This window comes from Misgurnus anguillicaudatus, chromosome 2 (assembly GCF_027580225.2).
Source record: "Misgurnus anguillicaudatus chromosome 2, ASM2758022v2, whole genome shotgun sequence".
Classification (NCBI taxonomy): domain Eukaryota; kingdom Metazoa; phylum Chordata; class Actinopteri; order Cypriniformes; family Cobitidae; genus Misgurnus; species Misgurnus anguillicaudatus.
In genome coordinates, this window is record NC_073338.2 from 12,945,599 (window position 1) to 13,089,777 (window position 144,179).

General features: G+C 37.6%; 5 protein-coding genes and 2 long non-coding RNA genes across 8 annotated transcripts; 2 read left to right on the forward strand and 5 right to left on the reverse strand.

Moving 5' to 3' along the window:
• Nucleotides 1-5,734: 5,734 nt before the first annotated feature.
• Nucleotides 5,735-16,232, reverse strand: pigr (polymeric immunoglobulin receptor). Its single transcript, XM_073872821.1, has 9 exons — nt 16,076-16,232; nt 10,766-11,110; nt 10,394-10,475; nt 9,643-9,866; nt 9,361-9,436; nt 8,647-8,735; nt 8,369-8,418; nt 6,335-6,693; nt 5,735-6,283 (listed from the first exon to the last, which is right to left on the reverse strand). The coding sequence occupies exons 1-8, from the start codon at nt 16,122-16,124 to the stop codon at nt 6,595-6,597; spliced, it is 1,014 nt and encodes a 337-aa protein (XP_073728922.1). The 5' UTR covers nt 16,125-16,232; the 3' UTR covers nt 5,735-6,283; nt 6,335-6,594.
• Nucleotides 16,233-19,535: 3,303 nt separating this feature from the next.
• dad1 (defender against cell death 1) lies at nt 19,536-20,383 on the reverse strand. Its single transcript, XM_055201430.2, has 2 exons — nt 20,070-20,383; nt 19,536-19,699 (listed from the first exon to the last, which is right to left on the reverse strand). The coding sequence occupies exons 1-2, from the start codon at nt 20,278-20,280 to the stop codon at nt 19,569-19,571; spliced, it is 342 nt and encodes a 113-aa protein (XP_055057405.1). The 5' UTR covers nt 20,281-20,383; the 3' UTR covers nt 19,536-19,568.
• Nucleotides 20,384-21,428: 1,045 nt separating this feature from the next.
• On the forward strand, nt 21,429-27,327 carry abhd4 (abhydrolase domain containing 4, N-acyl phospholipase B). Of its 2 annotated transcripts, none has more exons than XM_055201427.2 (8): nt 21,429-21,588; nt 22,226-22,314; nt 22,636-22,740; nt 22,881-23,169; nt 25,823-26,007; nt 26,179-26,290; nt 26,373-26,559; nt 26,805-27,327. In XM_055201427.2, the coding sequence occupies exons 1-8, from the start codon at nt 21,566-21,568 to the stop codon at nt 26,892-26,894; spliced, it is 1,080 nt and encodes a 359-aa protein (XP_055057402.2). In that variant the 5' UTR covers nt 21,429-21,565; the 3' UTR covers nt 26,895-27,327. The 2 variants fall into 2 exon arrangements, with proteins under 2 accessions (XP_055057402.2, XP_073728899.1); XM_073872798.1 differs by having other exon boundaries at nt 21,477-21,495.
• Nucleotides 27,328-29,358: 2,031 nt separating this feature from the next.
• On the reverse strand, nt 29,359-54,855 carry LOC129441749 (protein-glutamine gamma-glutamyltransferase K). The gene is made up of 14 exons (XM_073872816.1): nt 54,718-54,855; nt 44,710-44,957; nt 43,361-43,552; nt 42,196-42,447; nt 38,745-38,863; nt 37,618-37,725; nt 37,298-37,475; nt 36,597-36,735; nt 35,275-35,467; nt 34,793-34,946; nt 31,757-32,041; nt 31,447-31,607; nt 31,219-31,355; nt 29,359-30,954 (listed from the first exon to the last, which is right to left on the reverse strand). The coding sequence occupies exons 2-14, from the start codon at nt 44,954-44,956 to the stop codon at nt 30,801-30,803; spliced, it is 2,319 nt and encodes a 772-aa protein (XP_073728917.1). The 5' UTR covers nt 44,957; nt 54,718-54,855; the 3' UTR covers nt 29,359-30,800.
• Nucleotides 54,856-88,933: 34,078 nt separating this feature from the next.
• On the reverse strand, nt 88,934-109,656 carry LOC129441755 (protein-glutamine gamma-glutamyltransferase K-like). Its single transcript, XM_073858084.1, has 14 exons — nt 109,561-109,656; nt 106,060-106,289; nt 104,642-104,771; nt 103,913-103,974; nt 102,038-102,217; nt 97,876-97,931; nt 96,834-97,381; nt 94,474-94,731; nt 93,025-93,217; nt 92,546-92,699; nt 90,501-90,785; nt 89,983-90,143; nt 89,687-89,823; nt 88,934-89,421 (listed from the first exon to the last, which is right to left on the reverse strand). The coding sequence occupies exons 2-14, from the start codon at nt 106,286-106,288 to the stop codon at nt 89,268-89,270; spliced, it is 2,547 nt and encodes an 848-aa protein (XP_073714185.1). The 5' UTR covers nt 106,289; nt 109,561-109,656; the 3' UTR covers nt 88,934-89,267.
• LOC129444941 (uncharacterized) lies at nt 100,312-101,288 on the forward strand. The gene is made up of 4 exons (XR_012371998.1): nt 100,312-100,513; nt 100,611-100,705; nt 100,798-100,916; nt 100,996-101,288. It is a non-coding gene; the product is annotated as an uncharacterized lncRNA (long non-coding RNA).
• A 22,696-nt stretch (nt 109,657-132,352) lies between the features above and the next one.
• LOC129430756 (uncharacterized) lies at nt 132,353-135,805 on the reverse strand. The gene is made up of 5 exons (XR_012371958.1): nt 135,308-135,805; nt 133,853-134,621; nt 133,565-133,723; nt 133,262-133,352; nt 132,353-133,117 (listed from the first exon to the last, which is right to left on the reverse strand). It is a non-coding gene; the product is annotated as an uncharacterized lncRNA (long non-coding RNA).
• Between the last annotated feature and the right edge of the window lie 8,374 nt (nt 135,806-144,179).

Consider the following 144,179-nt stretch of genomic DNA (forward strand, 5'->3'; position numbering starts at 1 on the left):
TTCGGCAAAATAAAATAATTAAATCAAGACGAGCTGAATATCAAACACTGTTAAGACTGGCCACTGTAATATCATTAACATTATAAGAAACTCCGTTCAAAGTTGTTCAACTCCGGAATGGTAATGTTAATTAATAAAGATAATACATTTTATTAATCATTATTTCTTAATTTCTTTGTGTTTAATATAAGCAGACAATTATATAAAACACGTAGGGCAACGTTACTTTAGTAGGATTTGTATATTTTATTTTGATTTGTTAAAATTAAATTAATAAATTACATGTTCTGTCATAATTTTACATTAAAAGCAAAATATTAAACATTACAAACACGCGTATCCCGAGCACGTGCTCTTCTGCAACGGTCAAATGCATGAAACAGACACTCCCATCTCTGGAATAGCCTGCATCATTTTAATCCCGTCCGAATCGGTACATACAATCACAGACGTCCTGGGGGACACGTTGAAACTCAAACGTCGTTTGGAAAACTAATCCCGTCCGAATAGTGCTATAGTTACATTTGTGCTATGCTGTAGTTTGGACGAGTTTATTATTATTCTGTAATATGAAAAAATATATAAATAAAGAACGAGTGAGTGACCCCAAACGTTTGACTGGTAGTGCATATCCTACTGGAATACTGAAATCCAGTGGCTAGCTAATCTGCACTGACAATTAAGCTTAAATATTAGATGGATGATGAATGTGTTGTGAAGTGATGGATAGCCTATTGCCTTTTAATAAGCTTGGCCTGCAGGTTGTGCTAGTGTGTTAATAAACCTGTTAACTGAACTCTGGCCTGTTGTGTGAGACATAACATTATTATTATTATTATTATGTTAAATTCAACAGAGGAGACAGGAGAGAGAAGTCAGGCAGTTGAGGAGGAGAAAGATTTAGGAGAAGAGAGGGAAATAATAAGGGCCCTCCCAAGACAGTGAAGATGTGGCACTCACTGTGTCCAAAGGCTCAATCTTTGCAGCCAATGACCCTGCATTTTATAAATGCAGAAGCCACTACTCTGATGAAGAGAGGCAGAGCATCCTTCAAAACAAATGGAGTAGGGACCAGTATATATATATCCCCAAAGGCAATTTGGGAAAAGGCTGTTGAGGTACAGTATAGTGTTGAGTGGGAAAATAAATACCCCTGGCTACAGTACTCTCCATCTGAGGTTGCAGCATATTGTTGTGTGTGTATACTGTTCAACAGTCAGAAAGGGTCAAACAACACATTCCAGAGGGATGGATTTAGGGACTGGAAAAATGCTCTTGGTGAGAAAAAGGGAATCATCTCAAATCATGGCAACACTCCAGGACATATGTGACCCGTCACGGAAAGTAGGGACACAAGTCGGCAGCACAAGTTCCGAGAAAATGAGAAACAAAGTTTTTTTTCTTCAAAATTTGTGATTTTCGTTTTATTGCAGAATCTGTTAGTTGAGATCACGAAGAAGCCTCTCCATGTTTGAGATAGCAGTTTATGTATATTTAAAAGCGTACATTTTGCGGTTAAAATAGGCTTGTTTTTCCAGAGATTCTAGCATACAGCGGGGGCGTCATTGTCTGTGTGTATATTTACATACTGTATAAGCTTGTGTTTTCGCCTCCGCCCCCAAAGGGAACAGCGTGACTACTAAATAAGGATAGTTTGCCCAAAAATGAAAATAATGTCATTAATGACTTACCCTTATGTCGTTCTAAACTCGGAAGACCTCCGTTCATCTTCGGAACACAGTTTAAGATGTTTTAACGTTAGATTTAGTCCGAGAGCTTTCTGTCCCCTTCATTGAAAATCTATGTATGGTTTCCATGTCCAGAAAGGTAATAAAAACATCATCAAAGTAGTCCATGTGACATCAGTGGGTCAGTTAGATTGTGTTGAACCATCGAAAATACAGTTTGGTCCAAAAATAGCAGAATTACGACTTTATTCAGCATTGTCTTCTCTTCCGGCTCGAGCGTGAAGTCACGTGACTGTAGTGACGCGGCTGCCCTGTTCCTCAGATATGTTTGCTAAGTTGTTTTTTTTTTTTTCAAGCTTATAGCGTGCGTCTCAGCAGACTGTAAAGCTCGGGCGCACAAAACAAAAGAAAAATAAAAGAAGCTGGGGCGGAACCAATAACAGTCAGCCGCATCGTACGTCAGCCGCGTGACTTTATGCGGCGCCGCAGTCGGATGACGTCAAAGTACCGCGAGAGCTCTTCAAGAAATCTTACTGAGTAGTTTAATTCCGAGTCGCTCTCGCGGTACTTTGTCGTCATCTCTTTGTCAGTTCCTGCAGCGCAGCATGAGTCCAAACCCACAGAAGTTACACAGAGATTGCTGAATTCGTTATATAATTGGCTACATGTTTTGTCTATCAATATTTTCCATGAAGTCATTGGCTGATGGAGGAACGAGCGAGCGATTGGTAACGTCTCTAAAGGACGTCACGTTTTCGACGGCGCTGTTTGGATGATCTGTTATACTACCTATTTTAAATAAAAACTTTGAAGGCGGGTTCATGTGTTTAACGGAGTGTAATCATATACCCTAACATGTTACGATGTAAATAGTCCTCAGATTGTATATTATGTTGTATTACTAGACATTCATGCGAAATCTGATGTAAACAATATAACGTTAGACTACACATCTATATTTCACGGATTATACGCATTTGTGGACAAAATGGTCATTGGATAATCTGAAACAGACTGGATTCGACTTGTGATCCCCACAAAGGTAAAAAGTCATGTTTATTTTTGCATGTTGTCATTTGGACTTCTGTCATAAAATACTACATATGATGCTAGAACATCTCTATCTCAAAACGGCTTTACAGGGGGTATGGCTTAGCTTAATGAGATGTAAATGAGCCCTATTGTCTCCCCCAGTGGAAAGAAGAGTCCCTTTCGTCTCGATTTTCTCGGTTTGAGTATTTCTGAGTTCCTATATTCAAATGGCCACAACTTCTCCATATGTTATCAGATTTCCATGTGTTACACATCGTTGGAAAGCTTAGAATCTGCACTTTCAGAATCTGTGAATAACTCAAAATGGCCCAGATCCGACTTGTGTCCCTACTTTCTGTGACTGGTCACATATGGCAGCTTCTGAGTTGGCAGAAAATTTCCTGAGTGTAATAAAAGGACAGAAGAAAGATATACATTCGGTAATCAGTAAGACATAGTCAGACAAAGTTGAGACCAACCATAAAGTTTTGTTATCAATTCTTGATATAGTGATAAATCTGGGTTCAAGAAACATTGCATTTCGAGGCAATTATAATTTGGAAAATCATGAAGAGGATGGAAACTTTAGCCACTTTGTTAACTGGAAATCCTCATTTGATGAAGCACTGAAAAAACACCTTGAGAATGCACCTGGAAATGCAAAATACCCTTCACCCCAAATACAAAATGAGATGATTGCATGTTGTGGGGCTGAAATTCAAGACAAAATTGTTCAGAAAATTCACAAAGCTAAGTACTTCTCGGTTTTAGCTGATGAGTCATTAGACATTAGTGTGACGGAGCAGTTATCTATCTGCATCCGCTATGTATCAGATGAGTTTGATATTAAAGAAGATTTTTTGGGATTCTGTCCACTTGCTGCATCCATCTCTTACGCCATACTATCACAGTTAGGGAGGTGGGGACTTCATGTGTCTTTTCTACGGGGCCAAGGGTATGATGGTGCCAGCACCATGAGTGCTAGGTTGGGTGGAGTGCAGCAGAAGATAAGGGAGCAGCAGCCGCGGGCACTGTTCACTCACTGCCGTAGCCATGCCTTGAACCTCGTGGTGGTCCATGGGTATACAGATGTCCCAATAGTGAGGAACACCATGGGCATCATTGAGAAGATAGCCGTTTTCTTCTCTGCCTCAGCCCCAAAGAAGAACATGCTCCAAGAGCATGTTTTGCAAGAGCAGGGAAGTGAAGGGACCAGGGGAGGAATTCCATTGATGTCGGATACCAGATACAATTGTTACAGCAGTAGTAATGCACAACGTTTTTGGATATATATTGCCATTGACCACAAGACTGCAATCTCCAAATGTGGACATAGTAAGTGCATATAAAGAAGGAAGAGAAGTGGCTGAAGTCATAGAAATCCTACGCAGTGAGGAGAGAAAGAGGACCTTCTCTTGTCATGGTACAAAGAGGACCTGCCTCAACCTGATACTGCAGAGCAGGAAATACACAGATGGAACCATCGTTTCCAGAAATACACTGATCCTCTCCCGGAAACTGCACAGGAAACATTGCAGAACATAGACATGGATTTCTATCCTAACATACAATGCATCCTTTGCATCTACCTGACGTTGCCAGTCACCACTTGCTCTTGTGAAAGGTCTTTTTCAGCATTACATCATCTCAAAACCTGGCTTCGATCTACTACAGGTAATGAGAGGCTGTCTGGTCTTGCTCTCATGAATGTCCACAGAAACATGGAAGTGGATCCCAAAAGGGTCCTGCAAAGGTGGGATGCTTCTGGCCACAGAAGAATAGTTACTTGTTTTGATAAAAGGTGAGACTGAATTACTGAAAGCTAAATGTATTCTTTATTATTTTATGTATTGTATGTATGCATTGTAGTACATGTGTTATATCAACTAACAGCTGAGTCAACTGAACTGATAATGGAACTAGTATGCGATTCATTCTGGTGGCCATCACTAGTCAAAGATGTTACAAACTTTGTCAAGGCACGTGTGTGTGCTCTATCTAAAACCCACAGAGAACTACACGCTGGATTATTGTAACCTCTACCTATACCACAAATACCTTGGTTACAACTATCCATTGACTTTGTGACTGATCTACCAAACTCCAATGGCATTACAACAATTCTAGTAGTTATCTACCTATTCTCAAAATCTTGTAGACTTATACCTCTGAAAGGAACACCCACTGCCATGGATACTGCAGATGCTCTATTTTATCAAGTTTTTAGGGTTTATGGGCTACCAGGGGACATAGGCTCAGATCCGGGTCCAGAGTTTACATCTAAGTCAGGGATGGACAATTGCCGGTCCGAGGGCCGCACACGGCCAGGGGTAAATTTTAATACGGCCTGCTGGACCACATTATACTTGATTCAATTACTTTTAAAATGATGATTTTTGTATAAAGACGTAAATACTCCCAACCAGGAGGGGGCGCTAGGTCCCGCGGATCGTCAGAGTAAGCATAGTCTCGTGTTTGGGCTTATGTTTGGGCCACTGCTGGACATCACAGAGACATCAAAAACCAACAAGAACTTCAGCTTGACTGTTTGCATGTTAAACAGCTGTGATGTTTCATTTCTCCATATTTTCATCATGTCCACATACAGTTTGAGGGTTTGGTTGATATAACAGAAACAGTCATCTGTCACAGTGGCTGTATGTTAGATGTTTATAGCATCTTTCACTTCCTATATCTCCTGAAGTTGCCCCTTATTTGAAGTTGCCTACGGCCTACAGCTCATATAAACACTGCTTAAAGAATAACTTAAAAATTAAAAAGTTGAAGCTTGTAGGGAAATCTTACTTCGTGCAATTTTTAGTTACCAACATTTGTTTTCACCTCATAACACAAACAAACAAAACACTTCCTGCTGTCCTTTGGCGGTATGGTAGCTTGCATTTACTTTCATGGTATATACTTAGCAAAAGGACAAAAATAAAAGTAAAGCAGCGAGTCACTGCAGTAGTGCACTGTTTGTAATTAGTAGACACAAAAATACAAGCGACAACAGATCTTAGTTAAAGACTTTAATATGATTTATATGATGATCATTTGATATAAGACCATGTGAATCTGAATTAAGCTTCTGTTTTTATCAGTTTAATGTTTAGACATTCTGTTACTGTCCATAACACAGGAAATATTAAAGGTCATCTAATATGAGAAATTCACTTTATATATTGTTTGAACATAATTGTGTCACTTGTGTGTACACAACCACTATGTAATAAAGATCTGCACCTTTCTTTAATCCCTGTAAAACCTCAACAGTCTTGTGTGACAAACAATCTTACTATGTTCAGGCCCCACCCACAGCCATACAAAGACCACAGTTAGGTCATAAGCTCTATTTTAAATCTGCTTTACATGATTCATTACCACACCTTCATTATTAACAATGAAATATAGGGATTGTCTTATTACAAATGGTGTATGATTTTGGTAGAAATAACAGTAAACAGGGAGGGAAGCAGCAACTCATTTCCATTTAAAGAGACACACAGAAATGGGCATTTTCAACGTGGTATAGTAAATGATTTATTGGGTATTTGGACCTGAAACTTTACAGGAACATGCTGGGGACACATGAAACTAATATTACATCTTGAAACTTTGCCATATAAGGTGACCTTTAAATGTAACTGTGACCTTTCAACTATTTACTTGTTGAATGTGAAGAAATGTCAATGTTACCACAGTCTCTAAACAACACCATACCATAGCATCTTCACATCTGTAACTGATGACTTAACGTTTCTTTATGAAATAATTGAGTAATTCTTTACATATCTATTGTTTTACCATAATCATGAAGCAGTATGCATGGAAGCATTGAAGTGTGTTTTAAGTGTTTAATGTGATACAGGGCTCCTCACACGTTCTCCATTAAAACATGTGCACCTGCTGAAGCTGGCGTGTTCAGGAATATTACTGATGTGTTCTTATAGTCCACTTCTCTCCATGGTACCATCTGTAAAACAGCAAAATGTGAGTTAGGGAAGTAGGGGAGAGCAGGGGCGAAAGTACAATTAAAAAAAAAAAAAAGGTAATTTTAAAAGATAATGTTTTAGACAGAGATATATTTCGGCTGTGGTCATAAGTAGTGAATTGTTACTTTCGACCCCACCTGCAGGGACGAAAGTAACACACAGGTGGGTCAAAAGTAACACAACAAAACAAGATAGATTTTTGTGTTACACTTGTTTTTAGTAAATATACATGACTATGACCTCATTAATATGTAACTGCAAACTTTTTTTGTCATTTATCTTTGTAAAAATAATGAAATTACATTTTTAATTTCAGTTTTATCAAATGTTTCAAAAGCAACCAACAGTACAAACTTAAATTGTTGAGAATGAAATATTTTCAACAGCTTGAACACGAATGACTTTTTCTTTTTGAAAATACAATTAAATCAAATTAGGATAATATCAATTTTCAACATAAACAACAGTATTAGCAGCGGGACAAAAGTAACAAGTGTTACTTTCATCCTGATAGGATCTCTGAGAAAAACTCAGAGAAGGCAAACATTAGGATGTGTTACAGCACTAAATAACCTGTAGATTGGTCAGTACTTCAACACATGAAACCAGAAACACAACACGTTATAAGAAAAAAAGACCGCTTTAGGAATTTACTTGTCATGGTTGAAAAAAACCTTTCTGGATCTACACATGGAAAACTGTGAGTAAATAATGCAATATTTGTCAGCTCTGTCAAGGGTTTGTGTGCTAAAGATGCTGTTATAGTTTTGGGATGCAAATGTTGTCAGGGCTCGGAGAAAATCGCTTCGTTACTTTCGTCCTGCGTTACTTTCGCCCCGATTCTCCCCTACAACCTCTTTTGTTTATTTAATCTCAATTATCACTGTGAAAATTATACAAATATTGCAAATAGTTGTGAATAATGCATTTTTAAATTGGCCTATTTTTGCATCTTTATTGCATAATAAAATGAAAATAAAAAAATGACAGCGTTAACAAATGTCAAGAATTTAGAAAAGTTACATTAGCTGCTGTATATCAGTGCCAAAATAGTGATCGATTTGACTGCTGGTTAACATTAACTTATGGAGTGATGTTATTAGTAAACAGAGCATGTTACTTTAAGATTACACATTTTTACATTCATTCATTCATTCATTCAGCAGAGACTCTTGTCCAACAAGCAACAAGTCTGATCTTACGGGAATTCATACATAATTTACAAAGTGGCTAATTGGTATGAATTTGCATGAAGCGAATTATACAAAAACATTTGATAATAAAATAATAATAATAATAATAATGAAACTCCATTCCTAACCCCAACGCAACGAGAAGAAAGCAAATCGTACAAAAACATACGAATGTGGTCATCTGAATAAATAGGAATTAGCTACACTGTAAAATACGTACAAATTGCCATGAGATTGCCTTGAGGCGACTTACAAATGAGAGAGCATTTAACAATTTGTCAGTGAGGTAACAATAAGTGTCGTCTATAAAGCCATGTTTACAAGTTAAATTTCCTTTTCATTACAGTCATGTGTAACAATTTCAATCTCAGGAAAGTGTGTTAGGGAAAAACACACACACACACAGTCATTCAGTTCTGATTTTCTGTTGATTTTAAAATGAATATGCTACAACTTGACTTACTGTGAGATTATCATTTATTTCTCTTGTCTCTCGATATTTGTGCTTGTTCTCTAAAAAATGAAACAAAATGCAGCGTTAAAAATAATATTTTTGATATCAAGTTGAAAGAGGCAAAATAAATGGCTTCACAACCAGAGAGAAACAAATTAATATGTCTTTAATGCGATGAAAAGTTGAGGAGCCAGTGACTATGGGAAACCAGTGGGCAGTTCTGGAGGGATTTCTGTTTATGAACAAAGACAAAATACAAATAACTTCAACAATCAGCTGATACTTACTATATTGTTGTCTCAACTTCCAAATGACCAGAAATGCAGTGATCACCAACAGCACAACCCCACACACGATCAACGGAGACTGAAAATGACTGAAAAATAATGAACATAATTATGCTCACTCATTTGTTTCATTTAACATCTATATTTTTATCCCTCGTGTACCTTATGAAAATTTAATGAGAAAACGTGTGTATTTTTACGTAAAATGTGGTTGTACCACACATACATTTTCTTACGTTTTCATACACAATGAAAAGTACTGACGTGTTGACAGGACTAATATGTTAGTTATTTATGTATTAACAGCATTACAGCATAACCGTATTAATTTTATCCATTCGCTGTAATCCACATTTAAAATTTATACAAGGAACCGATCCAAATTCAGGCCTTTATCCAGCGATCTTGATCCCAGTTCTTATCAGCATCCGTAAACGCCAAATCTCGCATTCGTTATGAATTCAAATTTAAATATTGCACCTCAAGAAGCTTTATGACACATTGCTTTACAGCAGTGATATCAAAAACTCATTGGCTCTTGCGTGCTACCTCACAGATTTGCAACATTGTAAAAAACATGGTTAATGAAAGCATTTTGTAGCGTTTGCTACAGCAAATATAGTTTATCCATGGTTTTTGTAATAAAACTGTAGTATAAAATGTATAAACTGTTGTATAAAAGTGGTGCCATGGGAAGAGTAGGCAAAACTTTACCTGTGAGAGTCATTTGACTTCATAACAGGAAACGCAGCTGTTGACCTCAAAATTTGGACAGGAGACGTTGTGGTGTCTAGCACATAGAAAACAGCATATAATCTTAAAGCAAGTATCAGTATTGAACCTTCAAGTCTTATCTACTGAATACCGATAATCTTTTGTTACTGTCAATCACAATTGAAATTGTATCATTCATTGTATCATTCGATACAATGAGCTTTAACCCTCATTGTATTGAATGAGATCTGTATTTAGGGCTGTGGTCTGTGTGTGATATACTTGTAGCTCGTGGTGTGACTGACACACGGACAGACACCTGGTGTTGACCAGCTGCTAACCAGTACCATCCCGAATCCCTCATCTCCAGGTGCTGTAAGGTTACGGTGAAGACGCTTTTCCTGTCATCATGAATGATCAAGTTCCTACCGCTGAATGTTCCATTAGAGTTTGTAACTACGCACGAGCTCAAGTCACCGCTACGGCACCACCTCTTCTCATTGGACCTGCAGGAGCAAGAAACATGGAAACATTCATGGTTGGACTAAATGGTTCTTTATTCTGTTTGAGACTTGAATAGACTATGACTTGACAAGACTATTGTACAACAAATAAAACAGTTTGATCATAGACAGTGTTTCACGTTTGTGCTTGGGGTGCACCTACCAGCAAACAAGGGTACTGCAATAATTTGAGAATAGCGAAAGAATGGTTTTTAATGAATTAAACTATTTGAGCCTCAAGTTACTCTACCTATAGTCTATCTATTCAAATATTAAATATTTCTAATTTCATTAAAAGCTCAGATAAAATCACAATGGGTTCTGATCGGGGAGGGGGCAGTGCCCCCCCTGTCCCCCCAAACTCAACCTATGATTTTGATAATAATATTTATCTCACAGATTCTCATTCCCGTAATGCTTTCATGTCTTACTTTTGATTTGGGGGTGAAATATAACATGGGCAGGTTCCTGACAAGTTTCATGAGATTCACTTCACATTTGGTTAATGATTGATGATTTGGTTAGTTTACCTAAGGTTCTGACTGTAGATAGACTGAACACTGACGCTACTTCCTTCATCTGCACTAACCATACTGTTCAACACTGACACACCTGTAATACAATCAAAAGTCACATGATCACCACACCAACGGCAGACTTAAGTTACAATTACAAATAAACAATGGAGCAGATGTGTTATGATGGCTAATTGAAATAGTTTTACATACAAATCTATCACACAGTTTAAACATAAAAATGCTTTAAACAACAAACAATGCACTACAGGTGTATATTGAAGTTTAAGAATTCTTGCATTATATTTTCACAATGCCGTATTTAAAAAAAAAAAGTAATATGATACAAAAATATATTGTTTGAACTTTGTGAAATGTCTTGCTGACCCTGATCAACACTGATATGAAGAGAGGCGGTGCTGTCAGAAGTCCACATTCCTCCAATCTCCACCCCACACCAGTACCACCCTGAATCCTTCTCCATCAGGTCCCGCATGCTCACGGTGAACACGTGCTGAGTGGGGTCATCAGCGATCGTCACCCGTCCATTCCCGTTAGGGGCTGATTCAGGGTTATCGGTGCGAGCCAGGCTGGTGCAGAAGTCTTTCATCAGGCCTTGGCACCAATATTTTACATGGCTGATGTACTGTGGGTTGTAGTGACAGGGAACAGTAACAGACTGACCCTCCAGTATAGCCAGATTTCCTGTGGTGGTTACCGTGCAGTAGGAACCTAAATAAATAGGCAATTGTTCGTGGGTTATGAATGTCCACATTATTAATTTGCATTTGGGTCTCTTTACATTTTATTACAATTGTCCTAACCAACTGTAATACAATTATTGTGCTAAAAAAATGCTGACTTCAGTTTATATTGTTTTTTTCTTACAAAAACATTACTGACATTAGTATGTAGTATACAACTAATACACAAAAGGTACAACTCATGGTATTAATAGAATATGTGACCCTTTCTGTGAAATCCAGGCTAAAGTCTCATACTCTTAGTTTGATTTCAATCTTTGAATTTGACATGACCTTACTCAGTCAATATTAAAGATATCAAGCTTATATTTTAACAGAATGTACTGAGTTATGTAGGAGGATCACTAAAAATTGACTAGCTGGATTCACTTGCCCCAAGTCACAAATTCTCTATATGCATGTTGCATTTAATGGTATTATCGCAAATCGCAAAATATCTCTGTATGTTACACTCCTGTTCGTGTGTATTTTTTTCTTGTTTTAAAGGAAAAGACATGTCTGGATCAATACGATACGTGTTCTATAATATCAATAGACTGATTGTCCTAAAGTGTAAGGAAAGTTCACTGGTGAATTGCAATTGAACTGCATTTTCTATGAAGACACTAACCATTTGCAATAATGCCATACATTCTATTCTGTATTCATCCTATTGTTACGAATAAACCCGCCCCTTCGCGTCCTCCCAGTCGACAAAGGGCGCATTCAACCAGAAGCCGTTTCTCAATGTCAAGGATACTTCCTTGGCAGAACTAGTCCTTACAAGTCACTTCCTTCAGAGGCTAGGCGAGGCTCCTTTTAAGCATTCGGAGAACACGTTAAATGGAACAGGCTAGCAAGTGCACGTCATTACGTCATTGCGTGATTGAAAGGTGTGCTTTCTGTGCTGCGCGCATAGGATTGTGGGTGATTTCAGCGCGTGAAGAGCGCGAAGGATACAAATTTGCATCCTTTCCTGTATATGGGATATTTCTCGAACGAAGGACTCAGTCCTTGGCTGAAATTTCAAGGATCCTCGACATTGGAACAGTCCTTCGACGGACGTCGATGACGAAGCATCCTCGAAATTCTAGCTTCCGAGGATCGTTCCTTGACATTAAGAAATGGCTACTGTTTTAGTTAGTCTTCCCCGTTCACTACATTTCCCATCATGCCACTTACCTGGGACTGATCACGCAACCACCTGCAACCAGTCAGACTGGCTGTATAAGCGCCTTTGAAACTCTGAACTGTGCGAAGTCTTGATTTGCACTGTGTGATCATTTCTGAGCGTTATATTCTGTGAGTGTTTATTCTGTTGTGATCTGGTCTGTTATTTTGGATTATTGATTGGTATCTGCCTGCCTTTGATCTCTGCCTTTTCCTGGATTACCGATTGTTATCTGACTGCCTCTGATCTCTGCCTGTCTTTGGATTATTGATTGTTATCTGCCTGCCCTGACCCTGCCTGTCCCCCGTTTATGATTCTGGTTTATCCCTTTGTTTGTACTACTGTGTCATCAATAAAACTGCAAATGGATTCTCTGTCTCGTGACAGAAGACTTCGCCATACAACGATCCAGCAGCGATGTCACAGATGTCTGCCGAGCTCACCGCTCAAGCTAGCCAGTTAGCTGTTCACCAGAACCAACTCACTCCCCTCACACATCTCACTGAGGAGTTGGCTAAAGCCCTACAAGGTCTGCAGCTTGTACCTCTAGGAGCCGCGGTCTTACCTATCGCGCCACCGGCTCCTCCTCCACCAGCACCCCAGCCTCAGAGCAACGTGAGTCCCCGGCTTGCTTTCCCTGAAAAGTTTGACGGAGATGCCGCCCGCTGTAAGGGATTCCTGTTACAATGCATAGTGTTTATTAACCAGCAACCTCACTTGTACCCAACAGATACCAGTAAGATCTCTTTTGTATGTTCTCTACTTACTGGACGAGCCTTCAGCTGCAGATTATGCTTTAACATTTCAGTGGCAGCACCTTTAACCGCCATGACAAAATTTTCCACGTCTCGCCTACCCTGGTCCAGTGAAGATCAAGCTGCTTTTGATGAACTTAAGGAACGTTTCAAGTCAGCACCCATCCTTCATCACCCAGATCCAGAAAAACCCTTCATCATGTAAGTGGATGCCTCAAACACAGGCATCTGGCAGTTCTCTTTCAACAACACTGTAATCCTGCCAAAATCCTCAGTCCAATGGTCAAACATAACGACTCAACCAAGAGGTGATAAGATTCATATATATATATATATTCCTATATATGCTTAGAATTCCCTTCTCAAGCCAGCCATGGGACTAAAGGGTGATTTATAGTCGTGCGTAAGCTCTACGCCGTAGCTCTGCGTAGCCTGACGTGCACCTCGCAGAAATTTTAACAGCGCGTCTGTTCTACGCGGACCGCAAGTGCTGTGATTGGTCCACCAGAACACCTCTCGTTAGGTAAAAAAACCCTGCATCATAGGTATTTCCGTTTGCGACGGTGAAAACAAAGGTAAGCCAAGTTGAGGAGTGATTTAACTCAAACTGCAACAAAAGTCGCTGTTTATTTACATCCATCACTGCCGGTCATCTCAAATCATACACAACAAGCTGCTGTTTCTTCTTCGTTTGTGGGTTAACTTGCCAAGCTTCTTCTTCTGTGACGGTCGTGCTGCTACTGTGGTTACACGCGTGGATACTGCCTACCAGCGGTCTGCCCGTGTGCTTGCACGTCGAGTCGTCAACGCGGCCAACGACGCACAAGTATAAATGAAAACCGACGCGGAACCTACGCTATCGCGGCTACGCCGTAGGACCTACGCACAACTATAACAAGCCCTTAACTCCTTTTAAGTGCACACTGTGCTTCCAACCACCAATGTTTTCATGGCCAGAAGAACTTTCTGATGTTCCAGCAGTAAACGATTGGTATCAACGAAGCAAAGAAGTTTGGGAGAGAGCTCACACCCATCTAGCAGTAAGACGACAAGAACAACAGCCCAACCGCCATTGTCGTCCCAACCCAGCCTACGTTCCCGGACAGTGGGTGTGGCTCTCAACCCAGGACATCCGTCTTGACTCCCCTGCAAGAAGCTAAGTCCCAGGTTTGTTGGTCCATTTAAAATTCTTAGAGAAATTACACAAGTTTCATTTCAATTAGAGTTGCTTGCTAACTACCGTATCTCTCCCACTGTCCATGTCTCTCTTTTAAAACCCGCTGCCCGTCCGTGAGGAGTCGCGGAGGGGGCACCCGAGAAACAGACCCCTCAGCTCTTAATCATCGACGATGAGGAGGCATACTTGGCCAGGGAGTTGCTAAACTCAAGAGGCCGGGGAGGTATGTTACAGTACCTAGCTGATTGGGAGGGGTATGGTCTGGAGGAACAATCCTGGGTCAACACGGACGATATCCTTGATCCCACTCTCACAGAAGAGTTCCACAGGTTAAACCCAGAGAACCCAGCCCCTCTCCCCCGTGGTAAACCCCTGCATGGACGTCAGGGGTTGGGTTCTCTCTCACGAATGAACTCGCCCCATCGCGTCCTCCCGGTCGACAGAGGGTGCCATCACAAGTTTTAGTTAGTCTTCCACGTTCACTACATTTCCCATCATGCCACTTATCTGGGACTGATCACGCTAACACCTGCAACCAATCAGACTGGCTATTTAAGCTCCTTTGAAACTCTGAATTGTGCGAAGTCTTGATTTGCCCCGTATAATAATTTCTGAGCATTATTTCCCTGTGAGTGTTGACCTGGATTGTTATTTGGATTATTGATTGTTATCTGTCTGCCTCTGATCTCTGCCAGTCTTTGGATTATTGATTGTTATTTGCCTGCCCTGACCTTGCCTGTCCCCCGTTTACGATTCTGGTTTATCCCTTTGTTTGTACTACCGTGTCATCAATAAAACTGCAAATGGATCCTCTGTCTCGTGACTCCTCGTTACACCTATACATTTAATAAATATGTAATTTTTTTTAGAAGCTTTGCAAAGCTGCTTTGAAAAATGCTGCATTGTATAAATCTGAATTATAAATCAATATAAATTCCTATTGTCATCCATAAAGAGGTTAACATAATTTTACATAAAATTTTATTCAGAATTTTCATAAAATTGAAAATAAACTACTTTGAACATGTGTCAAAAACTAATTGAGAACCACTTTGGAATGAAACATACAGGTATTTAAAAGCTCAAACTTGATGTTCCTGGGCCACAAAACAAGTCATTTGGGTCAATTTATTGAAATTGAGATTTATATATCATCTGAAAGCTGAATAAATTAGCTTTCCGTTAATGTATGGTTAGTTAGGATAGGACAATATTTGGCCGAGATGTAAGGGTGAAAAATCACCTTTAAAGTTGTCCAAATGAAGTCCATAGCAACACACATTACTAATGATAAATACATTTTTGATTTATATATGTTAGGAAATGTACAAAATGTCTTCATGGAAAATGATCTTTACTTAATATTCCATAAAAAATGTATAATTTTGACCCATACAATGTATTGTTGGCTATTGGTTTTGTGGTCCAGGATCACATAATTTTGTACATATAATTATTCTCTAAAATTATATTTAATATTAGTGCCAATAAAGTGCATAACAGCCACCTACATGACAACAACAAAGCTGGAAAAGAGTAATATTCAAATACTTGCTGCATATGATCATTTGTATGACGAATGTTTGCAAAAATTTTAAGTTCAATGATGCCGATCTGTATCACTGTAAAAAAATGTGGGTCACAGCATTTTTTATTATTAAACTCTATTTAACTATTGTTAGAAAAAAAGTATGATGCTTTAAGTTACAGACTCAAAGCATTAAGGTTTAGTAATGTTCTGGAGAAACGAAACTTATCAACTTGTAGCTACAGAAGTTAATTTCAAAAGAACACAATCTTAGAATATTTTCAACATGTCTATACCCATCCAGAAGATTGCTAAAATCTAACCTTGAAGTTGACCAACAACAAGAACAGCTAGAAGTTTTAGAAACATCATCCTTTAGTGTGATCAGTTCCTCGAAAATGCTTTTCCTAATGGAGCCTGTCAGAAATATTCCTGTTTTCACTCTTACGCAACTATTTCCAGATGTGGATGATTTAACCATTTGTGCACCACACAGCAATTGTATTCGATGCTAAAACATATAAGGGCGATTTCCCGGACAGGGTTTTGATTAAGCCAGGACTACGCCTTACTCGCCTTAGGACACTTAAATTGTTTTTATATACATACCTTCCAAATAACTTGTGTGCATCTTGAGACAAAACAATGGCACTGTTTCCAGTTAAGACAGCTCAAACATACATTTTAGTACAGGAAACTGCACAATAATGGAAAATTATTTTGATGCACATACAGCGAACAAATTTCATTTATTTTATAAATTCAAAAAAGGGATGGCCCCATGTTTTAATCTGATAAATGAATCCAGAAAATCCTTATATTTCATCAAACAATGTGTCAAAACAATCAGGAATTTTGGGTTGAAACAACCCAGCAGAATAGGTTAAATTACAATGCAACAGGATGGGTATTTCACTTTTCGACCCAACACTGGGTTTAAAATAACCCAGCATTTTGTGTGGAACTGGGACTCAAATCCATTATCCTAGTATTGAAAATGACACATTGTATCAGTTACAAAAACATTATTTGTATGTAAAATAACACAACACAAGGTCAACTTTTCATTGTTTTTTAAGGCATTTATTCTGTTTCAGTAACTTATAGAAACAGATTTAGAAAAGTAGAAAACATTTTTAGGGATCATGTGGACAAGAATTCATCACAAATGATATTTATGCCAAAACATATATTAACATATTGAGGAAATCACAGAGAGTGATGTTGTAGTTGTTCTGCACCTGAGACCCAGGCTTGAAAATTTGGTCTTCATATCTGTGGAAAACAAACAGATTCAGCAAAAGTAATCCGGACAGTTGTGAAGAAAACCTTGCACATTACATTACAAAATTACACTACATTCAGTATATCATTGCATGTGAAATTTGAACAGCAGAAACTGTACATTCATGTATCAGGTCATTTTCAATTTACGATACCAAATGTGTTTATGTTAGACCTCCAAAAAGTTTTTTTGAGAAATCTGTTTACATTGTTTTAAATGCATTTTTTTAATATTTATGGACTGGGGTTTCAATCCTGTTCCTGGAGGGCAAACTGCAATTTATGGACTGGCCACTAGAGGCTGGCTCCTTTAGGGAGTCAATTCCCATAGACCTCCATGTTAAAATGCCCATCTTTAGAGGAGAAAATATGTTTACAGCCTGGTACAAAAATAGTTTTAGTCTGTATAGCTAATTTTGCCCTTCATGATAAATGTGAGAAGGGTGATTTTTTTGTAACTCATCCGTTTAAATTATATTAAGCCTTAAAGTTCTGCATAATTAGGGCGAGGCAGCTTTAGTGACGGTTGAACAGTGGCTGTTCAACCGTCACTAGAGTCAAGCTAGGCGGGCGTGGTTTCAGCAACCAGCCAACTCAGCTTCACTCACGCCCCACCTCTTTACCTATTTTATGCACGGCGACTAGGGTGGTCCATATAATGGGTCAATTTTTTTTAAATGTTCAACTCTCACCTCCTAAATGTGTTAGGATATCAATAAAAACACTGTGAAATGTTTTAGGATATCAATAAGAACACACTGCAAAATTTTGAATATCACATATTTTTGCTAAAACTGTACCATTTAAAAAACACATTTCCAAGCTTCTTGGAAGGTAACTTTGTTCAAGTTATTTCAGCCTCTTCTGATCCGAGTAACCATATAGCTGACTTGCTTGGTGTTGCTTCAGCCATTGTTTCAGTGTATATCATCTATTGTGCTTCATTTACATTGAAGCTTTCTTGCTTTCAAACACATATCACAACTAAAACAGTTTTTCCATGCAGTTATTTTGCATGGAGCATGGTCAAATAAGTCCATTGCTGCCATAAGTATATATTATTAAACAATTATACATGCTAGCAAAGTATCACTTAATGTATCAAAGTATCATTTAATGAATATTGACAAAATTTTGCCTTTTTTTTATTTATTCAAACATATTGGTGGGGTGAGAGCATGAACTTTTAAAAGTTGAAAAACAAGGACCACCCTAACGCTGACGCCTGGCCAAAATGGTGACGGGAGGCGCCGCCTACTACTGGCTTCAAAAACGATCTTCAGAAACCTATGGGTGACGTCATAGACACTACATCCATGTTTTTTTGCAGTCTATTGTTCAGAGTGTCATGTGTGTTGCTCGTCATGTCAAAATATGTGTTCGTGGCATCATGTTAACCTATGCGTCTTGTCAAAATATGTGCCTGCTGCAAACGTGTTTAAGTGTTTAGGTTAAAAGAGACGCTCACATTTACAAACTCCCTTAACACTAAACTCTGATTACAATTGAGATTAAGCAAGTATCTGGCAAATGTGAGCTTCTCTTTTATCAAAAACCCCTTCGAAGCGTCTGCAGCAGACACATATTTTGACAAGATGCATGATGCACATAAATTGACGTGAGATGATGAACACATATTTTGACAAGACGAGCCACACACGACAGACTAAATGAATGTTTTGACAAGCTTCGCATCGTGTGCCCTCGCAAAGAAGTCACCGGACACCACTGTTCCAGTTTTAAAAAGCACTTCACCCCTACCACCCCTGTAAATAGGGCCTCGCTAATTTAAATATTTATGCAAAGCAAATGTGAAACAGAAATGAATGCGCTGATCAAGCGCTTTTTGAGAAGTCTGAATCGCAGGTCTAGCATGCCGCATCTCAAGGTTTTAGACTTTAGACAGTGTGCAAATACTGTGTTTACGTGCCCTTGCGCTTGAATGGACATTTATAAAAAATTTTTCCCACGATTATCCTCGTAAATGTAGTCTTGTACCTTGTGTAAATCTGAACAATTCATAAAGAAAATGTATGTGTAACAGTATACTGGATCCGTGCATTGCAAGTAGATCTTAAAGTGACTGTCCCAAATAAATTCCATGGCTACAAAACATTTTTAATGAAATTTTGATTAATAATCGATATCTGACGATAACAAAATCTTATTAAAAGAATCAAATCAAATACCCTAATTGGTTGCAATAATTACTATTGCCTCTATGCACCCTAATTACTACCATGGTAACTTAAAAATTAATTGGGGGTATTCCCTTATTCTGATGTGTTGCTTTGTGTTGCTTATTTTTAAACCTTTACAAACTTTTAATTGTTTTTTTGTTTTTAACTTTGACCATCAAAGATACAGGTCACAATGGTCAAATTACACACAGCTTTTACAAATTAGGCTAAGAAACACAGATAATGTACATGACAGAAAGAAATCCAACCGGTTTTGAAATATTCACATAAGTGTTATTTATGTACAATAAGCACAGACCTGTACTAAGAGAAACTGGGCACGTGGTCTTATTCAGCCCACAAAATTGACAACCACTAGATGCAAAACAGTGTGAGCAAACAGGAAGTCAGCGAATGCCCTCTCAGGGGACACCGTCAGGAATTCTCCTTTATTCTGTGGGTTAATCTGGATACGAAGACAAACTGCAGACAGAATAACAACAAATTATCAACATGTTTAGTAAACTTCCGGTAGCACTTATTTGTTTACTAGTGTAGTCAGCTACAATTGCATACAAATGAAAATTACAGGATAAGAATATTATTATGTCGACGAATCATATCGATTAGTTAATCTTAAACGCTGCTTTGATTAGCATATTTATAAGTTTCTGTTAAAAGCATGAAATGCTTTTGTTGTTGCTGCTGCTACTGCGCAAAAAAATCCTAACGCACTCATAAGTGACCGTCAGTGAACAAACAAATCACGCATGTGCAGACTGTCTCCTAATAATCAACGAGAAATCAATGATTCAGGACATAACATCGAAAAGATTAAAAAAAGCATAAATACCGGCCAGTATGAAAGATCCCACACATGAGATGAATCCAGATAAGAAGCTGTTGAAGGGAAATGTTCCCACCAGGAGACAGTAGAGGAACTGAAAGACTCCGGTCAGCAATATATACAGCAGATAAGCGTCGATCACCTTCAGTTTGTTCGGCGTACTGCTCCTGTACTCCTCCACAAAACGCGATATAACAGAAAATACAGAATTAGACATGATTTATGCGCTTATTGTGCACACAGTCCAAAATCTAGCAGAGAGATGAATGACGTGTAAGAAGAGAGCGACAGATGTGCGTCCGCAAAACGATCCCCACTGAAACACGAACATTAGTTCAGAACATTAGTTCCGCTGATCGCGTGAGTGAAAGGATCTGTCATAATCAATTCGTTATTACTATTTCCACGGACTCAAGCATCAGAATTATTTTAGATTCTTTTGTTATACATTTTAGTCAAGTGCCCAAATTGAGACGCATTCAAACTTCATGTCGAATTGTATTCATTTCACACATTCATAAAATGTCTAATATAATTGTCAAATACAAACCACCTTTTTCTCATGTTTTTGAATGATTTCAAGTTGCTGTACGAAATTAAACAAGTTATAAGACGCCTTGAATGGTTTATTATGTTGCCATTTTCTTGTTGTAATTCGAATGGATATTTCAAATTGCATTGCCCAATTAATGCCATTAATTCAATTTTATTTTATTTTATTATTTATTTTATTTTATTTTATTTTATTTTATTTTATTTTATTTTATTTTATTTTATTTTATTTTATTTTATTTTATTTTATTTTATTTTATTTTATAATGCCCGTTTCCAACGCTGCTTTAAACACTCGGTCAGTTTAAGTCTAAAGACTAACCAAGCATTCACCTAATTCTTTTTTTTTTAGCATTCACCTAATTCAGCCTAATAAAAATATGACCGATGACGTGTTAAAAGTACAGCGTGAAATGTTACAAATTGGATTTACAAAAACGAGTTTTGAATCGCTCTCGCGATATTTTGATGTCATGCGCCGATCAGTCTGCGCAGCGCAGCGTGAGTTCGAACTTTTGGCCAAACCGAAGGTTGCAGCCTTCGGAGGTTGCACATGCAGGTTATGTGTCATCATCAATCATGGTTTATTTAAGTTAACTGAGAATTATATTCGCAAGTCATAAGCATACAATTTACGATTAATTAAGAATAAATCAACTTTATCATTTTCAATATTCTGAAATAAGATGTCTTGATGACGTATGCAGCCTAGATATGCGACCTCCGGAGGCTGCAGTCTTCGGATTGAGAATCGCCCTTTATCGCATCTAACCAATTATAAGACTTCCTGTCTGACAAGCCACGCCTGTTGGAGTCGTCAGTTGACGTCAGTGTTACAAAACGCAAACACTGGCCTTTAAAGTGAACGGGAAAAACTCAAGTATGTCTGTGTGTTTTTGCGGCTTTTTCTTGTGTTATGTTTCTTACTAACTTGTTTTGTAAACGCCGCCATGCAAGACGAGACTGAAACAGAGTAAGTAGTTTAATGTTTTAATATTCACGTACACAGAGAAATGGAACAGTTTGAGTTTTGTATCGAGTATGGTTCTCTGATGTAAGAACTTAACTTACAGTGTTTTATTATGAAACGCGCTTTTTCTATGTTAAAAACACATATGTCACGTTTTCTGGAGACTTACCATTCATACATGTGTTGTCATGTTAAGATTTTTAAGTGTGTAGGTTAACAGCTGATTTCATCATAACATAATGCATAGTCATGCTGAGCTGGTACATTACAACACTGTTCACAGGTTCATTGTCCTCATACGCTTATAGTGTGGCATGCATTGCTGTTCAAGCAGATATGTAATGCATATCATGGTTTGGCTAATATCACATTCTTTGAAGAGGTCAATGTTTATGTTTTTTATTTTTTTCTCAGCAATATTTTGTTTACACACAAGTGTTTGCTTCTGGCATCAACATTTGATTTGAAACAGCTTGTTCTTCTCTTTTTGATTTTAGTAACTTAAGTTATTGTATTATATATATATAAAGTCGTTACAGTATATAAATGGAGATGACAATACAACTGTATGTGACTGTGTGTACATCAAGTCAACAAAGCCGTCACTTTAATGGATTCTCATTGTCTCTTGTATTTTTAGGCAGACCTCTGGGTACTGGTCTTGGTGGCCGTCTTGGAGACCAACATCTATGTCGCTGTTGAAAAGTGCAGAGGCTAAAATTCTTGCTTGTATGATTCTCACTTTAACTTTTTCTTTCAATAATCAAATGTTCAAATGTTCATACAACAATGCAGAAGACTTAAGAGATAAAAAATAGCATAATATGTCATGTATACATACTAAAATGTAAGCACAGAAATGTGCTGGGCTTGTATTGTAAGTGTATTGCTAAAAATAAAACTACTACTAGTGCAACCTGAGCAACAAGTCTACATTTTTTCTGTAGATGCTGTTGATGGAGGTTAACTTTTTTTAATACATACATTCTTTTAAAAATGCCTATTTATCTTCATTATATTGTAATTTGATGGCCCTCTGTTGTTAAACAGGTCTTAAAAATGACATGTGGTCCAGATTTGTGACTTTGCCAAATCAAAACAGAATATGGACCGTTAAAGTGACCAACAAGACATTGCGCAAATCTACAGACCAAGGCAAAGTGTTAACATCATTGCATTTGATAATAAATTATGATAAATGATAAATCAGTAGCTTTGATATTATGTGGTAGTAAATTTTTACATAAAATAATTTGCTAATGTCTTACTCTAGTCATGTTTTACTCTCTCTCCAGCCAGTCAGACGCCCCTTGTTATGGTCCATGGGTTTGGAGGGGGTGTCGGCCTCTGGATTCGTAACCTAGATGCATTGAGTCGCTCTCGACCCGTCTACGCCTTCGACCTGCTGGGTTTCGGTCGCAGCTCTCGTCCGTCATTTCCGACGGACCCCTCATTGGCTGAAGAGCAGTTTGTTAGTTCCATAGAGCAGTGGAGACAATCGATGGGACTGGAACGCATGATCCTATTGGGCCACAGTCTGGGTGGTTACCTGGCAACATCCTACACCATACAGTATCCTGAGAGGTACTTGATTTAGTTAATATTAAGGATTTGCTTAAAGGAATACTCCACTTTCTTAAAAAAAATTACTCACCCCAATTTCATCCAAAATGTTGATGTCGTTGTTCAGTTTACAATTTTTAATGCAGTTTAAAATTTACGATTTCTAAGGGCTCTAAATGATCCCAAACGAGGCATAAGAGTCTTATCTAGTAAAATGATCATCATTCTTGGCAAGAAAAACAAAAAATATGCACTTCTAAACCACAACCTCTCCTCCTGCACCAGCCGTATGATGCCCAGCTGTGTAATGCGAAAGCATGTCGCAAGGTCACGCATTGATGTATGCAAAACTACTGTACAAGTGTGGAGAAAGAGGACCGTTCCGATGTTGTTGTATATGGAATGATACTAATTAATGTCTTTGTGTCAGTTTATTGTTAAAAATGGTCCACAATTGTGGATTTTACATTACACAAGATGCAAGATGAGAAGCTGTGGTTTAAAAGTGCATATGTTTTATTTTTCTTGCCGAAAATTACGATCGTTTCACTAGATAAGACCATTATGCCTTGCTTGGGATCATTTAAAACTACAATGAAACTGCAATTTTAAACTGCATTGAAACTGTGAACTGTTGGGGTCCAATAAAGTCTGTTAAATTGAGATAATACCTGGAATGTTTTCTTCTTCAAAAAAAAAAACTTCTCCACTGAACAAAGAAAGACATCAACTTTGTGAATTACACAAAGGGGGTGAGTAATATATCAGGATATTTTTTTAAAGAAAGTGGATTGAGTATTACTCTAAAATGTATGAGGTTTTATATGTTTATATGTCTGTGTTTTTAATATGCTTAAAGACAAACCATGTGCAAATTCATCAGTCAACACCATTGCTCCTTTAAACTTGCAGTTTACCAAAGAAGTGTTTTTAAACCACCCGTTTTCTGCAGTTTCTGATTTTTTTATGTGCAGTTTTACATTAAAACACATGACCAAATCATTGTATATTACAACCCCAAATCAGTAAAAGTTGGGACACTGTAGAAATTGTGAGTAAAAATGGAATGGAATACTTCTCATAATCTCATAAACTTTTATTTTATTCACAATAGAATATAAATAACATATCAAATGTTGAAACTGAGACATTTTGGAATGTCATGCCAAATATTGGCTCATTTTGGATTTCATGAGAGCTACACATTCCAAAAAAAGTTGGGACAGCTAGCAATAAGAGACCAGAAAATTTAAATGTACATATAAGGAACAGCTGGAGGAGGACCAATGTTTAGGAAGTACTTATTTGCAACTTATTAGGTCAATTGGCAACATGATCGGGTATAAAAAAGCCTCTCAGAGTGGCAGTGTCTCTCAGAGGTCAAGATGGACAGAGAATCACCAATTCCCCAAATGTAGCAGCGAAAAATTGTTTTCTGAGTTTCTCAGAGAAAAATTGCAAAGAGTTTAAAGTTCTCATCATCTACAGTGCATAATATCATCCAACGATTCAGAGAATCTGGAACAATCTCTGTGCGTAAGTGTCAAGGCGGGAAAACCATATTGGATGCCCGTGATCTTCGGGCTCTTAGACGGCACTGCATCATATACAGGAATGCTACTGTAATGGAAATCACAACATGGACTCTGGAATACTTCCTGAAAACATTGTCGGTGAACACAATCCACCGTGCCATTCGCTGTTGCCAGCTTAAACTCTATAGGTCAAAAAAGAAGCCATATCTAAACATGATCCAGAAGCACAGGCGTTTTCCCTGGGCAAGGCTCATTTAAAATGGACTTTGGCAAAGTGAAAAACTGTTCTGTGGTCAGATGAATCAAAATGTGAAGTTCTTTTTGGAAAACTGGGACGCCATTTCATCCGGACTAAAGAGGACAATGACAACCCAAGTTGTTAGCGCTCAGTTCAGAAGCCTGCATCTCTGATGGTTTCGGGTTGCATGAGTGCGTGTGGCATGGTCAGCTTACACATCTAGAAAGGCATCATCAATGCTGAAAGGTTTATCCAAGTTCTAGACACATTTGAATCCATTTAGACGTCGTCTCTTTCAGGAAGAGCTTGCATTTTCCAACATGCCAATGCCAGACCACATACTGCATCAATTACAACATCAAGACTGCATAGAAGAAGGATCTGAGTACTGAAATGGCCAGCCTGCAGTCCAGATCTTTCACCCATAGAAAAAATTTGGTGCATCATAAAGAGGAAGATGCGACAAAGAAGATCTAAGACAGTTGAGCAACTAGAAGTCTGTATTAGATAAGAATGGGACAACATTTCTATTCCTAAACATTGGTCCTCCTCCAGCTGTTCCTTATGTGTACATTTGACTTTTCCGGCCTCTTATTGCGGCCTGTCCCAACTTTTTTGGAATGTGTGGCTCTCATGAAATCCAAAATGAGCCAATATTTGGCATGACATTTCAAAATGTCTCACTTTTTACATTTGATTTGTTATTTATATTCTATTGTGAATAAAATATAAGTTTATAAGATTTGTAAATTATTCCATTACTTTTTTACTCACAATTTCTTCAGTGTCCCAACTTTTTCTGATTTGGGGTTGTATTTAAAGTTTTAGAGGTTTTTGATCACGTGTAAGAATGAGCTTTTTATCAATGAGATAATGACTGGGCTGTGTTTCTGTCCACTAGAGTCAGTCACCTCATCCTGGTGGATCCGTGGGGTTACCCTGAGCGACCACAGCAGCAGTCACAGGGATCAGTAGGTCAAGGGTCAGAGCTTAAAAGGGCATCACCACCTCGCTGGCTTAAAGCTGTAGCATCAGTTATCAGCCTCTTCAACCCTCTTGCTGTCATCAGGGCGGCTGGACCGTGGGGTGAGAACATTTAGACACTTCTAACTAAAACCTTTCACCTGCTTTGTTATCTACATATATGAACATAAAACAGATACCTGTATGTAATATACAAGCCCATGGTTTGATATCGTTGAGTTCTGAATCAATCTGAAGCATAAGATGTGTGACATTACACGTGCTTGTCTGCAGGTCCAGGATTGGTGAATAGATTTCGTCCTGACTTCAAGAGGAAATTTGAGGATTTGTTTGATGATGACACCATGACACAATACATTTACCACTGTAACGCTCAAAGTCCGAGGTACGAGCTACTGTACTGAAATTCAATTTTTAGTGAAGTCCTTCTGCAGATTTATTTATTGTATTTTTCTCTTTCCTCACAGTGGAGAGGTGGGTTTCAAAGCCATGACCGAGTCTTTTGGCTGGGCGAAGCGGCCAATGGTCCAGCGTGTGAACTTACTGCCACCCTCGATGCCCGTCACCATATTGTATGGTGCTCTCTCCTGGGTAGACAGCAGCACGGGAAACACAGTGGTTCAGATAAGAGGCAAAAGCCCCACCACTATCATAGTAAGTAATTCATTACAAACTGCAATGTTTTCAGTTTTATCAGAGCTCCTGTTTGTTTATTCTTCTTTAAAATCGATTGCACATACAGACAGACTTAACATACATTGAAAATTTGTATTGTAGGTATTTTGGGTAATATTAATACAGTTCTAGTCAAATAAAAACATGGTCTTTGATGTTGTATGTTTTCGGTCATATTTCCTTGAAGGGCACTCCCAAACTTCCTTTTATTTTTCTTTCTGCAGCTCATCGAGGACGCCTCCCATCACGTGTATGCCGACCAGCCGGAGGAGTTTAACCGGACCGTTCAAAGCATCTGTAATACTATAGACTGAGAATCAACATAAATATATTTATAAAACAAACAGAATGTCACAGGGTTTTTTTAATGAATGATGTCTGTAAAACACAGCCTAAATAGAGTTGGTAAAAGTTTCCCGATCTGGGATCAAATCATTCGAGTGCCAGTTTGATACAAAAGACCTCATCCATTCATAAAGTCATTTTAATATGTGTGGCTTTTAATGCATAAAGACTTAAGAATTATACTGCTGAATGTAGTTCACACAGTTTTTCTTTCTTTCTGTTGTTTGTATCTTATATTTTAATCAAATTTTTATTACAAGTTTGCACTGAGAGGGTCCTGTTAAACATGGTATATATATTGCAAATGTTTAGGCAGTCATATTGACTAAAAGATTTAATATAACATTATAAACAATTGTCTGTATTGTATAATGTGCATTCTAATATATTGTTAACCTTAAACACAGTTTTGTTTCTCTTTATTTAAATTTTCAGCTCATATGCTTTTCCACCTTATATGATAAATGTCCACTAAGAGGCGCCAGCTCCAAGATATTAGTACTGACGCAGTACTCACTCTACTGTAAATATGAGTATTTTTCATGGAGATTTGTTTGCAGATGTGCTTTTTTAAGTCTTAATGCATCATATGGGAGAGAAAATTTCATATGTCAGTCTAGAGGTAAAAGGTCAAATCACATGCAATGCATTGTGGAATAAAATAAGACCTCGTTCTGTCCATTCAAACAACTCTTCTAAAACTTGCTTAAGATGTGCATACCGTGCATAGTATACTGCACACTTTAAAAATATATACAATTTGTTTGGAAGTATGTCGTAAAAATACCTTTGGTTAAAACTGAAGTTTATTCCTGGCTGAGTTAGTCAGCAAAAACATTAAAACCTGTCATTATATTTTTCTGGACTACCGAGCCCTGCAGATGACTGCAAAAACGAAATTATTTTATTATGGACACGAATTAGGAATTAATTCCCTCGTTTTTTTATATCATGGGCACGTTTTACTAATTTGTACCCTCATTTTAGGTAAATCGTGGGCACGCTTCATTAATTCCTGCCCAAAATTTAATTTAAACAATCGGAACATTAACATAATGCTTAGCGCAGCTTGAAGGCGGGGTGCATGATTTTTGAAAAACACTTTGGAAAAGGGAGTTGGGCCGAGTACCAAAACACACTTGTAGCCCATCAGCATTAAGGGGCGTGTCTACTAACCAACATCATTGCCTGGGTTGTGTGTGTGTGCAGGGGTCTATCAAAAGAAGGTCCAGATTCTATTGGGGTAGGGGCGTGTTTGTTTAGGTGATTTCAAAAATGGCTTTCAGAGATCATGCACCCCGCCTTTAATGGATTAATACAGTGCTAATAAAAGATCAAATGCACAAATACACATTTTTAATGAAGCATATACATGTAGAGGCAGTTTCCAAGACAGGGTTTAGATTAATCCAGTACAATAATATATAATTATTTTAGGACATTTAAGTAGTTTTTACAAACATATCTTGGAAAAAACATTACTGATGTGCATTTTGAGACAAAACAATGGCTGATATATGTTAAGATGTGTGTTCAAGGTGTGTTAAAGTTAAAACAGCTCATACATGCATTTTAATCTGGGATTTAAATCTTTGATTTAGAGGAAAGTTGATTTATGTAAATAACGGTCAAATTTTGAACTTCTAACTAAAATATTTTAGTTTGTCAAGTGTTTAAATGAAATTATGTCTGTAAACAAAAACATGTGGCAACATATTTCTATAATTTAAAAAAATTAAATATATATTTTAAAATGGTTGATTTAAGGAACCAATAAGAGTCCAGAATAGACAAAATGGCACGAGATGATAAATTATAGTTTTGATACATATTTTGGATGCTTTTAGTCAAGAGCATAATTCTTATAGATCATTTGTGTTATATTAAAGGTTTGATTTTATTTTACAATGTAAACAAATCTAAAAAAGAAAACATTTATTTTCAAGCATTTAACCGGTACTGTACCTAAGATAATTGCTGAAATTATGACATATTTTAAGAGTTGTGTAATTTTCAGATTAATTTATAGCCATTAACTTTATTAAATCAAATATTAATCATTAACTGTTAAAAGGGCAATATTAGGGATAGAAAGACCCCTGGATGAAGCTTTTAACCAGACCAAGCCTTTATTATTTTACAATTATTACTTTATCTTTTTTTATATTGATGACAAAATGTTGCTTATCATTTAAGTGAAGTGATGTTAAGGAATCTTATCTTTTGTATTATTTAGCAAGTGATTTCACATAAATGTATTTTTTTGTGTAACTGATTGTGTAACACATCGTTCAGACAGGTCACCTCAGGATTGTTTATATTTGTTTAATAAAAACATAAGGGAGGGTTTAGCTGTATCTTTCCAAATCAAACACTCAAGTCTTGTCTTGCAGACCAGAGAAAGAGTTCAAATAACTACAGAGACAAAATCTGCCAAATTAGTCATAAAATTTATTTGAAAGAAAACATATGTATTTAAATAATATAAAACACACAGTATATAAATGAAATTAATATTTGTCCTTCATAAAATACTAATAGCCTATGAAGTGTTCTTCATAGTTTAAGTACAGAGGATAATAGTGTTTCAAAGACATCAGTGAATGTCCCCATTATACATTAGACAACTTAACTCAATACTAACTCAGTTCCCCGACAGCACATTAAATTTGATGTTTGTGCATAATATGCAATATAAGGGATTGAAATAGGCACTGTGAGTTTGGCAACAGAAAAATATACTTTCATAAGTAAGAATTTCCACGTACAGTTTGTTAGACTTACAATCAGTGCATACATATAAAATTATCATTCTCAAACATGGTTAAATCTTTTTCAGTGGTGAGACAAAAGTTAACTGTAACATTTCTTTTGTAGCCTACTACAGATAACACTTGGTTACACTTTACAATAAAGTTGTACTTGTAAACATTAGTTAATGCATTAGCTAACATAAACAATACTTCTACAGCATTTATTAATCATGTTCATTTCGGCATTTACTAATACATTTAAATCAAGCATTGTAATTGTTGACATTAAGGCACTATGAACATGAATAACTGTATTGACATTAACTAACATTAACAAAAATCAATACATGCTAAAAAAACTATATTGTTCATTATAAGTTCACGTAAGCTAATGCATTTACTAATGTTAACAAATACAACCTTATTGAAAAGTGTTAACCATTTAATAAAGTGAACACAGGCATGTATACAATCTATAATTAACAAGCAGTTAATATATAAAGCAATGCAAAACCATAATAATAATAATAGTAATAATAAATACTAAAACAATGCGTAAAAATGAATCAGAAAGTCTTCATGATACATACATACATAAAATGAAATCCCAAAATCTTGAGACTATTAGTAAAAATCTTATTTTGCATTCCGATCTTAATTAATAGAGATGAAAATGTTATATCGTTACAAACGTTAGTAATCAGAAATGCAAACCTAGTAAAAGTTAAGTGAAAATGTAACATGGTATGTCTCTCTTTTTTGTTTTGACAGCATCACTTCAATTGGAGTTGTCCAAACATGACTTAAGAAAGAGTTACAATGAGCACATTGTGTGTGCCAATGTGATCCAAAAAATCTGACGAAACTTGAAATGTCATTGCCTATTCGTCAACCAGTCCACTAGAAATTGTGCATAACCAACCGTACATAATTCCTACATATACATGGTTAATCATTTTAAAATGAAAGTATGCTCGAAGAGGTTATTTAAAATGTCTGCATTTAAAGAAATAACACCTTGGCTCAGTGTAAACAAATATAATGGTTAATTTGGTAAAGAATATTGATTGCAGGATCTGATGCTACAAAAACAACACTGTAAAATTATACAGACTCCATAAACTAAGATGATTCGTTTTCATGAACCATGATGTCGGCCACGCCGTGCACCTGACTGAGCTGTCTGCAGTCCAGTGAAGCCACCAGCTTCTTCAGGCCGGCTATAGTCGGGATAAAGTGCTCGGTCACAGTCACATTGGCATGTTTGCCCACATCGCTGTAAGAAAAACACAACACAGTCTTGAAATAAGACATTATGGACACATTTTTATATTTTAAACAAATGTCTTTGATACAAAGCAGAGTTACATTTGTTTAGATTTTATTTTTTGAGGATTTTCATAATGCTTTACCATGGAACACCATTTTTACCCTGGTTGAGCAGCGTTTTACCCTATGCCATTATGATAAAGGAAATCTTGCCCTGTATTCTTCTCAAATAGTTTGACTGTGTTCAGGATGAGGAAACTCAAGCTCTTACCCGACTTTGATGGGATGGAGGTCTCTCAGCCCGAGACCCTCGACTCGCACCACCACGTTGCGTAAAGTGCACGGCAGAGGGTTTTTAAAGGTGATCTTCGCTGTCATCTCTTTGCCAACATAAGCCTCTCCTATGGGCTATAAAAAGCAAGCAATAGTTAATAAATTGAAATTCAAATATAGACACAACCAAAGCTTTATTAAATAAAAACTTGCTGTAGGTTCTTACCTCAATGTTGAGATCAGGTGTCCGGAGTCTGAAGCTGGTTTGATTGGCCAAAACCTGTTGGGTCTCGGTAACCCGCCCAGATAGGGTCAACATGAGTGCGGCCTGGTCCACAAGCTGGTTCTCGTAGTGCTCGTACGGTAGGACCCAATCAATAACCTTTTCTATAGGAGGACAAATAGACATGGAGGGTTTTTAGCAATGGTAAGTGAACTGCATTGTGGGATACAGTATTCCAGTATTGGTGTCATACCTTTTCTTAGTTAAAATATCCAAAAATAAGGTTGAGTAAACATTAATTAACTAAACTCACCTTCATTAGGCATGAGCTCCACAGGAAGCTTGTCTTTCTTCACGGTGTCCTTCAACACACCGGTGTAGTACATGACTGCCACCTGACTGTTAATGGTGGTTCTGCGAGGATGAGAGCTCAAGTTCTTCACTACGATCTTCAGTCGAGCATCTCCTCCCATGCATGGACCGTCACCTTCCATTATCACCTCCACCTGCACGTCCTCAGCTATGGGACTCGAGTATATTTCGGGTTTACTGCCGTAGCGGCAGGCGGTCTCCACAGCGATACGTTCCTCTTCTGAATCTGTAGAGGAAGATTACGGGCAAAGAACATTACAAATGTGATCACTTTTATATTGTAGTTGTTTAGACTGCAATGAGATTAGGTGGAGATAAAATGAAGACATATCCTTAAAGAGCCCCTATTTTGCTTTTCATGATTTTAAATTTCCTTTGGTGTGTAAGTGTGTATTAGTAATGTTAATGATCTGCAAAGTTACAAATCCCAAAGTCTACGATGACGCAAATTATCGTGTCCAACTTAAATCTCTTTTATTGGACTACAACAAACACATTAAATACACAAAATAACGTCCTTTTTTAGCAGCATAATAGGGTCTCTTTAAGTCTCAAGCTTTATAGATTATTCCTTACGGAAAAGAACCCAGTCATTTTACAAATTTAAGGGATCGTTTACAGAACAATATTTTGAACCAAAACCTGGAAACTTTTTTTATGCTTTTCGGCTGTTCGTTTACTTGACAGTGGCATTTTTGGATCCTGAAAACATGTTTCAAAGTGCAAGTTTTTGAAAATGATGCCTTGTAGTAATAAACCTACCTTGCCGTCTGTTTAAACAAAACTGCTCAATGCTATTGCCATCTTGATCGTTTGTATTTAACTCTTTGGAGGCGAATGCATATGTGCACATGCATATAGTGTTTCTATACAAAGTAACACTGCCATCTACTGGCCTGGCATGGGTAATACATTGTTTTAGTCATTTTTTTGGATTTTTGATAGCATTGTCAACTGGTGTGTATGTGAAATGTTTCAGAAAAGCAAAGGAAATTTTTTTACGTTTATTACTACAGCACTGTTGTGTAAGTGGGTGTGCACACCCAGGCATTTACAACAGCGGTCAGCATTAGAGTCCGACCGATATATCGGCAGGCCGATATTATCGGCCGATATTAGGCATTTTCCAAACTATCGGTATTGGCATTCATAATGGCCGATAAATGAATATTTAAAAAAAAACAGATGAAGCGGCCTTCAACCATGTCATGAGTGTTGCCGTTGTATAGTTTGTCCACCAGAGGGCACTCTACAACCTCCCTGTTGGCAACACTCATGTATAACGCGTCACATATCCTGCAACCTGCTGATCCAGCCAGAGTCGGGCAGAGAGAACAGCGATTAAGTGAGTTCATGGTGAGTTGGTCACAAGACAATAAAAGAAACAAGTTTCTTTTTAAAATACATTATTTTATTATTTTAGTTAAAACTCATAAATAACTACAAATCACTGATGTTATGGAAATCTGTTAATGTTTTGTTGCGTGTTTCTGAAATAAAAAATATCGGTCGATATATCGGAACATCGGATTTTAAAACCAACAAACATTTGTATCGGTATCGGCCTTCAAAATCCTTTATCGGTCGGGCTCTAGTCAGCATGTTTTCAAGTGTTTCCAATGGAAGCACCGCACTTTCAAAAACGGTAGCAGCTGGTGGCTTTTGTCCGCTCTGAGCGCAGACATTCGCCGTTTTTCTGCAATCAGCAATGACTGCCGAGAGTTTTTTTCTGCTTATAAACTCTTAAATATGGGTATTTTCCTTTAAAAATAATTTTTTTTTAAGCAAAAAGCTGAAATGTTTGCATTTTTGTGAAGGAATTTTGTTAGAGATCAGATTCAGAACGATTATCAAAACATACATAGAGTTTAAAATGAGTAAATAACGTTTTGGCTTCAGTTTTTTCATAAATGGGGTAAGTGCCATGTAGTGGATAATCGCGGTATTGCAGATTAACATAAAAATTCTTCAGAAAACACTTTTTTATGCAAATGTTTTTTCTAAGTTGACGAGATAACTCGTCAATGGCGGGGAAAAGAGTTAAAAACCTGGCAATTGCCTACAGTTGGCATCCAGCTGCCGTTTTCAGCAACGTTTAAACATTGTGGCGTACACTCCCCCTAAATAGCCTAAAAGTAGCGTGCACACCACCAGCGACTAGCAGCGGCGGAGTAACGCAATCTCATTCATTTCAGTGGAAGCTTGCCATGAGCGACTTTGGGAGTGACAACCAGTGGAGTTCACATCATTTGTTTTTCGTCATTTACTAAGAGGATGGTTATTTGTTTGTTTATAGTTGTTACTAGAACAATCTGAATTAAGGACGCTTCCTAACGACCTCATTGAAAGAGACACAGAGTGATGAAGTCGCTGGCAGTGTGCACGAACAGTAAGATCACTTTATCTGAGCAATGCATTTCAAATTCATGTTAAAGCCTTAGGCTCTGTGTAAACAACTGTCTTATGTTATCATGTTATTATGATCATACTATCCAACATATCTGAAAACTCCATCACATCTTCTCGAATATAAAAGTGCATGTAAGCAGAGAATAAAAAGATAGTCAGAGGCATTCAAAGTTAAACAACCGTCCAGAGGGGAGATAAGGACAGTATTGTGGTTAGAGTCGAGTGGTTCAGGCTTTGGAATGTTAAGCCCAATACCCAGGCTAAAGCATTGTGTACTTTTGGCTGCCTATCCTGGCATGGGCTTGCCGTGTGATTTGTGCACTGTATTGTGAGTTGCTTTGGTAACATTTTCTAAGAACAAGAGCACGTTACACCTCAATGTATGAGTGAATCTTAAAAAAAATATCTTGTGAATGTTCTTGAGATATGAGCGGTAACAGTTTATTAGTGTTGCCTTCACCAGCTGCAATAGTCTTATTTCACATGTTTAAGGCAGGTCCAGGCATAAAATGTGCAAAAGAACAAAACATTTAAAATGCTTTAAAATGTGTGCGTTTGACATTCTCACCTTCAGGGTGCTTGTAAATGTGTGTGATGTCTACTCGCTCATCTGAGCCTACAGCCTTGGTGCTGATGCAATGTCCGACAGCTTTCTTCTCACTGTGGATCTGACTGAAGGTGCCGTCGAGGTTCCTCTGCCAATAGATCTTATCGCTATTCACCTGTACCAGAAGACAGTCAAAAGTTACAGCTCAAAATGACTTCCATTGTAGATGGAGCTTTCCAACATGGTAACACAAAGAAAGGGCATTAAAAACCTATTTAAAATTGAATGCCTACAGTTCAAGTCCACATCTTACAGGAATTAAGCCAATAAAAGCTCCCAGGGCATCTGATTTATGGACTGCCTTTTCATTCATGGCAGACACATACAATTGTGGAAACCTATTTTTATTATCTCGTCTGGGTGCAAAACACCCACAGGCTGGCCTCAATAGGGGGTGAACTGTTTTGCTTTTTGAAACTGAATTAGGTCAGGCATGGACTCACCTCAGCGAAGACAAAAGGAGCATCGTATTTCAGATAGACTTGGCCAGAGCGTATAGCAGCCAGCGACGCCGGTCCGCACCGGAACGTCCCGTAGCTGGTTTCCTGAGGTGTGGAGTCCACAGCCTGCCATCCGCCCATACCAGGGGGCAAATCCGGTCTGGCCATCCAGCAGTCGTTCCAAACATGGAAGTTCCTATGAAACGGAGTAAACCAAATAATGAGTTAGGAAGATGGGTGTGTCAAAAGCAGGATATAGGGGTTAATTCCCGAGGTGTTTCCTGTTCTATTAAAGCGGCGATAAATCATTTTACAGTGTGTTTTTGCTGGCGCAACAGTGGCCTTGGACTTTTGAGCTACATGCAAAAGCAAATTCCATTACCCGCCAAATTGTGCAAATTGACATTGCGTATTGAAAATACGGGCAATGGAAACACATCAGTTTTGCAAAAACTTCCATATATCGCAAAAAAGTTTTTACGCTTACATGAGGTGGTTTTTCAGGAAATTCAGTAATGCCGCTCCTAAGCATAAGGGGCTTTCCTTGGCATTAATGTCTGGATAATATTTTAACGTCTCCTTTGGTTAAAAGTAGTGCGTAGTGCGGAGGATGTGATATTAATAAACCTACCAAAATCAGTCAACGTGATGTTTAGAATGACTTACCACGAGATGAAAAACTATGTTTCAGTCAGGTATCATCGATTAATGGAAACAGCGTCATTTTGCAATAGTTTTTTTGTCGACATTTATAAAATAACGCTAAAGTTTTGCGCATATCCCTGGAAACGTAGCTAGCCTTGTGTTTGCAGACATGTCACCTACGATTCATTTATTTTGCAACTGAAAGTGTCTGATAATGAGGGCAGAGGTTTATTGATAATCTTAAATCTTAACATAGCATCATCTAGGGCTGCATGGTATTGAAGAGAAATGCGATATGCAATAAGCTGCTAAATTTTGCGATATGTAATACAATAATGCTCTATGTTTGTAAAATAAATGTCTATAATAGAAAAAAAAAATTATAATAAAAATGGTTATTTTTCACTCTCTTCATCTCACAGATCTCTCTTCTATCTATATTAACTCACACGTTGACTATACACAACATAAAGTATTAAAATCCTTCTGTTATTGCAAACTATTGCAATGTTTGTGTTGCGGTATGCGCATTTGCGCCATTTCAGTGCTGACCAGATCCAAAAATATGTCTTCATCTGCTGACAAGATTTATTTTGATGCAAATTGTTATATAAATTATTAGAATTATGTATTTAACCCTTTTAACTGCATTTTTCTATGAAAACAACACAATTACACACCACACAGAGTCAGAGTTCAGTTCATCGATCGGTTCCATAATCTCATCGAAATACACATCCGTCGTCAGGGAGACGTCCGTATCATGAGCAGACTGGAAATTTGTAACAGATCGGGCAGGAATACCTAAACATCTCAGTACTTGGATAAGGGGTAAGATAAGGGAGAGAGAAAAAGACAAATATTCAGTACAGCAAACAATAGAAAGAACAGGCAACACATTAAAAAGACACACAAAGATGCAATTTTGGATACTGGATTAGAGAATGCAGGAGTTCCCAGCGCTATCTGATGGCAACTTGTACGATTCTTTCATACAAATTGGCCAACTCGGAAAATATGCATGAATTCTCATGAGTCTGGAAGTTTCACACAGAGTCAGATGCTATTAATTTCTCAGTGTGGAACGGGCAGAATGCAAACAAGAGTATTTTAAACTGAAGGTCCAATATGGTGACATACTGAACTATGAATATCACAGCACAGCATTCAGACAGCAGTAGACGCTTCTGGTTGGAGATTTGAGATTTCATTTAATTTATAAAAAAGACCAAAACATGTGCAATTGAAACTATTAGCACTATACAGCTACATACCTGCTGACATTATTTTAGTCATAGTATCGCTACAGTAATGTATACATCTTATAAAAATATATATGTTTGTTAGAGCCCTAGACTGAAGGCCGTAATCTCACTCACACCTGTGGTGGTGACCCCGGAGAAAACCCAGCACTGCCCGTATTTGACAGGCGTTCCTCCCTCTCTGTGGTATTTCTTGAGGATCTCCACACTGCCACTCCAAGCGGTTGGAGGAGTCCCACCCGCGTAATTCCCAGACCAGTTTCCCTCCAGAACACCGCGGTCATCTGGAGAGTTGATCTAGAACAGAGAATTGAAAACAATTCAGATAAGTTGACAGTGAAGTATCTAATGTCAAAGCTGATTTTAACTCTCTATAGATGCTTATGGTGACTTAAGGAAACAGATCCTGTGATATTAAAATGTAAGAGGTGGAACCTACCATGGCAGAAATGACTCGGACCACACTGATGGGATCTCCTCTGCCTGATGGAGGAACCTCGCTGTTTTCCAGCACATACAGACAGGCATCTAAAATACCTTCATCAAACTGAGAAAGAAAGAGAGAGAGAGTCAGGGTCTATGTGCTGGGGTATTTTATATGGTATGATGAGAAATTCAATGGTTCTGTTATGCAAAGAAGATTTGGTTGTGCAGTAACAAGTAAAACAGGCAAAGTACTCTTCAATTAATTAAGCCGAAGTATAGTCTGCATTTTTACGCATATACAAGGCTCCTCGTACAGTGTGCGTAACGCAATTTGCGGCATCAGAAGTGTGTGCACGTATTGCACATACATCGCTGGATTTTGTGGACATTGTACACGTAGGTTGCTCATGTGTATACAGGAGTATGTAGAATGTAGGCCATGCGCATGTGTTGAATGTCAGCGCACTTTTATGAGTCAAATGAACTATGCTTTGCAAGGCTGTGGCTGGACTGAACTGGACTGAATTGGTGTATCGACAATCGTCAAAATATAACAGCATGACAAGCGGCCTTTCATGACAATAGTTTGCGATGGTTATCATTATTATCATCACATTAACACGTGGGCTTCATTTTGCATGAGAGAGCTTGTCACGCCTGCACCAGGACTTAATGCACGTGTCTTGAACTCTTGCTCAGACCTGAACGAGCACTGCATGAACTTTAACAGTTATATACAACAGAACGATATAAATGTTAATGTATAAATTACATGAATGTTCATTTATAAAAATAAACACCACAGTCTTTAATCATATTTTCATTGTGCCTTTGCTGCGTCTGTGTTGGGAACTGCGCTCTGTTTCAGCCACACTTGATTCAGAGGAGCTACTTTGTTTGGCGGAAGAGTAATATTTGTACTAATACAAGTTAATGTTTTATTTTATGAAATCCTACTATGCATATTAAGTAACGTTTTATAAAAGCAATAAGCCCCGCGAAGCAGTGGTGTTACAGTGCATTTTATAACAGCTAAGGCGGTTTTAACAATGCCCCTTAGCTGTTATAAAACGCACTGGTAACCCACTGCTTCTTGGGGTTTATTGCTTTACTATAATCATTTGTTTTCCATCTCCGTACCTGCCCGAAGTTCCACGTACGAGCTCCGATCTGCTTCTCAGTGCCGTAGTAAATTCTTCCAGTGTCATTTAACACATATTCCTGTAACTCCTTCTCACTCTCCATGTAAACTGTGTCATCTGAGATGAAAGAGAGAGAGAGATTATGAGGATTTTGTTTAGACAGGCTTAAGTCATTTTAAAGCCCATGAGTCTTGAAGTGTGACATCATCATCAGGAGGCCTGGATTTGCTCATGTGTTCTGAATTTAAGGAACGTTCTCTTGTCTGGCAGATGGGTGTGACTACTGTATCTAAAGAAAAGGGAGGTGCTGTGTGTACACAGGAAAGAGAGAGAAAGGGGTGATAAAAAAGCGGAAATAAAATGAGGTTGAGCAAATGAGATACTGAGGAATTAAAGATTATAGCATCAGTAAAGCAGTGAGTCAAACATGATGAAGAAAGGACCCTGCGTGATGGAAACAAGTCTGCGGATTGGGAAATACACTATTGTGAAAGTTTTAGTTTGCAACACAGGAGAAAACACTGTTGGGTCATTCTTGCTCATTTATTTTGTAAAGTGTTTTTTGTGATTTACTGTTTTCTACCCAAAATCATCCTACATAATATAAAGAATATTTTGAAAATATAATCTAAGTATAGACTATGTAAGATTATAGAAGAACTCTCATAACTTTCTTAAATTACAACACAAGCACATTTATCGTTTAAAGTCACATAGTTGAAAATGTACAACAGAACAAGACAGTGAGCCACAAAAGCACATAAATATGGTGATAAAACAACACAGGCTGAAAAAAGCAAAGAATTACAGGAAGAGGCCCAAGTAAGAGAAAGTTTGTGTGAAAGAGAAAGTGTGTGTGTGTGTGTGAGAGAGAATAAAATATATGAGGGTATATGAGGTGTGGGTCACCACCCTAGAGTTGTTTAAGGCAGGGTTGCAAATAATTTAGAGGAAAAGAAAAAGAGAGAAAAACAAGTGAAAGTGAGAAGCAAAGCTCATGATAGAGAACAGAGAGATTAGCATGTAAATAGCAAAAGCTGACTTGGCAGATATCTCTTTGCTTACTAAACATCTCAGAGGATCCAAAACAGGACCAAGTAAACAAACTAATAAACCACCCATAAGAAATCCCCAGTCTAACAAACTATAAATTGTAGACTACTGAGACAAACACTTTAGATACTTTAAATCAACACTGAATCAAAGTTAAAATTTGACCATGCACCACAAATCCAGCCATAAAGGTATATATTTACATCATGTATTTACATGCATATCTGAAGGCTTAATAAATAAGCTTTCCTTTGATATATGGGGAAAATAAGGCATTCGCTACTTCCGTTTCATGGCGACTTTAAATTTTGTCCCATTCCATGTATTGTTGGCTATTGTTACAAATATACCCATATGACTTATGACTGATTTTGTGCGCCAGGGTTACAAATAATGTTCTTTGCTAGCCTGGCTAACACCTGACCAGTCTCATAGAGAATAAGACGTGGTCTGGGAACCACATGTTCATTTTCTCGTATTTGAAGCGTGGTTTACGAATGTCTATCAAATGCGTCTTTTTTTTAGGTAAATCATAGATCGGTGTGTCGCATAGACGTCGTCATCGTTTTGCTGCCACTCCCTGTTCTGTGATTGGTTCTCTATGCCGTTTATTGGGTGCTACGAATGTCTATCAAATGCGTCTGTACGTAGCTCATAGCCAATCGGTGTGTCGCATAGACGTCGTCATCATCTTGCTGCCCCCTCCCCATTCTGTGATTGGTTCCCTATTTCAGGGGAAATTTCGGCCATAGTTTCCATGCTAGACTCTGCACCGTGAATAAATTTGCGCGCAAGGCAGCATGGGGAAACCCAGGCTAGTTCTTTGCATATTATTTCTAGACTGCTTAAAATATAAAGAGGTAATTTCCTACACTTCTGGAGCATTTAATTTTTTTAAATGTTCTTAGCCAGTATAAACATTTTCTTAAAGTTATATCTACTGTGTATATCAAATACTGTATACTGTACATATCAAACATATTGGAGTATCTCCTTTTTAAAAACAAACTTCCTGAGAGTTTCTGGTAAACTAATGGAAATCTCACACAGATGTGCAAGAGTGCCTGCCAGTAGATGAGGCAAAGCCAACTGTGTTGTTCATTCAACCCACTGTAGTTAAACACAAATAAATTGCAAGAATCCTGCTGAGGTAAGATACCAGACCGCAAGATGACACTTGCACCTTCATGTTACATAGTTTAAACAGTTGCCCGTGCAATACTTTAGGCTAAATATATCAATGTTTCCAATACACGGTACAGTAGATGTGTGCTTTAGCTTCTTTACAATAACTTAATGATTTTTAAAAGTGCAGCTCACTTTATTTAGGGCATAACATGATGTATGTGCTCTGTATTCTTGTTCTTGTGTCAGAAGTGTAAAGGTCGAAGGTTCGATTTACAGGGAACATGCATATTGTACTTATAAAAAAATTATGTCTTGAATGCAATGTAATGGGGTGTACACACCAAACGCAAAGCATGGCGTACGCCTCAATATAGTGCATTCAAGATATACATTTTTTATAAGTGCAATACAAGTTTATAAGTGCAGTGAACGGTGTGTTCCCTGTTTGTATGTATGCGTGTTTCCCCAGCATAATTGGGCATACACACCAAATGCGAATTCGACAATTTGCGCGAGGAGTTTACAGACTACAGTGAGATTGCAGCAAAAACATGCGCTACTCGCCTCAAATGCATCTTTGCGCATATTGAAAACATTCAACTCAAGCAAAAATTTGCATGACACGAAGTTAAATCACGCGAGTAATCTAGAGCGAGGAACGTGATGCTTTGTGTTTGGTGTGTACGTAGCATAATAGAGCATTCACACCAAATGTGAATTCAATGTTATGCGTGAGTAGATTGACAAAGTCTAGACGAATGGACTCGCATGGGGCGATGTGAATGACACGACTTGGATGGTATGATAACAGCGGAAACACGTGCTTATCGCCTCAAAGGCGTTTCCGCACAAGTTAAAAATATTCAACTTAAGTGAAAAATTCACATGAGATGAAGTTAAATAACGCAAGTAATCTAGAGCGAGGAACGCAATGCTTCGTGTTTGGTTGTATGCAGCAATAATATGGATAAACATCTGTCAAATGCATGAATGTAAATGTAATGATGAGCGTAGGGGATTTTTTTTAACCATTTAGGAACATACTATACTAATACACTGTCACATTCTACAGGTCAAGCTGTCAGTGGGGCAGTACCCAGGTCCTAACATGTAGCATTAAGGTACAGATATGTATACTTTTGGTACCAATATAAGGTACTAATATGCACTCTTTGGTAATAATATGAACTCATTAGGTGTACTTTTTAAAAGGGTACCGCCCTAGTGACAGCTAGGGACCATTTTTAAATTTTTTTGCAGTCTCTCACCTTCACACCAGGGATTAAAGAGCATGATAATGTCACTGTTGTGCTCATGTGTGGTCGTCTCCTCTGTCTTCAGGCACTGCGTCGCGATGCTCAGCTTGTATTTTCCGATAACAGCGGTGACAGTGGAGTTGACGGACAGTTTGATTCGTTTGTCCTTCTGCTCCACGATCTTTGCCTCCCAGCGTTCATCTTTAAGTTCCTCCACCAATGGAATGATGACGTGCGTGCCCTTTGACACCAGAGGAAGCGAACCTATAGTAAACGAGAGCATGAACAGAAAAACATGAGTTGAGGAACGGCTCAAATGGTCTGCAAAGGAATGCATTGGATTTGATTCCAGGTCGTGAAACTCCTGGTAAGTGATTGAATATGGGAGTATTCAAGGCATGTTGCTTACAGACTGATGAAATATTTCCAAAGAAAACACATGAAAAAAGACTGCAATAATAATTATTTGCATATCTGGACAAACATGTTTGTTTTTATTATTAACAACCATCCACATTTCTGAAACCTAAAACCTTCCTGTTTTAAATTCCTTGTTCTTTATGAACAGGAAATTGTTCATTTGTTAAGAACAAAAGTCACAAGTTACTTTATGTTTCTGACTGTTTTCTCCTAAAGTTTGACAGCACACGTTTTCTTAAACAGTCGAGTTATCCTCTACCAGTGTGCAGGAGTTTGTCTTGCTTTGTTTTCTTTGTTTTTCTTACTCCCTCATTTCATCTTCAGGATGGGAGGTTAACCAAAACTTTGGGTGCGGCATTAAAAAAGAGATGCTTGCGAAACACAGTTTTAAGCCCTTATCAGTAAACTGAGTACCAGGCTGTATGCACCTTCCTATCTTCTAGATTTAAGTAATAATTTATGCAGGTATTTACTTTGATGCAGTCAACCGAAGCAGAAAAGCATGAAACTAAGGGTACGTTTACATGACAATGATAAAAATGGAAAAATCTGTCCTTTGCGGTTTTCAACAATGCTGTTAAAACATTCCCCATGTACACAGATCCACATAAACAACAAAATAATGCTGTAATCTGCATGCCAGGCCAGTACTTGGCGATGTCACACGATGTTAATACGTTATATGTAATTCACATTTTTGTATTTTGTATCACATTATGATAACAGTTTCAGGGTTTTTTAAACACTTTGTTCTCACCTGTCTTTAGTTCCAGGTGAAGTTTATCTGTGTTTGGGTTGAAAGCTCTTGAAAGGTCAATCTCTATCTGAAAGGTCTGTCCTCTACGGATGATGAGCTGATCACCGTGGTACTGATCCGTATGATGCTCCTTCCTGTTCCACTGGGATTTCTCGCTTAGCAGATTCACAGATCGCACCTTTAGAGTCAAATCTGAAAGTGGGGGAATAGATAACAAGAAGAAGAAATACGTTTATCAAGAGAACGACTCAAAATGTTATGGATGCTACACTTAACATCTGTCATTATGCACTATTTATTTATCATATTTTATATATTATTTCATATGAATACTTTGTACACATTTCCATCTTCTTAACTTGTTTGTGTTGCATATAATTGTCTTAATCTTGTTTTCTTAAAGCTGCAATTCGTACATTTTTTGAGTTAAAAATAACATATAAACACATAAACAATCTTCAAAACTTACTACGATTCACAATAGTGATCTTATAATAAATGGTTATTTATAAGTTGAGCTGTCGCAGAAAATGTAAATTGTTTTAAATGCACAAATGTAAAATGTAAGCATATAGAGTAAACTGCAATTTTATATTTCAAACAGAGATGGCGATAAAGAGGCAAAAGTTACAAATTGCAGCCTTAATCTTAAATGTAAAGACGCAATGTGTAACTTTTAGGAGATCTCTTGACAGAAATGCAATATAATATACATAATTATGTTTCAGTGGTATAGTGGTCTACAGAGCGCGTTTCGTCACTATGTCGTCTCGACTTAACCGTTGATCAAGTATTTCACTACATGTTTTACTATGTGTGGTTGTGTATATGGCATATAAAACTTGAAATTTAAATAAAACAGAAAGGGAATATCTAGTAAGAAAAAATATGAATATTGGTTCACTCTAAGATATCTTAAACTAAACAGCTAAAGTCACAAAGAAGTGCGAGCTGCACTGAAGCTGTTTAAGAAGAAAATTTCATTGGAATATAGTATGTAACTTATATATGATGTCATATGTCACATCAATACAGTATATAAAAACAATTAGGACTTCAAATAAACACCATTTGAACAGATACCTTTATATAAAACACAACCAATAAAACTAGAAAATAAACAATTCGTATAACTTAGTTATTTGCATAACAAATAGCGGTATTTAAATATTTAAACAAAATATTTTATTACAAAAAATGATGTATAATTCTGCGCAGGGACATGATATTGTGATTTTTGAGAAACAGTTTCATTATAGGAAGGACATTTTAGCGTGTTTGATTACTGCCTCGATCATGCAATATTTATATTTAATAGGCATCAAACTCAGTCAACATTAACTCCTCACCTGCCAGCTCTGTGCCATCAGTATGAGGCAATGTAGTCGGTGTGTCCTCATTTTCTTTACCATCGATCACCACGCCATCATTGCCAAAAGTGACATCATACGAGCTGTTCTGTCGCCGGAAACAACACGGACAAGCTTTCCGAAACCAACTCTCCTTCTTCACCTGTTGGTTCTGTTTCTCTGGGACGGCGTGGCCATTGCTCTCAGTAGCACCATGGAAACGGCCGATGGCTATCTCTACTGGCATTCTGAAAGAAATCATACATTGGAAATTTATTGAAGTGGCATGCTCCCACATAATGGTGTATGCATATTGCGCATAGTACAGTATATGAATCTATAGTATGTACGGAATATTCCCAATACTTTGTTGCATACTGCATCTAAATGTATTAAGGTATTACTACACAAAAACGTGAAGTTAATGCTTTATAATTATTTTGTATTTGTTAACATTAGTTAATGAATTAGTTAACATTATGAAGTTTGCAGCAGTATGCTGGTATTTGAACACAGCCTGATGTTCTCCTCCAAATTCAGTGGGAATGACTGATGGTCCCATAAAGCTACATTTCTCAGTGTTATTAAAATAATTGCTCTTTCGGGTATGGACTCTAAACTTGCTGTTTACTATTTTACCAGTGTTGTACTACACGTAAAAAGACATTGCTCAAATTGTAACATATTCACGGATCATCAATGGTCCAACCAAATCAAGAACAACAAAAATGTTGCGCTATTGCACGAACATTAAGTCCAGGGACACTGAGTAAACACTGAAAATATGAACCATGTGTTTTCCTTCATACGCCCTTCCCTTGGTCTTTCGGTCTGTTCACCATATTTTTATGTTTTTTTTAAGACTTTCTCCACAACTTCTAACTTCTGTAGATAGTGTTGCTGTAGCCTCGTTGGTAAAGCATTGTGATGCAGCGCAAAAGTCCTGAGTTTGATCCTCAGGGAACAAACATACTGATAAATTGCATGCCTCGCAATGCATTGAAAGTTGCTTTGGATAAACGTTATGTAATGCAATTCCAACTTTCAGTCGTCAGGGCTGTACACACATTTTCAATTATGAGAAAAATACGCTTGTATGGCTTTTTTGCATTACGTATTGTTCAAAAGCAACAGTGCCTTACAAACCTAACAGAAAACTCTAAAGATGTTTAAACAGATAAAGAACATCTGTAAGCATGCATAGTACACCATGTAGACTACAGTTGCTAACATGACAAACAAAAACAACATCAACATTGATGTGTTACTTAATGAGAACATTCAGACGTGTTAAGGCTAGACTGAAGTGTTATGTCATGAGAACATTTATGAACGCTCTCACAGGGCAAACGCCCTATCTCTTAATGTATTCAAGAAATTCTTCATGTCAACCAATGGTCATGACATACAGTACTGCAGGGCAAATAACAGAGACAGCATTACTAGTGATAACCTATTGAACTTTTCACACTTAACGTGAAATAGGGGTGTGGCATGACACAATTCACAAAACATGTCAGTGTGCACTATCTTGCACTGTAACTGAATAGCGTACGCATACGCAGGGAGGCGTCCCTTAGATTCCTTGGGACTTTCGTAATGTGCACTGGATACTGAATCTAAACTTCTGTAATCAGTCTCTCCTCAACCATGATTAATATTTAAGATCTCTTTGTGGGTGGAGTTGTCAGCTGTGACATCACAGAAACAATAGGCATCATATATACAGCGTGCGAACTAGGGCTGCAACTAACCACTATTTTAATAGTCGACTAGTCACCGACTATTGAAACGATTCGTCGACTAATCGAATAATTATTATTTTTTTCTACAATTTAGCATGAGATTGCTTTAATTCTGTAGGAAAATGATAGTAAACAAGAAAGAAGGGGGTAGTTCAATGAAAATGTTTTACATTCAATGAAAACAAGTTTTACATTTTTAATAATTGCAGCTACTATGATTTTACCAAAACGAAGTTATGTATTTCAGGTATTTTATTATATATATAAATATATATATGCTGTATTTTTTAAGTTTTGAAGGTTTAAATCAAAACAAACCAACTTGACTTGAATTGATATTAATTTGAATGCACAACCAAAAAACGAGATTTCTGAAAAATTACAAAAACAGAGTTGTATATATACTCAGTGAGGGCATTCGCCTGTTGTGGGGTGCACGTCTGCTTCTTTTGCAGAAAGGGGTCCATGGTGGCTCTCTTCTTCAGACTGCATGCATTTAAATTAAAATTTTGTCAGGCACAGTCGGGCATAACGTTAAATCCTTTATTTATTTTAAAGTGAAAATACGCTTATAAAATGTACAATGTACATCCAAAACAAAACGTATTGGCTTCCATGTTATTTACATCTTACCGAGGCGAGTCAAACTCCGTTTCATTCAACTGTCCGACGTGCTTTCTCTTTAAATGTTCGTGCATGACCGAGGTGCTGCCGTGAAACGCAAAGACTGCTCTGCAAACCATGCATGCAGGTAATCTTTTTATTCGCCGTATCCAGGCTTAAATGCTCCCAAACTTCGGATGTTTTGGTACGCGCAGCTGCTACGTTGGACGCTGCCATTTCTGTATGTTATCACTGAGCAGAGAAGCTAATGCGCATGTGCGACTCTCGGCAGAGATTGTAATGAAGAGAGACGCTTCACTCGGTCGGAAAAAAACATGTCTGACGACAACTTCGACAATGATATTCATTGTCAACTATTTCTATTATCAATTTTTGTCGACAACGTCGACGAATCGTTGCAGCCCTAGTGCGAACGCACATATTTGATGCACGGTAATGTTAATTTTTATGTCAGGGTCTAAAAGGTACCTTTTGCATATCGTTAACATGTACTAATACACACCTACACACCAAAGAAAATGTAAAATTGTGAATCGGACCATTATTGTTTGTTTTTGTCAGCATGGACCTGCAAAACGTAACTGTACCGTCAACAGTAACTTCGCATGCTAGCATATAGCTTTAATTAGCATGTAGCGCTAACTCTGCAGTCAAACACTTTGTTTTTAGCATTGTAACAACATCGTACTTTATTTAATGTGTCATTTAATGTTGGGGGCGTTCATCTTGACTATAAAGTCACAGTCGGTGTTATGTTGAGATCAGCCTGTTGTCCAGCTGTCTTTTGCAAGGTTTACATAAGAAGAAGGAAACAATCATGTCATTACCATGTACAAAACTCTTATTATTCATTTACGTAAATACAGTTTAACATTCTACAGCACTTTTAAGTATAGAGTAACTTAGTAAGCTGTTTAAAGGGCGGTCACGTTCCATTGACTTCCATTCATAAGCATGCAAATGCATCAGACTAAAAACGCAAGTTCGTGCGAAGATATTTTGCATTTCGCTGCGAACCAAATTTCTGTGAACTTTCTCTCTACTGAAAACCAAAGATGTATGATACGCACCCCACCCATATTCGCAGTAATGTACGAAAAATATTTGCATGTTCAATGTCTAGTGTGACTGCACTTTTAAGCTGTGGCAAAACCTGTAAACCATTTTTTTTAACACTCAAATGATGACATCACACCGTGTCAACACCATAAGCTTCGAATCAAATGTCTGAACCAATAAAAAACATTTCTGTTTGATTCACAGATGTATGCAAATTAATGTCCAAAATGACAGATGGTCAATCCCTTACAAAAATTAACCATGGTTTAATTGTGATAAAAGCTTAGTAACCATGTTTTTTTAGTGTATTGATTACTATCAGCAAAACCATGGTTTTACTACACTAACCATGGTTAAACTATGGTTTTTTAAAACCATGGTTGTCAAAACCATAGTTAGTTTGTGCTTACCATGGTTTTACTACAGTAACCATGGTTTTAACTGTAGTAAAACCATGGTTAATTTTCGTAAGGGATAAAATAATTTTATGCACCGTTAGAAATGACTGGAATGTTAGCATGCAAACCTCTCACACATCCTGTAAATCATGATTGACTGTGACTGCCAGTGCAGCACACTATGAAGTGTGTATCTGTGTCTAGTTTTGTAACTGTGTGTTTATGAAGTGTAAGATAACTCCAGCAGCTGGTCTAAAGCCAAGAAAAAGCAGCAGGTAAATATAACCACATGAGAGGGTTGGATAAAGATCCTACATGATACAACTCCGAGCCCTATTTAGATTTTAAAGAAACAGTTCTCGTAAAAAATTCATTCAAAACCTTTGTGATTTCTTTATTGAAACACTATGAAGAATGTTACGGCTGCTCTTTGTCCTAAAACGATGTATGCTTTTTTTGCTATATGATTTCTGCAAAACATCAACCATATAGATTTTTTTATGACCCAGATAGCAATTTTGTTCCGGCCCAGCTCCGGCCCACACAACCAGTTTTCCTTGGCCCACATACAACGAAGAATGACGGCCCTACAGTGGCCCAGTTCTGGATTACAGACACTAGCCCATAACTGGGCCAGAACAGGCCCTACAAACAAGCCTACGATGGCCCTTGCATGGGGAACCCTCACTTAGGGTTTTGCTGCATGGGGGCTTCCTGGGGGCTAAGTGAGGGCTGTTATCAGGGCCTGTTCTGGCCCAAGTCTGGGCCAGTTGTGGGCTATTGTCTGTAATCCAGAGCTGGGCCACTGTAGGGCCGTCATTCTCTGTTGTATGTGGGCCAAGGAAAACTGGTTGTGTGGACCGGAGCTGGGCCGGAACAAAATTGCTATCTGGGATGACATGACGTTAAGTCATTTTTGGTTGAATGACTCGTTTCACTAAATGTATATGGTGCATAATAAAAGTGTAAGCATGTGTAGGTGTATAATTATAGAAGTAAAAATACACTTACACCTCTGAGTTTACACACCCATGCCTTATATGGCACCAAGTTTGTGTTTTTTACAAAACCTAGGGCAACAGATTTCAAAATAAACATTAAGAGATATGAAAGGATGTTCTGATAGAAGGTGATGTCATTGTGTGACGTAAACGTGAATACACCCACAGATGTCTTAAAACCTTAAAAGAGTCATCTGAACTCACCAATGCATTGCATCACTTCTGTGATGCAGAACTGATAAAGAAAGACTGAGATAATAATCTATTAAGAAATGAACACGACTTAACATGCTCTACAGTAAAGCGCCTTTCTGTTAAGATCAAATTAATGGCATACCCTCATAGCCTGTATGTTTGATGAATATTAGAAGTAGATGCATTTTCGGGATCTTTTGGGGTAATAATGAAGACTATTTATTATATCTTTAAATCTTTCTGGTGGTTCTCAATATTACTCTGCACTATTCATTTACATGTATGCATTTAGTAGATGCTTTATCTAAAGCAACTACGTGTTTTTCTGAACCAGTATAATCCCTGGGGATCGAACTCATGAGCTAATGCAACGCCCCAACTGCAGACACAGAAATGAAATACCTTAACCGTTACACTTTTAGGATAAAAGCATAAAATCTGTCCAGTGTAGAATCTATTCATGTGTAGAAGTGCAAGTGCAAAAGCTACACGCTACTACAAAAATGTACCAATATAATTTTTCGATTTTTATTTTTTAAGCCTTGAAGGGGACATTTCACAAGACTTTTTTAAGATGTCAAATAAATCTTTGGTGTCCCCAGAGTACTTAAAGTAAATTTTAGCTCAAAATACCATATAGATAATATATTATATGTTAAAATTGCCACTTTTTAGGTGTGAGCAAAAATGTGCTGTTTGCTATTTTATATGCAAATGAGCTGATCTCTGCACTAAATGGCAGTGCCGTGGTTGGATAGTGCAGATTAGGGGGCGGTATTATCCCCTTCTGACATCACAGGGGGAGCCAAACTTCAATGAGCTATTTTTTACATGCTTGCAGAGAATGGTTTACCAAAACTATGTTATTGTGTTCATCTTTTTCACATTTTCCTGGTTGATAGAAGCACTGGGGACACAATTATAGCACTTAAACATTTAAATAAAAAAGTTTATGCAGCTTTTAAATAGTAAAACATCAAAATAAAAATATGAATTCATAAAATTACGATTAAAAAACGAATTAAGTCTTCAAGGATGTGATGGCGAGAAAATTTTGCCACAGATTAATAAAATCATTTTAATCTTTTACTTCAGACCTTGATTAAAATTAACATTATTCGTTATTAGCAAAATAAATAAGCCATTGTCATATGAAAGTGATATATGTGTTGTTACAGTAATAAAAATTTGAATTCCCTTCTTGCTTTACAACAATTGTTATGAAAATCCAACATCAATTAAACAAATACAAACTCACTTATATTAAAGGATGAAATTAACCTTTATTATCCAGCGCTCATTTGTGCTTTAGCTTTTGTCTTTGTCCTGTCAGGTTTGCCAGATTCCCGTAACAAAACCAGCCCAAAAATTAGTCCAAAAGCATCCAAATGACTGTTTACAGCCCAAATGCTAACAACTAATGAACCAAATACTTCTTTTCATTATTATTTGTTTATGATTATTTGTTGCAGCCCTATTTAGATGATATGTACCTTAGAGGTACAAATATACACCCTTTACGTACAAAGGTGTACTTTTCAAAAGGGTACCGCCCCGGTGACACCTTTTGTACCTTTTTTCTGTAAGTGTAGTAAGTAAGTAGTAACCACCTAGCAACCACCCTACACTGCAAAATCCCGGGAGTTAAATTAACACTGCTCAGTGTTTATATAGGTCCACTCTCCAGAGTGTTAAAAAAGTAACACCGGAGAGAGTTAAAAGCTACAATCTGTGACTTTATTCTCTCTATCACCATCTCTGTTTGAAAACTGAAATTGCATTTTACATCTTACTTTTACATCCTACTTGAGTTATTTTCTTAACTTAGGTTTAGATGTTGGCTGTTTCATTTAAAGTCACCATTATTGTGATCAGTAGTTGTTTTAGTAGGACTTGACTCTTGACTATTAGCTTGTTAGTTTTTTCTAACTGCTATATCTTAGTGTGTTTAAAACACATTGTTATAGCAAAGAAAAGGTTATTGTGTGACTGAATAGTGATGATTAAAACAAAATGTCAAACATAATCATTTAATGAACAGATTTATTAATATAGTTTTCCCCCTCATCAGAAGCATTATTTTCTATTAATAATAAATTACTACAGTTTAAGGTCCAGAACTCTCATAGCAGTTTGTCACTCTAAAGGACTTTGATAGTGTGCACAAAAACATTAACTGCTGAACAATGTAGATACAAAGACATCAAGAATCGGAGTATAAATCTCAACAATGGTGACTAAGAATATGGTAAAAAAGTTCATTATTTATTCATGCCGCAGTGCATTCTGGGAGTTCTGGATGAGGTTTGTAATTTGTTAATACCCAGCATGCATTGCAGCATGAAGCTTTTCATTTTATTGTCACCATCGTTGTGATTCGTGCTTTGGTTCTTGATGTTTAAGTGTCTGCATTAGACTGCAGTTAATCTGTAAGTGTCAGTGTTTAAAAATGGTTCAGAATGAAAAACTGTTATGAGAGAGCTGGATATCATACTGCAGTATCATATCATTGACAGAAATAAACACTTCTAGTAAGAAGTCACTAAATTAATTAATTATTTTTTAAGAGTGTTATTTGAAACTATATCCATAGAGACGCACTAGTGTCTCCTCTTTGGCCACAAAAACATGTTTTAAACACATGCAATTGTAACAGCCAAAAAAAGCTGAAAAGGTAAGACTAAGACTCAAGAGTCCAACTAAAACAACCACTATTCACAACAATGGTGACTCCAAATGAAACAGCCAACATCCAATCCTAAATTAAGAAAATAACTCTACAAGTAAGATCTAAAATGCAATTTCGGTTTTCGAACAGAGATGGTGATAGAGAGAATGGAGTCGCGGATTGTGGCTTTTGGCTCTCTCCGGTGTTGCTTTTTTGGCACTCTGGGGAGTGGACCTATGTGGACACTGAGCGGTGTTGATTTGGCTCCCGGGATTTTGCAGTGTAGCAATTGCATCACACTTAAGCAACCAAACAGGTGCCACACCCAAGCATCCAGGGGAGTTACTGTATATGCTTGGGCAAGCATCACTCATATTTTCCACAAAATATGTAAACATCATGTACTTGAGTATTTGGATTGTACCTGTTCATCACACTACTGTGGTTCACATCGTGTCCATCTCAGTGTACTTGCTGTTTTAGTCCTGCAGACTGTTATTGTTGGAATGTAATATGGCAGGAATGGGCGGCTAAGATAAGACTAACCTGCACCTCTCTGCCCTCCACTCCCAGTAACTTTAACAACCTGATAGAGCTATTCATAAGGTTTATGGGTGATCAGCATTTATGTCAACACAGCAAGCAGTTTAAGGGGAGAGGTTCTTAACATATACTTATTTTAACACAATTAAAAGTACAAATGCTTAAAAAAAGAAAAAATGCCCATTAAAATCATGGGCATTTCATTATTCATTTAATCAATCATTCATCACTGTCAGAAGAAATTGCCAAAAAATGGTCCTTTGCTCTCACTGGGATGGTATCGCATCAAAAGATTGCATATTAGTACCAAATGCATATCTGTACCACAATGGTCCATGGGACCTTTTAAAGGGTACCGTCCAGTGATAGCTTGGAACCATTGTGTGACCATTTTTCTGACCGTATAAATTTGAAATTTTTTTAGCGGCAATTGAATTTTACAATAACTGTTCTTACGCAGGTTGTATGAGTATGCAAATAAGATTCAATATCTCTGAGAACTGAATAGAAATAATTTGTGAATTATTCTATAATAACTTACTAATATTGATGTTGCACAATTTTTATTTTCCTTTTTAAGAATGATTTCTTCATGGCTGAAACATGGTAACCCAGCATGGATATTTCGTTTTTTGGATTTGAAACGGCATGCGGGTGAGTAATATATGGTGAGTTCTCATTTCCCATTGAACTTTTCCTGTAAGAATTTGCCCAACAAATGCCACACTGATAAAAAGTTGCAGCTGGTGGAGTCAAGAGAAGCACATGATAAGCACTGTAACGGTATGTGGACGACACAAATACCTTGTTTGATTCAAACGGATCATCAAATTCAATTACATTCTTCAAAATAAAGGCATTGTTCTTCACAGAACCAAACAGTCCAACAAGAACCTTTATTCTAAAAAGTTTCAGGGGAAAGTGACTCTTTAAAAAGAGAAAGCGAAAAAAAGAGCAGGAAAGTGAAAGAGGGAACTCTGAAAAGATCCCAATCTGTGCTTATACACATGGGGGGTAAGAGTTCAAATGGTCTTACTGTAGGTCAGAGAGGTACTGAGGTTTCAGAAATATGTAAGGAACGTTTCGTTTAGTTCTCCTATGATGCCAGTGCCAGATACAGTACAGCTGGTGCCAGTAAGCAAAAAAAAAAAAAAATCTGGAAACGATACCGTTCACATTAAGTGTATGTTTTTTCTTTAGCATCTTTTGTCCATGGTTGCATGTTTAGGACTCAAAACATAACCACAGTTTAAAATATGAATGAATATAGGCTACCAGACGAATGGACAATAAAGTTGCATGAGCAAAAGAATCTAATATCACTTTTGGGGTATTTTGTTTTTTCAAACAAACTGCATCGAAGTCATTTTAAGTGTTGTTTCCCTCATTCACACAGTGACAGGAAAAGTAACCAGCAGAGTAACCACATGCCACATGATTTGATTTGTTATCCAACGTAAAGATAACAAATAATTGTTTGGGAACACTGTATGAGCTCGTGCAGCAAAATAATCTATCCTGAATAAAACAGTTTAAAATACCACAACCCTGTCACAAATGTGGTTTTAGTTTGCACCTCACAATCGTCCAACGGAAAACGTGTAAATGTATAGATTTGTACTTTATGAATAAACAAATCATTTCGATAATGTCTATAGTGACACTTGGATCTGTAGCGCAACAAAAGTTTGATCGCAACAAAACTTGGATCGCATTTACGCATAGCTCAAACAGTATAACAATACCACACAATGAAATAAAAATATTCAACTTACTTTTCTTAGCTGGTTTTCGTAACGGGGTTCTTGGAGTCTACTTCAAATATATATTTACGAACCGTCTTGGTTCAGTCAGATCAGCAGAACTGACTCTTCCCAGCATTATAAAGCTCTTTCCATGCCCATATAAGAACACGCCCCGCCCATATGCACCGGAACACATGGGGTTTCATATAAAAAATAACGTGAACATAGTGATCATCTCTAAACAAATAGTTCCCTTTGAAATCTGGAACAGTGTTTTCAAAATAACATGTAACACTACAGTAAGTTAATGCATTAACCAACATGAACAAACAATGAATAACATAGTTAACTCAGCATGTATCAATACAGTTTATGTCATGGTGCATTAATTAACAGTTAGCCTACGCTTGTTTTTATAAATGTATTAGGCTAATCAATGCCGAAGTTAACATGCACAAAGATTAAGAAACGCTTTAGAAGTATTGTTTACTGTTAGTTCATGTTAGTTAACTAATTGTTAACAAATACAACCTTATTGTAGAGTGTTACCACAATAAATTATTCAGATTTATTACAACAGCACTTTTCATAATGTTGCATTATTGTTAAGCCTAGGGAGCTTTACAGAACATACACCTTAGAAAAGACAGTAGCCTATACATAAACATACACTGGTAAAAAAATCTGTAGAAATGACAGTATTACTGTTTACCAGTAACTTACTGAAGATAAAAATGTATGTTATTTACTGGCAACAGTTTGTTCAAAGTTAAATGAAGATGAAACATTAACTACAAAAAAGCATTCTGGGAACCAAAATCTGAAGGAAACAACAGAAAAGGGTTGACGAGGATTTTTGGTTCCCATAATGCTCTGCATGATGCTGTTATTTTATAGTTTTATTCTGTAAAGACAAAGTCTTGTTTATGTTTAATGTTTATTTAACTTTAAAACAAACTGCCAGTAAATAACATACACTTTAAAGAATTTCTGTAAAAATGACAGTATTACTGGGTATTACTGGCAACTAGCTGCCAGTAACTTACTGTAGATTTTACATTTATGTTATTTACTGGCAACAGTTTGTTCAAACTTAAATCAACATGAAACATTTTCAGTCTTTATCTTCTACAGTAAGTTACTGGCAACCAGCGGCAAAACTACAGCAAATTTTTTTACAGTGTACACACCCAACAAATTGGGTCGAAAGGGACGAATCCAACCGATTGGGTTAATCTAACCTATGTTGGGTTGTTTTACCCTAAAATAGCAGAGTGGTTTCAACTTATTGTTGGGTCAAATTTAAACATTTTCTGGGTTTATTTGTTATAACCCATGAGTTGCCGGTTCGAATCTCATGGCTGACATGTTGCCCTTCAGTAAGGCACCTTACCCTAATTGCTCCCTAGCACTGGGATAGCTGCTCACTGCTCCTGGTGTGTGTTCATGACTTGCAGTGCGTGTTTACTACTCACTGGGACGAGATAAGTGCAGAGGTCACATTTCGAGTATGCGTTGCAAATTTGAGAAGCTTGTCACTTTCACTTCACTTTCACCCAGCGGCTTGGTTTGTCCCTTTTTGACCCAGCGCTGAGTTGAAAATAACCCAGCATTTTTGAAAATGTGTAAAATATGTGGTATCATGCAGCCTATACGTCTTGACCAAAGGTAAAAAATATGAAAAATTGAGATTTAAAATTACACATTGTATCCAATAAACCATTCGATTTAAACAAGACCCATTCTTTTAAAGAACACCTATTTCATTGCTAAAAATTTTTATTTTGTGAATTTGGTATAGACGGTTTCAGCAGTAACAACATAAACAAGTGGCTGTCGTGGTCCCCATGTAACTTCCGGTAAACTCCGCTAATAATAAATAACAACAACGTTCTTTAAATGTAGTTTATTTATATAACAAGCAAAAAAAAACAACACATAGATTACCATGGAAACCAAAACATTTGCTATTTTCGACGAGGCATTTGTTCAAGAGATCAGTTTAGCAACTAGTCAGACCATTAAAAAAACGAAATCGGAAGTAAAGTTCGGATCCAGACATGTATCGCGTCAGCGCACGTGCGTCCGATGAAACCGTCTATAATATAATGTTTTCGCATGGTTTACTGTATGGTTAAAAAGATTATTTTCTATATACCGTACATTTTTGTATCTCCAGATTTCACTCTTTTCCTGAAATGCACGGATTTGAAAAGCTCTGTGTCCCTGATTGGCCAGCTAATCTGTATGTTGTGATTGGCCTGAATACCTCTGACGTCAGGCAGAAATGTGACACTCCTTACCATGATTGAAACATTTGTTTTGCTAACAGGAGTTAACTTACAGGCTGTGAGTCCGAAGCGGGAGGAGTTACCAGGAACAGGAAGTAAACTGTTGCCTACAATCCGTGTGTTTGTTGTAGTCCAAGAAAAGAGATTACGTTGGAGACGATAACTTGCGTCATTGTTTACTTTGGGGTTTGTACCTTTTGCATATCGTTAACATGTACTAATACACACTTACACACCAACATATAAAATATAAGGACATATAAAAACGTAAATCGGACAATATGTGCTCTTTAAATGATCACCATTTACTACTACATTTTGTGATTTAGCTCATATGGCTCTTATGTAAACTAAAGTCTACTGGACAATCCCTTTATCATGATACCAACTTCTTGTTTTAACTTGTTTTTATATATAAATAAACTGACCAAAAAGTATGAAAACAGGTTAATCTGCTTTTGAATATTTATTGTGATTATTTATTTTATAAAAGTGCTGAAAATGACATCATTGATCTGTTACAGGCTTTTCATGTAAACCAAAACTGATTTATACTTTCGGACATTGTGGACTATTTTTGCACCGTTAAAAAGTTGGGTTTAACTCATATGTCCTAACAATTACTCCCAGTTTTGTCAATGAGCTCTTTTAGATTTAGCTCTTTTTCGCTTATGTTGCTTATGAACACAAGGACAACAAAGTGTCATCGCTGAAAGCTCTGAGGAAGTTTATCGGGTCAAGTGTGACAGTTAGGAAACCCCTCATGAATCAAGTGGTTTTCTGTAGGCTAACAGTATTGCGTAGAAGGCACAGCTTTTGACGTATAAAATGTTATGCAACTATAGAATACTGTGCTTTACAGTCAGGAAACCAGTACCCTCATTAATAGTTACAGGAAAATACTCCACTCCTGTCTGATTCAGCATTAACAGTGAGGATAGTAATGATGGCATGACATAAAATATAGTCACATCTATACGTAAAGGTGTGCCACACTTAAACGATCCATTCAGAAAAGGATATTGAGACATAAATTGAAGATGTCTTTCACAATCTTGATGAGAAATGATCCCACCAACTGTTTGTACAAAGATCTAAGCTGACTCATGTGCATACTTAAAAATATAGGTGCTGTGCTTGATGATGCTATAGAAGAACACATTTTGGCTGAAAGGTCCTTTCTAGTGGAATAGATTACAAAATCTTTAGATTATAAATGGTTCTTCTTTGAACCTTTGACTAAATTGTTCTTTGAGTAACCGAAAATAGTTGGGATCACTGTGAAGAACCTTTAAAGCACTTTTACTTGTAAGCGTGTGTGCTAGTTAGGACATCCAGCTGACTACCAAATAATGTAGAAACTCTTAAAAGGCTTGATTCTACAAAGAGCTAGACAGACTGCGTCAGTTAGGTTGAATCTTGCTAAAGTTTTTAAAGGGACACTCCACTTAAAAAAATGCATATTTTCCATCTCCCTTAGAGTTAAACATTTGATTTTTACCGTTTTGGAATCCATTCAGCCGATCTCCGGGTATGGCGGTACCACTTTTAGCATAGCTTAGCATAATCCATTAAATCTGATTAGACCATATAACATTGCACTCAAAAATAACCAAAGAATTTGGCGGATATGGCTAGAAACTATAACTCTTTGGTTATTTTTGGCGCAATGCTAATTGTCTAATCAAATTCGATGGATTATGCTAAGATATGCTAAAAGTGGAATCGCCAGACCCGGAGATCGGATGAATGGATTCCAAAACAGTAAAAATCAAATGTTTAATTCTAGGGGAGCTAGAAAATGAGCATTTTCAAAAAAAGTGGAGTGTCCCTTTAAAGGGGCCATGTCACCAGACTTTTTAAAGATGTAGAAAAAATCTTTGGTGTCCCAAGAGTACACATGTGAAGTTTTAGCTCAAAATACCATATATATAATTTATTTTAAAATGTTAAAATGGACACTTTGTAGGTGCAAGCAAAATGTGCCGTTTTGGGTGTGTCCATTAAAAGGCAAATGAGCTGATGAAATTCAAAAACTGATCGCAGTGATGGTGGTTTGTTGCAATTGAAACTCAATTTTGTTGTCAATTATTTTCTCTCTTTCTCTTTTTCTCTCTGCACTAAATGGCAGTGCTGTGATTGGATAGATTAAGGGGCGGTATAATAGACCCCAGTATAATAGACCACAGTTCACGTCACAGGTGGTTCCCACTGCGCATGTCGGGGTCAGAAAAGTCATTACAGCAGATTGAGTTGCGTATTATTCGGTATCCCCAAAAATGGCTACTTGCGTCGTGGGCTTTGAAAATCGCACCATGGTTTGTCGTTAAGTTTTTTGGGATTCCCGCAGAATCTTAAAAAAAATACAACATCTGTGGCTACAAGCAATTAAACGTGCAGACTGGGACAATGCAAAGATCAAAGAGGCTTGTGCTTTTAGTGCTCACTTCATTTCAGGTAAGTCATCATTTTTCATCCCTGTTAGATTAAACTAGAAAGCCTAAATGGTATGAACAGTTTGACCCCATGCTGCGCACGCACCCGATAGTCATTCAATGTTTACAAACCTTGAAGGGGTCTATAAGATCCCCTTATGACATCATAAGGAGAGCCAAATTTCAATGACCAATTTTTGCACATGCTTTTAGAAAATGGTTTATCAAAACTAAGTTACTGGGTTGATCTTTTTCACATTTCCTGGGTTGATAGAAGCACTGGGGAACCACCAATTATAGCACTTAAACATGAAAAAAGTCTGATTTTCATGTCATGGCCCCTTTAAGACTAGTAGCCACTCTGAGAAGCATTAGGTGTGTTCGAGATCATCCGGCGCTGCGCAGACCGATCGGCGAGGTTTGCCGCTTGCAGTCGAGGGAGGAACTCAAGACGGAGCCGTCAAGCCGGACACCTGCTGCTTGCTGTAGTGACGTGTGCGCAGTGTTTCCTGGTTTTTGCTGAATTTGATAGAAACAAATCTTTTAATAAAAAGTTGCAACCAAAAACATTTAATATCGAATATTTTGCTTGCTGCTTATACTGTATACCAGAAAATAACGGGAAACAAGCCTATATTATTAAAATACCAATAGAGTTTGTTATTTTAATTTTTATTTTATTACACGCATTTATGCATATTACCGTGTTTTTTCCTGTTTTAAAACAAAAATTTATAATGTTTATTATTGGAACTAAGGGTTGGATTAAACTTGAAACGCACGTGATCGTTGTCATCAGTGAGGTGACCAATCACGTAAAGCTGTGTCGCCATCACAACTCTGTGCAGCCGCTCTGGAGAAGCTGCACCGGCTGAGCTTGCCGGCTACTCTCGAAACGCTCTCGCGGTACTTAAAAACCATATGACACAGTCACGTGCCTGCAGCGCCAGCTGAAGTCGGACAAAAGTACTAACCGGAATGCACTACTTCAAGTCAGCCGCCGATCGGTCTGCGCAGCGCCGCATAAAGTCGAACACACATATTATATTAAGAGCTGTTGGTCCTAAAAGATGTGACGCCCCCTTGTGGAGTATGGCACTTACTGCTTAATGATTCAGATTCAAGTGGTGACTCTGTGTGGCTCCTAGAGTTTACTCAAAAATGTGTTTTCTGAATTTGATGACTTTCTTCTGTGTAATAACTAAGACAGCCTCAGTCAACATTTAGCCTACACTCTAAAAAAAAAAGGTTCCTTGAGGTTCTATATAGAACCGTGGGGTTCTATAATTGGCCAATAGAACCTTTTACCAAAAAACGGGTTCCATATAGAACCCTTGGAAGGCAAAGAACCATTTTTATTAAAATGGTTCTATAATTCACGTTTTGTGCTCATAATATTACTGTTATTTGGTCACAAAATGTAATTGTAAGAGTTGTTCATGCGTGAATGTATGTGCTTAAAGTTTAAATATGCGGTCGGTTAATAAAGATAGCGTCTATTTAAAAATGTGCTCGGACACTGTCGGGCGTAGATGAGCTCCATATGAGCTCCAGAAAATCACAGACACTTAAGCGCTCACACCCCGCCCAGCGCAGCCTCGCCTCAGCAAGCGCATAAGAAATCGACTGCTGGCTCTGGTATCTCTGTGGCGTTTAAACGTGATTTAATTCATTTTAATTTCTCATACTTAACAATGAAAGGGTTATGTTTTAAATCATATTTTAGGATTGCACTTAATTGATATTGCTGTTGAGTGATGTTTCATATCTTTTACATTTGTTATAACCGGACTGCATGCGAATTTGAACTTCAGAGCTGAAGGAGCGGGTGGAGAAATAGTCCCAATATCATAACAATCTTAAATAAAACTTCTAAATATACCCGTGTGTGTACCCGTGTGCGCGCGCGCCCCGCTCGCGCGCGCGTGTGTATGTACAGTATGTGCGTGAGTTTTTAATTTAAAATGTCTTAACTCGGAAGGATCTGAATCACAGGTCATTTCATCTGAGATCATTCCGCATGTAACAGCCGGAATCACTCACTGTTTCCCACAACGACACAAGTCATCAGCCGTTTCCTCAAGGTCACGTCAGGTAAGTGTTTGTAAATAAATGTTAATTTTAGACTATATTAATTGGCAAAGACGCAAATACTCGACGTTTTTGTAAACATATAAGTTATATAAAGGTGTGTTATGTTATGTGACCGACTTAAAGTGTGTGTTATGTAATGTGTCCGAGTTAAAGTGGAGTTATTTTAGTTAAGATAATACCGGACAGGGTTTAGGACTCCGTCTTAATTATAATTGGGACATTTTTTTTACAAACAAACCTTATAAAATACAATACTGGCGTGCATTTTGAGACAAAACAATAGCACTCATATGTTAACAGATGTCAGTATTTTAGTCAGTGATAAGTCCTGTCCGAGAAAACCGCCCAATAGTGTTTAATTCAATTACGTGTGATGTGTCTGAGGGAAATTTGGCAATTTTAGGGTATAAAATCTTTCACCGTCAAGCTTTATTATATTAAACATGTTATTTATGTATGTGTGTGTGTGTGTGTGTTTATATTCCTCTGTTTATTAAACCAGAGCGAAGATGAGCCTCGAGGCGTGACAGTTATTTTTTCAAACTGAGGATTTCGGACTCCGGACCGGCATTTCTGCTTGTTTGTACCCTGAGGTAAGTAAACTTTCTACATTTTTGAAACGATATTACTGAAATATTTAGTATAATTAGTTAATATTTATTTTGTTAGAGTAGGTCTTGTGCTAAATAGTGATACTAGAAGCTACATTTATAATATTTACCTCAGTTAAAAAATACTGCTGGTAACGTTAAAGCACTGACGGGCTTCGTCAACCGTCAGTTAAAAAAGCTCTGTTTAATACATTTTGTTCCGGGTTTTAATGAATTACGTTACAGTCCTGCTTTATTTCTTTGTTATCACTAGTCAATTGCAACCTCAAGTTAATGTAGACTTTAAGGAACTTGTTTGTCTGAAAGTGGATATATAAAGATTTTGTGTTTTAAGATGCTGCATGGAATGACAATGTGGTTTGGAACAGACTTGGTGAAGAACATGGAAACATCTCTTAATAAAATGGCCCCAAACATCATCAGGAGTGCAAAAGAAGGAAGTAAAAAACATCTCTACGCCAATCTCATTGGAGAGGAAACCACAGAAGGTGCTTGTTCTTTATCCAGTGTAAAGTAGCCTTATTTGCATAGTCAATGTAAAGGTTCTAGCACCTATAAATTGTATAAGTGAAAATATGAAAATAATGTTAGTATAAACTTTTTCCTTGCCATTGAAGAGTAAACTTGTTAATTAAGAGACGCTGGCTGAGAAAGAGTTAAAGTTTACCCACAAATTAAAATTGTCGTCACTTTCTTCAGCAGAACACAACAGAAGAAATTTTGAAAAAGTATGGTAATCGAACAACAATGGTGCCCATTGACCTGCATTGGTTTTGTGTCCATTAAATTGCTAGCAGAGTTGTTCGGTTACAGACATTCTTCAAAATCTTTTTTGTGTTAGTGTTCTGCTAAAGAAAGAAAGCTGTGAATGTTTGAAATAACGAGTGAGTGAATGAGTTTTCTTTTTTGAGTAAAATGTCCCTGTAATTGATATCTGTACCTAATGTACAATCATTTGTATCTTTGTAGGTCTGGTGAGGAATGCTGCACTTATGTTATTGCAAGCATTATTTCAAGAAAATCCCAGCTTCCCTGACTGTGTAAATAGTGTAGGTATAGTCTTCTGTAGTTTAGTTAGCATTTGAGGCACTTTATTTAAAGTAACATTCAATGCAAATATAAAAATATTACTCTGTTTACCCTTAAATAGCATACAGCTCCACATCAATTATTATGAGTCTTGTTGGTTCGTGAGTGTCGCTTGCCTGGTTGTCATACTTTATTTATGTTATTATGGGATAATTTTAAGTGTATTTGATGGCTTCTGTTAATTGGTAAAAAGCACTTAAAAGGTGAAATGTTTGTTTTACAGGAACCCAAAGGTCCCACATCAACCATAGTGTTCAACGGCTCTCCTGATCTTCTCAAATCTGAAAGTATCAACTTTATAATGGACAATGTGAACTTAATGTGGAAGACATTGACATCACAGGCTGTGGAATGACTGTGTCACAGGTCGGAGAAGCGGACCGCCCCTGTCGCGGATCACGCTCCTCCTAGTTCCACCTCGAGGAGGTCCCAAAGCACCCCAATGACCAGACAAACCAGAGATAAGTAAAATATAGAAATAGAAACATTATTTAAATTATTTAAAACTAAAGTAAGGAATGGGAAAGGGAATCTAAAAATCTCGCTTCTTGCCCTCAGGGGGAGTATTACGGGGCCAGGGACGTTGGAGGGGTTTCCACGTGACTCCAGCTGGAACACCGCTACAGAGCGTATCTGGGTGGGTTGGGCACACACCGTCGCGGCGGCCCCTGATGGCATCCACAAAGGTCCAAGACCCTCCTAAGGTGAGTACGGACGACAAGGACACAGCACAACACTTCAAGAAAGCTTTGTGTATTTCCGTTTCAAGAGGTTCTTACTTGACTGTTGAACAGTGTTTCTTCTCTCTCCTAAGCTCCTAGCCGTAGCAGAACTACGTATTTCAGCACCCGAAGGACTAACAACCCAGCCGGCATCTGCAGCGTATATCCAACGCGATCAAACTTCACTCTGACAAGTAACTTCCTATACACAACCACGCCGTCCTTTCGCCCGGACCAGCCCCGCACTCTTTCCGCCCGCTACCTAGCGGTCGCCGGATCAGCAGAGCCTGCGGACTCTTCGGAGGCTGGTCTTCGTTGTGCTGCCCAAGGCGGAAGTTGACTCGCCCGAAAATCGACCCTTCCAGTAACTTCTACCTTCTCTCTTTATATCCTCCTCCATGGCGTGGCTCGCCCAACCATCGCTCGCCACGTCACTCACACAGCTGTGCCTTGTTTCAGCGAGTGCGGGGATTCCCGGGGAACCCGGAAGTGCCGGTGTCTGTACAAACCGGTCCGGGCGGAACCTCTTCACTCTCCTTTTGGTTCCGCCCCGCATAGTCACTCCGTGACAACTGTTTGCGTTTTTTTTTTCTCCTCAATGTTCAATACCCTTTTGCCATTAAGCACACAGTGACTTTAATTTATAAAATATATGCTTAAGTTTTAATACCTGTACAAAACAAATGTACAATCAACTTGTGTAAATTGTCATTCTATTTAATAGATTGTTCATGAATTGTCTTTAAATGCATTGTGATTTCGGTGACACTTTACAGTAAAGTTCATTAGTTAACATTAGTTAATGTATTAACTAACTTGAACAAACCATAAGCAATACATTTGTTACAGTATTTATTCATCTTTGTTCATGTTAGTTCAGAGTGCATTAACTAATGTTAACAAGATTTTAATAAAGTAATTGTTGAAATTAACATTAACAAAGATTAATAAAGGCTGTATAAGTGCAGTTCATTATTAGTTCATGTTAACTAGTGTAGCTGACTGATGTTGACTAATGAACCTTATTGTAAAGTGTTGCCGTGATTTCTTTTCATCATTTTAGACACATGTAAAGATTACTAAAAATTAGTACTGCATATGCTGTACAGTATCTATTCGTAAGGGAAATAACTTGAACAAAATTTTTAATGTATAGTGTAATTAAGAGTTTAGCTGTTTAATACAGAGATGCAATTTATTTATATATATTATTTATATATAAACGTATGTATGTTTATTAAAAAGTAAAAATGCTTAATGGAAATAATTAAATAACTAAATGGTTGAATGTAATGAGACATTTTAAATGTAAACTAAAGTTTTGCTGTCTAATACAGAATAAAGAGATGTGATTTTAAGTAATTTTTATAGATTGATATTTCTGTATAATACATATAATAGTATAATAGTAAACTTTTATAGTTTTCTAGATCGGTTATAATTTCTTATCAATAATAAATTACTCATAATAATAAAGAACCTTTAATGGTTCTAAATAGAACCATCTAACTTTGATTCAAAGAACCATTTGGGGTTCTTTTTAATGAACCCATTAAAGTGGTTCTATATTGAACCATTTGGGGGTTCCATATATGAAGCGGGTGATAGAACCATTTCTGGTTCGATATAGAACCATTTTTTTTAAGAGTGTACTTTCATTTCATATTATTTCAATAAGCGTAAATGGTGACAAAATGGCTTTAATTAAAACAAAAATCTTTAATCACTTAATTATTTGGTGAAACCCTATTTTACATTACTAACATAATTCATGTGAGCAGAGTTCAGTGGGGGATCTAGAGATTTTTACCATGGGTGGCATGAGGTTTCAGGAGGGAGGCCATGGACATTATTCATAATTTTAAAATGCTACAGTTTTCATTGAATGTGTTTTGTTCTCTACACTACATTACAAGGAGTGGGATGTAGCTGAGTTTTTGGATGATGAAACACGATTGTAATTCAGGATTGGTGATGGGTGAAACCATTTTGAGCGGGAGGGGGATTTCAAATTGACGATTTCTGTTAGAGAGGAGTTTGTTGCAGGTCTCCTTGGCCTTCAACGTGAAGCCTATGAACATAAATTATATTTAAAAAATATTATCTGATTTATAAATGAGGTGGAAACAGGGATGGCAAGACTCTATCCCAGGGGTGGCAGCTGCCACCCTTTGCCACCCCGTAGATCTAGATTACCCCAACACTGAATCTAACAAATCATGTACTTAATATGCAAGTTGTCTATAACATCCAAATAAATGAGCAGCTCAGTGGCTTATAAAATTTTCCAATTAAGTAAAAAAAAAAAAACACACACACAATGTTTGTGATGAGCCCTGTGAATTTAATTGCACAGGTCTCTCTGACAGCATGTGGCTGTTATATAAGGCCTGGACTGAAGAATCAAGCAGAAAGTTGCTTTTTTCTGTACTTTCAACAGTCGTTTGTTTTTTCAATTACTCCCAGTTTTGTTAATGAGCTCTTATAGATTGAGCTCTTTTTTGCTTTTCTGCAACACAAACACAACAACGTGTTATTGCTGAAAGCTCTGAGGAAGTTTATTGGGTTAATTGTGATGGTTTTCAGTAAGCTAACAGTAGAAGGCACGGCTTTTGATGTAAAAAAAACTTATGCAACTTTAAAACAATGTATTTGTTTACAGTAAGGAAACCAGGAACAACATCGATATTTACATGAAAATACTCCACTCCTGTCTGATTCAGCATTAACAGTGAGGATATAATGAAATCAGATATAAAAAAACAACATACCAAAGTGTGTAAAGGAGTGCCAGACTTACACCAACGATCCATTCAGAAAAGGAACATACATGTAAGATGTCTTGATGAGAGAAATGGCCCAACAACTAACAGAACTCATGTGCACTTTTAAAAATAAAGGTGCTGTCCCAGCTAGAAGAAAAAAGTTCTAAGAATGTTCCCTGAAAGTTGCATTAACACAAAGTTAACACAACCAGAGAAAAAAAACTAGCAAGCAAAAAGTCAAGTATCAAGAGTCCAACTAAAACAAACACTAATCACAACAATGATGACTTAAAATGAAACAAAACATCAACATCTAAACCTAATAAGTGAATTGTGTTTTCTACAGCAATATATTTACTGAACATTCAGAAATAATGTTTTCTAAAATAATAAAATGCAATGTTTCTCTATCATTTACATAACAGTCAAACAAGTCAATATAATAAAAAGTTGTTGTTTTAAACATTGTGTGAACATTAAAACATGACATTGTCATAACGTTTAAAAATGGTAAAATGTAACATTCCTCTAACGTTCAAACAACACAGAAATGTTCTTAGAACTTAAAGAAAACTGGACACTTTTAACGTTGGCAGAATGTTTTTGGGAACCTTGGGAACTTTCAGGGAACGTTCTTGGAACTTTTTTCTGCTAGCTGGGGTGTTTCATGATGCATTAGAAGAACCCATTTTGGCTGAATGGTTCCATAGAGAACCTTTAACATCAAAAGTTTTTGTTTCACAGAGGCTCTTTGTAGTGAAATAGATTGTAAAATCTTTAGATTATAAACAGTTATAAAGGAAATGGTTCTTCTTTGAACTTTTGACTTAATGGTAATTATAATAGTTTTTAGTTTCATGTCTCTAAAAAATATTTTTGAAAGTGTTGGGGGAATTGAATTTCTTTTACCATGTGATTTTTCTAAAAACTCCCCCTTAAACTGACAGAATTTCATAAACATGTTAAGGATAAGGGATTTCTTATGTTGGTCAGAAATTCATTGCCTAATTTATATGTGGCTCCTCATCTACCCTCCTTAAAAATAAATGAGCAGGATTTTATTAGGAGTAGATCATTGTTTCCCAAACCTGGTCCTCAAGCACCCCCTCCCAGAATGTTATAGATTTTTCCTTATTTAACACACCTTACACACCTTGATTTAACTCATCAGCTTGTTAGAGAGACATGTTTTGGAATGAGTCTGATATGTAGAATCAGGTGTGTTAAATAAGGAGACACCTAAACCTTTCTGGGAGGGGGTGCTCAAGGACCAGGGGCCTCATGTATAAAATTGTGCGTAGGATTCTTACTAAAAGTCTATGTACGCACAAAAGCCAAAAATGGCATACACCAAAAATTATGAAGACTTTTAAAACAAAGCAATGTTCCCTTTATAAATCACAGATCACCTGCAAGTGTGCATACATGAATCGTCCTCATATCCCACCCTGCAAGCTCATTCTTCCATCAAGTTTGTTTTTTATAAATCACAACCTTTGCGTGGGAACTGGCGTACGCATGTTTTCAGCCCTGTTTTGTGCGTACGCATGCTTTATACATGAGGCCCCAGGATTGGAAAGTACTGGAGTAGGTTATCAAATAATGAATATGTACTTTGTTAACCCAAGAGAAATTCCTATCAAAATAATTTAAATAATGTTTCAAATGTTTTCCAAGATCTCTGTTAACAAGCTAAGGACTATGTATCTTTATTTTCCGATACCTCCAAGGAAGTAGACTTTAAAATAATTGCATGTGATTCTGAGATTAAAACAACATTACATTTGTTTTTTGACTGTTCATATAATGCTTTTTGGTCTGGTATGTATGAGTGGCTTAAAGTTACAATTGTCATGTATCAGTTATTATTTTTGGTACACTAATGGGATATAAACAAATTAAATTTCTATTGAAAACTTTTGTTTATAATGGGGAAATTGTACATTCATAAATGTAAATATATGAAAATAAAGCCAATGTTTTTTGTTGTTCAAAAAGTTTTGAATTTGCTGTAAATCTTTAAGTAGAGTAAAATTGAAAAGTGAAAGAAGGTTGTTTAACCTGTTAAAAGACTTTAAACTTTCAAAAGACCTTGATGTTTAAGTTTTTATTTGCATTTATTATTATTTTTTTATATTTTTATTTTATGGTTTTTATCTGTCTTTTATTTACTCCTTTCTTAAAAGTTGAGACTGTTATCATACTTTATATTATATATTTTGCGTAATTGTCAATTTAAAAAAAACGAAATGGTATTTGAGTAACTGAAAATCACTTGGCATCACTGTAAATAAATTTTAAAGCACTTTTACTTGTAAAAGTGTGTGCCAGTTAAGACATCCAGCTGACTTCCAAACTCTCAAAAGGTTTAATGCTACCAAGAGCTAGACAGCCAGCTTCAGTTAGGTTAAATCTTGCTAGAGTTTTTAAAGAGGTCATACCGTGAAAATCAGATTTTTTTCCATGTTTAAGTGCTATAATTGTGTCCCCAGTGCTATCAACCTAGAAAACGTGAAAATGATCAACCCAGTAACTTTGTAAGCCATTTTCTGCAAGCATGTGAAAAATTAGGTCGTTCAGATTTTGCCTGTTTTGTGAGGTAGGTAGCAAGGCGAATAACAATAATACCGCCCCCCTTTATCTGCAATATCCAACCACAGCACTGCCATTTAGTGCAGAGAGAAAGAGAGAAAGAAAAAATACTTGACAGTACTATTGAGTTTCAATTACAACAAACCACCATCATTGTGATCAGTGTTAGCACTTCATCCGCTCATTTGCATTTAAAGGACACACCCAAAAACAGCACACTTTTGCTCGCACCTACAAAGTGGCAATTTAATCATGCTATAATTAATTATCTGTGCAGTATTTTGAGCTAAAACTTCACATATACACCCTGGGGACACCAAAGATTTATTTTACACCTTAAAAAATCTCATAATATGACCCCTTTAAGACTAGTAGCTGCTCAGAAAAGAATTGAGAGCTGTTGGTCCTGAAAGATGTGGCGTCCCCTTGTGGAGTATGACACTTACTGCTAAATGATTCAGATTCAAGTGACACGTGACGCTGTGGCTTGTAAAAAAAGAGTTTACTCAAAAATGTATTTTTTTCTGAATATGATTACTTTCTTCTGTGTAATACATAAGACAGCCTCAGTCAACATTTTCATAGTCTCATTCTTTCATTTCATATTATTTTAACAAGGGTAAATGGTGACATTACAGCTTAAAAAAAATGTAATCACTTAATTGTTTAGTGAAGCCCTATTTTACATTACTAACATAATTCGTGTGAGCAGAGTTTATGTGAGGTTTTCAAACTTTTTGTTTAACATCAAAAACATTTATCAGTTTTTATCACACTGTAAAAAATGCCTCATTTTTGTTAAATTTTGTTTTATTGTAGGTTGAATTCTTGCAAAACCAAGTTATCTTAACTTCATGCTGCATTTTTTTTACAATGCAGTAGTATTTTACATAAGCCTAGTTATTGTTATTATTGTCTGTTATTGGATCTTCATGGTAATTTTTTTATTGGTAGGCTACATAAAACCTATCTGTTCATTTTGCATAAATTCTCAGTTTTCTTATATGTTGTGTAATGGTCACGTGACAAACAAATTAAACAAATAAAATTTATCTTATTTGTAAGTAAGTGGAGTTTTTTTTTATTATTTATTAAGCTATGGCAGCTGGGTTGCAGGTAAATTACCGTAGATTTAAATTTACTGGCAAGAGTTTGTTCAAAGTTAAATACATTTTTGAATATTGACAAGTCTTTGTCTTTACAGAATAAAACTATACAATAACAGCCTCATTCAAAGCATTCTGGGAACCAGAAATCATCATCAACCTTTTTCTGTTTTTTGCTTCAGATTTTGTTTCGCTTGATGCTGTTTTTCTAGTTTTGTTCTGTAAGGACAAAGAGTTGTGGATGTTTGAAGTTCATTTAACTTTGAACAAAATGTTGCCAGTAAATAACATAAATTTAAATCTACGGTAAGTTACTGGCAACCCAGCTGCAAATTTCTACGGAATTTTTTTACAGTGCACCGCATACCACCGCGAACACCAGTTTGAAAACTCTGGATTAAAAACATTTTAAACAGATTTTTTTAACAAAACAGGTTAATAAGTTTGGGTATTTAATTAAGCAACCAAAACCCAACACATTTTATAGAAAAGAGAAGAGCATTCAATGTTTTAGATAACTGCAAGTTCATTTTTAAAAGAAGTTTATTTCAACTGGTAAAATTTCAACAGCTGTGTGTTTATTATAGAAGTCTTCAGTTAGTCATCACCTTTCATTTGATTCATTAGCAGTCATTATTTATTATTTAATCGCTATGTGATTCTTAAAAAAACAGTAATATATTAAAAATGCTCTTTCAGGTAGCTAATTTAAACTAATAAATTACCTTATGACTGAATCTTACAAAAGTTTGCTGAATTTTTATGTCAAACAAGGTAGAAAATGCTTCTTAACAAGCTATGACATTAAAAAACAAATCAAAAACACTCCATTTACACTATTGCTAAAAAGTTTCAGGCTGCTTGACTTTTATGATCTCTAAAATGAAGGCATATGTGTGAAGGTTTGAAATAGTTATATGAAGAGCCAACATATTTGTTTCTAAAAATCTTTATTTAAAAATGTTTTCAAAATAGATGCAATTTAATTCAATACTGTTAAAGAGCACCTCAGGGTGAGACCTAAAGAAGTTGTGTGATAAAATGGGTGTCTACACTGAAGATGTTTACCTTAAAGATGTTTTAGGTCTATATTATATATTTCATTTAGTTTCATGTATGTAATTTTATTGTTTTGGGAGGTTTAATTGCACAGATCACTCTGACAGCATGAAGCTGATATGTGAGGGCTGGCCCGAAGAATCATGCAGTCGGACATAGCAATGCACCTCCGGAAGTAAGAAACTAGAGGAAAAAATAGAAATAAAAACAATCTGAAACAAAATAGACTTTTATCTTGTAACTATAAATATTGGTTTACAAGTCTGTTTTGAAAGTGATTTTTTTGTCATCCTTGCTATCTATTTTGAGCATGTCTACACATCTTCAAACAAACAGACACATTTAATGAATATAACCTATAAGTGATGTTAAAAAGAATGTAACTGTCTGAGTATGTATGATAACAGTTCGTTTTATCAAGCCAACATAAAAAACATATACAAAATAACACATAGACATATATGTGTGTTTCTTTTAAAATCCATTGCATGCAAATGAGTGTAAACTCACAAGGATAGCTTGTAAATCTGGCGGATACACAGGCATTTTGATTATAACCACAAGTCTCCCTGGTGGTCACACAACGTCCACCAGAGCGGGGAACACAGTTATTACATTTTAAGGCAAATCCTACAACACATAAGCCAATCAGTGCAAGACATCAAAAATCACACGCTTTCAACACTATAGCTGTTGCATCTTTGATAATGAACATAATAACTGTTGTGCATAAAAACATGAGTTTTCATGTGTCAAATTAAAACAACATTGATCAAGATTGATTTCATCTATTGAGACTCACCATCAGCCAACAGCAGTGCAAGAACCAATGACAGCAGCAGAACCTTCATCTTTCTGTTGGATTACTGTAAGCATAAACCACAATGATCAGATGACTAATGGATGATTGTCATATGAATTATTAGATTAGTTTATCTGCATTGAATCATAAAACTATAGTATCAGAATGCTGTATACCTTTATAACTAGACATATGCATCCATGTTTAATAAGCTCAGAAATAAAACCGATTGCTTAAAGAATATACATCTTAAATATTTGTGAGTACATGTCTGCACTATTAATCTGATTCAATAAAGCACCTATGTCTTATTACTGTAGAGCATAGTAAAAATCAATGGATTAAAAACATACCTTCAGTATGTGCTGAGCTGAAACACGTTTACTGAGAGCTGTGTCTGACCCTTATATATTGTTTTATCACATGAACATTCATGTGACTCACATTCTGGAATATGTGGTAAAAAATTTTGATCGTTTGTGTGTTGACACATATGTTGCTTTTGCAACTCTTGGTTTTTTATTAACAGTATTGTGTAGAAAAGGAGAACCCCAGAGCAAGTAAAACTTAATATGTATACATACGACATTGAATAAGTTAATAAATGCAAATAAGCGTATAACAGGGCTTATCCTAGTCCCAAACTAAAATGTCCTTAATTTAGTGCCAGTATCACTGCTGCTGTTTCGTCTCAAGATACACACCATATTGTTTTTTTTGGAAGCGAATATTATCCTCATTTATACATCAGTGAAACATCATTGGTCTGAAAAAAAAATTCTTTTTAGTGAAGCAAGCATGGCACAACTTTTGATGTTATGCAAAAACCATCATGCAACTTCAAAATACAGTAACGGCTTGAATAATTGGCAAGGAAAATGGAGAGGAAACCAGTACCAACAATGATAGTTAAAGAGGTCATATTATGAGATATTTTTAAGATGTAAAATAAATCTTTGCTGTCCCCAGAGTGTGTATGTGAAGTTTTAGCTCAAAATACCATATAGATAATTTACTATGGCATGTTAAAATCGCAAATTTGTATGCCTGAGCAAAAGTGTGCCGTTTTTGGGTGTGTCATTTAAAATGCAAATGAGCGGATGAAGTGCAAACACTGATCACAATGATGGTGGTTTATTGTAATTGAAACCCAATTGTGCTGTCAAGTCCTTCTTTTCTCCCTCTTTCTCTCTGCACTAAATGGCAGTACTGTGGTTGGATAGTGCAGATAAAGGGGGCGGTATTATTGTAATTCGCCTTGCTACCTACCTCACAAAACAGGCAAAATCTTAACGACCTAATTTTTCACATGCTTGCAGAAAATGGCTTACAAAGTTACTGGGTGATCTTTATCACATTTTCTAGGTTTATAGAAGCACTGGGGACACAATTATAGCACTTAAACATGGAAAAAGTCTAATTTTCACGCTATGACCCCTTTAACAACAATGATTTTTTTTCCACAAATAATGACTTTTTTTTACAATTTTGATATTCACAGGAAAAATGCAAGAAGGCATTAAAGCACATGCTTGATGTGTGCACATCATATAAACAGTGATTTCTTGAATTTATTCAGTGAAGCCCAAAAACAAAAGATGGAAAAGGAAAGCTTAATTTCATTTCACAGCAATATTAAATTGTTTATTTAGGATGTTTTAAACATAGGTATTGTTTCGGGGAAGGCAGGCAAGACAAGGAGCGGATCCAAATGCAGCATGGGTTTACTGAAGGGTATTCCATAAACATAATCCATAAAACAGGCAGAAGGTTATTCACAGGCAATCCATTTATAAAAACAACAAAAAAAACAAGACAGGTAACACAAAGAACACGTGCTAAACTCAGGGATAACATTCAACAACGAATGACAACTAGGAAATGAACAAACAGGGTATATATGTAAAACAAGAACCAATCACAGAACAGAAACAATGAGTAACTATGACAACACACAAGGGGTGAGGGGTGAGTCAGTGAGTGTCAATGGTGACAAACAAGGGGGCGGACAAACAATAAACAAAGGGAGATACAAGGCAAACAGGAATACAAGTTTAACACAGGTACTCAGGGACATGACATGTAAAAGGGGGGCATCCAGATGCCCCACCAGTAAACAAAGTACATAAGTCCAGGTGGGAGGTGGAGCGAAGACGGAATAGGGGGAGGGACGGAGGGCCAGGACAGTGTAGAGCTGGCAGGGCAGGAAGCCAGGGTGGAGCCGGCAGGGCAAGAAGCCAGGGCGGGCTGACAGGGCAGGACCCAGAGACCAGGACGGAGCCGCAGGCGGACCCAGAGACCAGGGCGGAGCCGCAGGCGGATCTAGAGACCAGAGAGAGACTGGAGACCAGGGGGGTGCTGGTGGCAACAGGAACCTACGTAGAGGGAAAAAGCAGAAAAAGGCCCTCTGGGCCATGCTAGATAGGGCACAGAGTTCAGTTTCGGCCATCTTGGGCCAGGCAGAGAGTTCAGGGAACTCGGGGATGGTCATCTTGGGCCAGGCAGAGAGTTCAGGGAGCTCGGGGATGGCCATCTTGGGCCAGGCAGAGAGTTTAGGAAGCCTGGGGATGGCCATCTTGGACAGAGAGATAAGGGAAATCACAAACAACCATTTTGGTAAGGGCAGAGAGTCTATGGGAGTCAGGCACAGCCATTTTGGCAAGGGCAGAGAGTCTATGGAGCTTGGGAGTGACCATGTGGCCTGACCTACAGGACACAGGAGTAACCATCTCTGCCTTTACAGGAAACTCGGGTAACTCAGAAACAGGCCTTATGGTCAGGACAGAACATTCAGGAAGCTTAGGATCAGCTAACTTGGTCAAGACAGGAAGCTCAGGGGACTCTTTCAGCCAAAACAGAAAGTGCAGGAGACTCAGGTTCGGACCTTTCAGCCATGACAGGAAGTGCAGGAGAATCAGGTTCATGGGCTTGAGAGACCTCTTGTGGAATAGAAGGGCAGAAAGCAGACCACACCCACCACAGAGCCATGGTAAATACAGGGAAAACAGAAGTCAAAGGATATACCTTGGTCACCATAGGTTCCATGGAACTGGAGATCACTGTACTGTAAACCACTTGACTACGAACACCAGCCGCCCGCACTGAAACCAGTGGGGTATCCGCCAGATTAGAAACCAGACGTTTAGTCCTGGAATTCCCCTTGAAAGACTGTAGAGGCAGCCATTTACTAAACTGACTCGGGTGGGGCTGTGGCCATCTTGCGAAAAGGCTCACGAGTGGCAGCAGCCATCTTGTGAACAGTCTCGGGTGCAGTGGCGGCGGTCTTGTCAACTGGCTCGGGTGCGGCTGCAAACCATCTTGTGAACAGGTGCAGGCATGATAATGGCCCTCTTGAGAACAGGTGCAGATATGGCTGTGGTCATCTTGAAAACAGGAGCATGTATGACAGCAGCCATCTCGAAAACGGGAGCAGGCATAATGACACCCATCTTGAGAGCAGATGCAGGCCTAGCGGCAGCCATCTTGGGAACAGATGCAGGTGTGAGTCTCGGACTGGCCACCATTAGCGTAGCACACACGGGCGTCCTTGACCGGCCTGGCTCTCCGGCCACCGGAGCCTGGTGCCTACTGCCCCCCCAAAAAAACTGTTTAGGCGAGGAGTCCACCTCTACCTCACCCACAGTGGAGGAAGACCTGCTCAACACCAGGGCTAGTTTCACAAAGTTCTCAAAGTAATCAGGGGAGTGGGTCTGTGGTGCAAGGTGCAAAAAGTCCTGGGTGTGATCCTCACGGGAGCGAGAGCCCTGGAGGAGCATGAGGAGGTGCATAGCAGGTGACCACCCTACTGCTGGATCCATGTTGTGGTCAGTCGTTCTGTTACGGGGAAGGCAATACAGAGCAAACAGGAATACAAGTTTAACACAGGTACACAGGAACATGACACGTTACAGGTATGTTAAAAAAATGTTGAATAAAAATTTTAAATGTTAAACATTACAACAGTTTATTTCCAACATTTGTTAAAACAAACATGTTAAAAATGTGGTTAAATGCATTTTTTTTTAAATCATACTTTTTAATATAAATTGTTCGTAATGTGTGACAAATACTGATAGTAAAATGGTCCTGATCATGCCTTATTCCTTTTTGCTTTTCATAATGTGATATTTAGGGAATTGCATTGAATCCAATGCGGCTCAATATGACCCGCTCCATCAAAATTGTCACAATAATGGAACACAATACAAGGGTTAACAGTGTGCATAGTATCCAAAAGTATGTGAAAGTTTTAGTGCTGGGCAAAGATTATTCACGATTAATCGCTTACAAAATTATTGTATATTTATACATTTTTTTTTCTTTTGTATATATATATATATATATATATATATATATATATATATATATATATATATATATATATATATATATATATATATATATTTTTTTTTTTTTTTATTATACTAATACGTTTCAAGAAGGATTTATCAGTGGCATACAGAAACTGTTACCAGGGATCAAGAATGACACAGACACAGAAGTGCAGTTCACTCAATAGTAAAAGTTTTTATTTTACAGAAGTTCGTTTATACTGATAAGAAAGAGGAAATCAAACAAGTGAAAGCTGGTCCAAACTGTTATCTTAGGCAATTAAGGAGAGAACAGGGAAATAGAACAAAACGGTTAATTGTTTAACCGGCTGTTAACTGGTCAGCACATGAGGACAGCAGGTCACAGTGACCCTTTAATGTATTTATAGGGGACAATCAAAACAAACTGAATAAAACTAACCCTATGATTTCACTCAATACAGTACAATTGATATGATTCATCTTAATGTGATTTTTCTTTGCTATAATTAATGTGAGTTAACATACGTGTTATGAGTATTAGTGAGTGTAAGATAAGTGTAAGTGAAATATTAAATCTTAACAGTATGTAATGGTGTGCCTCACTTACACAACTGATCCATTCAGAAAAGGAAACTGAGACATACAGTACTACTGTGCAAAAGCCAGGCCATTACCACCAGTTTTGTTGTTTTAACAAAGTTTTAATGTTCATCCATATTTATTTTTCACCTTTTTTAAGATACAAACAGAAAAAACAGGAACTATGTACACAAAATATAACAATCTTCAGAATTAAATGTCTTCTTCAGGCATCAGTGAGTATTTAGTGTGACCTTTCTTGGCACAAAACACATCTTGAGCTTTTTTATGGAGACTGAAGTCCTGAAGTCATTCAATTAGAATTAGGATTTCATTTCGGTTTAAGAGATCCTGCAGCTGCCTGCTATTGCTCAAGTGGAAGGGGAGTTTACCCTAAATACTTGACAAATGGCATGGTGGCCTAAGATTTTTAAACAGTATTGTATGTTTAGATATTTCATTGTAAGTTGTGACTGAAATGATTGATGTATGATCAGTATACAAAGAGCACTTTATCCCACAATGTATTGTCGGCTAACACTGGCTACACCTGTTTAAAGGAACACACCCATATTTTGGGAATTTATCTTATTTACCATATCCCCCAGAGTTAGATAAGTCCATACATACCTTTCTCATCTCCGTGCGTGTAACTCTGTCTGACGCAGCCCCCCCTAGCTTAGCTTAGCACAAAGACTGGAAGTGATTTGCACAACTTTGACTGAACTCTCTGCTCCTCACCAAGGGCTTCTCGGGTGCTGCGAGCAAATCACTCCGCCCAAGTAGCAGTGATTCGCCTTCTGAGACTATAGTTCCTAGTATGTATACTGTTAAAAGATCGCTGTGTCTCATATGACCTTGCTATTTGTACACTGTGTGACTATACAAATCACAACACATAAATAGGAAAATGTTCGCATTATTTTGTCACTTATTGGGAGCAGTATGCTAGCTGAAGCCATTCACTTCCAGTCTTTGTGCTAAGCCAAGCTAGCTAAGCTAAGCTAGCTAGGGATACGGTGAATAAGCTACATTCCCAAAATCTGGGCGCGTTCCTTTAAATCCATAAGATGTAAAGTTGTGACTAATTTTCAGTCTATCTTATTATGTTTTTTGCCTATTTTCTGAAAAAACAACAATTTAAGACATTATATGCAAAGTTAGGCAAACTTAGTTTCCTTTCTGATCAGAAATGCCCATCACATTCCATGTATGTAAATGTATAAATGATTCAATGAATAGAAAAGCGCCCAAAGTTACACAATCACGCAAATACTAACAAACACACACTTAATCCAATTTAAAATCATGTAATTAATCATTTATCACAGAATCACCCTAAACTAACAAATGTAGGCCTATTTAATTGTGTAACATCTCAAGAGAATTATTATTATTGTTTATGTGAAAAATTTCACCGACAACTCACTGGCATAAAAATCTGTTTAAGTTGTTTCTTCACAAAAATATAATGTGTTGAGCCCTGTAAATTTAATTGCACAGGTCTCTCTGACAGCATGTGGCCATAATATTAGGGCTGGACCGTAGAATTAAGCCGTCAGACCTAGCAATGCACCTCTGGAAGTAGGAAACTAGAGAAAAAAATAGAAATAGAAAAAAATCAATGGCCAAAATGGGCCTTTATCTTGACTTATTTTGTAACTTTAAATATTGGTTTACATTCTGTTTTGAAAATGATACATACAGTACTGTGCAAAAGTCTTAAGCCACTATGCTACCATTAAAATTTGTCATGATCTCGGTCTGATAGACCGTTCTGTCTTTTTGTTCCTCTGTGTATCTGTTTGTTTTGTATTTTGACTGCTCCATACGTGCGCATCTGTCACCAGGGCGATCTCATTACCGGTTATTTCCTGCACCTGCGTCCTTCACCTTTTTCTGATTTTCTCCCCATTTCGTTTGGTATTTAGTCTTCCTGTGTTCATTGTTGCTTGTGAGATCTTCATTGTTTGTGTCTTGCCAGATTCCGAGACTAGTCTAGTCTTAGTATTTTTCGCTATCTTCTTGTATTTTTAATTTAACAGGGCTCTCAACTCTCAACCACCTCACGGGAGGTGGAACGCCTTGCCGTCCAGGTTTCTGATCTCAACACACAGCTTGAGCGCATGTAGCTGGAGGCATCCGATTTTCTTGTTAGTCATGTCTCTCAACACGTCATTAACCAGAGCCTGGAAGACAGATGGAGCGTTCGTTAATCCGAACAGTAAAACAGAGTACTCAAAATGTCCGGAGGGTGTATTAAATGCCGTCTTCCACTCATCCTCTCTGACAATACTACAGCTGTGGCATACATCAATCGCCAGGGCGGTGTGCGCTCATCGAAACTCCACAATCTAGCTCACAAGCTGTTAGTGTGGAGCAAGGGGGTTTTTCTGTCGTTACGCGTGTCACGGCAGGGGGCGGGCCCAAGATAGCTAACAGGCCATGCCCCTCTCTAACTTCCACCTCGAGGAGGTTCCCAAAACCACTCCAATGACCAGACAAACAAGTATACTGCGTTTAAAAAAATATATATCTTTATTTAAATATTTAAAAGAGAAAGGGGAAGGGGAAAGGGCAGTTCAAACTAATAAAACTTTCTTCTTGTCTCCAGGGCGGTTTGGACCAGGGAATAGGGACAGGGGCTCCTCTCTGGCTTGGTCCTTAAATCCGTGGCGCCCTCCGCTTCCTCCTGGAGGCAAACAAGTAAAACACTGTTAGTGACTAAGTTCTCCACACGGGACTCCAACTAGCCTGCTTTCTCATCCGTATCTCCTACACCCTTAGGTTTTTCCGGTTGGGGCTCCTCGCTCTCCTCGGGACGGTGTACTAGGGCAAAGGTAAGTATCTCACTCTCTCTCCACAGTTCGTTTCTTCCCCCTGGTGTTGCTGTAGACACAGACGGTTAGACACGTCACACAGGTAAGTTACTCATGCGGCTTGGCCGTCTCGTTCCCCTCGAGGCGGTGCACTAGGACGACGGTAGGTATTCCTCTCTCTCTTCTCAGTCCTTTTTCTCCTCAGGACGTTGCTTTAAGCACAGACAGAATTAATACATCACACAGTTAGGTTACTCACGGGGCTAGGCCGTCTCGTTCCCTTCGAGTCAGTGCACTAGGACAAAGGTAGGTATCTCTCTCTCGCTTCACAGCCCTTTTCCTCCTCAGGACGTTGCTTTAAGCACAGACAGAATTAATACGTCACACAGGTAGGTTACTCACGGAGCTTTGCCGTCTCGTTCCCTTCGAGGCAGTGCACTAGGACAAAGGTAGGTATCTCTCTCTCGCTTCACAGTCCTTTTCCTCCTCAGGACGTTGCTTTAAGCACAGACAGAATTAATACGTCACACAGGTAGGTTACTCACGGGGCTTTGCCGTCTCGTTCCCTTCGAGGCAGTGCACTAGGACAAAGGTAGGTATCTCTCTCGCTTCACAGTCCTTTTCCTCCTCAGGACGTTGCTGTAAGTACAGGTAGGTTATTTCATCACACGGATAGGTTACTCACGAGGTATGGACGTCTCGTGTACTGCAGACAGTGGGCCCTCGCGGCAGCGTTCATGCACCGTATACCTTCACCCGTCTGCTTACGCCTTCGGGGTGTCGTGGGGACTGACGGGTCGAGTGTTGCGGAGCCGAACGCTTCCCTGGCTCGCCCTCCTTGCTTGGACAACTGGGGCCACGAGTTGGGGCGAACTCTCGATGAGGCTCCGCACACACCAAGGGCTTCTGTGGAATAAGTCCCAAAAAGAATGCCGTGACCTGAACTCCGTACAGTGCACTTAATTTGCTACTCACTTGCACGTAGCGCTGGGCTTCACCACTGTCTGCTTCGAAAATGGGGCGGTTAATACTGACACACACAGGGGGCCGATAGGTCTAGGCGCCTCTTCACACGGGGCGCGGGCCACAACGTGTTGTTCTTTCCTCACGAGCCGTCCGAGGCGGGGGCAGTTCTGGTCACTACAGACACAGCACACACAGCAAACTTTGTGTAAACACCAAATGATAAGTTCACTCACCCCACAGCACTCGGCACACTCTCACGTGAATTTTTAGGCTGGACCACCTGGCCTCGACCGGTCAGTGAGGCCCGTTGGGCTTCGCTCCCACCGCAGGAGAAACAGTATGGTGATATAATGGAAGAAATCAGCACAACCCCTGTATGCTATTTGCTACCCGTTTGGCTCACCCACGCTTCTTGTATCCGCAGGGCCAGACGACCTACAGCAACAGCTCCCAAGTCGTTCCCGTTCGCACTTCCGGTTGCCCCACAGCTCTCCCACGCTTCCCTTCGCAGTGGGGCCAGGTACCTTTAACACACTCAGAATACACAATGGCAGCCTTTGGTCACTACTGCATGCACATACACCAGTGGTCACTCACTCGTTGTTTATACTCACAACCTGGGGTTCAACTGCACTTGTTGGTTTCTGAATCATCACATTCACAAATACATCCGTGTCCAAACCTCTTCACCTAGTCACCTTTTGCCTCTTTTCTTCCCCAAGGGATCGACGTAAATTAATACGGCAGCTCACACAGCAACAAACGCAGCGTGTACAAAGTACACCAACAAGCACCCTTCTGATGTCTTCAAAGGCCTTTTTGTACTCTGCTTTCTCCCCTGATGGACCTATCAGGAATCGCTGTGTCAGTCGCCCTCACCTGCGTGTAATTTGGCTTGATTTTGTGTTCGGGGAAACCCCGGAAATTCCGGTGTTCAGAGGTAGTTGTCCGGGCGGAACCATCGCCGGGCGGAACCCATCTTCCACACTTTTGGTTCCGCCCTCACAGATCGTCACCTGGTGACACGCGCGACTCATGTTCCGGGCATTCTGAACAGGGGCGCGGATCTTCTGTCCAGGGGAAACCCTCTTTATGGGGACTGGCGTCTCCACCCACAAGTGGTGTGTGCGATATGGAGGCGATTCGGACAGGCCCCCGTAGATCTCTTCGCCTTGCACGAAAATGCCCATTGTCCTATGTTCTTCTCCCTAAAGGACTCGGACGCACCCCTCGGGGTGGATGCACTGGCCCACCTATGGCCCGAAGTGTTTTCCCCCCTCTGTGCGTTATAACTCCCACACTGTCCAGAGTGAGAGAGAGAGGCTTGTCTCTCCGTCTGGTGGCACCCAGATGGCCCTAAGCTCAATGGTTGGCAGAAATAATTCCTCTGCAATATGCCCGGCCGTGGCCCCTCCCCCTCCGTACAGACCTGTTGTGTCAAGCGAAAAGGGAAATTTATCACCCACACCTGGACAGGGTGGCTCTCTGGGTTTGGCCAGTGAGAGGACAAACTTAAACGCGCTGGGATTACACCCGCGCGTAATTGCTACTATTCAAAATGCCAGAGCCGTTTCTACACGGTCCTTATATGGTTGTAAGTGGCAAGTGTTTGAAGGGTGGTGTAATGAGCACGATCTCATATCTTATCAGTGCTCAGTCCCTGAGATTTTGCGTTTCTTATACAACCTTATGGATAAAGGCAGGTCTTTTTCCACAATTAAGGTTTACCTGGCGGCAATTTCTGCTTGTCATGTAGGGTTTGATGGCTCTACTGTCGGGCAGCATCCTTTAATCTGCAGATTTATGAAGGGTGCCCGTCGTTCTTTGCCAGTCATCAGGAAGTCTGTCCCTGAATGGGACCTCTCCATGGTGCTGGACGCCCTGTCTCAATACCCCTTTGAGCACCTGGGTGTTATTTCCTTGAAGCTGCTGTCTTTTAAGGTAGCTCTGCTCTTGGCTCTAACATCAGCAAAACGTGTTAGCAAACTCCATGCACTTTCTGTACACCCTTCGTGCACTTAATTCTCTCTGAATGGAGATAAGGTTTTTCTTAAACCGAACCCAGCATTTATGCCTAAGTGCTTCCCTGCGTTCACATCGGAGGTGCGGGAGCTGTCCGCTTTTCACCCTCCACCTTTTTCCTCTGCGGAGAATCAGAGGCTTAATGCTCTATGTCCTGTTTGTGCATTACCGACGTATATCGACAGGACTAGGGTTTTCCGGAAGAGTGACCAGCTCTTTATCTCATGGACGCCCCCTCACAGAGGGAATCCCGTATCTAAGCAACACCTTTCACATTGGCTTGTGGACGCGATTGCCTTGGCATATGAAACGAAGGGAGTGCAACCACCTGGGGATATCAGAGCTCATTCTATGAGAGGCGTGGCCACCTCTTGGGCTTTGTTTAGGGGAGTGTCACTGCAGGACATCTGTTTTGCTGCGAGCTGGGCTTCTCCCCACACATTCGTGCGTTATTATCGGTTGGATGTTACTAAAACCTCAGTAGCACATTTCGTTTTGGGTGTAGGGTCATCATAGCCCTTCACTGCTGCATACCGTTTTCCTACTGTTGTCATTATAGGAGGAACAAATCGCTTACGGGTTTTGAGTTCGTTCATGTTACCAAGCATGCATTCACATCCCTGCCCTAGTTTGTTTTTTGCATTTATAGGTTTCCCTAGGGTGTGCTTTTTACATATTTTCTGCCTTGCATGCGCACTACAGCCACTTGTGTGTGTGAGTGGGGCACATTATTATGGGACGTGTCGGGCACCGCCCCCTGGGGGTGACGTTCCCTTTTTTGATCTGGCTGTCATACCTCACTGCGAGTGTGTTGGGCAATCGGGGAGCTGTCCATGTCTCTCCCATAGGTGGATCTCGAACACAAGATGATGAAAGAGAACAATAGGTTACTTTTGTAACCCCGGTTCTCTGAAACATCGAGTGGAGAGATCCACCAGCTTTGCCCGCTTGCCGCACGAGAAGCGAATACACTTACTGAGGAGGAGCAGCGCGCATTGGCCTTATATGCCAGCAGGTAAGAGGGTGTGGTCTTACCTGGCATTGGCTGTGCGCTTCTGTCTGTCTAGCCAGACTTGGTTCAATTGGATGCTTCTGTAGAGGTCAGGTACGGATGCCATTCCCATAGGTAGATCTCTCCAAGCGATGTTTCAGAGAACCAGGGTTACAAAAGTAACCTATTGTTTTGAATCTACATATATGAACATAAAACATATGTGTAATATACAAGCCCATGGTCTGATATTGCTGAGTTCTGAATCAATCTGAAGCATAAGATGTGTGACATTAAACATGCTTGTCTGCAGGTCCAGGATTAGTGAATAGATTTCGTCCTGACTTCAAGAGGAAATTTGAGGATTTGTTTGAGGATGACACCACAACACAATACATTTACCACTGTAAAGCTCAAAGTCTGAGGTACGAGCTATCGTACTGATTTTCAATTTCTAGTGAAGTCCTTCTGCAGATTTATTTATGATATTTTACTTTAACTCACAGTGGAGAGGTGGGTTTCAAAGCCGTGACCGAGTTTTTTGGCTAGGCGTGTGAACTTACTGCCACCTTCGATGCCCGTCACCATATTGTATGGTGTTCTCTCCTGGGTAGACAGCAGCACAGGAAACACAGTGGTTCAAGAGGCAAAAGCAAATTACAAAATGCAATGTTTTCAATTTGATCAGAACTCCTTTTTGTTTATTCTTCTTTAAAATTGATTACACTAAATATTGTAGATATTTTGGGTAATATTAATACAGTTCTAGTCAAATGGAAACACTTCACGGTCTTTGATGTTGTATGTTTTTGGTCATATTTCCGTAAAGGGCACTCCCAAACTTCCTTTTATTTTTCTTTCTGCAGCTCATCGAGGACGCCTCCCATCACGTGTATGCCGACCAGCCGGAGGAGTTTAACCGGACCGTTCAAAGCATTTGTAATACTATAGACTGAGAATCAACATAAATATATTTATAAGACAAACAGAATGTCACAGGGTTTTTTTAATGAATGAAAACGCAGCCTAAATGGAGTTGGTAAAAGTTTCCCGATCTGGGATCAAATCACTCGAGTGCCAGTTTCATACAAAAGACCTCATCAGTTCATAAAGTAATTTTAATATGTGTGGCCTTTAATGCGTAAAGACTAAAGGATTATACTGCTGAATGTATTTTTTATTTCTGTTGTTTGTATCTTATATTTTAATCCAATTTTATTACAAGTGTGCACTGATACGGTCCTGTTAAACATGGTATATATATTGCAAATGTTTAGGCAGTCATATGTTGACTAAAAGATTTAATATAACATTATAAACAATTGTCTGTATTGTATAATGTGCATTCTAATATATTGTTAAACCTTAAACACAGTTTTGTTTCTCTTTATTTTAATTTCCATCTCGTATGTTTTTCCACCTTATATGATAAATGTCCACTAAGAGGCGCCAGCTCCAAGATTTTACTACTGACACAGTACTTACTCTACTGTAAATATGAGTACTTTTCATAAAGATTAGTTTGCAGATGTGCTTTTTTAAGTCTTAGTGCATCATATGGGAGAGATAATTTCATATGTCAGTCTAGAGGTAAAAGGTCAAATCACATGCAATGCATTGTGGAATTAAATAAGACCTCGTTCTGTCCATTCAAACAACTCTTCTAAAACTTGCATCCTTAAGATGTGCATACCGTGCATAGTATACTGGACACTTTAAAAATACAATTCGTTTACAATAGATGTTGATGTTTTGTTTAATTTAAGGTCACCATTATTGTGATTAGTGTTTGTTTTAGTTGGACTCTTGACAGTTGACTTTTTGCTTGCTAGGTTTTTCCAGGTTGTGTGAACTTTGTGTTAATGCACCACATTTGTTATGAAACGTTAATAGTGTAATTTTGTGGTGGTTGGTACATAATGGTAAAGATCATCACCTAATTAAATTACTAGTCAAAAGTTTATTTTCTGTCAAAAATGTAAATGAGATCCAGTGCTTTCACAGCAGTTTGTCATCAAGGAGTTTTAGAAACTTTGGACAAAAAATATCTGCTGTATAAATGGGACGCACAAACATCAAGAATCAGAGTATGAATCTCAATCATGGTGACAATATAATGAAAAACTTCATGCTGCAATGCATGCTGGGTATTAACAAATTACCAATCTCATTCAGGACTCCCAGCATGCACTGCAGCATGGATAAATAAGGATTTTTTTAACATTTTTTTTGTCACCATGGTTGAGATTCATAGTCTGATTCTTGATGTTTGTGCATCCCAATTATGCAGCGGAAATTTTTGTCCAAAGTTTCTAAAACTCCTTAATGACAAACTGCTGTGAAAGAGCTGAATCTAATATACACTATTGGCAGTAAATAAACTTTTGATTAGTAAATGAATTAGGTGATGATCTTTACCATTATGTACCAACAACCACAGAATTACACAATTAACTTTGCATGTTCATAACAAATGTTGTGTATTAATACAAAGTTAACACAACCAGGAAAATAATTAGCAAGCAATAAGTCAAGTGTCAAGAGTCCAACTAAAACAAACACTAATCACAATAAGGGTGAATTAAAATGAAACAAAACGTCAACATCTAAACCTAATAAGTGAATTGAGTTTTCTACAGCAATATATTTACTGAACATTCAGAAATAATGTTTTCTAAAATAATAAAATGCAATGTTTCTCTATCATTTACATAACAGTCAAACAAGTCAATATAATAAACAATTGTTGTTTTAAACATTGTGTGAACATTAAAACATGAGATTGTCATAACGTTTAAAAATGGTAAAATGTAACATTTCTCTAACGTTCAGACAACAGAAACATTCCTAGAACTTAAAGGGGCGGTTTCCCGGACCAGGATTAGCTTAATCCAGGACTAGGCCTTAGTTTAATTAGGAAATATAACTAGTTTTAAACAACATGCCTTACTAAAAACATTACCTGTGTGCATCTTGAAGTAAAACAAAAGGCCCTGATGTATTTTAAGATCTGTAAGTGAAAGTTGTTTTCAGTTTGGAGTGCTCTTAAAAGTGTTTAAGTCTAGGACTAGTCTAATCCCTGTCCGGGAAACCGCCCCATAGGGGTCATAGCATGAAAATGTTAGCATTGCCACTTTGTAGGTTTAAGGCAAAAATGTGTCGTTTTGGGTGTGTCTTTTAAAATGCAAATGAGCTGATGAAGTGCAAACACTGAACACAATGATGGTGGTTTGGTGTAATTCAATTGTGCCGTGAATTATTTTTTCTCTCTTTCTTTCTATCTTCACTAAGTGGCATTGCAGTGGTTGGATAGTGCAGATTAAGGGGGCGGTATTATTCTAATAAGATATCCTTATGACATCATAATGAAAGCCAAATTTCAATGACCTATTTTTGCTCACACCTACAAAGTGGCAATGCTAACATTTTCATGCAATGGCCCCTTTAAAAAAAACTGGAGACTTTTAACATTGGCAGAATGTTTTTGGGAACATTGTGAACTTTCAGGGAACGTTCTTAGAACTTTTTATTTCTAGCTGGGAAGGTGGCTTAGGTGATTTCTTAATTATGGGACCATGTGTTTCTTGCGAATCCCTTAACTAAGGGATTATGATGAAGTGGTACATGGATTGTGCGACTGTGTATGTAACTACATATCCATGCAAATGTCAGATGATATATGTGATTTGTAGCCTAACTGTGAAGATGCAGCACACACTACTGCCCAAGAAAAGTTTCCCTAAGGGCACAATAAAGTGTAAAGTAAAGTAAAGTAAGTAACTGTTAAAATGGCAATATTAGGGGTAGAAAGACCCCTGGATGAGGCTTTTAATCAAACCAAGCCTTTATCATTTTACAATTACTGCTTAATCTTTTTTATATTGATGACAAAATGTTGCTTATCATTTATCTGTTTATAAGTGAAGTGATGGAATCTTATCTTTAGTGTTATATCGTAATACTAGATTCAAAAACAAGTGATTTCATATAAATGTTTTTTTTGTGTGTGTGTGTGAACTGATTGTATAACACATCGTTCAGACAGGTCACCTCAGGATTGTTTTTATTTGTTTAATAAAAATATAAGGGAGGGATAAGCTGTATCTTTCCAAATCAAAAGAGTTCAAATAACTACAGAGACAAAATCTGCCAAATTAGTCATAAAATTTATTTGGAAGAAAACATATGTATTTGATGTTTGTGCACAATATGCAATATAAGGGATTGAAATAAGCAGTGTGAGTTTGGAAACAGAAAAAAGTACTTTCATAAGTAAGAATTTCCACGTACAGTTTGTTAGACTTACAATCAGTGCATACATATAACATTATCATTCTCAAAAATGGTTAAATCTTTTTCAGTGGTGAGACAAAAGTTACTGTAACATTTCTTTTGTAGCCTACTACAGATAACAATTGGTTACACTTTACAATAAAGTTGTACTCGTTAACATTAGTTAATGCATTAGCTAACATAAACAATACTTCTACAGTATTTATTAATCATGTCCATTTCTTCATTTACTAATACATTTAAATCAAGCATTGTAATTGTTGAAATTAAGGCACCATAAACATGAATAACTGTATTGACATTAACTAACATTAACAAAAATCAATACATGCTAAAAAACTATATTGTTCATTATTAGTTCATGTTATCTAATGCATTTACTAATGTTAACAAATACAACCTTATTGAAAAGTGTTAACCATTTAATAAAGTGAACACAGGCATGTATACAATCTATAATTAACAAGCAGTTAATATATAAAGCAATGCAAAACCATTATATAATAATACTAAAACAATGCGTAAAAATGAATCAGAAGTTGTTAAGTCTTCATGATACATACATATATAAATGAAATCCCAAAATCTTAAGACTAGTACAAATTTTATTTTGGATTCTGATCTTATTTAATAAAGATGAAAATGTTATATCATTACAAATATTAGTATCAGAAATGCAAACCTAGTAAAAGTCTCTCTTTTTTGTTTTGACAGCATCACTTGAATTGGAGTTGTCCAAACATGACTTAAGAAAGAGTTACAATGAGAACCTTGTGTGTGCCAATGTGATCCCAAAAATCTGAAAAACTTGAAATGTCATAACCGTACATAATTCCTACATATATGTTAAAGCATGGTTAATAATTTTAAAATGAAAGTATGCGCGAAGAGGTTATTTAAAATGTCTGCATTTAAAGAAATAACACCTTGGCTCAGTGTAAACAAATATAATGGTTAATTTGGTAAAGAATATTGATTGCAGGATCTGATGCTACAAAAACAACACTGTAAAATTATACAGCCTCCATAAACTAAAATGATTTGTTTTTATGAACCATGATGTTGGCCACGCCGTGCACCTGACTGAGCTGTCTGCAGTCCAGTGAAGCCACCAGCTTCTTCAGGCCAGGTATAGTCGGGATAAAGTGCTCGGTCACAGTCATATTGGCATGTTTGGCCACATCACTGCAAGAAAAACACAAAACAGTCTTGAAATAAGACTTTATGGACACATTTTAATATTTATGTGATTTTTAAACAAAGGTCTATGATACACAGCAAAGTTACATTTACATGATTGTGTTTTTGAAGGATTTTCACAATGCTTAACCCTGGAATACCATTTTTACCCTGGTTGAGCAGGGTATGTCATTATGATAAAGGAAATCTTGCCCTGTATTCTTCTCAAATATTTTGACTGTGTTCAGGATGAGGACACTCAAGCTCTTACCCCACTTTGATGGAATGGAGGTCTCTCAGCCCGAGACCCTCGACTCGCACCACCACGTTGCGTAAAGTGCACGGCAGAGGGTTTTTAAAGGTGATCTTGGCTGTCATCTCTTTGCCAACATAAGCCTCTCCTATGGGCTATAAAAAGCAAATAATAGTTAATAAATTGCTTAGTTTTTTTTCTGTTAACAATTTGCAATATATGTACTCTAACAGTCACTAGTTAAAAGATACATCCTGTTGAAATATAGACACAACCAAAGCTGTATTAAATAAAAACTTGCTGTAGGTTCTTACCTCGATGATGAGATCAGGTGTCCGGAGTCTAAAGCTGGTCTGGTTGGCCAAAACCTGTTGGGTCTCGGTAACCCGCCCAGATAGGGTCAACATGAGCGCGGCCTGGTCCACAAGCTGGTTATGGTAGTGGTCGTACGGTAGAACCCAGTCAATGATCTTTTCTAAAGGAGGACAAATAGACATGAGGGGTTTGAGTAAACTGCATTGTGGGATACAGTATTCCAGTATTGGTGGCATCCCTTCTCTTAATTAAAATATCCAAAAATTATAGTTCTTTTAAGGTTAAGTATACATTAATTGCGTCCGTTCACACTGAAACGTCTCTGTCTCGGAAACGTTCCTACTCGTATTTGCGACTTTGTGATGGTGTTAATGTGTGTTCGCGTAAATATGATGTTTCAGACATTTTACTTATGCTCACTCTTTTACTATGCACTCATACACTTTACATAACAAAGACAGCACATACTTTTTGTCATAATATAATTTAGAGAATTGGGAAGCTGCACTAAACTCACCTTCTTTGGGCATGAGCTTCACAAGAAGCTTGTCTTTCTTCACGGTGTCCTTCAACACGCCGGTGTAGTACATGACTGCCACCTGACTGTTAATGGTGGTTCTGCGAGGTTGAGAGCTCAAGTTCTTCACTACGATCTTCAGTCGAGCATCTCCTCCCATGCATGGACCGTCACCTTCCATTATCACCTTCACCTGCACGTCCTCAGCTATGGGACTCGAGTACACATCGGGTTTACTGCCGAAGCGGCAGGCGGTCTCCACGGCGATACGTTCCTCCTCTGAATCTGTAGAGGAAGATTACGGGAGCGAAGAGCATTACAAATGTGATCACTTTAATATTGTAGTTGTTTAGACTGCAATGAGATTAGGTGGAGATAAAATGAAGACATATCCTTAAAGAGCCGCTATTTTGCTTTTTATGATTTTACATTTCCTTTGGTGTGTAAGTGTGTACTAGTACATGTTAATGATCTGCAAAGTTACAAATCCCAAAGTCTACGATGACGCAAGTTATCATCTCCACTTAAATCTCTTTTCTTGGACTACAACATACATCCGGCATTACACTAAATACACAAAATAATGTCTTATTTTAGCAACGTAATAGGATCTTTTTAAGTCTTATAGATTAAGTTTTATAGATTGTAACTTACGGAAAAGAACTCAGTCATTTTACAAACTTAAGGGATCGTTTACAGAAGAATATTTTCAACCAAAACCTGGAAACTTTTTTATGCTTTTAGGCTGTTCGTTTACTTGACAGTGGCATTTTTGGATCTTGACAACGTGTTTCAAAGTGCGAGTTTTTGAAATGATGCCTTGTAGTACTAAACCTACCTCGTTGTCTGTTCAAACAAAACTGCTCAATGCTATTGCCATCTTGATCATTTGTATTTATCGCTTTGGAGACGAATGCATATGTGCACATTCCTATAATGTTTCTTTACAAAGTAACACTGCCATCTACTGGCCTGGCAAAGATAATACAGTGTTTTATTCTTTTTTTGGATATTTGATAGCATTGTCAACTGGTGTGTATGTGAAATGTTTCAAAAATTTGTAAGTATCTTACTACAGCATTGTTGTGTACTTATGTACTCATTGCCACACTTAAAAAAAATTGTCCGCCCTGAGCACCGACACTCGCCGTTTTTCCGCAATCAGTGCAATCAGAGGGTCAAGACTTGAAAAAATTTTCAACTTTGGGTCAAACACTTTTTTTGAAAAGTTGCCCGCTAGCAACTGGGAAAAACCGTTTCATCCAATCTATATTTTTTTTCTCTGCATATAAACTCTTAAATATGGGTATTTTCTTTCAAATTTTTTTAGCAAAAAGCTGAAATAATTGCATTTTTGTGAAGTAATTTTGTTAAGAGATCAGATTCAAAACGATTATCAAAACATACATAGAGTTTAAACTTTGAAAATAACGTATTGCCTTCAGTTTTTTCATAAACTGGGTAAGTGCCATCTAGTGGACAATCGCGTTAATCTGCAATTTTTATATTGCAGATTTCTTCAGAAAACACTTTTTTATGCAAATGTTTTCTCTTAATTGACGAGATAACTCATCAATGGCGAGGAAAAAGTTAAAAACCTGGCAATTGCCTACAGTTCGCATCCAGCTGCCGTTTTCAGAAACGTTTAAACGTTGTGGTTGTACGCGCCACCTAAAAGTAGCGTGCACACCACCAGCGACTAGCAGCGGCGGAATAACGCAATCTCATTAATTTCAGTGGAGGCTTGCCATGAGCCACTTTTGGGAGTGACAACCAGTGGAGTTCACTTTATTTGTCTTTCGTCATTTACTGAGTTGCTTTGGTAACATTTTCTAAGAACAAGAGCACGTTACACCTCAATGTATGAGTGAATCTTAAAAAAATATCTTGTGAATGTTCTTGAGATATGGGGTGTTTAACAGTTTGTTGGCGTTCACCAACTGCAATAGTCTGTTTCACATGTATAAGGCAGGTCGAGGCATAAATGTGCAAAAAAAAAAAAATAATAAATGCTTTAAAATTGTGTGTGTGTGTGATATTTTCACCTTCAGGGTGCTTGTAAATGTGTGTGATGTCTACTCGCTCATCTGAGCCTACAGCCTTGGTGCTGATGCAATGTCCGACAGCTTTCTTCTCACTGTGGATCTGACTGAAGGTGCCGTCGAGGTTCCTCTGCCAATAGATCTTATCGCTATTCACCTGTACCAGAAAGAACAAGACAATCAAAATTAGAGTTCAAAATGACTTCCACTGTCGATGGAGCTTTTAAACATGGTAACAAAAAGAAAGGGGATTAAAAACCTATTTAACATTTAAGGCCTACAGTTTAAGTCCACATCTTACAGGAATTAAGCCAATAAAAGCTCCCAGGGCATCTGATTTATGGACTGCCTTTTCATTCATGGTTGACACATACAAATGTGGGGCCTATTTTTTTGATCTCGCCTGGGTGCAAAACACCCACAGGCTGGCCTCAATAGGGGGTTTTGCGTTTTGAACTGAATTAAGTCTGGCATGGACTCACCTCAGCGAAGACAAAAGGGGCATCGTACATCAGATAGACCCGGCCAGAGCGTATAGCAGCCAGCGACGCCGGTCCGCACCGGTACATCCCGCAGCTGGTTTCCTGAGGTGTGGAGTCCACAGCCTGCCATCCGCCCATACCAGGGGGCAAATCCGGTCTGGCCATCCAGCAGTCGTTCCAAACATGGAAGTTCCTATGAAACGGAGTAAACCAAATAATGAGTTAGGAAGATGGGTGTGTCAAAAGCAGGATATAGGGGTTAATTCCCGAGGTGTTTCCTGTTCTATTAAAGCGGCGATAAATCATTTTACAGTGTGTTTTTGCTGGCACAACAGTGGTCTTGGACTTTTGAGCTACATGCAAAAGCAAATGCTTATAATGTTAGTCGCTGCGTTTACATTACCCGCCAAATTGACATTGCATATTGAAAATACGGGCAATGGAAACACATCAATTTCACAAAAACTCCCATATATCGCAAACAAGTTTTTACGCTTACATGTGGTGGTTTTCAAGACAATTCTGAAAAAGGTGTATTTTGCAAAGCTGCATTTTCAGGTCACCTAATCACACAATAATTTTTTGAAGTTATAGTATGCACTAACACCTCAATACGTGTCTGCTCGAGGGTTTCCTTGCCAATAAAGTCTGGATAACATTCCTACATCTCTTTTGATTTAAAATAATGTACTATTACCTCCAAGAAACACCTATATGTTGCCGTTCCTTAGTATAAGGGCCTTTCTTTGGCATTAATGTTCGGATAATACTCTTACGTCTCCTTCAGTTAAAAGTAATGCATAGTGTGGTGGATGTGATATCAGTAAACCTCAAACCTCAAAATCAGTCGATGTGATGTTTAGAATGACTTATCGCGAGAGGAAAAACTATGTTTACGTCGCGTATTACAGATTAATGAAAAAGTCATTTTGCAATAGTTGTTTGTCGAGCCTTGTGTTTGCAGACTGTCACCTACGATAAATTTATTTTGCAACTGAAAGTGTCTGATGATCTTAAATCTTAACATAGCATCATCTAGGGCTGTGCGGTATTGAAGAGAAATGCGATATGCAATAAGCTGCTAAATTTTGCGATATGTAATACAATAATGCTCTATGTTTGTGAAATAAATTTCAATAATAGAAAAAAAAAATAGTTATTTTTCACTCTCTCACCGATCTTTCTTCTATCTTTATTGACCTCACACGTTGACTATACACAACAGTGTATAAAACAAGTATTAAAATCACTATGTTATTACAAACTATTGCGATATGTGTGATGCGATATGCGCATTTGCAATATTTCTGTGCTGGCCAGATCCAAAAATATGTCTTCATCTGCTGACATTCAAGATTTATTTTGATGCAAATTGTTATATAAATTATTAGAATTATGTATTTAACCCTTTTAACTGCATTTTTCTATGAAAACAACACAATTACACACCACACAGAGTCAGAGTTCAGCTCATGGATCCGTTCCTTGGTAATCTCATCAAAATACACATCCGTCGTCAGGGAGACGTCTGTATCATGCGCAGACTGGAAATTTGTAACAGATCGGGTGGGAATACCTAAACATCTCAGTACTTGGATGAGAGGAAAGATAAGGGAGAGAGAAAAAGACAAATATTCAGTATGATAAACAATAGAAAGAACAGGCAACACATTAAAAATGCGATACACAAATAAGCAATTTTGGATACTGGATAAGAGATTGCAGGAGTTTCCAGCTCTATCTGATGGCAATTTGTACGATTCATTTCATACAAATTGGCCAACTTGGAAAATATGCACAAATTCTCATGAGTCTGGATGTTTTACACAGTAAGAGATGCTATTAATGTCTCAGTGTGGAACATGCAGAATGCAAACAAGAGAATTTTAAACTGAAGGTCCTATATTGTGACATACTGAGCTATGAATATCACAGCACAGCATTCTGCAGTAGACGCTTCTGGTTGGAGATTTGAGATTTCATTTAATTTATAAAAAAGACCAAAACATGTGCAATTGAAACTATTGCACAAGTCAATTTGTGAACATATATATGAATCCATATAATATGCAAACACTGTAGGCATATTTGCTTAATAGCACTATCAATATGACGTTCCAGCTACATACCTGATGACATTATTTTAGTCATAGTATCGCTACAGTAATTTATACATCTTATAAAAATGTATATGTTTGTTAGAGCCCTAAGCCCTATTCGGACGGGATTAGTTTTACACGGGTAGATGGCGTAATGTAATTTTACCACAGGACGTCGTTAATATTAATGGTCAATTCAGACGGGATTAGAAATCTCAGTAAAACATTCAGAAGTGGGAGGGGTAACTCGATTGCGCACAACATGACACAGACGAGGAAAACGCAAAACACTGTGTTTAATTTCAGTTTGGGAAGAACATAAGTTTCATAAACAGTTCCGTGCCTCTGAGAAGTAAACTTGACTTTTTTTTAAAAGAGTTTGTGCCGTGTTATTTAGGAACTGACTTGCCTTGACTTGTTTTTCCGCCTAGAAGGCAAGTAAATGCATCTTTAAAGGGAAACTTCACCCATTTGCATTAAGCTTTGTACCGTTAGAACCCCAGTCATGTTTTTGAATGGTCGTGCATCATTCCCTTAGTTTCTCCTGAGAGTGGAGAAATACTAATTTCAGTGAGGCACTTCCTTCTTTCAATGATGTAAAAATCGTCATTTTGCGTCATTGAAAGAAGGAAATCCTGTATCTCTGTTCAGTGTGAAAGACTACAGACACTCATTCCTCATTTTTCCAAGGTGGGGGCTATGGGTGGGACCCACTCACGCTTTAGACCAATTACAGATCAGTGGGTGGGACTTACGAAAATATACGAACACAGACGGGAAAAAACGATCAGCCGCCATCTTTATGCTAAGCTAAGCTAAACAGAAGTTGTGGAGCGAGCCAGAATTCATGTTACAATAACAGTGGAAGTTAATCAAGAGGGTGATTTTGCAAGCGTGATGCTCTAATCCGCTGTTCATGGCACCTTTATGAGCCACAATACTGCAAAGAGCTGAGGCAGATGTAGGAACAGAAGCCCGAGGAGAAGCCGGAGCCTGGGCGTCGGCTGGGTAGAGGAGCCCGGTGAAGACGCAGCAACCATCGGCCTCTGCTGCGTAGAGAAGCTTGGACAGACTACTGCCTGTATTCTCGCTGTGTGCTTGCTTTATTACATTTCTGCATCAGATAAGGATATGGACGTTTGTTTGGTGAAGGTTTCTACGCAAGAGAGAAACTTTGCACTCGTTTGGACATGTTTATTTTACGGACGTGTTTCGGTTTACGAGCAGACGCGATGCGGAGTATATAAGCTTGGACGGACTCGCGCTGTTTGCTTTCGGTTTAACATTTCTGGATCAGATAAGGATATGAACGTTTGTTTTGTGAATGTTTCTGGTCGCGTGCTTATATCAAAGACGTGTTTCGGTTTACGAGCACAAGCTCCAAGAGCTGAGGCAGCGTGTCTGTGGAGATATTATGCAGGGGACGCGTTTGTGTGCAGGATGCAGGGATAAACGAACGTCTAACTAAAGTAAGTGCTTCTATTTTCTTTGTTATACTAACGTGGCATTTATGTACACAATAGCATATCTGAGCGGTGTTTTATATGTCTATATTGTGAGAGCAGTGAGGCCAATAATAACACAAATGTGATTACAGTAAACAAGAGACAAAAAGAAAATTGGTAAAACTAAATAAACATTTAAAATGCATACCCTTTTTTTAAGTACTTGGAAAGACATTTGTACTGCGGATCTGAAACCGCATGTTACTGTTTGAATAAATCCTGCCATACTTGTCCATCATTTACATCTCCTAACACACCCTTTGGCAGTTCCCGCTTTCGTCTTTCATCTAATTTCTCTTCAAATCCAAGTCTTTTAACAAGTCCTCCCAGAGACTGCACAACACTCTTGTAACAGTAAGAACGTATTGGATGGACATACTCTTCACCACTCGAATATGTAGCCTTTCTTAGCAAGGCAGAGCCATATTTCTTCCTTAATGCAGACCTCTGCTGTGGGTGATTGTAGAACGGGATGTGACCACAAGTCCTGCAAACCTTTGTACCATCCCGTCTGCGCTCATAGGTTTCAGTAAGCATGTACACTGTCATACATTTTGGACAAACCACATACTGTAAGAAGTCGTCACGGAGGGTACCAGTCAATTTCATCATGGCCAAAAGTTTCATCAACAAGTGTTCTGTTTTTTCACTTCTGGACTGATCACTTCCATGCTCCTCCCCATCTTGTATGTGAGGATAGGCTTCACTCTGCTCCTCAGCAAGGATTTCCCCCTCTTCATCCACATAGTCATCCTATGGAAATTTAAAGGACATATTTAAAACACATGCAATGCACATACTCAGCACCACCATTAGACCATTAGAGATTGAAAAGTCCATCATGAATATGGCCATTTGAGATTGAAAACCCCATCGTTAATATGGTCATTTGAGATTTAAAAAGAACATAATTAATCATTTCTCATCAATATGGCCATTTGAGTATGAAAAGATTTGAAAACTGTAGTTGGAAAAGATCATGTGCATCTCAAACAGCTAGCTTTATCTTAGTGCAATGAACCAGTTAAGTACTTTGTGGGAACTTCATCCACTTCAACTTCATTTTAGTTTTTTTTATACTTTATAAAGTGTGTTTATACTTTAGTTGCTTTCATTAGTTAACTAACAGAAATTTGAGAGTGGAAAACAATAATGTGGGTGAAACATGTTAGGTTTTCCCATTTCAGCTCTGGATTAGCATGTACTGAACTTTATACTGGTATATCCAAATGTAATTTCATGCTTACCACACAACAGGAGATGTCCAGGAAAAGATGAATATTTTGGTCATCTGCTGTTTCGTCTGAAAAACAACAAACAGAAGATACCGTTATGCATTATAACGTGATATTCCTATTTAATTATAAATTAATGTATACTATTAAAATAACAACAACAGTGATAATCAACCACATTTAACTAGACCAGGGGTCTCCAACCTTTTTGTGAGCAAGGGCTGCCACAATGGATAAAACATGCTGGATGGCTACTTTTTGATATAGCATACTCAAAACGTTTTTGTTTAACTTGTTGATTTTATTTTATTTTATTTAACTTGTTGATATGTTTTAGTATTGTTTAAATGTTAACGTACGTAAAGCAAGCCAAGCTTATATAAAAATATGTAATTATGCTCACCGTTGTCTGAACTGCAATTCGCTGGGTGCATTTCTTCAAATTCTTCAATCACTTTTTTTCTGGGTCCTCGGATTGCATTTTACTTTCACCAATCTCTCTAACTCCAGTAAAGTTATCCTCCGGGTCTTTACACATGACAGGACATCACTCACAGCGGGTTCATGACTGGATAGCAGCAGGCTCTGTACGTTATCTGACCTGACGTAGTCCTTTTGGATTTTTTCTCCCAAACTCCATTTTTGAAATAGCGCTTTCTGTGGTCAAAATACTGTGTACGACACAGTTCAGTGTTGCAATGTTCACAGCAGCGCCACGGTCGTTTCTTCAGTCTTGGGACTTCCATCTTTCAACTGACAGCACACTGTGTTGATATTACACAGAGCTCCCGGCACATCGTGTTTGTTGTTTATATCATACGCATGCGCGCACGTCTCACAAGATTTTCCTTATATCAATAACCTCGCGTGTGATTGGAGGAGCCCGACAGGCTTCTCGCCTTCGTCCAATCGCGTGCGAGGTCATGGCCACGGCTCACACAGCAGTACAAGAGGAACATTAAGAGATGTTTGGTTTGGTGGATGTTGGTTGAGAAGTCCTATGATTCGATGGAAGAAACAAACACAGGCTCGGCCAGAGGTTGGCAACAGCCGGGTTGAGAGTGGAGTACGCATGGTTGGAAACATAGGTGATTTTGAAAGTGATCTGGAAATGGAAGAGGAAGTGTTAGGTGCGGAGAATGGAAGTAATGAATGGAAGGTAATTGAAAATCGGAAAAGAAAGTCAAACTGGGACCAGTTTTCAGATTCTGATAGTGAAAAGGGAAGACATCAGTTAGGAATACGAAAGGAGGAATATAAAGTAATGATACAATTCGAATCTGAACCTGAATCTGCTATAAATCCGTTAAAATTAACTAAAGCAATTAATAATGAGATAGGGCTGATTGAGAAGGCAAAAATGGTAAGGGGTGGTAAATTGTTATTATTTTGCAAAGATAGCAAGCAACAGGAAAAGGCAATAGGAATGAAGACGTTACTGGGGGAAAAGTAATAAGTCAAATTCCAGGAGAGAGAAATTGGGTAAGAGGAGTAATAACAGGAATCCTGATTGACATGACAACAGAAAGAATCAAAAAGAATATCTCTGGAGCAGTAGTAAAGGAAGTAAGAAGACTTCAGTATGTCAAAGACAAAGAAAAGAAGGATAGTTTATCTGTGATGCTAAATTTCGTGGAGGATAAACTACCTAAAAGGGTATATTTAGGATACATGAGTTACAGGGTTAGGCCTTATGTACCTCCGCCATTAAGATGTTACAAATGTCAAAGATTTGGCCATGTTGCGGCAGTTTGTAGAGGGAAACAAAGATGTGCAAGATGTGGAGGAGAGCATGATTACGGTAAATGCGAACAAGGAGTAAATCCTAAATGCTGTAACTGTGGGGGAGAGCATAGCGCAGGGTACGGAGGATGTCAAGCGAGGAAGAAAGTCTTGAGAATACAAAATGTAAGAGTGGAAAATGGGTTAACATATGCTGAGGCCCTGAAGAAAGTGGAACAGGAAGCGAAAGAAATTAAGAAAGTTGCACCTCTGGAAATGAATAAAAGCATAGGAGAGACTGAGAAAGATCCAATGAGGATTGACAAAATGTCTTTTGTAGCATTTATAGCTGAAGTGGTTAACTGTTCAGCACAAACGGAAAGTCGCACAGAGAGAATTAAAATCATAGTAAGAGCTGCTGAAAAGTATTTGGAAATAGAGGGAATTAATGTGGAAATGATCAATGAAAAACTAAAAGTACAGGTTGGAAACACCCAGGCAGCATGTAGTTCATCAAAGTGTATATAAATAGGAAACACGAAATGTTTATTAATAGTAGTATTTTTATTATTATTATTATTATTATTATTTTTTTTTTTTCACTAAATGTATACAACCAAGTAGTGCTCCATACTCCAATCCAGTAGGTGGCGGTAAATGCACCTTAAGTTGGTTTGCCACCCGCCATTTAAACAACAGAAGAAGAAGAAGAAGAAGAAGACGTTTGGTTTGGTGTTTGTAACTCTCCAAGAAGAGAAGACGGGTGCACAATCCCAAGATTGCGGTAAGAATAATTTTATGTAAAAGCATATTTTTAAGTAGCCCAAGCTGTGTGTTTTATTGCTTAGAGGTGTTTTTGTCTTGTAATTTTTAGGAGGCTGTACGGCGTCTCTGAGGCACACTGGAGGCGTTTTGAACAAGAACAAAGGTAACGTTACGGTTTAAAGAATATGCTTTTATTCTTGTATAAGAAAATAGATACGTTAATAGATCCGAGCTTAAACCCGCACATTTCGTTTTCACAGACTAACGTCGCCTCATAACGAAGCCGTGACCTCCTATTTGGTTGGGGCTATTTTAGCAAGTCCACATTTAACTGCTGAGAATGACGACATTGTTTGTAAGTATAACTTCTAATGTTTTTCCTCATTTCTTGTTTAATTGTCCCGTGACTCTGTTTATTAATACCAGTCTCATTTAATTGTTTTCCAGCTGCCTGTAAGACGTATTATGAGTCGGTTCGCCGGAGCTTCAGATACAAACAACCTGAACTCGCATCGCGGGCGGAAAATGCGAAAAGTTTAGCTCGGAGTCGATCCAGAAGAAAAAGGGTAAGATTTAATATATTAGATCAGTTTTTTGTCAATGTATTTTTCTGGTCACTTATTGTCTTTATTGATTATATTACAGTTGCTGGAAGCGAGACGAAGTGTGCTGGCTGAGGGTGAGATGGACATTTGAAAGTGCGCCACCATAGATCTCATGTCTGATGAAGACGGCATTGTTGGCGGGGTGTCTGGATGGATTGTGCGGCCACCGCCCTCTCGCAGCCTGGAACTTTCCGAGCTCTGTGCCACGCTGCAATTCAGATTAGAGGCGATACCAAAGTACAGGGCAACTCACCATATACGCCTGCAAAAGCGACTTTTTACAACGTTTTTGAGTTTTTTTTTCTTTTTTCAACACTTGATAACTTTGAAAAAGAGTTTTAGGGATCTTTCCCGGATGTCCTGGGCACTTTTTGACGTGTTTGGAGGACAACATAAGAGACATTATGCTGCTTTGTACATAGTTGTGTGTTTCTAATTAAAGCTCTTTCTTTGAATAAACAGCTGTGTGTTTATAAATAAACCTCTTTGTTTTCTCTTATATTTCTTGATGGTGTGAATAATGAAGTACATAGCACAATGACATTATTATATAAAAAATTAATATCACATAAATTATATATTTATTATTATTATTATTATTGGGGTTTACATTTATAATGAGCCAGGGTGCCCAATAACCCCCCTTTTTAGAGTAACGGCCCGACTTGAATTTACTCACTCGGTATTGGCTGAAGCCACTTCTTTTAAACAAGAAAAATCCCTTGTGATTGGTTTGAAGTGATCTGCCAACCATTCACGGGAGATTTTACTTGTTTAAAAGTAATGGCTTCAGCCAATACTGAGTGAGTACATTCAAGTGGGCAGTTACTCTAGTTTCGCTGCTATTCACATGCTAATTAGACTAGAGACGCTCTACCTGGCCGGCAGAGGTTTCGCTGCTATTCATATGCTAATTAGAGGCATCGTACCCCCGCGGGGCTCTCCACCTGCGTCATGGTTCGTTTACGACAATTTGTGACACAGACAAACGCGACGCTCGCTGCCTGTAAATTGAGGAAAGCTGCCGAAAATTAGGGAGATTTTCGGGAGCCTACAGGCGCTTACGGGGACGAAAATCCCACTTTTCATGCAGTGGATGCTCAGCTTGTATTTTCCGATAACAGCGGTGACAGTGGAGTTGACGGACAGTTTGATTCGTTTGTCCTTCTGCTCTACGATCTTTGCCTCCCAGCGTTCATCTCTAAGTTTCTCCACCAATGGAATGATGATGTGCGTGCCCTTTGACACCAGAGGAAACGAACCTACAGTAAATGAGAGCACGGACACAAAAACGTGAGTTGAGGAACGGCTCAAATGGTCTGCAAAGGAATGCATTGGATTTGATTCCAGGTCGTGAAACTCCTGGTAAGTGATTTAATATGTGAGTATTCAAGGCATGTTGCTTACAGACTGATGAAATATTTCCAAAGAAAACACTGTAAACTGATATTCGCATATCTGGCCAAACATGATTGTTATTATTATTAACAACCATTCACATATCTGAAACCTGAACCCTTCCTCTTTCAAATTCCTAAGTGTCACAAGTTAGTTTATGTGTCTGACTGTTTTTCCTAAAGTCTGACAGCACACATTTTCTAAAAGAGTCGAGTTAACTTTTACCAGTGTGCAGAGGTTTGTCTTGCTTTGTTTTCTTTCTTACTCCCTCATTTCATCTTCAGGACGGGAGGTTAACCAAAACTTTGGGTGCGGCATTAAAAAAGAGATGCTTGTGAAACACAGATTTTTAAAGCCGGAGTCCACGATGTTTGAAAAACGGTTTGGAAAAGGAGACGGGCCGACTACCAAAACACACTTATTGCCAATCAAATCAAATCAAATGCCGGGTTGCGTATGTGTGGGCGGGTCTATCAACAGAAGGTCCAGATTCTATTGGGGTAGGGGCGTGTTTGTTTAGGTGATTTCAAATATCAACATTGGCTTTCAAACATCATCCGCCTTTAAGCCCTTATCAGTAAACTGAGTACCAGGCTGTATCCACCTTCCTATCTTCTAGATTTAAGTTATAATTTATGCAGGTATTTACTTTGATATAGTCAACCGAAGCAAGAAAAGCAAGAAACTAAGTGTATGTTTACATGACAATGATGAAAATGGAAAAATCTGTCCTTTGCGTTTTTCAACAATCTCTATTCCCCATTTACACAGATCCACATAAACAACAAAAAATGCTGTAATATGCATATAAGGCTAGTACTTGGCGCTGTAAATACGCACTGCAAAATCCCGGGAGTTAAATTAACACTACTCAGTGTTTATATAGGTCCATCTCTAGAGTGTTAAAAAAAAGTAACACCGAAGAGAGTTAAAATCTGCAATCTGTGACTTTCTCCTCTCTATCACCATCTCTGTTTGAAACCTAAAATTGCATTTTAGATCTTACTTGTAGAGTTATTTTCTTATCCTAGGATTAGATGTTGGCTGTTTCATTTAAAGTCACCATTATTGTGATCAGTGGTTGTTTTAGTTGGACTTGACTCTTGATTGTTAGCTTGTTAGTTTTTTCTAACTGTATTTAAAACACATTGTTATAGCAAAGAAAAACCAATTGTGTAAATAAATATTGATAGTTAATGTACACTGTCAAATATAAACATTTAATTGAACAGATTTAATAATACAGTTTTTCCTCACTCATCAAAAGCATCTTTTTCTGTTAAAAATGAAATACTACAGTTTAAGGTCCAGAACTCTCATAGCAGTTTGTTATTCTGAAGGATTTTGATAGTGTGCACATAAAGCATTAACCCCTGCACAATGTAGATACACAGACATCAAGAATCAGAGTATGAATCTCAACAATGGTGACAAAGAAAATGGTAAAAAAGTTCATTATTTATTCATGCCCCAGTGCATGCTGGGAGTCCTGAATGAGATTTGTAATTTGTTAATACCCAGCATGCATTGCAGCATGAAGCTTTTCATTTTATTGTCACCATCGTTGTGATTCGTGCTCTGACTCTTGATGTTTGGGTGTCTACATTGTGTGGCAGTTAATCTGTCAGTGTTTAAAAAAGATTCAGAATGAAAAACTGTTATGAGGGAGCTGGATATCATACTACAGTATCATATTATTAACATAAACAATTACTTCTAGTAAGCAATCATTTTTAAAAAGTGTTATTTGAAAGTATATCCTAACAACCAAAGAAATGCACTAGTGTCTCCTCTTCAACCACAACAAACACGCCTTAAACACATGTAATTATAATCGCCAAAAAAGCTTAAAAGCTAAGACTAAGACTCAAGAGTCCAACTAAAACAACCACCGACCACAACAATGGTGACTTTAAATGAAACAGCCAACATCTAATCCTAAGATAAGAAAATAACTTTACAAGTAAGATCTAAAATGCAATTTTAGGTTTCAAACAGAGATGGTGATAGAGAGAATAAAGTCACAGATTGCAGATTTTAACTCTCTTCGGTGCTACTTTTTTTAACACTCTAGAGATGGACCTATATAAACACTGAGTAGTGTTAATTTAACTCCCGGGATTTTGCAGTGCGTTATATGTAATTCACGGTTTTTGTATTTTATATCACATTATGATAACAGTGTCAGGGTTTATTTAAACATTGAAACCCATTTTCAAAAGTTGTTACACTTTGTTCTCACCTGTCTTTAGTATCAGGTGAAGTTTATCTGTGTTTGGGTTGAAAGCTCTATCTGAAAGGTCTGTCCTCTACGGATGATGAGCTGATCACCGTGGTACTGATCCGTATGATGCTCCTTTCTGTTCCACTGGGATTTCTTGCTGAGAAGATTCACAGATCGCACCTTTAGAGTCAAATCTGATAGTGGAGGAATAGAGAACAAGCGAGAAGAAATACGTTTATCAAGAGAACGTCTCAAAATTTTATGGATGCTACACTTAACATCTGTCATTATGCACTATTTATTTATCATATTTTATATATTATTTCATATGAATACTTTGTACACATTTCCATCTTCTTAACTTGTTTGTGTTGCATATAATTGTCTTAATCTTGTTTTCTTAAAGCTGCAATTCATATTTTTTTGTGTTAAAATAACATATAAACATGTAAACAATCTTCAAAACATACTACGATTCACAATAGTGAGCTTATAATAAATGATTATTTATAAGTTGAGCTGTCGGGTCAGATTTTGCAGAAAATGTCTGTTTTTAAATGCACAAATGTAAAATGTAAGCACATAGAGTAAACTGCAATTTTATGTTTCAAACAGAGATAGCGATATAGAGTCAAAAGTTACAAATTGCAGATTTAATCTTAAATGTAAAAGCGCAATGTGTAACTTTTAGGAGATCTCTTGACAGAAATGCAATATAATATACATAATTATGTTTTCAGTGGTATAGTGGTCTACAGAGCGTGTTTCGTCACTATGTCGTCTCGACTAAACTGTTGATTGCATTTTGCAACCTCACCGCTATGCTGCTAAAATTTACAAAGTGCACCTTTAATCTTAGATTTGTTTTCTAATGTTTAAAAAAGAAAATTGTTCCTAATCTGTGTAATCGTTAATATCAAGTATTTCACTACATGTTTTACTATGTGTGGTTGTGTATATGGCCAATAAAACTTGAAATTTAAATAAAACAGTAAGGGAATATCTAGTTTGAGAAAAAATATGAATATTGGTTCACTCTGAGATATCTCAAACTAAACAGCTGAAGTCACAAAGAGGAGCGAGCTGCACTGAAGCTGTTTAGGAAAAACATTTAATTGAAATATAGTATGTTACTTATATATGATGTCATATGTCACAGCAGTACAGTATATAAAAACAATTAGGACTTCAATTAAACACCATTTGAACAGATACCTTTATATGAAACACAACCAATAAAACTAGAAAATTAACAATTCGTATAACTTAGTTATTTGTATAACAAATAGCGGTATTTAAATATTTAAACTAAAATATTTTCTTACAAAAAAATATGTATAATTCTGCGCAGGGACATGATATTGTGATTTTTTAGAAACAGGTTCATTATAAGACAGACATTTTAATGTGTTTGATTATTGCCTTAATCATGCATTATTTATATTTAATAGGCATCAAACTCAGTCAACATTAACTTCTCACCTGCCAGCTCTGTGCCATCAGTAAGAGGCAATGTAGTTGGTGTGTCCTCATTTTCTTTACCACCATGTATCACTCCATCATTGCCATCAGAGCTGTTCTGTTGCCGGATCTGACAAGTTTTTCGAAACCAATTCTCCTCCTTCGCCTGTTGGTTCTGTTTCTCTTGGATGGCTTGGCCATTGATCTTAGTGGCACCGTGGAAACGGCCGATGGCTATCTTTACTGGCATGCTGAAAGAAAATATACATTGGTTGGACATTTCATCCTTAATTTCATCAATCATTCTAAGAAATGGACAAAAAATGCTTTGCTCTCTCTCTGGGATGGTATCGCATCAAAAGAGTGCATAGTACCAAATGCATACATACATATCTGTACCACAATGGTCCATGGGACCTTTTTAAAGGGTACCACCCAGTGATAGCTTGGAACCATTTAGTGACCATTTTTCTGACCGTATAAATTTGACATTTTCTAGCAGCAATTACATTTTACAATTAACTGTTCTTACGCAGGTCGTATGAGTATGCATTGCTAATAAGAATTAATATATCTGAGATCTGAATAGAAATAATTTAATTATTCTATAACAACTTGATGTTGCACAATTTATATTTTACTGTTAAGAAGGATTTCTTCATGGCTGAAACATGATAAACCAACATGGATATTTTTTTTTTTATTTGAAACGGCATGCGGGTGAGTAAATGATGAGTTCTCATGTCCCATTGAACTTTTCCTTTAAGAATTTGCCCAACAAATGCCACACTGATAAAAAGTTGCAGCTGGTGGAGTCAAGAGAAGCACATGATAAGCACTGTAACGGTATGTGGACGACACAAATACCTTGTTTGATTCAAACAGGATCATCAAATTCAATTACATACATACAGATTACAAGGGAAAGTGACTCTTAAAAAAGAGAAAGCAGAAAACAGAGCAGGAAAGTGAAAGAGGGAACTCTGAAAAGATCCCAATCTGTGCTTACACACATGGGGGGTAAAAGTTCAAATAGTCTTAATGTAGGTCAGAGAGGTACTGAGGTTTCAGAAATATGTAAGGAACGTTTCGTTTAGTTCTATGACGGTAGTAGATACAGTACAGCTGGTGCCAGTAAGCAAAAAAAAAAAAAGGAAACTATACTGTTCACATCAAGTGTATGTGTTTTCTTTAGCATCTTTTGTCCATGGTTGCATGTTTAGGACTCAAGCCATAACCACAGTTTAAAATATGAATGTATAGGGTACCAGATGAATGGACAATAAAGTTGCATTATAGCAAAAGAATGCAATGAAAGTTTAAAAAAATCTAATATTGCTTTTGTGGGATTTTTTTCAAACAAACTGCATCAAAGTCATTTTAAGTGTGAAGTGTAAGTTTCCCTCTTTCACAAAAAAGTAACCAGCACAATAACCACATGATTTGATTTGTTATCCAACATAAAGATAACAAATAATTGTTTGGGAACACTGTATGAGCTCGTTCAGCAAACTAATCTATGCTTTATCCTAAATAAAACAGTTTAAAATACCACAACCCTGTCACAAATGTGGTTTTAGTTTGCAGTAAATTCTTCACAATCGTCCAACGGAAAGCGTGTAAATGTATAGATGTGTACTTTATGAATAAACCTCTTAATAATTTCGATAATATCTTTAGTGACACTTTGATCTGTAGCGCAACACCCCACTGAGCAATGCGTCTTAAAAAGACGTAACTTCGACGTCCCATGAGGAGCCAGAATGAAAGTTTATATGACGTTTTATGACGTGTTCTGAACATTCAATATTGATGTCAAGGGGACCTCCACACAAAGTAAAACTATTTAAAATTTGGCCATTTAAGACATTATATTTGTATATATAATCAAATATACAAGTTCCACCTTAACTATCTGCGTCTGCAATCTTGCTCTCTCTCTCTATCGTTTAATAATTGAAGTGAAGTGACGTGAACTTCACTCTTCCTCCCACGCTTGCTCTCGCAGGATAATTACATGTACATTCTCTAAAGCAATGTCATCACCATTACAAACAGTTGTTTTAACAAAGCATTGTTTTGAAGTTGGACCATACTGACTAAACAAAACAAATTCACTTTATTTTTTGTCATTTCTATGGCTTGTTTTTGAGAATTTACAAGATTCTGATGTTTTATCGAACATGTTTTGTCACCATCATGGTGATCAGTGTTTCCTTTAGTTGGGTAGTTTGACTCTTTGTTTTTACATTGAAATGTGTGTGCTTGACAATGGTGTTTTTTAAACACATTATTATTGCACCAAGTGTTTGTTACCAATGCAACTTATTTGTGGCTCCACATTAATTACATTGATGGTCAGAAGTGGTGGATTAATATAACTGAACCAACAACACAAATAAAACATTAGAAATTTTGTTTAAAAGTAAACTTCTATCTCAGTTTTGTTTGCAGCTGCAATAAACATACTTTGGTGCATACTGCTGCCTACTGTAACGGAAAATGAAACCTCATGGCTGTAATCAAAAATCTGAAGTCTAGAATTTTTTGACACAGATGCAGACATCAAGAATCAGCTCATGAATCACAACAATGGTGAGTTTTCTAAATGTTGCAGTGCATTGCACCAGCGTATTATAAAGACTCATGAGTCCAGAGAGTGTCACAACTGTTGTGATTCATGGGGTGATTCTTGATGTCTGCATATGTGACAGTAATATCTGGACTTTTAATTTTATGTAAGCGCTTCCCAGTGGTGGTATGAACCTAAATAATAAGTTGGATGTTACACCTTAAATCAACTGAGAAATTGAAACAATACCACATGGTTTACAAAATTAATTTACAGACTTTATATATTTGGCATTACTGTTGATAAACGGTTAGTGAAGTTGTAAGATCCACATGTCAGTTTTGTTTTTAACAAATTTTCTTTGCAACAAATAACATGCTTTAGCAAACACTCTTACAAAGACCAAACACTACTATAAAAGTCAAAGAATCAAACTACCAAACTAAGAAATCACTGACAAAAGATTTTCAATATAACATCAGCATATACATCTGAGAGAGAGAGAGAGAGAGAGGCCATTTAAGGTGGAACTTTATCTATGAGCAGTGCTATGTTTTTGAACACACATTCATATATAAAGATAACATGATTTTAACAGCTTAACAAAATATTCTACAAAAATACATGCAATGTTTGTGTTTTTTGACTCAGAACTCATAGACCACATTTGTATAAAATGTTTTTGTATTGATTTCCCGATCCCCTTTTGGACGTCTACCTTACGTCCAAGAGGGGTCATAGTCAGACGTCCAGATACTGTACCAGAGCTGCACGTTGTATAGACGTACAGATAAGGGCCTGGACCAACCAACCTAATATAGACATGATCTGCACGTCGAGCGGACGTCTCGTGTTTGGTGGGTTTGATCGCAACAAAAATTGGATTGCATTTACGCATAGCTCGAACAGAATGTCAATAACACACAATGAAATAAAAATGTTCAACTTACTTTTGTTAGCTGGTTTTCTTAACGGGATTCTTGCAGTCTACTTCAAATATATATACGAACCGTCTTGGTTCAGTCAGATCAACAGAAGGGAATCTTGCAGCATTATAAAGCTTTCTCCATGCCCATATACGAACACGCCCGCCCATATATCAGGGTGCGATTTGCCGGAGGGATGTGTGGGATTTCCAGGGAATCCTGCCTCTGCTTAATTATTTTTTATCCCCAGTGGGGATACATTTCTCCAAGGCAGGCAGGCATCAAGGCATGTCCGAATTCAATGTTAGGTTTACTTCCTGTCTCCTGAGATACCTATGCGTGGCCTTACAATAAGAATGTGATTGGTCGAGCCTGGTCGAGTTCGAAAAAGGCCAAGGAAGCGACTGGAGCAAACATTTAGTGTAAAAAAAAGGTAGATTTTCACTTTTTACACCTTTTAATTGCATTTCTAGCGAGAAATTGGTATTGTAGTTTTCAAATATGTGATTAGTTATCACAAGACCCTCTCTGTTTATATTTCAAACACGCTGCCTTTGAAGTGCGTCCGAAAGTCTTTCTCTGAGCGGCCTTCATGCCTCCGAAGTCATTTCCTCATGAGGCAGCGGGGCAACAAGTCACTGCCTTGAGTTTTCGGACGCAGCCGTTCTATCCTTAACATCGCAGAGAAATGAGGACGCATTTTGAGGCTTCATTCTAAGAATCCTTTGAATTGGGACGGCCATTGCAGCCTCAAGTTGCGCTGCTGGAGAGGCATCCAGCTGCAGCCCCGCAGACTCACTTCTTGCTGCACTGTAAAATCAAATAGTATACCTTACTATAAAAATGCTAGTATGTTTACTTATTTTTAACTAAAATGTTGAGTTTACTTAAAATTGCTAATTGTTGTTTAAATGTTAAAACATAAAGTTCACACAACTGAACCAATTTAAGTAAAATGACACAAAATTTCCAAGACAATCTATTGAGCATGCGTATTTGAGTGCAATTCCCCTTCTCCACACCTAATTTTTGATTTTGATGAGTCTATTTTCTGGAGAAAGTAATACTAAAATGAAGAAGAAAGGCAAAATATTAAATATAACAGATGAATACAGCAAAATCCCACTGTTTAATTAACACGTAATCAAAAGTCAAATGGACATTTACCACAAAATGTATCACATTAAATCTCCAGTTTGTGTTTTTGTTATGGGTTCATTTGAAGTCACCATTTTCGTGATTACTGTTGCCTTTAGTTAGACATTTGTCCCTTGACTTTCTGTAAGCTAACTCTCCTCACCTTGTGGATTAACCTACCCATATTCAAAAGCTGATTACAAAAGAACTACTGAAGGTAGGATGAAACTTTTTTTGTTTGAAAGCAGAGAGTCTGTTCTTTAATTTGGTATATTGTATGTTTATATATTTAAAGAAGAACATTTTCTGGAAGGCATTAAACTTTTGTGAAAATCATGAAACATGCTGGCACTGGCTGGCAACTTTTTTTTTTAAATGCTGGCGGTGAAAGAGTTCAGATGTCTTTCACAATCTTGATGAGAAATGATCCCACCAACTGTGTTTAAAACGAAATATGCTTACGCAACCTTAAACATGTAGGTGCTGTGCTTGATGATACCATAGAAGAACACATTTTGGCTGAAAGGTCCTTTCTAGTGAAATATATTACAAAATCTTTAGATTACAAGGAAATGGTTCTTCTTTGAACCTTTGACTAAATTGTTTTTTGAGTAACCGAAAATAGTTGGGATCACTGTGAAGAACCTTTAAAGCACTTTTACTTGTAAGAGTGTGTGCTAGTTAAGACATCCAGCTGACTACATAATGTAGAACCTCTTAAAAGAGCTAGACAGACTCCTTCAGTTAGGTTGATTCTTGCTATAGAGTTTTTAAAGGGACACTCCACTTTTTTTAAATTTGCAAATTTTCCATCTCCCTTATGGTTAAACATTTGATTTTTACCGTTTTGGAATCCATTCAGCTGATCTCACATTTAGCACAGCTCAGCACAATCCATTGAATCCGACTAGACCATTAGCATCGCGCCAAACACATCCAAAGAGTTTCAATATCCCCCCTATTTAAAACTTGACTCCTCTGTAGCTACATCGTGCACCAAGACAGATGGAAAACTAAAAGTTGCAATTTTCTAGGCTCATATGGCGAGAAACTACAGAAAAAATATCAAAACTCTTTGGTTATTTTTGGCGCGATACTAATGGTCTAATCAAATTCTATGAATTATGCTAAGATTTGCTAAAAGTGGTAACGCCAGACCAAGAGATCGGCTAAATGGATTCCAAAACAGTAAAAATCAAATGTTTAATTCTAGGGGAGCTAGAAAATGAGCATTTTTTAAAAAAGTGAAGTGTCCCTTTAAAGGGGCCATGTCACCAGACTTTTTTAAGATGTAAAATAAATCTTTGGTGTCCCAAGACTACACACGTGGAGTTTTAGCTCAAAATACCATATAGATAATTTATTATAACATGTTAAAATTGACACTTTGTAGGTGCAAGCAAAATGTGCCCCTTTGGGTGTGTTCATTAAAATGCAAATGAGCTGATGAAATTCAAACACTGATCGCAATGATGGTGGTTTGTTGCAATTGAAACTCAATTATGCTGTCAATTATTTTCTCTCTCTCTCTCTGCACTAAATGGCAGTGCCGTGGTTGGAAAGTGCAGATTAAGGGGCGGTATTATTATAATAAGATCCCCTTATGACATCATAAGGAGAGCCAAATTTCAATTACCAATTTTTGCACATGCTTTCAGAAAATGGTTTACCAAAACTAAGTTACTGGGTTGATTTTTTTTCACATTTCCTGGGTTCATAGAAGCACTTGGGAACTAGCACTTAAACGTGAAAAAAGATTTTCATGCCATGGCCCCTATAAGACTAGTAGCCGCTCTGAAAAGCATTATATTGAGAGCTGTTGGTGCTAAAATTTCATTTAATTTCATTTCAGTTATTTATAGAGCACATTTCCAACAACGGGCAGTTGAACCAAAGTGCTGTACAGCCATACAACAATAAATAAATAAAAAAGTACAAAATCGCATCATATAAAAGCACATCATAATAAAACATTACAAAATAATATACAAGAAAAAAACAGATATCGAAGTCATCGATCTCAATTCACGGCCTTTCACTTAAGAGGTGAATTTTCAGGTAATTTTTAAAAGACCCAAATGTGGGGGCAGATCTAATATGGAGTGGGAGGCTATTCAAGAGCCGAGGAGCAGACACTGAAAAAGCCCGATCACCCCTTCGGGACCTAGGGGGCTCATACACCTTAACAAGTACAGAGAGATAAGAGGGAGCTACACCATTTAAACACTTATAGACGAAGCAGAGAAGTTTAAAATCAACTCTCAATGAAATAGGAAGCCAGCCAAGAGAATCTAAAATAGGAGAAATATGATCGAATTTACGGGTTCCAGTCAAAAGTCTTGCGGCAGCAGGGGCGTCGCACCCGTGGGGGATGTGGGTGTTTTAACACCCACACTTTTCCTCGTGATAGGGTTCAACACCCACACTTTTTATGCAGTTTTGCAAGAACGCCTTATTAAAGTCGCTCCTCCGTTTCTCTGGCCGCTCTGTGTCTGCTGCGCTGCGCTGCCCTTCTCCCCCCTCCCCTCTCAAACATGACGCCAGCTTTGAGTATAGAGACAGAGCGCCGTTATGCAAATTTGAAAACCACGCCCACCGGGGGGGAAATCAATCCAACCGTCTCCACCGACCCCGCACCGCGAGAAGCCGCCTCCCCGTCACCTCCGGCCCACAACAAAAAACTGAACAATGCCCAAAAGCTGCTGTGTGACAACATGTACAGCCAACAAGCCAAAGAACCCAGAAATAAGTTTTTATAAACTGTCGAGCCGTAAAACCCAGCCTTTAAGGAGAATAAAGTGGGTCGCCGACTGCGTTTCCCCCTGGTGGACGCAGTTCTGCTGGTGGAAGTGCTGTGGAGGGTTGCCTGTGTCCATTTTTGTGTCTTTGGGCGCTCGTTTTTTGGGGTCGACAGCTTGTAGAGACTTATTTACAGATTAAACTTAAAAACAGAATAATACCTAAAAGCTGCTGTGTGACAAGGTGTACATCTAACACGCCAAAAAAATAAATAAATAATTTTTTATAAGCTGTCGACTTCAAAAAACGAGCGTTTAGACACAGAAATGGAAACAGGCAACTTTTCATAGTACTCCTATTAGTAAAACTGCGTCCAATAGGGGGAAACGTAATCGGCGATCCACTTTATTCTCCTTAAAGGCTGGGTTTTACGGCTCGACAGCTTATAAAAACTTATTTCTGTGTTCTTTGGCTTGTTAGCTGTACATATTGTCCCAAAGCAGCTTCCAGGCATTATTCAGCTTTTTGTTATAAGCCAGAAATGACAAGGAGGCGGCCTTTTGCAATACAAAGTCAATGGAGACTGTTGGATTGCTTTCCCCCCCGGTGGGCGTGGTTTTCAGGTTGTGACGCGCTGCGCTCTGTCTCTATTACCGGCTGATGATTGGCTGTTCTGCCTTAAGTCCCGCCTCTCTTGGTGGGTTAGATGAGATGGGTCTGTCTGCGGACCGCAAGAGAGGGGCGTGCCGTTAAGGGGCGTAACTTTTAGCAGGGGGCGTAACTTTAAGTTGTCCAAGTTACACAGAACCACGCGAGACGTCCGGACGAGATGTTGTCATTCTGTCTTCTCTTCTGTCCGCATAGAGATACGGCGGCTAAAGGCGTTATTAAAGTTGCTCATCCAAGCGCCCTCATGTTTGTTCGTACTAATTTTAATGGACGGGAAGCCGACTGACGAACATCCTTTTCCCGAGAAATGGTTCGGCTACGACACATGTTGAGAAGTCACGCCAGGGGCTGAATTAAGGTCGACCGTTTCAGGTAAGCTCGCTAACGTTAGCTATGTGTTGTTAGCCTAATGTTAGATTTGTTAAGTCCGTTCTATGATTACACTTATGATCAGTAACGAGTAGTTAACAAAATCCAACAAATCTTGCATGAGTTTCATTGCTCACCTATATATTTTCCTGTTTACGATAGTAACGTTAGATATTAGTACATTAGAATCTTACAGTTATTCCTGTAAGTTGTCGACATTTCAAATGACAGTTAATTAATTAATGACCTACTAAACGTAATAACACTGGAGTTAAAGGATGTGTGTACTACTGTCTCGTTTTTAATGTATCTCTCTCAAACCCTATTCTGTTTAGTATGGGTGCCATTGTATATTCTCATAATGTAAGCTTATTTTAAGTACAAATGTAAAATATGTTTGTTTATGGTTATTATTTTCACAGCTGCATTGATGTGAAGTGATGCAGTGGACAACTTGTGAGGGTGATACCATCCACATGCACCTTAACTGTGATGCAGAAATACAATACACTCTTGGAATGAATGTGTTGAATTAACACATCTTGTGTCTAGTTAAGGACAACACATCTAGTGTGTTGTCCTTGATTTAACACATCTCTGTGTTATTTTTGGAACAACACACTGTGTTGTTTTAACACATCTTGTGTTGTCTTGTGTTTTTATGAACTTAAATGACACTTAATGTGTTAAAAACAACACATAATGTGTTAAATAGTTTGGCACAGAGCAATGTGTTAAAATTAACACATCTAGGGTGTGTTGGTTTTGACACATTGCTTTTTGTTGGGCTGTTTGGCACATTGTGTGTTGATTTTAACACATTATGTGTCATTTCGTGCTGATTTAGAGTTCATATAAATAAGGGGGACAACACAGGATGTGTTGGAACAACACAAAGTGTGTTGTTCTAAGGATAACACAGAGATGTGTTGATTTGGGGACGGCACACTGGGTGTGTTGTCCTTGGCTGGACACAAGATGTGTTAATTTAACACATTCGTTTTAAGAGTGTAGGATGATCCATCTGTCTACACTTCAAAATCACAACTCAACCTTAAACATCCCATATCTGTTATGGTAAAACAATGTGGCGGTTTTCCAGACAGGGCTTATACTGTTCCCGGGCTAAAATGCATGTTTGAGCTACTGTAATTAAGAAAACACCTTGTACTGACACATCTCAACATATATCATTGCCATTGTTTTGTTTCAAGATGCACACCAGTCTTGTTTTGTAAGGTTTGTTTGTAAAAACTAAAATGTCCTAATATAAGTGCCCAGTCCTGGTTTAATCTAAACCATTGGTGACCAAACCTGTGTCTTGAGATCTACTGTCCTGCAGAGTTCAGCTCCAACCCCAATCAAACACACCTGAACCTGCCAATCAAGCATTTCAGGGCAACCTTAAAATTATAGTCAGGTGTGTTTAAAGCTGGGTTAGAACTAAAATATGCAGGAGGGCAGATCTCCAGGAACAGGGTTGGTCACCCCTGATCTAAACAAAGGGTTTCCAAACTGTGTCCTGCAAAGTTTAGCTCTAACCCTAATCAAACACACCTGAAGCAGCCAATTAAGGTCTTACTAAGCATACTAGAAACTTACTGGCAGGTGCTCTGATGCAAGTAAGAGCTAAACTCTGCAGAACACCGGCCCTCCAGGACTGAGTTTGGGTACCCCTGACTAAGCCCTGCCTGGGAAACTGCACCAATGTGTTGAGCTGGCACCATTGGACATTACTGCTGCTGAGAAACAACCACTTTCTCAGCTCTACACAGGGTTGACATTGGATGCATTATTATTATAAAATGCATTCATGTGCACTTTACCAATACTGTACATACATCAACAGCTTCCAGCTATACACTTGGGATCAGCTCCTGATGCCTCTCATAATGCTGTGTTATAATTTATTGCAGGGTGATCTTGCTGAAAGGATATTTTTATAAACCTTTACAATGTCACCAGATGTTACCTGTTGTGAATAATTATTTTATAAACCTTTACAATCTCACCAGTTGTTACATGTTGTGGATAGTTATTTTTATAAACCTTTACAATGTCACCAGATGTTACATGTTGTGAATGGTTATTTTTATAAACCTTTACAATGTCACCAGTTGTTACATGTTGTGCATAGTTATTTTTATAAACCTTTACAATGTCACCAGATGTTACCTGTTGTGAAAAGTTATTTTTATAAACCGTTACAATGTCACCAGATGTTACCTGTTGTGAATAGTTATTTTTATACACCTTTACAATGTTACCTGTTGTGAATGGTTATTTTTATACACCTTTACAATGTTACCTGTTGTGAATAGTTATTTTTATAAACCTTTACAATATCCCCAGATGTTATCTGTTAGCCATTTCTTATAAAACCACGTGAGCTCTGTAGATTCCTCTTAAAACTTAAAAAGAATTAAGTCTGCAAGTTTGCAAATTAATTTCATCTTGGTTTAATACATAGCCTATTAAACTGTCTAAGGTGCACATTTACTTAAAAAAAGACAAAATCACCCTCACTGTGTAACAGTTCACGATTTAAATATTGGTATGCCTCGGTACTTTAATAATTTTAGGTTGGTAAATATGTCCATATATGCCGTATGTGGCCATATTGTCTACCCACATTAACAATGACGATGGATGAGACGATATAAGACCATCCGAGCGTCTTATGAAGCTTCCTCCTTGCCCTCAATTTAAAACATTTACGGCAGTAACGTTATTTGTCATTACGCTAAAGTTAAAAGAGAGCTATAAACAATCGTCTTACTATTAAACTAGCTATCGGATGTGCCGTGTCAGTTTAGCGGAAGTCGGACATCTCGCGGGATTCTGTGTGACTTGGACAACTTTAGTTTCCGCCCCCTGCTAAAAGTTACGCCGCTTAACGGCACGCCCCTCTCTTGCACTCCGCAGACAGACACTATTGGGTTAGATTGCTCTGTCAATTCCGTCAGCTCGCGCTGAGGAGGCGGGAACTTTGTTTATTTACATTTCCATTTTTCAGGTAGGCTACTTTGAATTTGTGTTTAAAAAACGTTATTAAACACTTAAATAACTCTATGTATGCTTTTGAGGTTTTTGAATAAGCTTGATATATATTTGGGACTAATGCTAATTGGGTTATTGTTCAGCAGCTGGCTAAATTGACGAGGATGAGGGATAGATTGCAATTGTTTAGCAGTGTATTTATGGGTTTATTCCTAGTGCAATCGATTTGATATTTTGAGCATTGTTTGTTGATTAGCTGAATACTTTGTTAATACTACCGGTTGTGTATGATTGTACTTATTGAGCAGAAAAAATGAGAAATGATGACATAGTTCTTCAACAGGTATGCAAACAATGAAAGAAAAGTATTATTTTAATGTAAAAACGGTAAATTGTTACATTATTTAGGCCACCAGAGAAAAAGCTTTTCAGGGCACAAGTAGCAAAATTTAGCAGTCACAGTCCTGTCAGACCCATGTCACTATCAAGCTTACCATTATCTTTTTGTCACGCAGTATAAATAAGATACAGAAAAGAAAGAGGCAGGAGAAGATTGACACCTTTTTCAAGAGAAATCCTGTAAGTGAAGTTGAAAGCTGAAAGTTGATAAATGTTGACATTAAACAACAGTAGCCTATTACCATTATATATTTTTGGATTAATTTAGCACATTACTTTTTAAGTTTCACTAAGGTTTGCTAGTACCACAGCCTTATTCCTTTATCACTGCACCCTTGTTTAGGAGATGAGGTTGCTGGAGGCATCAGTTTAAAGAGAGAGAGAGAGAGGCACAGAAAGTTTTACAGGTGAGCAATGAAAAATTAATGTTACAGTTTGTGAAAGAGGTCTATGAAGGAAGAGAGGGTGTGTTTGTGTCATGGGTGGTGCTTAATTCCATCCCAGGTGCACATACGCGTGTTTCTGGTGTGTTTATATAAAATTTAAAATGTTATCCATCCCCCACACTTTTGAAAAGCTTGCTACGCCCCTGTGCGGCAGCATTCTGTACTCCTTGTAAGCGATTTAAAGTATGAGAAACACCGACGTAGAGAGAATTGCAATAATCTAATCTTGAAAACACAAAGGCATGGATTAACACCTCCAAGTCTTTACATGACAGAAAAGATTTCACTTTAGCCAATAGTCTTAAGTGGAAACAATGCAGATTTCACCACTGCATTTATCTGATTATCAAATTTAAAGAAGAGTCAAGCAAACCCTTAAGTCTTTAACCACTGGTTTACAAAATGGGGACATTCTCCTAGTTTTGAGGGATCAGATATTTCAGAGGTACCAAACCAAATCAGCTCAGTTTTATTATCATTTAAGTTTAGAGAGTTAATGGATAACCACATTTTCACATCCCTCAAACAATTTGTTAAGGAATCCAGAGATGAGTTGGTCTTGTTATACACCGGCAAATATATTTGAGTGTCATCATCAAAGAAATAAAAGGAAATCCCGTGTTTCAGAAAAATAGATCCTAAAGGTAAAATATAAAGACTAAAAAGCATTCATGTGGCGCCCCCTTGTGGAGTATGGCACTTACTGCTAAATGGCACTTACTGCTAAATGATTCAGATTCAAGTGGTGGCTCTGTGTGGCTCCTAGAGTTTTAGCCTACTTTCATTTCATATTATTTCAATAAAGGTAAATGGTGACAAAATGGCTTTAATTAAAACAAAAATGTTTAATCACTTAATTATTTGGTGAAACCCTAGTTTACATTACTAACATAATTCATGCGAGCAGAGTTCAGTGGGGGATCTAGAGATTTTTTTCATGGGTGGCATGAGGTTTCAGGAGGGGGGCCATGGACATTATTCATAATTTTACGGTTTTCATTGAATGTGTTTTGTTCTCTAAACTACATTACAAGGAGTGGGATGTAGCTGAGTTTTTGGATGGTGTGGGTCTTAATTTGTGAATTGTGGACCCTTTCTTTGTGTAATCACTATCAATAGTCTAGTCTATACCTAAATTGTACTTTGTGAAAAAGCAATTCTTGGGGGGTTTGGGGGTATGTTCCCCAGGAGATTTTTAAAAAGACCCCTAAAATAATGTCTTCTAGTGAGTTTTGAGGAAATATAGACAGATTTCGTCATACAACATAAGTCATCAATAGATTTAGGTTATATGGATTGAAACACGATTATAATTCAGGATTGGTGATGGGTGAAACCATTTTGAGCGGGAGGGGGATTTCAAATTGACGATTTCTGTTTGAGAGGAGTTTGTTGCAGGTCTCCTTGGCCTTCAACGTGAAGCCTATAAATTATATTTAAAAAATATTATCTGATTTATAAATGGGGTTTACTTTAATAAGCTAGACAATTTCAACTTGTTTTTATAAGTTATGTCAACTTATCAAAGGTCAAAACTTAAAATAGTATGTTAAATTGATTTGCAAAACTAAGTTGTTTTAACTTCATGCTGCATTTATTTTTACAGTGTATTATTATGCTATTCAGTTGTTTTGATGATGAGTTCAATATTGATCTAAAGTGTGGAAAAAAACGAATAAAGACTGAGTACACCGTAGACTTTTGAACAGCTGTGTAGCCTAAATTTGCATCTAAAATGATTGAAAGAAATAAACAAGAAAAAGAACCAAAAAATCAGAATCACCCCAAACTAACCAGTGTTGGGGAAAAGTAATGCATTACAATCTTAAGTTGCTCCCCAAAAAAGTAACTAATTGCGTTACTTAGTTACTTATCATGGAAAGTATTGCTTCCATCCCAGCTAGAAGAAAAAAGTTCTAAGAACGTTCCCTGAAAGTTCCCAAGGTTCCCAAAAACATTCTGCCAATGTAAAAAGTGTCCAGTTTTCTTTAAGTTCTAAGAACGTTTCTGGGTTGTCTGAACGTTAGAGGAATGTTACATTTTACAGTTTTTAAACATTATGACAATGTCATGTTTTAATGTTCACACAATGTTTAAAACAACAACTGTTTATTATATTGACTTGTTTAATTGTTATGTAAATGATAGAGAAACATTGCATTTTATTATTTTAGAAAACATTATTTCTGAATGTTCAGTAGGGGTGTAACGGTACGCAAAAATCACGGTTCGGTGCGAACCCCGGTTTTGAAGCCACGGTTCGGTTCATTTTCGGTACAGTAAGGGAGAAATGCAAACATTAAACTGCAGGTTGTTTATTACTATAAACTTTTTTTTACAATTTGTTTACACTTTTTTAAACACTTTTTATTAAAATATAACATATAAAATATATATAAAATGAAAAAATTATAAATAAAATACTACTGCAAAGTTCTTTTTTTACATTATTTTATAACAGAAGGTAACTCTTTTCTTAACCTTCTCTTAAACTTTTTCTACTAAAACCTTGAACTAACAAATTCAATTCCTGAATACATTTATGAACTATTAGCCTACATTTTTGCCACCAAAAATTTTCTGTTTTGATTTATTTTGGATTGTTTAACTCACAGTATTGAATTGGCCATGTACCATCTCTGTATAAAAATAATATTACTGCTCTATGTGTAACTGCATAGCAAGCAACATGATGATATACTTATTATACACTCATTTTGAGATTAGTGAGTTGCATACATAGCCATCTTTGAACTTTTGCACGTTTCTCCTAATCTTTGCTTGTGTCGTCAATTTAAGCTGTGACTTTACTAACGAACCCCTCCGCAGCTGAGTAACAGCTGAGTAAGCCCGGGTTACAGCTCTTCTCTGTCCCGACCAGCTGATCACATTGGCACAATGATATGATTGACGTGATGTGCAGATGAAAAATCTGATCACGCATTCCTTATTCTCGCTGTCACAGAAAGCGCGTCTCATGAATGCGTAGCAACGAAAGACGCGCATCCTCTCACGCACTTTTGAAAGAACAAAGCAGCGCGTTGACACGCGTTTAACATGCGCTTTTAGATACGACACGTAAACGTTTACATCAATAATCAAACGTATATACAACTAAGTAAATAAAAATCTTTCTGCGGGCCGAATTATGTTATATGTTTGACAGAAGACTTGCGCTGAACGCGGAGACTTCCGCCACTTAATATGTTTGTGCGGAAACGCACGTATTATGTTCCGCACAGGCGCACACAAAATGCATTCGGCCTTTCAGTGCACGTGTGCACCGTGCCGAAAGCCCTGAACCGAAACGGTCCGGTTCGAATACACGTACCGTTACACCCCTAATGTTCAGTAAATATATTGCTGTAGAAAACACAATTCACTTATTAGGTTTAGATGTTAATGTTTTGTTTCATTTTAAGTCACCATTATTGTGATTAGTGTTTGTTTTAGTTGGACTCTTGACACTTGACTTTTTGCTTGCTAGTTTTTTCTCTGGTTGTGTTAACTTTGTGTTAATGCACCACATTTGTTATGAACGTGTAAAGTTAATAGTGTAATTCTGTGGTTGTTGGTACATAATTGTAAAGATCATCACCTAATTAATTTACTAATCAAAAGTTTATTTTCTGTCAAAAATGTAAATGAGATCCAGCTCTTTCACAGCAGTTTGTCATTAAGGATTTCCACTGTATAATTGGGACGCACACACATCAAGAATCAGACTATGAATCTCAACAATCCTGAATGAGATTTGTAATTTGTTAATACCCAGCATGCATTGCAGCATGAAGTTTTTCATTTAATTGTCACCATGGTTGAGATTCATACTCTGATACTTGATGTTTGTGCGTCCCAATTATACAGCAGATATTTTTTGTCCAAAGTTTCTTAAACTCCTTAATGACAAACTGCTGTGAAAGCGCTGGATCTCATTTACATTTTTGAAAAAAAAATAAACTTTTGATAAGTAAATTAATTGATGATCTTTACCATTATGTACAAAGCACCACAGAATTACACTATTAACTTTTCATAACAAACGTGGTGTATTAACAAAAAGTTAACACAACCAGGAAAAAAACTAGCAAGCAAAAAGTCAAGGGTAGTGATGTTACGTTCGTGAACGAATCGTTCTTTTTGAACGAATCTTTTAGGTGAACAAATCTTCTCGTTCACGCCGTCCATTGACTCATATTTCTCATTCACTGAAATTTCCCTCCCTTCTTGAGGAGCACGGACAAATGAAGCGCGGCTTTCTGTCTGCCTTCAAAGAGTGACAAAAGTACGAGCCAATGGCAATCGAATATGAGCTGTGGCCGAGCATATGATTGGCTTAACGAACTGAATGAATACGCCCTTCACTGACCGAGCCGCTGTTTTGAGTCTGAACGAACGAGAGAGAGATCGCGTTTTTAAACAAACTGAATGACTGGTACAAGTTACAACCTAATGAATGAGAGGGATCGTACAGAAAGCGATTGCAATGTAAACAATCTTGTGAAAGAATCATGTGGTTTTATTTTAGTAAAGCTATAGTAACCATGTTTAGGCGGGCTATTTACCTTAATACAAATGATTATCAAGGTAATTACTGTAGAAAAATTTGGTATTTCTGTTTAATATAGTTTTACTACAACTATCTTGGTCACTCTGGTTACTGTAGTAAAAATAAATTAAATGTGTGGCAGCTGTTGTTCTGTTACCCTGAGCCAATCGTCTATATAAGTTTGAGCTGCTGAACGAATCCACCCTTTCACTGAACTTTAACGTTAGTCAGTCATCTGCGACTGAAGTCTTGAACGACATGACCGAAACTATATGATTCGTGAACGAGGATCTGATGACTGACTGAACCAGAGGAGGCATGCCAATCACTCACAGCACGGGTGTCTTTATTTACAACAAATCCAGATTAGATGTACTATAAATGTAGCCTACGTGTGTCTTAATATATTCTGTAGCTTGATAAAATTATGCTTAGTATTTCACAATTCGAGCTTTATTAAAAACTAACGAGTTTTTGCAAAAAGTCTTTTATTGTCTTACATAATGACACACATCTTCGCCACCTATTGGCGTATTTATGTAAAATTAAGAAATGGTCACTGAACGAATCAATGAACGAATCTGAACGAATCATTTTGGTGAACGAACTGAAAATGAACGAATCACCTAAATGAACGAAAATTTCCATCACTATTGTCCGTAACCTTTAGGTACACTTCAATCTGCCTATGAAACGCAACAATGGTGACAATCAAAAACAAAGCTTCATGCCGCATGCATGCTGGGTACTAGGACAGAAAACTCTTAACATTTTCTCTCACCATTGTTGAGATTTGTATCCAAAGTGTTGATGTCTCTGAAGCAAAAACCACAGCTGACACATTTGCAGCCATCTTATTCAATACATTGAGTTTTTAGATCAGCACAGAGTGTCACTCTTATGCAGGGTTTACACCAAACGCGTTTTGGGCGTCAAAATCATGTCTACCGCGCCTAGTTTGCAGCTTAAACACTTTGAATGCATTCGCGCGTGTAGAGCGGAGTAGACGCGCGGAAAAAGCAAGCATTTGACGCGCGTCCGAGGCAAACTCCGCTTCTTGTGGGAGGGGCAACTGCTGTGCGAGTGTCTGTTTGCAAGATGACTGATGTTGATTGTGCATGATGTTGAGTTACCAGTTTGTATTGGGTAACCTTACTATAGGGGGAAAATAAACGGCGCGGGTCGATAAACGTAACCTAACTCAAAAGTAAAGTGTGTATTGCAACTTACCAGGTTGCCCAAAGTCCTTACTGACACTCTTCAAAGCGAGGTCCTTTTTATTTCTGTCTAGAAATAAGAACTTGTGTCATATAGCTCCGAGTGACTGCTTGAACGAGTGACTCCGGGCGGGGCTGCCACCACAGCAGCAGGCAGGCCCCTGATTGGTTAACGCGGCGCGAAATTCCGCCAAAGTTCAAATTTTTCAACTCGGGCGTCAGCCGCAAATTCGCGTGAACCGCAAAATGCACAAAAGCACCATTCGCGCGTACCACGCACAACGCTCAATTTGCGTCTTTCACGCGAGCTTCACAGGCGAATGAGGCGGAAACGCGTCTTCTGCGCCGCGTCGAACGCCTCTTCTGCGCAGCGGGACCTCCTGACGGGCGTCAGCGCGTCTTCACATTGACTTAACATTGAAATCACTCGCGCTTCACGCCTCTACCGCGGTTGGTGTAAATGCACCATGATGCAGGGTTTACACCAAACGTGTTTTGGGCGTCAAAATCGCGTCTTCCGCGCCTAGTTTGCCACTTGAACACTTTGAATGCATTCGCACGTGTAGAGCGGAGTAGACGCGGGGAAAAAGCAAGCACTTGACGCGCGTCCGAGGCAAACTCCGCTTCTTGTGGGAGGGGCAACTGCTGTGCGAGTGTCTGTTTGCAACATGACTGATGTTGATTGTGCATGATGTTGAGTTACCAGTTTGTATTGGGTAACCTTACTATAGGGGGAAAATAAACGGCGCGGGTCGATAAACGTAACCTAACTCAAAAGTAAAGTGTGTATTACAACTTACCAGGTTGCCCAAAGTCCTTACTGACACTCTTCAAAGCGAGGTCCTTTTTATTCCTGTATCCTATAGAAATAAGAACTTGTGTCATATAGCTCCGAGTGACTGCTTGAATGAGTGACTCTGGGCGGGGCTGCCACCACAGCAGCAGGAAGGCTCCTGATTGGTTAACGCGGCGCGAAATTCCGCCAAAGTTCAAATTTTCCAACTCGGGCGTCAGCCGCAAATTCGCGTGAACCGCAAAATGCACAAAAGCACCCTTCGCGCGTACCGCGCACACCGCTCAAGTCGCGCCTTTCGCGCGAGCTTCACGCGCGAATGAGGCGGAAACGCGTCTTCCGCTCCGCGCCGAACGCCTATTCCGCGCCGCGGGACCTCCTGACGCGCGTCAACGCGTCTCCACATTGACTTAACATTGAAATCACTCGCGCTTCACGCCTCTAGCGCGGTTGGTGTAAATGCACCATTATACATTTCAGTTCTTTATTTTTATTTCATTTAAATGTTAGGCAGCATAACATAAAAACAACTAAGCTTATATGACATCATAGACAGTTCTCCCTCCTCAAGCAACAAACAAGTTGCAATTGCTTCAAACAAAAACACTGTTGCAATGCTAAAAGAGCAAAGTCCCTTCTTGAAGGTCAAGGGACAACTAAACTAAAGGGAACACTAATCACCATAGTGGTGACTTCAAATGAATCTAAAACAAACACAAACTGGAGATTTAATGTGATAAATGTTGTGGTAAATATCCATTTGACTTACACGTCACGTCAGAAAGAAGATTTGTCTACTAAATCACGTGTCGATGCTGGAATAGTTTAACACTTGAATCTTGTTCTGACAGCATTTGTTTAGAAGTTAAACATCATCCATGTTAGAAAATAACTCTGCAAGCAAGTTGTAATTTTAGGTTTCAAACAGAGATGGTGATAGAGAAGCAAAAGTGAAAGATTGCAGCAGGAGTTATTGCACCCATAATGCAACATGTTATTTAAAAAACAGGTAAAACGCCTCTAAAACATAAATACGGAAATTACTTCATATTTACACAGTACTTTGTCCGTTTTTTTACGGATTTTTTTTAGAGTGTCGTGCAGCTGGGCATAAAGCCTATTGTGAATTGTACAGCAGATATTTCATTTAGGGTCCATATGATTACACAGTACTGTATGTCTAATGGCCTAAATATGGTTAATATTCAAATGTAACTTAATGTAAATTCACAACATCATATAAGTCTCTTGTATATAAAAACATTTTATAAATAAATATAAATAGTTAAGTGTGACGTCATCATGCGCCGCTTCCGGGTCCAATCAATTTTAAATGCCATAGGAAATAACAGGAAAACACGCTACTATTTAAACTCATGATCCTTATTTTTATTTCCACTAATAAAAACCAAGAGGACCAGACCTGGACTATATGGATTTTTTTATTGTGTGTGGTTCTGTTGTGTGCAGACTGCGGTGTACACTGTAAGTTTATACAATTTTCGCTTAAATGTGTAATATTAATAAATAGTGCTCATAAACGGTTTGTATCCTAGTTGTATTTCCCTCTTCCCCTACTGGACGCATGAGGAACAACAGGGGCGTAAAACTGTCAGGGGCGTAGATCTACCTTTTCCAGGTTTGCACCCTCCCCATATAGGGTTTTCTGTAGGCTAACAACCCAACTACCAGAAAAAAGTTCTAAGAACGTTCCCAAAAACGTTCTGCCAACGTAAAAAGTGTCCAGTTTTCTTTAAGTTCTAGGAACGTTTCTGTGTTGTCTGAACGTTAGAGGAATGTTACATTTTACCATTTTTAACAGTTATGACAATGTCATGTTTTAATGTTCACACAATGTTTAAAACAACAACTGTTTATTATATTGACTTGTTTAATTGTTATGTAAATGATAGAGAAACATTTCATTTTATTATTTTATAAAACATTATTTCTGAATGTTCAGTAAATATATTGCTGTAGAAAACACAATTCACTTATTAGGTTTAGATGTTGATGTTTTGTTTCATTTATAGTCACCATTATTGTGATTAGTGTTTGTTTTAGTTGGACTCTTGACACTTGACTTTTTGCTTGCTCGTTTTTTTCCTGGTTTTGTTAACTTTTTGTTAATACACCACATTTGTTATGAAAAGTTAATAGTGTAATTCTGTGGTTGTTGGTACATAATGGTAAAGACCATCACCTAATTAATTTACAAATCTAAAGTTTATTTTCTGTCAATAATGTAAATGAGATCCAGCACTTTGTCATTAAGGAGTTTTAGAAACTTTGGACAATAAATTGCCGCTGTATAATTGGGACGCACAAACATCAAGAATCAGAGTATGAATCTCAACAATGGTAACAATTAAATGAAAAACTTCATGCTGCAATGCATGCTGGGTATTACAGTTTTTTCGATTGCTAAACGACAGTGAGCACAACTGGAGCCACGTGTGCAAAACTCCAACCACAGTCCGCACTACCAACAATCACCTGAGCAAAACTGTACATATCACCTGCAAAACTCATTCCAAGCAACACAACTCTTAACACATGGCTCAAAACAGCTCAGTGCAGCCAAACACTATACACAACCCTCACTGAGATAACACACACTGTCACTCACAACACACTGAGAGGAAAAACACTAGCATCAAACACCAACACAGAAAATACAAACTTTTTATCTTTACAGTTTCAACAATTTCAGTGACAAAATAATATTTTCTTTAAAGAAAGGAGTGACGTTCTTTCACATGATTTATTGAAATTTTTAGAACAGAACAATTCTTGGTAAATAAAAATTAGCAGTTTCATTCAATATTCTGTAGTTATTTGGGGAATTACACTAATGAGAAAAAAATGGAGAAACTAAAAGTAGGCTACAAATTGTAATTTAAACAAATAATTGAGGGGCTAATCCTGCCTCTCTTTAGCATCAGGCCACAGTTTTTCATCAACATAACATCTAATGTTCTCTCTTGTCATGCACCTGGGGAAGAACCTTCTGGAGTGCCTTATCCATCCCTGGCAGTCCTCTGGAAAGGGGTATAAATGGAGGTCGGAGCCAGCTGCAAATGGGTGGGTTAGCAGCAAGTGGGTGGAGCTTTAGCTGAAAGTGGGCTGTACAAACTTCCAGAGGATTCATCACAGTCCCATTTAAAGCGTAAACTCCTCCTACTTGCCCATTTCTGAAATCCCTCCTACTTGCGGCATAAGCTCCTCCCACTTGCGGCATAAGGTCCTCCCACCTGCAGTTTCCGGGCTGCAGCGATATATACTTGGACCTCTGGACTCGTGTCCTTACATCCGGCACGCATGGCTTCCAAAAGTGACATTTGGGTGGTGATCAAACACTTTCCACCTCCAGGCAGAGAAAAACTCCTCTATTGGGTTGAGGAAGGGTGAATATGCAGGCAGGTACAAAACCATAAATCTCTGATGTGCTGCAAACCAATCTGTGACAGCTGCAGAGTGGTGAAAAGCAACATTATCACAAACTATAACAAAAACTTGGGGGTTTCTTCCTGGCTCCCCTTGTTCTGCTGGCACTAGCTGAGCATAGAGCTGTTCTAGGAAAGCTATAAGCCTTTCTGTGTTGTATGAGCCAATGAGTGGTGTGTTGAGAAGCAAACCATCATTGGCCATTGCAGCCCACATGGTGATGTTTCCCCCCCTTTGACCTGGAACCTCCACAGTGGCCCTTTGACCTATAACATTCCTTCCTCTGCACAGTGTTTTTGCCAGGTTGAATCCAGCTTCATCGAGAAATACAAATAAATGTGGTGTTTCCAGTGCTTCCAACTCCATTACCCACCAAACATGAGACGTCCGCACGACGTGCAGATCTTGTCTATTTTAGGTTGGTTGGTCCAGGCCCTTATCTGTATGTCTATACAACGTGCAGATCTGGTCCAGTATCTGGACGTCTGACTATGACCCCTCTTGGACGTCAAGTAGACATCCAAAAGGGGTTCGGGAAATCAAAACAAAAATATTTTATACAAATGTGGTCTATGAGTTCGGAGTCAAAAAAACATAAACATCACGTGTATTTTTGTAGAATATTTTGTTAAGCTGTTAAAATCATGTTATCTTTATATATGAATGTGTGTTCAAAAACATAGCACTGCTCATAGATAAAGTTCCACCTTAAATGCTGTCTCTCTCTCTCTCTCTCTCTCTCTCTCTCTCTCTCTTTAATTAACAGAGATGTATTAACAGAGATGTATATGCTGATGTTTTATTGAAAATCTTTTGTCGCCGTGGTGACGCTCGGTGATTCCTTTGGTTGGGTAGTTTGACTCTTTGACTTTATATAATAGTGTTTGGTCTTTCTAAGAGTGTTTGCTAAAGCATGTTATTTGTTGCAAAGAAAATTTGTTATAAACAAAACTCACATGTGGATCTTACAACTTTACTGACCGTTTATCAAAGTAATTCCACATTTGTAATGTCTGTGAATTAATTTTGTCGAGCATGTAGTATTGTCTCAATTTCTCAGTTGATTTGAGCTGTCACATCCAACTTATTATTTAGGTTCATACCACCACTGTGAAGCGCTTACATAAAATTAAAAGTCCAGGTATTATCGTCACACATGCAGACACCAAGAATCACCCCATGAATCACAACAGTGGTGACACTCTCTGGACTCATAAGTTTTTATAATACGCTGGTGCAATGCACTGCAACATTTAGAAAACTCACCATCGTTGTGATTCATGGGCTGATTCTTGATGTCTGTATCTGTGTCAAAAAATTCTGGACTTTAGATTTTTGATTACAGCCACAAGGTTTCAATTTCCATTACAGTAGGCAGCAGTATGCACCAAAGTATGTTTATTGCAGCTCCAAACAAAACTGAGATAGAAGTTTACTTTTAAACAAAACATATAATGTTTTATCTGTGTTGTTAGTTCAGTTATATTATACCACCACTTCTGACCATCAATGTAATTAATGGGAAGCCACAAGCATTGGTAACTAACACTTGGTGCAATAATAATGTGTTTTAAAAGCACCATTATCAAGCACACACATTATATTAAAAAAACGAGTAAAAAAAAGAGTCAAACTACCCAACTAAATGAAACACTGATCACCATGATGGTGACAAAACATGTTCAATAAAACATCAAAATCTTGTAAATTCTCAAAAATGAGCCATAGAAATGACAAAAAATAAAGTAAATTTGGTTTGTTTAGTATGGTCCTACTTCAAAACAATGCTTTGTTAAAACAACTGTTTGTAATGGTGATGACATTGTTTTAGAGAATGTACATGTAACAATTATCCAGCAAGAGCAAGCGAGGGAGGTAGAGTGAAGTTCACGTCTCTTCACTTCAATTATTGATCGATAGAGAGAGAGAGAGAGAGAGAGAGAGAGAGAGAGCAAGATTGCAGACGCAGATAGTTAAGGTGGAACTTGTATATTTGGGAATTATCTATAAGCAATATTTTTTTTTTACATTTATTCATATATAAAGATTATATAAACAAATATAATGTCTAAAATGGCCACATTTTAAATAGTTTTACTTTGTGTGGAGGTCCCCTTGACATCAATATTGGATGTTCAGAACAGGTCAAAAACAGACGTCATAAAAACTTTCATTCTGGCTCCTCATGGGACGTCGAAATGGCGTCTTTTTAAGACGCTTTGCTCAGTGGGTACTCTCTGTAAAACAGTAAGTGCACAGTAAGTTTTACTGTAGTAATGCTAGTGTTTTTTACTGTAAATATTTTTTATAGCTGTGTATGTAACCTCAGACATCTTACCTGGACATATTGGTATCTTTGCTCTTTTACCCGTTCACTTTTTCTCTCGAACGGCACAGCGTATAACTGTTTCATTGTAACTTGGTGTTTCTTTAGGACTTGAGCAATAGTTGTTGTGCTAACAGAATGGACATTTTCAAATATATCATTATCAGCCAGCACTCTCTCTTGAATCTCCCGGAGTTCTACTAGCCTGGTAATACCATCCTCTGCTATTTTGCTTCGCTTCATAGACAGAGTCTGGCTGGGCATAATTGACAATCGTTTTCCTTCTCATGGGAGGGGCTTGTCTGAAGTTTAAAATCATTGGTCTAAATGTAAGCCAATCACACATAACATTTGGATATGATGTGCTTTATGCCCCGGATCAGCCGCATCGAATCTCTGCTGTAAAATACACATATGATGTGAAAACAAACCCATCGAGCGAAATACCTGAGTTAACATGGCTATGAACGACTTTTGCAGATTATGTAAAGTAAATCGGGCCAGAGCTAGTTGAACACTATCCTTACGGTGGCTTTCCACTCACGTCTAACGGGAGGAACGCCCCTCTCTCCTCTCAAACTCTTCCACCAGACAACCATAACCATATGTAAATTAAATCTTCCTACCTTATTTTCTGGTTAATCAGGAATGTCACCAAAGAATGCTTGCCCACGCGTCCTCCACCATTAACTGTGAACAATATAATTCCCTTCCATGATTTCTCAATCGTTGTGCACGTCAAGCTGTGCTGCACACAGTTTCTCGCTGACGATCGGTAAAGTTGATAAATTAAACTTTTCCAAAAACTTGTCGGGAGTAGGGCAACAACATAATCTCCATTCAAATGTTTAACAAACACTTTTCTTGTTCGGGTTTAAGTTGGCAAGTGCCGGTTCTCCACAACAGAGCAAATAGCTTTCTGTGTCTCCATGTCACGGTTTAGCGTCTACGTCACGGCTCTCAGCCCGCCCTCTGTTCGTTGATTGGACGGTCGTTTTGAGACCGGAGGAAAACGGTTTGAATGGGAGGTATCTCAGACTGAGTACAGAAGCGTAATGAAATTTAGCGGAAGTACGAAGTCTGACGTAGTCAGGCTAGAGTTCTACTGCATTGTTGACAACAACCATGTCAACAATAGCATTTTCCTGCCCATCTGAAAATATTTTTCCTCTTCCTCCTGTTGGGGGCAGCCTTTGGGTCCTGTTGTAAAAATATATTTTACAGTCAAACTTACTGTAAATATATATCTGTGTACATATTCTATAATTGCAATACAAAATAAATTCAGGTAATGTTTTTATTTACTGTAAGGATGTAACTGTCACCTGTTTGTGGGATGGAAAATTCGCATTACAGATGCCACTGTGGATCTTTGCAGATTGGGTTGCACCCTCAACCCTGCCTCTCTGAATGAGAGACCATGGTTCACGACATGGTCTATAAGTGTACACTGTTAAATATTTCCCTGTTAAATAACAGGAAATTACTGGCAGCAGGGTTACCATTATTTTCCTGTTATTTTAACAGTTAATTCATGTTAATGTTTTTTTACAGTGCATTCCCCGTAATGTTTTTTAACAGTTAATTCATGTTAATGTTTTTCTACAGTGCACTCCCCGTAATGTTTTTTAACAGTTAATTCATGTTAATGTTTTTTTACAGTGCACTCCCCGTAATGTTTTTTAACAGGAAACAACTGGCAGCAGTGTTACCATTATTTTTCTGTTAAATCACCATTTATTTTGTTTCCATCAAATATTGTTGATTATTTTTATCATAGTAACGTGTACCACTGAGTGTTATAGACATTTTCTAGCTTGAGTTAATACAATAATAGGCATAATCCATCAGATAACACTTAAGTAAAAGAAAACTAATAGTCCGTGTTGAAATTTACTTTTTTATTGTAATACAAACACTGAAAGCTAAATACTTACAAATGAAGGCACACATGAATCAGACAAATCACAGAAATATATTGTATATCATGTTCATTGCTGACATCAGTGGTCGCTGGATGGAAAATAACAACTGCGTCTGTCTTAAACTAGCAGAGACACTTGCGTTTGGCTTTGCACTGTGTCAGTGCAAGATAGGGCCCTAAACCTCGATTTTTAATGTTCCAAGAATTGCTAAGATTCAATTAAAAAGACTCAAACCAAGGATATACACTCTTGACTCCTGGTCATATAAAAATGTTACACATAGGCTCAGATTAATCACAATCAAATCTCATTTTCTCATGTTCATAGCTTAAAAAGTAGCAAAATCATTTTACACCCAAATACATTGTTCATTATAAAAATTTCTGACCCTCAAAACATAGTGTTACCTAAACCACTAAAATTCAACATGTATGAATACATTCAAACTGATACTTAACTCATCATCAATAAAGAACAATAAACAAATAAAAAAACAGTGTCACTGCTTAGACCACTAACCATTTTCTCAAAGCACACAATGAGGATCCTTTGCAAAGTCTTGGGTCTGTATATGAGAGAGAGAGAGAGAGAGAGAGAGAGAGAGAGAGAGAGAGAGAGAGAGATATGAGTTCCATAATTTTACATTTTTAATCCAAAATTATGGCTTGACCTAACAAAAGCTAATGTATAATGTATACATCTTACTCACCATTTTCAAATGAAATCCCACTGAAAGTCCATGAGCTTGCTCCCCCTTTGCAGCATTTGTCCTTTTTTCTGGGTTTATACCCTCAAAGTGTCTGAAAAATTATACACTTGTTAAAAATTGAGTAATTCACACAGACTAACAGCACAACAAAGACAACAAATGTACATGAACTATCCTCAACATGAACTAACTGATTTTCAAAATCAAAGTTAATTGCTAAGTCCCATCACCAGACCTGTTAAAACCATGCTTGAGCCACAGCTAGGCCAGAAAAAATGTAGGTGTTAGCAGACAATATCTTACCTCTGGATGAATTCAAGCGTGCAGGCTGCCTGCTCTTGGTTAAAGATGTGAAAACAGAAAAAAAAGACGCAAGCCCTGTCACAAAGATGGACTGGATCCCTTCGCAAATTTGGCCCTCAAGGCTGAGCATCCAGCGCTGGAAGCGGCTTCTCGTTTCTCCTGAAACAGAATTTTTTTTAACTGTGAAATTTCTGTTTTAGTTTTCATTTTGAATACAGTTTAGTTTGATACCACTGAATTCACTACATACAACACTAAAGACAACTGTCATATCTACAACCAACTTACCAAGAAGTATCAGACGAGGAGTGGCAGGTATAGAGATTGAACTCTCAAGGTCAGCTGCAATGGCATATCCCTACATAGAACAAATTAAACACAATATTAATGACATAAGACTACCACTGAGTGAGTGAGACAGACAGACAGACAGACAGACAGAATGAGAAATAGATAGATAGATAGATAGATAGATAGATAGATAGATAGATAGATAGATAGACAGACAGACAGACAGACAGACAGACAGACAGACAGACAGACAGACAGACAGATAGAATGAGAGATAGAATGAGAGATGGAGAAACAGGATTAAAGGTGCAGTGTGTAAATTTTAGTGGCATCTAGTGGTGAGGTTGTGAATTGCAACCAACGGCTCAGTTAACTGCTCACCTCTTGCTTTTGAACACACAGAGAAGCTACTGTAGCCGCTACCGGACAAACATGCCATTGTCGGAGACAACTTAGTAAAAAAGTTTGTCTGTTAAGGACTTCTGTAGAAACATGGCTGCACAAAATGGCGGCTTCCATGTAAGGGGACCCTCTGTGTATGTAGATAAAACGTCTCATTTGAAGGCAATAAACACATAACGGTTCATTATGAAAAGTCTTTATACACCCCTGCTCATATAGTTCTGTATATTATTTTGCATTTCTGTCAAGAGATCCTTCTAAAAATTACACACTGCACCTTTAAGCAAGTAAGAAACCATTCAAATTTCCTCCTGGTTCTGAGATATAAATCCTTGGATATCTTGAACAGCAGTGTGATCAGCATCTGTAATAAAAATAAATAAAGAAATAAACAAATGTAAACATTGATCTACAACTCAATGATAATTAAAACAGCAATAAATAAATAAATAAATAAAAATAGGATGCACTATGCCAATGCAATAAAAAGTGAATAACTGTTAACATAGCTAGATACTGCACAAGCCCGATCAGTAGCCTACTGTTTTTTTGCTGGATTTACCTCATTGATAGCATAAAACATATATATAAAATAGTCACAACAGCATGTCTGGTAGCCCAAACAGCTATAATTTATAACTGTCATGAATTCATTAAATAGAGTTTTAGACCAACTAAGTTATCTCTAGCATAAGAAACAGCTATCAGTAAATACATAGCCGTTTGATTTTAAGGATGAATCTGCTTTAACCAGATGTGCACATGGCAATAATGCCACACAAACCAGACCACGGGAATGCTAAACGTTATAGTTGTTTATAGATTTGGATCGTACTATACATAAATGCACATTAAAATAAGCGCATTCTAAAATTAATGGACAAACTATCGAAATGTTGCTAGCTTGAATAACCTTGCCTTATTAACTAGCTAAGTTACTTCATTTCGTGTGGTGTAAGTCCCCGTAAGTCCGTTGCGTTTAGTATACATCAACATCACTGATAGATGATTAAAACTATGCATGACTTTCAAGAAACTCTTTAAACTCACCTGATTTTTGTGATTTTGGTCAATGACCGCGATCTTCCGACATGGTTCTCCGTGTTCGTTGCTGGTTAAAATGCCGCCTTCTACGCTAACGTTACTTCACAGGATGCAAAAAAATACAGTATGAACATGTTATTTCAAATAGTGCCGCCAAAATAAAGTGGCGCCTGCCGTGCTGCGTGTCATACGGATATTTACACCGTTTTCAAAAAGAACAGGAGACACACACATTCGGAGCGCAGTTACTCAATAAATGTCGTCTTGAGTAAAATCCGGAGTGTTTTAATACGGTAAAAAAAAAGACTATTATACCCACGATAACAAAGACATTCGCGTATGAACAGAAAACATTGAGGTGTTAAATAACAAAAATAAGACGTTATTTAACAATGAGGTGTTAAATAACAAAAATGAGGTGTTATTTAACAATGAGGTGTTAAATAACAAAAATGAGGTGTTATTTTACATATATCTCCTAAAATTAACAGTAAGGCGCAGTTATTAAAAATAACAGGTTAATCATGTTGAAATTTGGCCGTAAATTAACAGAAACATTTTACAGTGTAGCCCTTATTTCATCTGAAATAACAGCTCTTTGTCTTCTGTGTCTTCCTCCACGCATTCTCCCTCCACGGACCCGTCTTCCTTGTTCCATTTCAAAAATTAGTCTTTCTGAGCTCTACCTATATCTGTCTATATATATATATAGGTGTGTGTGTGTTCACTAAAAAGTCTAAAACAAGACACCTGCTTAGCCTTTCAGCTGAAATTGCTATCAGCAGTGTTCGAAAGGCTGAAATCAATTTTGTTTTGAATGTGTGGTTCACAGTTTAGACAGCAGTGTGTTAGCATTTGAACAAAGTGCTGTAAATCCACAGTGTTGTGCAGGTTGTGTTTAAAGTCATGGGATAAGTGTGTAGAGTTTTGAAAACTGTGTTTAAGCAATGAAAAAACGAACTAGAGTTTGGTCCACATGAACTGCTGCTGTGCAGACTGTAGTTAGTATTTTCCACATGTGACTCCAGTTGTGCCCACTGTCGTTTAGCAATCGAAAAAAACTGTAACAAATTACAAATCTCATTCAGGATTCCTAACATGCACTGCAGCATGGATAAATAAGGATTTTTTTAAACAATTTTATTTGTCACCATGGTTGAGATTCATACTCTGATTTTTGATGTTTGTGCGTCCCAATTGTACAGCGGCAATTTTTTGTCCAAAGTTTCTAAAACTCATTAATGACAAACTGCTGTGAAAGAGCTGGATCTAATATACATTATTGACAGAAAATAAACTTTTGATTAGTAAATTAATTAGGTGATGATCTTTACCATTGTGTACCAACAACCACAGAATTACACTATTAAACAAAGTTAACACAACCAGGGAAAATACTAGCAAGCAAAAAGTCAAGTGTTAAGAGTCCAACTAAAACAAACACTTATCACAATAAGTGAATTGTGTTTTCTACAGCAATATATTTACTGAACATTCAGAAATAATGTTTTATAAAATGCAATGTTTCTCTGTCATTTACATAACAATTAAACAAGTCAATATAATAAACAGTTGTTGTTTTAAAAATTGTGTGACATTAAAACATGATATTGTCATAACGTTTAAAAATGGTAAAATGAACACAGAAACGTTCCTAGAACTTAAATTAAACTGGACACTTTTTACGTTGACGTTTTTGGGAACCCTGGGAACTTTCAGGGAACGTTCTTAGAACTTTTTTCTGCTAGCTGGGATAATGTATTTCAAATGTTTTCCAAGATCTCTGTTAACAAGCTAAGGAGGACTAAGTATCTTTCTTTTCCGATACCTGCCATAGAAGTACAATTTAAAATCCTTAAAGATATTTACCCATCCTTAGAATTGTTGAGATATTGATTTAATATTGATCACAATACTTTCTGTGATTCTGAGATTAAAACAACAATAAATTTTTTTACTGTTCATATAGTAATGCTTTTTGGTCTGGTATGTATAAGTGGCTTAAAGTTACAATTGTTCCCATGTCAGTTCTCTAAAAAATGATATACACTAACAGGAGATAAACAAATTGAATTTCTATTAAATAATTTGTTTATAATGGGGAAATTATACATTCATAAATGTAAATATATGAAAAAATCCAATGTTTTCTATTTTTCAAAAATAATTTTGGATTTGCTGTAAATCTTAAAGTAGAGTAAAATTGAAAGAAGGTTATTTAACCTGTTGAATGGATTTAAACTTTTAGAAGACCTTGTCTAAGTTTTTATTTATGTATTTATTAATTTTTCATTATTTATATTTTATGGTCTTTTATTTACTCCTTTCTTAAAACTGAAATTGTTCGTTGAGACTGTTATATTATGTTTTTGCATATTGTCAATTAAAAAAAAAACTTTGACTAAATGGTTCTTTGAGTAACCGAAAATCACTTGGCATCACTGTAAAGAACCTTTAAAGCACTTTTATTTGTAAAAGTGTGGCTAGTTAAGACATCCAGCAGACTACCAAATAATGTAGAAACTCTCAAAAGGTTTAATGCTACCAAGAGCTAGACAGCCAGCTTCAGTTAGGTTAAATCTTGCTAGAGTTTTTAAAGGGGTCATATTATGAAATATTTTTAAGATGTAAAATAAATCTTTGGTGTCCCCAGAGTGTGTATGTGAAGTTTTAGCTCAAAATACCATATAGATAATTTATTATAGCATGTTAAAATTGCAAATTTGTAGGCCTGGGCAAAAGTGTGCCGTTTTTGGGTGTGTCATTTAAAATGCAAATTACCTGATGAAATGCAAACACTGATCACAACGATGGTGGTTTGTTGTAATTGAAACTCAATTGTGCTGTAAAGTCCTTCTTTTCTCCCTCTTTCTTGACTAAATGGCAGTGCTGTGTTTGGATAGTGCAGATAAAGGGGGCAGTATTATTGTAATTCGCCTTGCTACCTACCTCACAATACAGGCGAAATCTGAACGACCTAATTTTTCACATGCTTGCAGAAAATGGCTTACTCAAATTAAGTTACTGGGTTGATCTTTATCACGTTTTCTAGGTTTATAGACGCACTGGGGACCCAATTAAAGCACTTAAATATGAAAAAAAGTCTAATTTTCACGCTATGACCCCTTTAAGACTAGTCTGCTCTGAAAAGCATTGGGGGCTGTTGGTCCTAAAAGATTTGGCGCCCCCTTGTGGAGTTTGGCACTTACTGCTAAATTATTAAAATTAGAGTGGCACGTGACTCTGTGGCTTCTAGTTTAAGAAAGAGTTTGCTCAAAAATGTATTTTCTGAATTTGATGACTTTCTTCTGTGTAATACATACAGCCTCAACATTTAGACTTTCATTTTTATATGATTTGCTTTCATTTTTATATTATTTCAATGAGGGTAAGTGGTGACATAACAGCTTTAATTAAAAATGTTGAATCACTTTATTATTTATTGAAACTTTTACATTACGAACATAATTCATGTGAGCAGAGTTCATTTGAGGTTTTTGAAAAGTTTAGTTTAACATCAAAAACATTTATTTTTCATAATTTTCATAAGTTTTAAAGTTTTTATCACACTGTAAAAAAAACATTTATTACAGGTCAAAACTTAAAATAGTAAGTTAAATTGACTTGTTTTTAACCTCATGCTGCATTTTTTACACAGGCCTAGTTATTGTTATTATTGTCTGTAATTGGATCTTCGTTTGGTAGTTTTCTTTTATTGGTACATAAAACGTACATTTCGTATAAATTATCATATATTGTAGTGTTGTGTAATGGTCACATGACAAACAAATTAATCAAATAAAATATATTTTATTTGTAAGTAAGTGGAGTTTTATTTTTATTCTTTAAAATGATTTATATACATTTTATGATTAACTGTTTTCATCAACTCACGAACCCCTGCAATTCCACCGCCAACCACCAGGGGGTTCTCGAATACCAGTTTAAAAACCCTGGATTTTTAAACTGATTTTTTTATAAAACGGGTTAATAAGTTTGGGTATTTTAATCAAGCAACCAAAACCCAACACATTATATAGAACAGAGAAGAGCATTCAATGTTTAAATGACTTATAACTGAAAGATATCTTCAAGTTCATTTCTAAAAGAAGTTTTATTTCAACAGCTGTGTGTTCATTATAGAAGTCTTTAGTTAGTCATTTGATTCAGTCATTATTTATTATTTAATTGTTATGTGATATGTTGTTTATATAAAAAAACAATAATACATTAAAAATGCTCTGTCAGGTCACATGGTAAATTAAAGTAATCAATGACCTTATGGCTGAATCTAATTAATGTCACACAAGGTAGAAAATGCTTCTTAACATTTTCAATGACAACTGAATTTAATTTACGAAAATAAAAAACAAGACAAAACACTCCATTTACACTACTGCTAAAAAGTTTCAGGCTGCTTGACTTTCATGATCTCTGATATGAAGGCATATGTGTGAATGTTTGAAATAGTTATGTGAAGAGCCAACATATTTGTTTATTTAACTTCTTTATTTAAACATGTTTTCAAAATAGATGCAATTTAATCCAACACTGTTAAAGAGCTAATTCTAGGCATTTACTTCTATTTAAAGGTGTTTTAGGTCTATATTTTCTTTAGTTTCATTTATGTAATTGTATTGTTTTGGGAGGTTAATTAATCTAAAATGTGGGGAAAAATACAAATGAAGAACGAGCAGACCCTAGACTTTTGAACAGTATGTAAATTTGCATATAAATGATTAAAAGAAATAAACAGTGTACATCAGAATCACTCCAAATCTAGCAGGTTGTGTAACATCCAAAATAAAGAATTATTTTTGATTATGTAAATAAATGATCAGCTCAGTGGCATTAAAAAACTTCCCATTTGAGTTGTTTCTTCTTAAAAACACAATCTGAGTGTTGAGCCCTGTGAATTTAATTGCACAGATCACTCTGACAGCATGAGGCTGATATGTGAGGGCTGGCCCGAAGAATCATGCAGTCGGACATAGCAATGCACCTCCGGAAGTAAGAAACTAGAGGAAAAAATAGAAATAGAAAACAATCTGAAACAAAATAGACCTTTATCTTGTAACTATAAATATTGCTTTACAGGTCTGTTTTGAAAGTGAATTTTTGTCTTCCTCATTATCTATTTTAAGCATGCCTGCCTATCTTCAAACAAACAGACACATTTAATGAATATGACCTATAAGTTGTAAAAATAAAGTTAGAAAGAATGTAACTGTCTTATGTATGCTAACAGTTCCCTTTATCAAGCGAACATAAAAAAAAAACATATACAAAATAACAAATAGCTATATATGTGTGTTTCTTTTCAAATCCATCGCATGCAGATGAGTGTTAACTCACAAGGATAGATTGTAAATCTGGCGGATACACAGGCATCTTGCTTATAACCACAAGTCTCCCTGGTGGTCGAACAACGTCCACCAGAGCGGGGAACACAGTTATTACATTTCAAGGCAAATCCTACAACACAGAGCAAGACATCATAAGTCACATGCTTTCAACACTGCTGTTGCATTATTGTTTTATTACCTGGGCTGAGAGATTAGCTAAGCTGTAATGTGACAACATATTCAAAATTCTTTGATAAGGAATAACTGTTGCGCAAAGAAACGGAAGTTTTTATGTCGAATTAAAACAGCACAGATGGATTTCATCTATATTGAGACTCACCATCAGCCAACAGCAGTGCGAGAACCAATGACAGCAGCAGAACCTTCATCTTTCTGTTGGATTACTTTAAGCAGAAACCACAATGATTAAATGACTAATGGATGATTGTCATCTGAATTTTTAGATTCGTTTATCTGCATTTAACATACTAATTATAAAACTATAGAATCAAACTAAACGTCCATGTAAGAAAACAATTGCTTAAAGAAAATACACCTTAAATCTTTAAATGTACATTTCTGCACATTAATCTGATTCAATAAAGCACCTTTGTCTTATTATTATAGAGCATAGTTATAATCAGTGGATTAAAAAATACCTTCAGTGTGTGCTCGGCTGAAACCCATTTACAGAGAGCTGTGTCTGATCCTTATATATTGTTTTTCACATAAACATTCACGTGACTCACGTTCTAGAACATTTTGATCGTTTTTGTGTTGACACATATGTTGCTTTTGCAACTCTTGATTTTTTATTAACACTATTGTGTAGAAAAGGAGAACTCCAGAGCAAGTACATGCTCATACACCAATGAATAAGTAAAAAAAAAATGCAAATAAGACTATGGGGCAGTTTCCGGACAGGGCTTATCAGACAATAATGCATGTATGAGCTTCCTTAATTTAGTGCCATTCTCAGTGCCATTGTTTTGTCTCAAGATGGAAGGGAATATTATCCTCATTTATACATACGTGAAATCATCATTGGTCTGGAAAAAAATGTAGTCTATTTAGTGAAGCAAGCATGGCACAGCTTTTGATGTTGTGAAAAAACCATCATGCAACTTCAAAATACAGCAACGGCTTTACTAACTGCCTGGAAACCAGTAACAATAATGATAGTTACAGGAAAATGCTCCAGTCCTGTCGGATTTAGCATTAACCCTTGTAGTGTTAACCTGTGATTTTATTCTTGAAATTTTGTGACTTTTCCTCAGGGCCATAAACATGCATGGAAAGTTAGGATACACTGATATGTTTTGAAGTGTACGTAAATAATTTTGTAAAGATTTTGATGTTCGCAGGTCAATTTGACCCACATTTTTTTTTCAGAGCAAATATATGTTTTCAGTGTTTGTTGCTATTTTGGCGTTTTACTATCCTGAATTTTTTTTTTAAATGCTTCTACTCACTCTTTTGAGTACTGAAAAAGACTTTTACAGACGGTAAAAGTGAGCTATTTCTATTTATGTATATGAAATACTACTTATCTTTTTCTTCCAGATTTTGTCACTTTTTCTCATTTCGGGACATGAACGTGCATGCAAAGTTAGGATACACTGATGTGTTTTGAAGTGTTTTTATTTTTACACAAATAATGAATTTTTTATGATTTTGATGTTCGTGGGTCAATCTAACCTATATTTTTGTTCCAAGGCAACTGTATAGACACAAATTAAATACATTTATTTCGTATATGTTGGTGTTTTACTACCCTGGAAAGGGAAAAGTGAGCTTTTCCTCACTATTTTCATTACTGACCAATTGTCCCCACAAAGATTGAAATACCAGTATTTTTGTGACCTTGTGGGGACATTTTGAGGTCCCCATGTGGAAACAAGCTTATAAATCAAACAGAATGATGTTTCTTGAAGATCTAAGGTATCAGAAAGGTTTCTGTGATGGTTGAGGTTAGGGTTTGGGGAAGGGAATAGAATATACAGTTTGTACAGTATAAAATGCATTATGTCTATGGAATGTCTCCACAAAACATGGAAACCAGAATGTGTGTGTGTGTGTGTATTTATATATAAGTAATAAATTATACACAGTACACACTCACATATTTTGCAAAAATGCACTTTTATTTTGTATATGATTCATCTTTTATGTTACCAGGGACCAAGAATGACACAGACACAAAAGTGCAGTTCACTCAATAGTAAAAGCCTTTATTTTACAGAGGTTTGTTTATACAGATAAAAATGGGGAAATCAAACAGGGAATAAAAGAGGAAATCAAACAAGTATAAACTGGTCAAAACAGTTAAATTAGGCAATTAAGGAGAGAACAGAGAAATTGAACAAGACTGTTAACTGTTTAACCGGCTGTTAACTGGTCAGCACATGAGGACAGCAGGTCACAGTGACCCTATAATGTACTTGTAGGGGACAATCACACACTGAATAAAACTAACCCTATGGATTCATCTTAATATGATTGTTCTTTGTGTAAGGTCTGGTGCTTTGAAGAAAGCGATGAAGTAGGTGAATCCATTTGCGAAAGGTGTTTATTGTGAAAATCCCAAAAAGGGCCAGCAAACATATCCAATAAGGGTGATCCAAAAACGTAATCAAAAACAGGCACAAGGTCAAGGCAGGCAGAGTCACAATCAAAATCCAAATATACAGGCACGGGTCAAACACAGGCAGGTAAACAGGCAGAATACAGATAACAAGATACAGGACACAGAATACAGGTAAACAGGTTGGTAGGCTAAGCATTAATCAGCAGCTAACAGGTGAACAGGAAGTGACTTATATACAGACAGACAGGAAGTGTGAACTGTGACATGGCATGATGAATATCAAAATAAAAGTCAGAACAGAGCAGGGTATCAAAATAAAAGTCCAAAATACACAGAACACAAGTAAACACAGAACAAAACCATTACAGAACCCCCCCTCTAAAGGGCGACTCCCGGAGCCCAACAAACAAAACATACAGTCCAATAGAGGGTGGGCGGGCGGGCCAGGACCTCTTGGCGAAGGCAGGGCAGTTCAGGAGAGGTCCTGGGTCATATGGCCAGGATGGTCCAGGAACATGAGGCAGATGCGGGCCTGGGTCATAGGGCAGATGTGGGCCTGGGTCATGGGGCAGATGCAGGCCTGGGTCATGGGGCAGATGCGGGCCTGGGTCATGGGGCAGATGCGGGCCTGGGTCATGGGGCAGATGCGGGCCTGGGTCATGGGGCAGATGCGGGCCTGGGTCATGGGGCAGGCTTGGACCTGGGTCATGGGGCAGGCTAGGACCTGGGTCATGGGGCAGGCTAGGACCTGGGTCATGGGGCAGGCTAGGACCTGGGTCATGGGGCAGGCTAGGACCTGGGTCATGGGGCAGGCTAGGACCTGGGTCATGGGGCAGGCTAGGACCTGGGTCATGGGGCAGGCTAGGACCTGGGTCATGGGGCAGGCTTGGACCTGGGTCATGGGGCAGGCTTGGAGCTATATCATGGGGCAGGAATAGACCTGGAA

Coding starts and splice junctions, on each gene's coding strand:
- pigr (XM_073872821.1), bottom strand. CDS start 16,124: ATGATGTTTCTAAAACTTCTAGCTGTTCTTGTTGTTGGTCAACTTCAA. Junction 8,419..8,646: donor GAAGTTGAGACAACAATATA/GTAAGTATCAGC, acceptor TTCATTTTTTAG/AGAACAAGCACAAATATCGA. Junction 6,694..8,368: donor AAATAAATGATAATCTCACA/GTAAGTCAAGTT, acceptor GCTGTTTTACAG/ATGGTACCATGGAGAGAAGT.
- LOC129441755 (XM_073858084.1), bottom strand. CDS start 106,288: ATGCCAGTAAAGATAGCCATCGGCCGTTTCCACGGTGCCACTAAGATC. Junction 93,218..94,473: donor CTGAACTCTGACTCTGTGTG/GTGTGTAATTGT, acceptor TCCGTTTCATAG/GAACTTCCATGTTTGGAACG. Junction 92,700..93,024: donor CCCCTTTTGTCTTCGCTGAG/GTGAGTCCATGC, acceptor TTTCTGGTACAG/GTGAATAGCGATAAGATCTA.
- dad1 (XM_055201430.2), bottom strand. CDS start 20,280: ATGTCTAATTCTGTATTTTCTGTTATATCGCGTTTTGTGGAGGAGTAC. Junction 19,700..20,069: donor GGGATCTTTCATACTGGCCG/GTATTTATGCTT, acceptor TTCTGTCTGCAG/TTTGTCTTCGTATCCAGATT.
- abhd4 (XM_055201427.2), top strand. CDS start 21,566: ATGCAAGACGAGACTGAAACAGA. Junction 21,589..22,225: donor CAAGACGAGACTGAAACAGA/GTAAGTAGTTTA, acceptor TTGTATTTTTAG/GCAGACCTCTGGGTACTGGT. Junction 26,291..26,372: donor TGTAACGCTCAAAGTCCGAG/GTACGAGCTACT, acceptor CTTTCCTCACAG/TGGAGAGGTGGGTTTCAAAG.
- LOC129441749 (XM_073872816.1), bottom strand. CDS start 44,956: ATGCCAGTAGAGATAGCCATCGGCCGTTTCCATGGTGCTACTGAGAGC. Junction 43,553..44,709: donor TGATGGCACAGAGCTGGCAG/GTGAGGAGTTAA, acceptor CCCCACTTTCAG/ATTTGACTCTAAAGGTGCGA. Junction 36,736..37,297: donor CTCCGGGGTCACCACCACAG/GTGTGAGTGAGA, acceptor CCCTTATCCAAG/TACTGAGATGTTTAGGTATT.